The following is a 144,179-nucleotide window of genomic DNA, read 5'->3' on the forward strand; positions in this document are numbered from 1 at the left end:
TTAAGACCACGTTATTATGTACTAATACTTATGAAAGCAAAGCAGTAGTGTAGTTCAGGCAAATAAAGAATGGAAGTTTCGTAACTACATATTACACTGGTGGTAACATAGGCAGACCTCACATGCACCGTTTGCTTGAAAAACGTTCCAGCTACTTTGTCTAACTTAGGAAATTGATTGATGGTGACTTCTATATTACGTGGTAGAAAACACACCTATTGTGGCGATGGATAAGACAGCTATAGGGGATATGGAGGAGGCTGTTATTTTTTTGATGGGTGTAATTTCACCAATTTGTTGATAATTTATGGAAAGTAGATCAGTGCATTTAATTCTAATGCATATTTTGAAACTGTGTTGTCATGGGCCAAATTTGACCATGTTAGATTCTTCTACAGGTCCTTTAGCACACATAAGTTCCCAGGCTTCAGACTTGGCTAAGCAATAAGATTTAATCAACACGCTTTATTTGCCTTGCTGACTATCTTTTAAAAGTAATATCGAGACATGATTAGGTAAATTTAGCCAAATAAGTAATGTTAATGACACCCAGTCCATGAGATGGATTGGTCCTATTGGTTTAGACTACGTCATTATGTACTAATACTTATGATAACAAAGAAGTAGTGTAGTTCAGGCAAATAAAGAATAAAAGTTTCGGAACTACATACTACACCGGTTATAAAATAGGCAGACGTCACATTTACAGTTTGCTTCAAAACTTTGCAGCTGCATTGTCTAAATTAGCAAATTAATTGACGGTGACTTCTACCTTAAGTGGTAGAAAACACACTTATTGAGGTGATGGATAGGACAGCTATAGGGGATATAGAGGAGGCTGTTATTTTTTTAATAGGTGTAATTTCACCAATATTCTCATAATTTATGGAAAGTAGATCAGTGCATTTAATTCTAATGCATATTTTGAAACTGTGTTGTCATGGGCCAAATTTAACCATGTTAGATTCTTCTACAGGTCCTTTAGCACACATAAGTTCCCAGGCTTCAGACTTGGCTAAGCAATAAGATTTAATCAACACGCTTTATATGCCTTGCTGACTATCTTTTAAAAGTAATATCGAGACATGATTAGGTAAATTTAGCCAAATAATTAATGTTAATGACACCCAGTCCAAGAGATGGATTGATCCTATTGGTTAAGACCACGTCATTATGTACTAATACCTATGAAAACAAAGAAGTAGTGTAGTTCAGGCAAATAAAGAATAAAAGTTTCGGAACTACATACTACACCGGTTGTAAAATAGGCAGACCTCACATTTACAGTTTGCTTGAAAACTTTGCAGCTGCATTGTCTAAATTAGCAAATTGATTGATGGTGACTTCTATCTTAAGTAGTAGAAAACACACCTATTTTGGCGATGGATAGGACAGCTATAGGGGATATGGAGGAGGCTGTTATTTTTTTGATAGGTGTAATTTCACCAATTTGTTGATACTTTATGGAAAGTAGAATAGTGCATTTAATTCTAATGTATATTTTGAAACTGTGTTGTCATGGGCCAAATGTGACCATGTTAGATTCTTCTATAGGTCACATAGCACTCATAAGTTCTCAGGCTTCAGACTTGGCCCAGCTATTAAGATTCAATCAACATACTTTATTTGCCTTGCTGACTATCTTCTAAAAGTAATATTAAAACATGATCAGGTAAATGTAGCCAAATAAGTAATGTTAATGACACCCAGTTCAAGAGATGGATGATTCTTATTGGTTAAGACCACGTCATTATGTACTAATACTTATGAAAGCAAAGCTGTAGTGTAGTTCAGGCAAATAAAGAATGGAAGTTTCGTAACTACATATTACACTGGTGGTAACATAGGCAGACCTCACATGTACCGTTTGCTTGAAAAGTGTTCCAGCTACTTTGTCTAACTTAGGAAATTGATTGATGGTAACTTCTATATTAAGTGGTAGAAAACACACCTATTGTGGCGATGGATAAGACAGCTATAGGGGATATGGAGGAGGCTGTTATTTTTTTGATAGGTGTAATTTCACCAATATGCTCATAATTTATGGAAAGTAGATTATTGCATTTAATTCTAATGCATATTTTGAAACTGTGTTGTCATGGGCCAAATTTAACCATGTTAGATTCTTCTACAGGTCCTTTAGCCCACATAGGTTCCCAGGCTTCAGACTTGGCTAAGCATTAAGATTTAATCAACACGCTTTATTTGCCTTGCTGACTATCCTTTAAAAGTGATATCAAGACATGATTAGGTAATTGTAGCCAAATAAGTAACGATAATATCACCCAGCCCAAGAGTTGGATGGGTCCTATTGGTTAAGACCACGTCATTATATACTAATACCTATGAAAACAAAGAAGTAATGTAGTTCAGGCAAATAAAGAATAAAAGTTTTGGAACTACATACTACACCGGTTGTAAAATAGGCAGACCTCACATTTACAGTTTGCTTGAAAACTTTGCAGCTGCATTGTCTAAATTAGCAAATTAATTGACGGTGACTTCTACCTTAAGTGGTAGAAAACACACTTATTGAGGTGATGGATAGGACAGCTATTGGGGATATAGAGGAGGCTGTTATTTTTTTAATAGGTGTAATTTCACCAATATTCTCATAATTTATGGAAAGTAGATCAGTGCATTTAATTCTAATGCATATTTTGAAACTGTGTTGTCATGGGCCAAATTTGACCATGTTAGATTCTTCTACAGGTCCTTTAGCAAACATAAGTTCCCAGGCTTCAGACTTGGCTAAGCAATAAGATTCAATCAAAACGCTTTTTTTGCCTTGCTGACCATCTTTTAAAAGTAATATCGAGACATGATTAGGTAAATTTAGCCAAATAAGTAATGTTAATGACACCCAGTCCATGAGATGGATTGATCCTATTGGTTAAGACCACGTCATTATGTACTAATACTTATGAAAACAAAGAAGTAGTGTAGTTCAGGCAAATAAAGATTAAAAGTTCTGGAACCACATACTACACCGGTTGTAAAATAGGCAGACCTCACATTTACAGTTTGCTTGAAAACTTTCCAGCTGCATTGTCTAAATTTGCAAATTGATTGATGGTGACTTCAAACTTAATTGGTAGAAAACACACCTATTATTTGCAAAGGATGGACAGCTATAGGGGATATAAAGGAGGCTGTTATTTTTTGGATGGGTGTAATTTCACCAATTTGTTGATAATTTATGTAAAGTAGATCAGTGCATTTAATTCAAATGCATATTTTAAAAACTATGTTGTCATGGGCCAAATTGGACCATGTTACATTGTTCTACAGGTCGTTTAGCACACATAAGTTCCCAAGCTTCAGACTTGGCAAACTATTAAGATTCAATCAACATACTTTATTTGCCTTGCTGACTATCTTTTAAAAGTAATATTGAGACATGATCAGGTAATTGTAGAAAAATAAATAATGTTAATGACACCCAGTCCAAGAGATGGATAGTCTTATTGGTTAAGACCAGGTAATTATGTACTAATACTTATAAAAACAAAGAAGTAGTGTAGTTTAGGCAAATAAAGAATAAAAGTTTTGGAACTACATATTACACTGGTGGTAACATAGGCAGACCTCACATGTACAGTTTGCTTGAAAAACATTCTAGCTACTTTGTCTAATTTAGGAAATTGATTGACGGTGACTTCTACCTTAAGTGGTAGAAAACAAACCTATTGTGGTGATGGATAGGACAGCTATAGGGGATATGGGGGAGGCTGTTATTTTTTTGATTGGTGTAATTTCACCAATTTGTTGATAATTTATGGAAAGTAGATCAGTGCATTTAATTCAAATGCATATTTTAAAAACTGTGTTGGCATGGGCTAAATTGGACCATGTTAGATTCTTCTACAGGTCATTTAGCACACATAAGTTCCCAGGCTTAAGACTTGGCTAAGCAATAAGATTCAATCAAAACGCTTTATTTGCCTTGCTGACTATCGTTTAAAAGTAATATCGAGACATAATTAGGTAAATTTAGCCAAATAAGTAATGTTAATGACACCCAGTCCATAAGATGGATTGGTCCTATTGGTTTAGACCACGTCATAATGTACTAATACTTATGATAACCAAGAAGTAGTGTAGTTCAGGCAAATAAAAAATAAAAGTTTCGGAACTACATACTACACCGGTTGTAAAATAGGCAGACCTCACATTTACAGTTTGCTTGAAAACTTTGCAGCTGCATTGTCTAAATTAGCAAATTGATTGACGGTGACTTCTACCTTAAATAGTAGAAAACACACCTATTGTGGCGATGGATAGGACAGCTATAGGGGATATAGAGGAGGCTGTTATTTTTTTTAATAGGTGTAATTTCACCAATATTCTCATAATTTATGGAAAGTAGATCAGTGCATTTAATTCTAATGCATATTTTGAAACTGTGTTGTCATGGGCCAAATTTGACCATGTTAGATTCTTCTACTGGTCCTTTAGCACACATAAGTTCCCAGGCTTCAGACTTGGCTAAGCAATAAGATTTAATCAACACGCTTTCTTTGCCTTGCTGACTATCTTTTAAAAGTAATATCGAGACATGATTAGGTAAATTTAGCCAAATAAGTAATGTTAATGACACCCAGTCCATGAGATGGATTGGTCCTATTGGTTTAGACCACGTCATTATGTACTAATACTTATGATAACAAAGAAGTAGTGTAGTTCAGGCAAATAAAAAATAAAAGTTTCGGAACTACATACTACACCGGTTGTAAAATAGGCAGACCTCACATTTACAGTTTGCTTGAAAACTTTGCAGCTGCATTGTCTAAATTAGCAAATTAATTGACGGTGACTTCTACCTTAAGTGGTAGAAAACACACTTATTGAGGTGATGGATAGGACAGCTATAGGGGATATAGAGGAGGCTGTTATTTTTTTTAATAGGTGTAATTTCACCAATATTCTTATAATTTATGGAAAGTAGATCAGTGCATTTAATTCTAATGCATATTTTGAAACTGTGTTGTCATGGGCCAAATTTAACCATGTTAGATTCTTCTACAGGTCCTTTAGCACACATAAGTTCCCAGGCTTCAGACTTGGCTAAGCAATAATATTTAATCAACACGCTTTATTTGCCTTGCTGACTATCTTTTAAAAGTAATATCGAGACATGATTAGGTAAATTTAGCCATATAATTAATGTTAATGACACCCAGTCCAAGAGATGGATTGGTCCTATTGGTTTAGACCACGTCATTATGTACTAATACTTATGATAACAAAGAAGTAGTGTAGTTCAGGCAAATAAAAAATAAAAGTTTCGGAACTACATACTACACCGGTTGTAAAATAGGCAGACCTCACATTTACAGTTTGCTTGAAAACTTTGCAGCTGCATTGTCTAAATTAGCAAATTGATTGACGGTGACTTCTACCTTAAATAGTAGAAAACACACCTATTGTGGCGATGGATAGGACAGCTATGGGGATATAGAGGAGGCTGTTATTTTTTTTAATAGTTGTAATTTCACCAATATTCTCATAATTTATGGAAAGTAGATCAGTGCATTTAATTCTAATGCATATTTTGAAACTGTGTTGTCATGGGCCAAATTTAACCATGTTAGATTCTTCTACAGGTCCTTTAGCACACATAAGTTCCCAGGCTTCAGACTTGGCTAAGCAATAAGATTCAATCAACATACTTTATTTGCCTTGCTGACTATCTTTTAAAAGTAATATTGAGACATGATCAGGTAATTGTAGAAAAATAAATAATGTTAATGACACCCAGTCCAAGAGATGGATGAGTCTTATTGGTTAAGACCAGGTCATTATGTACTAATACTTATGAAAGCAAAACAGTAGTGTAGTTCAGGCAAATAAAGAATGGAAGTTTCGTAACTACATATTACAATGGTGGTAACATAGGCAGACCTCACATGTACCGTTTGCTTGAAAAACGTTCCAGCTACTTTGTCTAACTTAGGAAATTGATTGTTGGTGACTTCTACTTTAAGTGGTAGAAAACACACCTATTGTGGCAATGGATAAGACAGCTATAGGGGATATGGAGGAGGCTGTTATTTTTTTGATGGGTGTAATTTCACCAATTTGTTGATAATTTATGGAAAGTAGATCAGTGCATTTAATTCTAATGCTTATTTTGAAACTGTGTTGTCATGGGCCAAATTTAACCATGTTAGATTCTTCTACAGGTCCTTTAGCACACATAAGTTCCCAGGCTTCAGACTTGGCTAAGCAATAAGATTTAATCAACACGCTTTATTTGCCTTGCTGACTTTCTTTTAAAAGTAATATCGAGACATGATTAGGTAAATTTAGCCAAATAATTAATGTTAATGACACCCAGTCCAAGAGATGGATTGGTCCTATTGGTTAAGACCACGTCATTATGTACTAATACCTATGAAAACAAAGAAGTAGTGTAGTTCAGGCAAATAAAGAATAAAAGTTTCGGAACTACATACTACACCGGTTGTAAAATAAGCAGACCTCACATTTACAGTTTGCTTGAAAACTTTGCAGCTGCATTGTCTAAATTAGCAAATTGATTGACGGTGACTTCTACCTTAAGTAGTAGAAAACACACCTATTGTGGCGATGGATAGGACAGCTATAGGGCATATGGAGGAAGCTGTTATTTTTTTGATAGGTGTAATTTCACCAATTTGTTGATACTTTATGGAAAGTAGAATAGTGCATTTAATTCTAATGTATATTTTGAAACTGTGTTGTCATGGGCCAAATGTGACCATGTTAGATTCTTCTATAGGTCATATAGCACTCATAAGTTCTCAGGCTTCAGACTTGGCCCAGCTATTAAGATTCAATCAACATACTTTATTTGCCTTGCTGACTATCTTTTAAAAGTAATATTAAAACATGATCAGGTAAATGTAGCCAAATAAGTAATGTTAATGACACCCAGTCCATGAGATGGATTGATCCTATTGGTTAAGACCACGTCATTATGTACTAATACTTATGAAAGCAAAGCAGTAGTGTAGTTCAGGCAAATAAAGAATGGAAGTTTCGTAACTACATATTACACTGGTGGTAACATAGGCAGACCTCACATGTACCGTTTGCTTGAAAAACGTTCCAGCTACTTTGTCTAACTTAGGAAATTGATTGATGGTGACTTCTATATTAAGTGGTAGAAAACACACCTATTGTGGCGATGGATAAGACAGCTATAGGGGATATGGAGGGGGCTGTTATTTTTTTGATGGGTGTAATTTCACCAATTTGTTGATAATTTATGGAAAGTAGATCAGTGCATTTAATTCTAATGCATATTTTGAAACTGTGTTGTCATGGGCCAAATTTGACCATGTTAGATTCTTCTACAGGTCCTTTAGCACACATAAGTTCCCAGGCTTCAGACTTGGCTAAGCAATAAGATTCAATCAAAATGCTTTTTTTGCCTTGCTGACTATCTTTTAAAAGTAATATCGAGACATGATTAGGTAAATTTAGCCAAATAAGTAATGTTAATGACACCCAGTCCATGAGATGGATTGGTCCTATTGGTTTAGACCACGTCATTATGTACTAATACTTATGATAACAAAGAAGAAGTGTAGTTCAGGCAAATAAAAAATAAAAGTTTCGGAACTACATACTACACCGGTTGTAAAATAGGCAGACCTCACATTTACAGTTTGCTTGAAAACTTTGCAGTTGCATTGTCTAAATTAGCAAATTGATTGACGGTGACTTCTACCTTAAGTAGTAGAAAACACACCTATTGTGGCGATGGATAGGACAGCTATAGGGGATATAGAGGAGGCTGTTATTTTTTTAATAGGTGTAATTTCACCAATATTCTCATAATTTATGGAAAGTAGATCAGTGCATTTAATTCTAATGCATATTTTGAAACTGTGTTGTCATGGGCCAAATTTGACCATGTTAGATTCTTCTACAGGTCCTTTAGCACACATAAGTTCCCAGGCTTCAGACTTGGCTAAGCAATAAGATTCAATCAAAACGCTTTATTTGCCTTGCTGACTATCTTTTAAAAGTAATATCGAGACATGATTAGGTAAATTTAGCCAAATAAGTAATGTTAATGACACCCAGTCCATGAGATGGATTGGTCCTATTGGTTTAGACCACGTCATTATGTACTAATACTTATGATAACAAAGAAGTAGTGTAGTTCAGGCAAATAAAAAATAAAAGTTTCGGAACTACATACTACACCGGTTGTAAAATAGGCAGACCTCACATTTACAGTTTGCTTGAAAACTTTGCAGCTGCATTGTCTAAATTAGCAAATTGATTGATGGTGACTTCTACCTTAAGTAGTAGAAAACACACCTATTGTGGCGATGGATAGGACAGCTATAGGGGATATAGAGGAGGCTGTTATTTTTTTAATAGGTGTAATTTCAACGATATTCTCATAATTTATGGAAAGTAGATCAGTGCATTTAATTCTAATGCATATTTTGAAACTGTGTTGTCATGGGCCAAATTTAACCATGTTAGATTCTTCTACAGGTCCTTTAGCACACATAAGTTCCCAGGCTTCAGACTTGGCTAAGCAATAAGATTTAATCAACATGCTTTATTTGCCTTGCTGACTATCTTTTAAAAGTAATATCGAGACATGATTAGGTAAATTTAGCCAAATAAGTAATGTTAATGACACCCAGTCCATGGGATGGATTGGTCCTATTGGTTTAGACTACGTCATTATGTACTAATACTTATAATAACAAAGAAGTAGTGTAGTTCAGGTAAATAAAGAATAAAAGTTTCGGAACTACATACTACACCGGTTGTAAAATAGGCAGACCTCACATTTACAGTTTGCTTGAAAACTTTGCAGCTGCATTGTCTAAATTAGCAAATTAATTGACGGTGACTTCTACCTTAAGTGGTAGAAAACACACTTATTTAGGTGATGGATAGGACAGCTGTAGGGGATATAGAGGAGGCTGTTATTTTTTTAATAGGTGTAATTTCACCAATATTCTCATAATTTATGGAAAGTAGATCAGTGCATTTAATTCTAATGCATATTTTGAAACTGTGTTGTCATGGGCCAAATTTAACCATGTTAGATTCTTCTACAGGTCCTTTAGCACACATAAGTTCCCAGGCTTCAGACTTGGCTAAGCAATAAGATTTAATCAACACGCTTTATTTGCCTTGCTGACTATCTTTTAAAAGTAATATCGAGACATGATTAGGTAAATTTAGCCAAATAATTAATGTTAATGACACCCAGTCCAAGAGATGGATTGGTCCTATTGGTTAAGACCACATCATTATGTACTAATACCTATGAAAACAAAGAAGTAGTGTAGTTCAGGCAAATAAAGAATAAAAGTTTCGGAACTACATACTACACCGGTTGTAAAATAGGCAGACCTCACATTTACAGTTTGCTTGAAAACTTTGCAGCTGCATTGTCTAAATTAGCAAATTGATTGACGGTGACTTCTACCTTAAGTAGTAGAAAACACACCTATTGTGGCGATGGATAGGACAGCTATAGGGGATATGGAGGAGGCTGTTATTTTTTTGATAGGTGTAATTTCACTAATTTGTTGATACTTTATGGAAAGTAGAATAGTGCATTTAATTCTAATGTATATTTTGAAACTGTGTTGTCATGGGCCAAATGTGACCATGTAAGATTCTTCTATAGGTCCTATAGCACTCATAAGTTCTCAGGCTTCAGACTTGGCCCAGCTATTAAGATTCAATCAACATACTTTATTTGCCTTGCTGACTATCTTTTAAAAGTAATATTGAAACATGATCAGGTAAATGTAGCCAAATAAGTAATGTTAATGACACCCAGTTCAAGAGATGGATGATTCTTATTGGTTAGGACCACATAATTATGTACTAATACTTATGAAAGCAAAGCAGTAGTGTAGTTCAGGCAAATAAAGAATGGAAGTTTCGTAACTACATATTACACTGGTGATAACATAGGCAGACCTCACATGTACCGTTTGCTTGAAAAACGTTCCAGCTACTTTGTCTAACTTAGGAAATTGATTGACGGTGACTTCTACATTAAGTGGTAGAAAACACACCTATTGTGGCGATGGATAGGACAGCTATAGGGGATATGGAGGAGGCTGTTATTTTTTTGATGGGTGTAATTTCCCCAATTTGTTGATAATTTATGGAAAGTAGATCAGTGCATTTAATTCTAATGCATATTTTGAAACTGTGTTGTCATGGGCCAAATTTGACCATGTTAGATTCTTCTACAGGTCCTTTAGCACACATAAGTTCCCAGGCTTCAGACTTGGCTAAGCAATAAGATTCAATCAAAACGCTTTATTTGCCTTGCTGACTATCTTTTAAAAGTAATATCGAGACATGATTAGGTAAATTTAGCCAAATAAGTAATGTTAATGACACCCAGTCCATGAGATGGATTTGTCCTATTGGTTTAGACCACGTCATTATGTACTAATACTTATGATAACAAAGAAGTAGTGTAGTTCAGGCAAATAAAGAATAAAAGTTTCGGAACTACATACTACACCGGTTGTAAAATAGGCAGACCTCACATTTACAGTTTGCTTGAAAACTTTGCAGCTGCATTGTCTAAATTAGCAAATTGATTGACGGTGACTTCTACCTTAAGTAGTAGAAAACACACCTATTGTGGCGATGGATAGGACAGCTGTAGGGGATATGGAGGAGGCTGTTATTTTTTTGATAGGTATAATTTCACCAATTTGTTGATACTTTATGGAAAGTAGAATAGTGCATTTAATTCTAATGTATATTTTGAAACTGTGTTGTCATGGGCCAAATGTGACCATGTTAGATTCTTCTATAGGTCCTATAGCACTCATAAGTTCTCAGGCTTCAGACTTGGCCCAGCTATTAAGATTCAATCAACATACTTTATTTGCCTTGATGACTATCTTTTAAAAGTAATATTAAAACATGATCAGGTAAATGTAGCCAAATAAGTAATGTTAATGACACCCAGTTCAAAAAATGGATGATTCTTATTGGTTAAGACCACGTCATTATGTACTAATACTTATGAAAGCAAAGCAGTAGTGTAGTTCAGGCAAATAAAGAATGGAAGTTTCGTAACTACATATTACACTGGTGGTAACATAGGCAGACCTCACATGTACCGTTTGCTTGAAAAACGTTCCAGCTACTTTGTCTAACTTAGGAAATTGATTGTTGGTGACTTCTACTTTAAGTGGTAGAAAACACACCTATTGTGGCGATGGATAAGACAGCTATAGGGGATATGAAGGAGGCTGTTATTTTTTTGATGGGTGTAATTTCACCAATTTGTTGATAATTTATGGAAAGTAGATCAGTGCATTTAATTCTAATGCATATTTTGAAACTGTGTTGTCATGGGCCAAATTTGACCATGTTAGATTCTTCTACAGGTCCTTTAGCACACATAAGTTCCCAGGCTTCAGACTTGGCTAAGCAATAAGATTTAATCAAAACGCTTTATTTGCCTTGCTGACTATCTTTTAAAAGTAATATCGAGACATGATTAGGTAAATTTAGCCAAATAAGTAATGTTAATGACACCCAGTCCATGAGATGGATTGGTCCTATTGGTTTAGACTACGTCATTATGTACTAATACTTATGATAACAAAGAAGTAGTGTAGTTCAGGCAAATAAAGAATAAAAGTTTCGAAACTACATACTACACCGGTTGTAAAATAGGCAGACCTCACATTTACAGTTTGCTTGAAAACTTTGCAGCTGCATTGTCTAAATTAGCAAATTAATTGACGGTGACTTCTACCTTAAGTGGTAGAAAACACACTTATTGAGGTGATGGATAGGACAGCTATAGGGGATATAGAGGAGGCTGTTATTTTTTTAATAGGTGTAATTTCACCAATATTCTCATAATTTATGGAAAGTAGATCAGTGCATTTAATTCTAATGCATATTTTGAAACTGTGTTGTCATGGGCCAAATTTAACCATGTTAGATTCTTCTACAGGTCCTTTAGCACACATAAGTTCCCAGGCTTCAGACTTGGCTAAGCAATAAGATTCAATCAAAACGCTTTTTTTGCCTTGCTGACTATCTTTTAAAAGTAATATCGAGACATGATTAGGTAAATTTAGCCAAATAAGTAATGTTAATGACACCCAGTCCATGAGATGGATTGATCCTATTGGTTAAGACCACGTCATTATGTACTAATACTTATGAAAACAAAGAAGTAGTGTAGTTCAGGCAAATAAAGAATAAAAGTTCTAGAACCACATACTACACCGGTTGTAAAATAGGCAGACCTCACATTTACAGTTTGCTTGAAAACTTTCCAGCTGCATTGTCTAAATTAGCAAATTGATTGATGGTGACTTCAAACTTAATTGGTAGAAAACACACCTATTATTTGCAAAGGATTGGACAGCTATAGGGGATATAAAGGAGGCTGTTATTTTTTGGATGGGTGTAATTTCACCAATTTGTTGATAATTTATGTAAAGTAGATCAGTGCATTTAATTCAAATGCATATTTTAAAAACTATGTTGTCATGGGCCAAATTGGACCATGTTACATTCTTCTACAGGTCGTTTAGCACTAGAGTTGAGCGCGGTTCGTGGTTCGTGGTTCTCCAGTTCTAGGCTCGAGTAATTTTGGGGCCTGTTCTAGATCGAACTAGAACTCGAGCTTTTTGCAAAAGCTCGATAGTTCTAGAAACGTTCGAGAATGGGTCTAGCAGCAAAAAACAGCTAAATCATAGCTTGGTTTCTGCTGTAATAGTGTAAGTCACTCTGTGAATCACACTATTATGACATTTCAGTGTATAGTGTGCGTGAACAGCGCCTTCAGATCACTGCTGTTTCTATAAAGGCGATCGCCCTTTTTTTTTTTTTTTTTTCTTGTCTTCCTTCCCTAAGCGCGCGCGTCTTGTGGGGCGGGCCAGCATGTCAGCCAATCCCAGACACACACAGCTAAGTGGACTTTGAGCCAGAGAAGCAACGGCATGTGTGATAGGATGTCCATGTCACATGTCCCTGCATTATAAAAACGGACATTTTCTTCCAGGACGCCATTATCTGCCTTCTGCGTCTTTGGTGTCAGACATCACTGTCGCAGCTCCGTCCTCCTCCTGAGTCCTATCGCCGATAGAGCTGTATGCGCTGCATACACAGCGTTAGACAGCTTAGGGAGAGCACTTTATAGCAGTCCTTTTAAGGGCTCAAACCGGCAGGGTCAGAGAGCCATAGGTGACAGGTCCTGCAAACAGCAACAGCGTCTGTGTAGCCAAGGTCAGGGATTTCCTCCCGGCATTTCACCATTAGGAGGGAATAGAAAGGCAGGCTTCCATTCCTCTACCCAGAGCACCACAATCCTGCCATTGTACCCTCTTGACCTCTGCACACTCCAACTCATTATAACTAAGCCATTATACTAGCAAACACTCAGTGTACCTAGTGGCATCCTAAACGTGGCTATTGGACTTTGCTATAGTCCCACTAGTGCAAAGACATTTGCAGAGCACGTCTGCCTGCATTGCACACTCCAACTTTTTTAAACTAAGCAATTTTACTAGCAAACACTCAGTGTACCTAGTGGCATCCTATACGTGGCTATTGGACTTTGCTATAGTCCCACTAGTGCAAAGACATTTGCAGAGCACGTCTGCCTGCATTGCACACTCCAACTTTTTTAAACTAAGCAATTTAACTAGCAAACACTCAGTGTACCTAGTGGCATCCTAAACGTGGCTATTGGACTTTGCTATAGTCCCACTAGTGCAAAGACATTTGCAGAGCACGTCTGCCTGCATTGCACACTCCAACTTTTTTAAACAAAGCAATTTTACTAGCAAACACTCAGTGTACCTAGTGGCATCCTATACGTGGCTATTGGACTTTGCTATAGTCCCACTAGTGCAAAGACATTTGCAGAACGCGTCTGCCTGCATTGCACACTCCAACTTTTTTAAACGAAGCAATTTTACTAGCAAACACTCAGTGTACCTTGTGGCATCCTATACGTGGCTATTGGACTTTGCTATAGTCCCACTAGTGCAAAGACATTTGCAGAGCGCGTCTGCCTGCATTGCACACTCCAACTTTTTTAAACTAAGCAATTTTACTAGCAAACACTCAGTGTACCTAGTGGCATCCTAAACGTGGCTATTGGACTTTGCTATAGTCCCACTAGTGCAAAGACATTTGAAGAGCACGTCTGCCTGCATTGCACACTCCAACTTTTTTAAACTAAGCAATTTTACTAGCAAACACTCAGTGTACCTAGTGGCATCCTATACGTGGCTATTGGACCTTGCTATAGTCCCACTAGTGCAAAGACATTTGCAGAGCACGTCTGCCTGCATTGCACACTCTAACTTTTTTAAACTAAGCCATTATACTAGCAAACACTCAGTGTACCTAGTGGCATCCTAAACGTGGCTATTGGACTTTGCTATAGTCCCACTAGTGCAAAGACATTTGCATAGCACGTCTGCCTGCATTGCAGACTCCAACTCTTTTTAACTAAGCCATTATACTAGCAAACAGTCAGTGTACCTAGTGGCATCCTAAACGTGGCTATTGGACTTTGCTATAGTCCCACTAGTGCAAAGACATTTGCAGAGCACGTCTGCCTGCATTGCACACTCAAACTTTTTTAAACTCAGCCATTATACTAGCAAACACTCAGTGTACCTATTGGCATCCTAAACGTGGCTATTGTACTTTTGTCTATTCACACTATTGTAAACATATTTGCAGCACGTCTGCCTGCATTGCACACTCAAACTTTTTTAAACTCAGCCATTATACTAGCAAACACTCATTGAACCTATTGGCATCCTAAACGTGGCTATTGTACTTTTGTCTATTCACACTATTGGAACGATATTTGCAGCACGTCTGCCTGCATTGCACACTCAAACTTTTTTAAACTCAGCCATTATACTAGCAAACACTCAGTGTACCTATTGGCATCCTAAACGTGGCTATTGTACTTTTGTCTATTCACACTATTGTAAACATATTTGCAGCACGTCTGCCTGCATTGCACACTCAAACTTTTTTAAACTCAGCCATTATACTAGCAAACACTCATTGTACCTATTGGCATCCTAAACGTGGCTATTGTACTTTTGTCTATTCACACTATTGGAACGATATTTGCAGCACGTCTGCCTGCATTGCACACTCAAACTTTTTTAAACTCAGCCATTATACTAGCAAACACTCATTGTACCTATTGGCATCCTAAACGTGGCTATTGTACTTTTGTCTATTCACACTATTGGAACGATATTTGCAGCACGTCTGCCTGCATTGCACACTCAAACTTTTTTAAACTCAGCCATTATACTAGCAAACACTCATTGTACCTATTGGCATCCTAAACGTGGCTACTGTACTTTTGTCTATTCACACTATTGGAACGATATTTGCAGCACGTCTGCCTGCATTGCACACTCAAACTTTTTTAAACTCAGCCATTATACTAGCAAACACTCAGTGTACCTATTGGCATCCTAAACGTGGCTATTGTACTTTTGTCTATTCACACTATTGTAAACATATTTGCAGCACGTCTGCCTGCATTGCACACTCAAACTTTTTTAAACTCAGCCATTATACTAGCAAACACTCAGTGTACCTATTGGCATCCTAAACGTGGCTATTGTACTTTTGTCTATTCACACTATTGTAAACATATTTGCAGCACGTCTGCCTGCATTGCACACTCAAACTTTTTTAAACTCAGCCATTATACTAGCAAACACTCATTGTACCTATTGGCATCCTAAATGTGGCTATTGTACTTTTGTCTATTCACACTATTGGAACGATATTTGCAGCACGTCTGCCTGCATTGCACACTCAAACTTTTTTAAACTCAGCCATTATACTAGCAAACACTCAGTGTACCTATTGGCATCCTAAACGTGGCTATTGTACTTTTGTCTATTCACACTATTGTAAACATATTTGCAGCACGTCTGCCTGCATTGCACACTCAAACTTTTTTAAACTCAGCCATTATACTAGCAAACACTCATTGTACCTATTGGCATCCTAAACGTGGCTATTGTACTTTTGTCTATTCACACTATTGGAACGATATTTGCAGCACGTCTGCCTGCATTGCACACTCAAACTTTTTTAAACTCAGCCATTATACTAGCAAACACTCATTGTACCTATTGGCATCCTAAACGTGGCTATTGTACTTTTGTCTATTCACACTATTGGAACGATATTTGCAGCACGTCTGCCTGCATTGCACACTCAAACTTTTTTAAACTCAGCCATTATACTAGCAAACACTCATTGTACCTATTGGCATCCTAAACGTGGCTACTGTACTTTTGTCTATTCACACTATTGGAACGATATTTGCAGCACGTCTGCCTGCATTGCACACTCAAACTTTTTTAAACTCAGCCATTATACTAGCAAACACTCAGTGTACCTATTGGCATCCTAAACGTGGCTATTGTACTTTTGTCTATTCACACTATTGTAAACATATTTGCAGCACGTCTGCCTGCATTGCACACTCAAACGTTTTTAAACTCAGCCATTATACTAGCAAACACTCATTGTACCTATTGGCATCCTAAACGTGGCTATTGTACTTTTGTCTATTCACACTATTGTAAACATATTTGCAGCACGTCTGCCTGCATTGCACACTCAAACTTTTTTAAACTCAGCCATTATACTAGCAAACACTCATTGTACCTATTGGCATCCTAAATGTGGCTATTGTACTTTTGTCTATTCACACTATTGGAACGATATTTGCAGCACGTCTGCCTGCATTGCACACTCAAACTTTTTTAAACTCAGCCATTATACTAGCAAACACTCAGTGTACCTATTGGCATCCTAAACGTGGCTATTGTACTTTTGTCTATTCACACTATTGTAAACATATTTGCAGCACGTCTGCCTGCATTGCACACTCAAACTTTTTTAAACTCAGCCATTATACTAGCAAACACTCATTGTACCTATTGGCATCCTAAACGTGGCTATTGTACTTTTGTCTATTCACACTATTGGAACGATATTTGCAGCACGTCTGCCTGCATTGCACACTCAAACGTTTTTAAACTCAGCCATTATACTAGCAAACACTCAGTGTACCTATTGGCATCCTAAACGTGGCTATTGTACTTTTGTCTATTCACACTATTGGAACGATATTTGCAGCACGTCTGCCTGCATTGAACACTCAAACTTTTTTAAACTCAGCCATTATACTAGCAAACACTCATTGTACCTATTGGCATCCTAAACGTGGCTATTGTACTTTTGTCTATTCACACTATTGGAACGATATTTGCAGCACGTCTGCCTGCATTGCACACTCAAACTTTTTTAAACTCAGCCATTATACTAGCAAACACTCAGTGTACCTATTGGCATCCTAAACGTGGCTATTGTACTTTTGTCTATTCACACTATTGTAAACATATTTGCAGCACGTCTGCCTGCATTGCACACTCAAACTTTTTTAAACTCAGCCATTATACTAGCAAACACTCATTGTACCTATTGGCATCCTAAACGTGGCTATTGTACTTTTGTCTATTCACACTATTGGAACGATATTTGCAGCACGTCTGCCTGCATTGCACACTCAAACTTTTCTAAACTCAGCCATTATACTAGCAAACACTCATTGTACCTATTGGCATCCTAAACGTGGCTATTGTACTTTTGTCTATTCACACTATTGGAACGATATTTGCAGCACGTCTGCCTGCATTGCACACTCAAACTTTTTTAAACTCAGCCATTATACTAGCAAACACTCAGTGTACCTATTGGCATCCTAAACGTGGCTATTGTACTTTTGTCTATTCACACCATTGGAACGATATTTGCAGCACGTCTGCCTGCATTGCACACTCAAACTTTTTTAAACTCAGCCATTATACTAGCAAACACTCATTGTACCTATTGGCATCCTAAACGTGGCTATTGTACTTTTGTCTATTCACACTATTGTAAACATATTTGCAGCACGTCTGCCTGCATTGCACACTCAAACTTTTTTAAACTCAGCCATTATACTAGCAAACACTCATTGTACCTATTGGCATCCTAAACGTGGCTATTGTACTTTTGTCTATTCACACTATTGGAACGATATTTGCAGCACGTCTGCCTGCATTGCACACTCAAACTTTTTTAAACTCAGCCATTATACTAGCAAACACTCAATGTACCTATTGGCATCCTAAACGTGGCTATTGTACTTTTGTCTATTCACACTATTGTAAACATATTTGCAGCACGTCTGCCTGCATTGCACACTCAAACTTTTTTAAACTCAGCCATTATACTAGCAAACACTCATTGTACCTATTGGCATCCTAAACGTGGCTATTGTACTTTTGTCTATTCACACTATTGGAACGATATTTGCAGCACGTCTGCCTGCATTGCACACTCAAACTTTTTTAAACTCAGCCATTATACTAGCAAACACTCAATGTACCTATTGGCATCCTAAACGTGGCTATTGTACTTTTGTCTATTCACACTATTGTAAACATATTTGCAGCACGTCTGCCTGCATTGCACACTCAAACTTTTTTAAACTCAGCCATTATACTAGCAAACACTCATTGTACCTATTGGCATCCTAAACGTGGCTATTGTACTTTTGTCTATTCACACTATTGGAACGATATTTGCAGCACGTCTGCCTGCATTGCACACTCAAACTTTTTTAAACTCAGCCATTATACTAGCAAACACTCATTGTACCTATTGGCATCCTAAACGTGGCTATTGTACTTTTGTCTATTCACACTATTGTAAACATATTTGCAGCACGTCTGCCTGCATTGCACACTCAAACTTTTTTAAACTCAGCCATTATACTAGCAAACACTCATTGTACCTATTGGCATCCTAAACGTGGCTATTGTACTTTTGTCTATTCACACTATTGGAACGATATTTGCAGCACGTCTGCCTGCATTGCACACTCAAACGTTTTTAAACTCAGCCATTATACTAGCAAACACTCAGTGTACCTATTGGCATCCTAAACGTGGCTATTGTACTTTTGTCTATTCACACTATTGGAACGATATTTGCAGCACGTCTGCCTGCATTGAACACTCAAACTTTTTTAAACTCAGCCATTATACTAGCAAACACTCATTGTACCTATTGGCATCCTAAACGTGGCTATTGTACTTTTGTCTATTCACACTATTGGAACGATATTTGCAGCACGTCTGCCTGCATTGCACACTCAAACTTTTTTAAACTCAGCCATTATACTAGCAAACACTCAGTGTACCTATTGGCATCCTAAACGTGGCTATTGTACTTTTGTCTATTCACACTATTGTAAACATATTTGCAGCACGCCTGCCTGCATTGCACATTCAAACTTTTTTAAACTCAGCCATTATACTAGCAAACACTCATTGTACCTATTGGCATCCTAAACGTGGCTATTGTACTTTTGTCTATTCACACTATTGGAACGATATTTGCAGCACGTCTACCTGCATTGCACACTCAAACTTTTTTAAACTCAGCCATTATACTAGCAAACACTCATTGTACCTATTGGCATCCTAAACGTGGCTATTGTACTTTTGTCTATTCACACTATTGGAACGATATTTGCAGCACGTCTGCCTGCATTGCACACTCAAACTTTTTTAAACTCAGCCATTATACTAGCAAACACTCAGTGTACCTATTGGCATCCTAAACGTGGCTATTGTACTTTTGTCTATTCACACCATTGGAACGATATTTGCAGCACGTCTGCCTGCATTGCACACTCAAACTTTTTTAAACTCAGCCATTATACTAGCAAACACTCATTGTACCTATTGGCATCCTAAACGTGGCTATTGTACTTTTGTCTATTCACACTATTGGAACGATATTTGCAGCACGTCTGCCTGCATTGCACACTCAAACTTTTTTAAACTCAGCCATTATACTAGCAAACACTCATTGTACCTATTGGCATCCTAAACATGGCTATTGTACTTTTGTCTATTCACACTATTGGAACGATATTTGCAGCACGTCTGCCTGCATTGCACACTCAAACTTTTTTAAACTCAGCCATTATACTAGCAAACACTCAATGTACCTATTGGCATCCTAAACGTGGCTATTGTACTTTTGTCTATTCACACTATTGTAAACATATTTGCAGCACGTCTGCCTGCATTGCACACTCAAACTTTTTTAAACTCAGCCATTATACTAGCAAACACTCATTGTACCTATTGGCATCCTAAACGTGGCTATTGTACTTTTGTCTATTCACACTATTGGAACGATATTTGCAGCACGTCTGCCTGCATTGCACACTCAAACTTTTTTAAACTCAGCCATTATACTAGCAAACACTCAGTGTATCTATTGGCATCCTAAACGTGGCTATTGTACTTTTGTCTATTCACACTATTGTAAACATATTTGCAGCACGTCTGCCTGCATTGCACACTCAAACTTTTTTAAACTCAGCCATTATACTAGCAAACACTCAGTGTACCTATTGGCATCCTAAACGTGGCTATTGTACTTTTGTCTATTCACACTATTGTAAACATATTTGCAGCACGTCTGCCTGCATTGCACACTCAAACTTTTTTAAACTCAGCCATTATACTAGCAAACACTCATTGTACCTATTGGCATCCTAAACGTGGCTATTGTACTTTTGTCTATTCACACTATTGGAACGATATTTGCAGCACGTCTGCCTGCATCGCACACTCAAACTTTTTTAAACTCAGCCATTATACTAGCAAACACTCATTGTACCTATTGGCATCCTAAACGTGGCTATTGTACTTTTGTCTATTCACACTATTGGAACGATATTTGCAGCACGTCTGCCTGCATTGCACACTCAAACTTTTTTAAACTCAGCCATTATACTAGCAAACACTCATTGTACCTATTGGCATCCTAAACGTGGCTACTGTACTTTTGTCTATTCACACTATTGGAACGATATTTGCAGCACGTCTGCCTGCATTGCACACTCAAACTTTTTTAAACTCAGCCATTATACTAGCAAACACTCAGTGTACCTATTGGCATCCTAAACGTGGCTATTGTACTTTTGTCTATTCACACTATTGTAAACATATTTGCAGCACGTCTGCCTGCATTGCACACTCAAACTTTTTTAAACTCAGCCATTATACTAGCAAACACTCAGTGTACCTATTGGCATCCTAAACGTGGCTATTGTACTTTTGTCTATTCACACTATTGTAAACATATTTGCAGCACGTCTGCCTGCATTGCACACTCAAACTTTTTTAAACTCAGCCATTATACTAGCAAACACTCATTGTACCTATTGGCATCCTAAATGTGGCTATTGTACTTTTGTCTATTCACACTATTGGAACGATATTTGCAGCACGTCTGCCTGCATTGCACACTCAAACTTTTTTAAACTCAGCCATTATACTAGCAAACACTCAGTGTACCTATTGGCATCCTAAACGTGGCTATTGTACTTTTGTCTATTCACACTATTGTAAACATATTTGCAGCACGTCTGCCTGCATTGCACACTCAAACTTTTTTAAACTCAGCCATTATACTAGCAAACACTCAGTGTACCTATTGGCATCCTAAACGTGGCTATTGTACTTTTGTCTATTCACACTATTGGAACGATATTTGCAGCACGTCTGCCTGCATTGAACACTCAAACTTTTTTAAACTCAGCCATTATACTAGCAAACACTCATTGTACCTATTGGCATCCTAAACGTGGCTATTGTACTTTTGTCTATTCACACTATTGGAACGATATTTGCAGCACGTCTGCCTGCATTGCACACTCAAACTTTTTTAAACTCAGCCATTATACTAGCAAACACTCATTGTACCTATTGGCATCCTAAACGTGGCTATTGTACTTTTGTCTATTCACACTATTGGAACGATATTTGCAGCACGTCTGCCTGCATTGCACACTCAAACTTTTTTAAACTCAGCCATTATACTAGCAAACACTCATTGTACCTATTGGCATCCTAAACGTGGCTATTGTACTTTTGTCTATTCACACTATTGGAACGAAATTTGCAGCACGTCTGCCTGCATTGCACACTCAAACTTTTTTAAACTCAGCCATTATACTAGCAAACACTCAGTGTACCTATTGGCATCCTAAACGTGGCTATTGTACTTTTGTCTATTCACACCATTGGAACGATATTTGCAGCACGTCTGCCTGCATTGCACACTCAAACTTTTTTAAACTCAGCCATTATACTAGCAAACACTCATTGTACCTATTGGCATCCTAAACGTGGCTATTGTACTTTTGTCTATTCACACTATTGGAACGATATTTGCAGCACGTCTGCCTGCATTGCACACTCAAACTTTTTTAAACTCAGCCATTATACTAGCAAACACTCATTGTACCTATTGGCATCCTAAACATGGCTATTGTACTTTTGTCTATTCACACTATTGGAACGATATTTGCAGCACGTCTGCCTGCATTGCACACTCAAACTTTTTTAAACTCAGCCATTATACTAGCAAACACTCAATGTACCTATTGGCATCCTAAACGTGGCTATTGTACTTTTGTCTATTCACACTATTGTAAACATATTTGCAGCACGTCTGCCTGCATTGCACACTCAAACTTTTTTAAACTCAGCCATTATACTAGCAAACACTCATTGTACCTATTGGCATCCTAAACGTGGCTATTGTACTTTTGTCTATTCACACTATTGGAACGATATTTGCAGCACGTCTGCCTGCATTGCACACTCAAACTTTTTTAAACTCAGCCATTATACTAGCAAACACTCAGTGTATCTATTGGCATCCTAAACGTGGCTATTGTACTTTTGTCTATTCACACTATTGTAAACATATTTGCAGCACGTCTGCCTGCATTGCACACTCAAACTTTTTTAAACTCAGCCATTATACTAGCAAACACTCATTGTACCTATTGGCATCCTAAACGTGGCTATTGTACTTTTGTCTATTCACACTATTGGAACGATATTTGCAGCACGTCTGCCTGCATTGCACACTCAAACTTTTTTAAACTCAGCCATTATACTAGCAAACACTCATTGTACCTATTGGCATCCTAAACGTGGCTATTGTACTTTTGTCTATTCACACTATTGGAACGATATTTGCAGCACGTCTGCCTGCATTGCACACTCAAACTTTTCTAAACTCAGCCATTATACTAGCAAACACTCATTGTACCTATTGGCATCCTAAACGTGGCTACTGTACTTTTGTCTATTCACACTATTGGAACGATATTTGCAGCACGTCTGCCTGCATTGCACACTCAAACTTTTTTAAACTCAGCCATTATACTAGCAAACACTCAGTGTACCTATTGGCATCCTAAACGTGGCTATTGTACTTTTGTCTATTCACACTATTGTAAACATATTTGCAGCACGTCTGCCTGCATTGCACACTCAAACTTTTTTAAACTCAGCAATTATACTAGCAAACACTCAGTGTACCTATTGGCATCCTAAACGTGGCTATTGTACTTTTGTCTATTCACACTATTGTAAACATATTTGCAGCACGTCTGCCTGCATTGCACACTCAAACTTTTTTAAACTCAGCCATTATACTAGCAAACACTCATTGTACCTATTGGCATCCTAAATGTGGCTATTGTACTTTTGTCTATTCACACTATTGGAACGATATTTGCAGCACGTCTGCCTGCATTGCACACTCAAACTTTTTTAAACTCAGCCATTATACTAGCAAACACTCAGTGTACCTATTGGCATCCTAAACGTGGCTATTGTACTTTTGTCTATTCACACTATTGTAAACATATTTGCAGCACGTCTGCCTGCATTGCACACTCAAACTTTTTTAAACTCAGCCATTATACTAGCAAACACTCAGTGTACCTATTGGCATCCTAAACGTGGCTATTGTACTTTTGTCTATTCACACTATTGGAACGATATTTGCAGCACGTCTGCCTGCATTGAACACTCAAACTTTTTTAAACTCAGCCATTATACTAGCAAACACTCATTGTACCTATTGGCATCCTAAACGTGGCTATTGTACTTTTGTCTATTCACACTATTGGAACGATATTTGCAGCACGTCTGCCTGCATTGCACACTCAAACTTTTTTAAACTCAGCCATTATACTAGCAAACACTCAGTGTACCTATTGGCATCCTAAACGTGGCTATTGTACTTTTGTCTATTCACACTATTGTAAACATATTTGCAGCACGTCTGCCTGCATTGTACACTCAAACTTTTTTAAACTCAGCCATTATACTAGCAAACACTCATTGTACCTATTGGCATCCTAAACGTGGCTATTGTACTTTTGTCTATTCACACTATTGGAACGATATTTGCAGCACGTCTGCCTGCATTGCACACTCAAACTTTTTTAAACTCAGCCATTATACTAGCAAACACTCATTGTACCTATTGGCATCCTAAACGTGGCTATTGTACTTTTGTCTATTCACACTATTGGAACGATATTTGCAGCACGTCTGCCTGCATTGCACACTCAAACTTTTTTAAACTCAGCCATTATACTAGCAAACACTCAGTGTACCTATTGGCATCCTAAACGTGGCTATTGTACTTTTGTCTATTCACACCATTGGAACGATATTTGCAGCACGTCTGCCTGCATTGCACACTCAAACTTTTTTAAACTCAGCCATTATACTAGCAAACACTCATTGTACCTATTGGCATCCTAAACGTGGCTATTGTACTTTTGTCTATTCACACTATTGGAACGATATTTGCAGCACGTCTGCCTGCATTGCACACTCAAACTTTTTTAAACTCAGCCATTATACTAGCAAACACTCATTGTACCTATTGGCATCCTAAACATGGCTATTGTACTTTTGTCTATTCACACTATTGGAACGATATTTGCAGCACGTCTGCCTGCATTGCACACTCAAACTTTTTTAAACTCAGCCATTATACTAGCAAACACTCAATGTACCTATTGGCATCCTAAACGTGGCTATTGTACTTTTGTCTATTCACACTATTGTAAACATATTTGCAGCACGTCTGCCTGCATTGCACACTCAAACTTTTTTAAACTCAGCCATTATACTAGCAAACACTCATTGTACCTATTGTCATCCTAAACGTGGCTATTGTACTTTTGTCTATTCACACTATTGGAACGATATTTGCAGCACGTCTGCCTGCATTGCACACTCAAACTTTTTTAAACTCAGCCATTATACTAGCAAACACTCAGTGTACCTATTGGCATCCTAAACGTGGCTATTGTACTTTTGTCTATTCACACTATTGTAAACATATTTGCAGCACGTCTGCCTGCATTGCACACTCAAACTTTTTTAAACTCAGCCATTATACTAGCAAACACTCAGTGTACCTATTGGCATCCTAAACGTGGCTATTGTACTTTTGTCTATTCACACTATTGTAAACATATTTGCAGCACGTCTGCCTGCATTGCACACTCAAACTTTTTTAAACTCAGCCATTATACTAGCAAACACTCATTGTACCTATTGGCATCCTAAATGTGGCTATTGTACTTTTGTCTATTCACACTATTGGAACGATATTTGCAGCACGTCTGCCTGCATTGCACACTCAAACTTTTTTAAACTCAGCCATTATACTAGCAAACACTCAGTGTACCTATTGGCATCCTAAACGTGGCTATTGTACTTTTGTCTATTCACACTATTGTAAACATATTTGCAGCACGTCTGCCTGCATTGCACACTCAAACTTTTTTAAACTCAGCCATTATACTAGCAAACACTCATTGTACCTATTGGCATCCTAAACGTGGCTATTGTACTTTTGTCTATTCACACTATTGGAACGATATTTGCAGCACGTCTGCCTGCATTGCACACTCAAACTTTTTTAAACTCAGCCATTATACTAGCAAACACTCATTGTACCTATTGGCATCCTAAACGTGGCTATTGTACTTTTGTCTATTCACACTATTGGAACGATATTTGCAGCACGTCTGCCTGCATTGCACACTCAAACTTTTTTAAACTCAGCCATTATACTAGCAAACACTCATTGTACCTATTGGCATCCTAAACGTGGCTACTGTACTTTTGTCTATTCACACTATTGGAACGATATTTGCAGCACGTCTGCCTGCATTGCACACTCAAACTTTTTTAAACTCAGCCATTATACTAGCAAACACTCAATGTACCTATTGGCATCCTAAACATGGCTATTGTACTTTTGTCTATTCACACTATTGTAAACATATTTGCAGCACGTCTGCCTGCATTGCACACTCAAACTTTTTTAAACTCAGCCATTATACTACCAAACACTCATTGTACCTATTGGCATCCTAAACGTGGCTATTGTACTTTTGTCTATTCACACTATTGGAACGATATTTGCAGCACGTCTGCCTGCATTGCACACTCAAACTTTTCTAAACTCAGCCATTATACTAGCAAACACTCATTGTACCTATTGGCATCCTAAACGTGGCTACTGTACTTTTGTCTATTCACACTATTGGAACGATATTTGCAGCACGTCTGCCTGCATTGCACACTCAAACTTTTTTAAACTCAGCCATTATACTAGCAAACACTCAGTGTACCTATTGGCATCCTAAACGTGGCTATTGTACTTTTGTCTATTCACACTATTGTAAACATATTTGCAGCACGTCTGCCTGCATTGCACACTCAAACTTTTTTAAACTCAGCCATTATACTAGCAAACACTCAGTGTACCTATTGGCATCCTAAACGTGGCTATTGTACTTTTGTCTATTCACACTATTGTAAACATATTTGCAGCACGTCTGCCTGCATTGCACACTCAAACTTTTTTAAACTCAGCCATTATACTAGCAAACACTCATTGTACCTATTGGCATCCTAAATGTGGCTATTGTACTTTTGTCTATTCACACTATTGGAACGATATTTGCAGCACGTCTGCCTGCATTGCACACTCAAACTTTTTTAAACTCAGCCATTATACTAGCAAACACTCAGTGTACCTATTGGCATCCTAAACGTGGCTATTGTACTTTTGTCTATTCACACTATTGTAAACATATTTGCAGCACGTCTGCCTGCATTGCACACTCAAACTTTTTTAAACTCAGCCATTATACTAGCAAACACTCAGTGTACCTATTGGCATCCTAAACGTGGCTATTGTACTTTTGTCTATTCACACTATTGGAACGATATTTGCAGCACGTCTGCCTGCATTGAACACTCAAACTTTTTTAAACTCAGCCATTATACTAGCAAACACTCATTGTACCTATTGGCATCCTAAACGTGGCTATTGTACTTTTGTCTATTCACACTATTGGAACGATATTTGCAGCACGTCTGCCTGCATTGCACACTCAAACTTTTTTAAACTCAGCCATTATACTAGCAAACACTCAGTGTACCTATTGGCATCCTAAATGTGGCTATTGTACTTTTGTCTATTCACACTATTGTAAACATATTTGCAGCACGTCTGCCTGCATTGCACACTCAAACTTTTTTAAACTCAGCCATTATACTAGCAAACACTCATTGTACCTATTGGCATCCTAAACGTGGCTATTGTACTTTTGTCTATTCACACTATTGGAACGATATTTGCAGCACGTCTGCCTGCATTGCACACTCAAACTTTTTTAAACTCAGCCATTATACTAGCAAACACTCATTGTACCTATTGGCATCCTAAACGTGGCTATTGTACTTTTGTCTATTCACACTATTGGAACGATATTTGCAGCACGTCTGCCTGCATTGCACACTCAAACTTTTTTAAACTCAGCCATTATACTAGCAAACACTCAGTGTACCTATTGGCATCCTAAACGTGGCTATTGTACTTTTGTCTATTCACACCATTGGAACGATATTTGCAGCACGTCTGCCTGCATTGCACACTCAAACTTTTTTAAACTCAGCCATTATACTAGCAAACACTCATTGTACCTATTGGCATCCTAAACGTGGCTATTGTACTTTTGTCTATTCACACTATTGGAACGATATTTGCAGCACGTCTGCCTGCATTGCACACTCAAACTTTTTTAAACTCAGCCATTATACTAGCAAACACTCATTGTACCTATTGGCATCCTAAACATGGCTATTGTACTTTTGTCTATTCACACTATTGGAACGATATTTGCAGCACGTCTGCCTGCATTGCACACTCAAACTTTTTTAAACTCAGCCATTATACTAGCAAACACTCAATGTACCTATTGGCATCCTAAACGTGGCTATTGTACTTTTGTCTATTCACACTATTGTAAACATATTTGCAGCACGTCTGCCTGCATTGCACACTCAAACTTTTTTAAACTCAGCCATTATACTAGCAAACACTCATTGTACCTATTGGCATCCTAAACGTGGCTATTGTACTTTTGTCTATTCACACTATTGGAACGATATTTGCAGCACGTCTGCCTGCATTGCACACTCAAACTTTTTTAAACTCAGCCATTATACTAGCAAACACTCAGTGTACCTATTGGCATCCTAAACGTGGCTATTGTACTTTTGTCTATTCACACTATTGTAAACATATTTGCAGCACGTCTGCCTGCATTGCACACTCAAACTTTTTTAAACTCAGCCATTATACTAGCAAACACTCAGTGTACCTATTGGCATCCTAAACGTGGCTATTGTACTTTTGTCTATTCACACTATTGTAAACATATTTGCAGCACGTCTGCCTGCATTGCACACTCAAACTTTTTTAAACTCAGCCATTATACTAGCAAACACTCATTGTACCTATTGGCATCCTAAATGTGGCTATTGTACTTTTGTCTATTCACACTATTGGAACGATATTTGCAGCACGTCTGCCTGCATTGCACACTCAAACTTTTTTAAACTCAGCCATTATACTAGCAAACACTCAGTGTACCTATTGGCATCCTAAACGTGGCTATTGTACTTTTGTCTATTCACACTATTGTAAACATATTTGCAGCACGTCTGCCTGCATTGCACACTCAAACTTTTTTAAACTCAGCCATTATACTAGCAAACACTCATTGTACCTATTGGCATCCTAAACGTGGCTATTGTACTTTTGTCTATTCACACTATTGGAACGATATTTGCAGCACGTCTGCCTGCATTGCACACTCAAACTTTTTTAAACTCAGCCATTATACTAGCAAACACTCATTGTACCTATTGGCATCCTAAACGTGGCTATTGTACTTTTGTCTATTCACACTATTGGAACGATATTTGCAGCACGTCTGCCTGCATTGCACACTCAACCTTTTTTAAACTCAGCCATTATACTAGCAAACACTCATTGTACCTATTGGCATCCTAAACGTGGCTACTGTACTTTTGTCTATTCACACTATTGGAACGATATTTGCAGCACGTCTGCCTGCATTGCACACTCAAACTTTTTTAAACTCAGCCATTATACTAGCAAACACTCAATGTACCTATTGGCATCCTAAACATGGCTATTGTACTTTTGTCTATTCACACTATTGTAAACATATTTGCAGCACGTCTGCCTGCATTGCACACTCAAACTTTTTTAAACTCAGCCATTATACTAGCAAACACTCATTGTACCTATTGGCATCCTAAACGTGGCTATTGTACTTTTGTCTATTCACACTATTGGAACGATATTTGCAGCACGTCTGCCTGCATTGCACACTCAAACTTTTTTAAACTCAGCCATTATACTAGCAAACACTCAGTGTACCTATTGGCATCCTAAACGTGGCTATTGTACTTTTGTCTATTCACACTATTGTAAACATATTTGCAGCACGTCTGCCTGCATTGCACACTCAAACTTTTTTAAACTCAGCCATTATACTAGCAAACACTCAGTGTACCTATTGGCATCCTAAACGTGGCTATTGTACTTTTGTCTATTCACACTATTGTAAACATATTTGCAGCATGTCTGCCTGCATTGCACACTCAAACTTTTTTAAACTCAGCCATTATACTAGCAAACACTCAGTGTACCTATTGGCATCCTAAATGTGGCTATTGTACTTTTGTCTATTCACACTATTGGAACGATATTTGCAGCACGTCTGCCTGCATTGCACACTCAAACTTTTATAAACTCAGCCATTATACTAGCAAACACTCAGTGTACCTATTGGCATCCTAAACGTGGCTATTGTACTTTTGTCTATTCACACTATTGTAAACATATTTGCAGCACGTCTGCCTGCATTGCACACTCAAACTTTTTTAAACTCAGCCATTATACTAGCAAACACTCATTGTACCTATTGGCATCCTAAACGTGGCTATTGTACTTTTGTCTATTCACACTATTGGAACGATATTTGCAGCACGTCTGCCTGCATTGCACACTCAAACTTTTTTAAACTCAGCCATTATACTAGCAAACACTCATTGTACCTATTGGCATCCTAAACGTGGCTATTGTACTTTTGTCTATTCACACTATTGGAACGATATTTGCAGCACGTCTGCCTGCATTGCACACTCAAACTTTTTTAAACTCAGCCATTATACTAGCAAACACTCATTGTACCTATTGGCATCCTAAACGTGGCTACTGTACTTTTGTCTATTCACACTATTGGAACGATATTTGCAGCACGTCTGCCTGCATTGCACACTCAAACTTTTTTAAACTCAGCCATTATACTAGCAAACACTCAGTGTACCTATTGGCATCCTAAACGTGGCTATTGTACTTTTGTCTATTCACACTATTGTAAACATATTTGCAGCACGTCTGCCTGCATTGCACACTCAAACTTTTTTAAACTCAGCCATTATACTAGCAAACACTCAGTGTACCTATTGGCATCCTAAACGTGGCTATTGTACTTTTGTCTATTCACACTATTGTAAACATATTTGCAGCACGTCTGCCTGCATTGCACACTCAAACTTTTTTAAACTCAGCCATTATACTAGCAAACACTCATTGTACCTATTGGCATCCTAAATGTGGCTATTGTACTTTTGTCTATTCACACTATTGGAACGATATTTGCAGCACGTCTGCCTGCATTGCACACTCAAACTTTTTTAAACTCAGCCATTATACTAGCAAACACTCAGTGTACCTATTGGCATCCTAAACGTGGCTATTGTACTTTTGTCTATTCACACTATTGTAAACATATTTGCAGCACGTCTGCCTGCATTGCACACTCAAACTTTTTTAAACTCAGCCATTATACTAGCAAACACTCATTGTACCTATTGGCATCCTAAACGTGGCTATTGTACTTTTGTCTATTCATACTATTGGAACGATATTTGCAGCACGTCTGCCTGCATTGCACACTCAAACGTTTTTAAACTCAGCCATTATACTAGCAAACACTCAGTGTACCTATTGGCATCCTAAACGTGGCTATTGTACTTTTGTCTATTCACACTATTGGAACGATATTTGCAGCACGTCTGCCTGCATTGAACACTCAAACTTTTTTAAACTCAGCCATTATACTAGCAAACACTCATTGTACCTATTGGCATCCTAAACGTGGCTATTGTACTTTTGTCTATTCACACTATTGGAACGATATTTGCAGCACGTCTGCCTGCATTGCACACTCAAACTTTTTTAAACTCAGCCATTATACTAGCAAACACTCAGTGTACCTATTGGCATCCTAAACGTGGCTATTGTACTTTTGTCTATTCACACTATTGTAAACATATTTGCAGCACGTCTGCCTGCATTGCACACTCAAACTTTTTTAAACTCAGCCATTATACTAGCAAACACTCATTGTACCTATTGGCATCCTAAACGTGGCTATTGTACTTTTGTCTATTCACACTATTGGAACGATATTTGCAGCACGTCTGCCTGCATTGCACACTCAAACATTTTTAAACTCAGCCATTATACTAGCAAACACTCAGTGTACCTATTGGCATCCTAAACGTGGCTATTGTACTTTTGTCTATTCACACTATTGGAACGATATTTGCAGCACGTCTGCCTGCATTGCACACTCAAACTTTTTTAAACTCAGCCATTATACTAGCAAACACTCATTGTACCTATTGGCATCCTAAACGTGGCTATTGTACTTTTGTCTATTCACACTATTGGAACGATATTTGCAGCACGTCTGCCTGCATTGCACACTCAAACTTTTTTAAACTCAGCCATTATACTAGCAAACACTCAATGTACCTATTGGCATCCTAAACGTGGCTATTGTACTTTTGTCTATTCACACTATTGTAAACATATTTGCAGCACGTCTGCCTGCATTGCACACTCAAACTTTTTTAAACTCAGCCATTATACTAGCAAACACTCATTGTACCTATTGGCATCCTAAACGTGGCTATTGTACTTTTGTCTATTCACACTATTGGAACGATATTTGCAGCACGTCTGCCTGCATTGCACACTCAAACTTTTTTAAACTCAGCCATTATACTAGCAAACACTCATTGTACCTACTGGCATCCTAAACGTGGCTATTGTACTTTTGTCTATTCACACTATTGTAAACATATTTGCAGCACGTCTGCCTGCATTGCACACTCAAACTTTTTTAAACTCAGCCATTATACTAGCAAACACTCAGTGTACCTATTGGCATCCTAAACGTGGCTATTGTACTTTTGTCTATTCACACTATTGTAAACATATTTGCAGCACGTCTGCCTGCATTGCACACTCAAACTTTTTTAAACTCAGCCATTATACTAGCAAACACTCATTGTACCTATTGGCATCCTAAACGTGGCTATTGTACTTTTGTCTATTCACACTATTGGAACGATATTTGCAGCACGTCTGCCTGCATTGCACACTCAAACTTTTTTAAACTCAGCCATTATACTAGCAAACACTCAGTGTACCTATTGGCATCCTAAACGTGGCTATTGTACTTTTGTCTATTCACACTATTGTAAACATATTTGCAGCACGTCTGCCTGCATTGAACACTCAAACTTTTTTAAACTCAGCCATTATACTAGCAAACACTCATTGTACCTATTGGCATCCTAAACGTGGCTATTGTACTTTTGTCTATTCATAGTGATGAGCGAGCATGCTTGTAACTACTCGGTACTCGCACGAGTATCACTGTACTCGGGCTACTCGGCGGGGACCGAGTAATTTTGCAATACTCGTGCTTTACTCGTGGTCTTCATCCCTGCATGTTGGCGCTCTTTTGAGAGCCAGCCCTCATGCAGGGATTGGCTGGCAGACCACTGCAATGCCACAGCCCTGTTAGTTGTGGAATTGCAGTGATTGGCCGGCCTGCACAGCGTGACCGAGCCTTTATACCGGCCGGCGCGCTGTGCTCTGTACACAGCCATCTCATATTCCCTGCTTTCCACGCCCACAGGCGCCTATGATTGGTTGCAGTGAGACACGCCCCCACGCTGAGTGACAGGTGTCACACTGCACCCAATCACAGCAGCCGGTGGGCGTGTCTATACTGTGCAGTAAAATAAATAAATAAATAATTAAAAAAACGGCGTGCGGTTCCCCCCAATTTTAATACCAGCCAGATAAAGCCATACAGCTGAAGGCTGGTATTCTCAGGATGGGGAGCCCCACGTTATGGGGAGCCCCCCACCCTAACAATATCAGTCAGCAGCTGGCCAGAATTGCCGCATACATTATATGCGACAATTCTGGGGCTGTACCCGGCTCTTCCCGATTTACCCTGGTGCGTTGGCAAATCGGGGTAATAAGGAGTTATTGGCAGCCCATAGCTGCCAATAAGTCCTAGATTAATCATGTCATGCGTCTATGAGACACCCTCCATGATTAATCTGTAAGTTACAGTAAATAAACACACACACCCGAAAAAATCCTTTATTAGAAATAAAAACACACACATATACCCTGGTTCACCACTTTAATCAGCCCCAAAAAGCCCTCCTTGTCCGGCGTAATCCAGGATGATCCAGCGTCGCATCCAGCGCTGCTGCATGGAGGTGACCGGAGCCGCAGAAGACACCGCCGCTCCGGTCACCTCCACACAGCAAATGAACACAGCCGCGCGATCAGCTGCTGTCACTGAGGTTACCCGCTGTCACCGCTGCATCCACCGGTGGCCGCTGGTAACCTCAGTGACAGCAGCTGATCGCGCGGCTGTGTTCATTTGCTGTGTGGAGGTGACCGGAGCGGCGGTGTCTGCTGCGGCTCCGGTCACCTCCATGCAGCAGCGCTGGATGTGACGCTGGATCATCCTGGATTACGCCGGACATGGAGGGCTTTTTCGGGCTGATTAAAGTGGTGAACCAGGGTATATGTGTGTGTTTTTATTTCTAATAAAGGATTTTTTCTGGTGTGTGTGTGTTTATTTACTGTAACTTACAGATTAATCATGGAGGGTGTCTCATAGACGCCTGACATGATTAATCTAGGACTTATTGGCAGCTATGGGCTGCCAATAACTCCTTATTACCCCGATTTGCCAACGCACCAGGGCAAATCGGGAAGAGCCGGGTACAGTCCCAGAACTGTCGCATATAATGTATGCGGCAATTCTGGGCGGCTGTTGGCTGATATTGTTAGGGTGGGGGGCTCCCCATAACGTGGAGCTCCCCATCCTGAGAATACCAGCCTTCAGCCGTATGGCTTTATCTGGCTGGTTTTAAAAATGGGGGGAACCGCACGCCGTTTTTTTAATTATTTATTAATTTTAATTATTAATTTTAATTATTTATTAAATAATTTAAAAAAACGGCGTGCGGTTCCCCCCATTTTTAAAACCAGCCAGATAAAGCCATACGGCTGAAGGCTGGTATTCTCAGGATGGGGAGCTCCACGTTATGGGGAGCCCCCCACCCTAACAATATCAGCCAACAGCTGCCCAGAATTGCCGCATACATTATATGCGACAGTTCTGGGACTGTACCCGGCTCTTCCCGATTTACCCTGGTGCGTTGGCAAATCGGGGTAATAAGGAGTTAATGGCAGCCCATAGCTGCCACTAAATCCTAGATTAATTATGTCAGGCGTCTCCCCGAGATTCCTTCCATGATTAATCTGTAAATTACAGTTAAAAAACACACACATCCGAAAAATCCTTTATTAGAAATAAAAAACACTAACAAAGTCCCTCATTACCAATTTATTAACCCCGACAAACCCTCCATGTCCGGCGTACTCCACGGACTCCGGCGTCGCGTCCAGCTCTGCTGCATGGAAGTGACAGGAGCTGCAGAAGACACCGCCGCTCCGGTCACCTCCACGCAGCTAATGAAGACAGCCGTGCGATCAGCTGAGCTGTCACTGAGGTTACCCGCTGTCACTGGATCCAGTGACGGCGGGTAACCTCAGTGACAGCTCAGCTGATCGCGCTACTCACCTCATTTGCTGCGTGGAAGTGACCGGAGCGGCGGTGTCTTCTGCAGCTCCGGTCACCTCTATGCAGCAGCGCAGGATGCGACGCTGGAACATCCTGGATGACGCCGGACATGGAGGGCTTTTTGGGGCTGATTAAAGTGGTGAACCAGGGTATATGTGTGTGTTTTTTATTTCTAATAAAGGATTTTTCGGGTGTGTGTGTTTATTTACTGTAACTTACAGATTAATCATGGAGGGTGTCTCATAGACGCCTGACATGATTAATCTAGGATTTAGTGGCAGCTATGGGCTGCCATTAACTCCTTATTACCCCGATTTGCCAAAGCACCAGGGCAAATCGGGAAGAGCCGGGTACAGCCCCAGAACTGTCGCATATAATGTATGCGGCAATTCTGGGCGGCTGCTGACTGATATTGTTAGGCTGGGGGGCTCCCCATAACGTGGAGCTCCCCATCCTGAGAATACCAGCCTTCAGCCGTATGGCTTTATCTGGCTGGCATTAAAATGGGGGGGACCGCACGCCGTTTTTTTTTAATTATTTATTAATTTATTTTACTGCACAGTATAGACACGCCCACCGGCTGCTGTGATTGGGTGCAGTGTGACACCTGTCACTCAGCGTGGGGGCGTGTCTCACTGCAACCAATCATAGGCACCGGTGGGCGGGGAAAGCAGGGAATAGGAGATTGTTTAATGAGCGGCCGGCTTTTTCAAAATAGTAAAAGCCGCCGGTCACCTCCACGCAGCTAATGAAGGGAATAGCGCGATCAGCTGCTGTCAGTCAGGTAACTCCCGGCCACCGCTGGATCCAGCGGTGCCGCGATTAACCTCAGTGACAGCAGCTGATCGCTCTACTCACCTCAGTTGGTGCATGGAGCTGACTGGAGCGGCGGTGAGTAGCGCGATCAGCTGAGCTGTCACTGAGGTTACCCGCGGCCACCGCTGCATCCACCGCTGGATCCAGGTAACCTCAGTGACAGCTCAGCTGATCGCTATACTCATCTCATTAGCTGCGTGAAGCTGACAGGAGCGGCGGTGTCTTCTGCAGCTCCTGTCACTTCCATGCAGCAGAGCTGGACGCGACGCTGGAGGACTGTGGAGTACGCCGGACATGGAGGGTTTGTCGGGGTTAATAAATTGGTAATGAGGGACTTTGTTAGTGTTTTTTATTTCTAATAAAGGATTTTTCGGGTGTGTGTGTTTTTTAACTGTAATTTACAGATTAATCATGGAAGGAATCTCGGGGAGACGCCTGACATGATTAATCTAGGATTTAGTAGCAGCTATGGGCTGCCATTAACTCCTTATTACCCCGATTTGCCAACGCACCAGGGTAAATCGGGAAGAGCCGGGTACAGCCCCAGAACTGTCGCATCTAATGTATGCGGCAATTCTGGGCGGCTGCTGACTGATATTGTTAGGGTGGGGGGCTCCCCATAACGTGGAGCTCCCCATCCTGAGAATACCAGCCTTCAGCCGTATGGCTTTATCTGGCTGGTATTAAAATTGGGGGGACCGCATGCCGTTTTTTTTAATTATTTAATTATTTATTTCACTGCACAGTATACACACACCGGCTGCTGTGATTGGTTGCAGTGAGACAGCTGTCACTCAGTGTGGGAGCGTGTCTCACTGCAACCAATCATAGGCGCCGAAAAGCAGGACAGCAGGGAATAGGAGATTGATTAATGAGCGGCCGGCTTTTTCAAAAGAGGAAAAGCCACCGGAGTTTGAACAGCTGTGCAGCGCCGCGGCAGTGATCGGGGAACGGTAAGTAAGAGAGAGGGGGGGGAACTGACCGACAGACTGTGAGAGGGGGACAGACAAGACAGAGAGAGACAGACCGACGGACTGAGGGAGATAGAATAAAAAAAAAAAAATGACCGACATCGCTAGTAAAAAGCACAAAACGTGCGTTTTGGACATCGGAGTGCCACACAAGGTTTTCATGTAAAATCTTTCATGTATTAATCTCAAAAAGTAACATACACCAGCTCTATCTCACTATTGGGTATGTGCCCTTAACATTTCCGCCATGAAAATTCATTTTGGTGTCATTTTGGAAGGTTTTCTGGTGAGTCCGTAAAAATGGCGTAAAACTCGGACAAAATTGTTCACATCTGTGACTTTTGAGTGATAAATGCTTCAAGGGGTCTTCCCCATGCTGATGCCATGTCATTTGAGCACTCTTCTGAGACTTTTGTGACATTTTTAGGGTTTCTCCATGCTGCCGGGGGGTCATTTCACAAAAATACTCGGGTCTCCCATAGGATAACATTGGGCTCGGTGCTCGGGCCGAGTACACGAGTATCTTGGGAGGCTCGGCCCGAGCTTCGAGCACCCGAGCTTTTTAGTACTCGCTCATCACTATCTATTCACACTATTGGAACGATATTTGCAGCACGTCTGCCTGCATTGCACACTCAAACTTTTTTAAACTCAGCCATTATACTAGCAAACACTCAGTGTACCTATTGGCATCCTAAACGTGGCTATTGTACTTTTGTCTATTCACACTATTGTAAACATATTTGCAGCACGTCTGCCTGCATTGCACACTCAAACTTTTTTAAACTCAGCCATTATACTAGCAAACACTCATTGTACCTATTGGCATCCTAAACGTGGCTATTGTACTTTTGTCTATTCACACTATTGGAACGATATTTGCAGCACGTCTGCCTGCATTGCACACTCAAACTTTTTTAAACTCAGCCATTATACTAGCAAACACTCATTGTACCTATTGGCATCCTAAACGTGGCTATTGTACTTTTGTCTATTCACACTATTGGAACGATATTTGCAGCACGTCTGCCTGCATTGCACACTCAAACTTTTTTAAACTCAGCCATTATACTAGCAAACACTCAGTGTACCTATTGGCATCCTAAACGTGGCTATTGTACTTTTGTCTATTCACACTATTGGAACGATATTTGCAGCACGTCTGCCTGCATTGCACACTCAAACTTTTTTAAACTCAGCCATTATACTAGCAAACACTCATTGTACCTATTGGCATCCTAAACGTGGCTATTGTACTTTTGTCTATTCACACTATTGGAACGATATTTGCAGCACGTCTGCCTGCATTGCACACTCAAACTTTTTTAAACTCAGCCATTATACTAGCAAACACTCATTGTACCTATTGGCATCCTAAACATGGCTATTGTACTTTTGTCTATTCACACTATTGTAAACATATTTGCAGCACGTCTGCCTGCATTGCACACTCAAACTTTTTTAAACTCAGCCATTATACTAGCAAACACTCATTGTACCTATTGGCATCCTAAACGTGGCTATTGTACTTTTGTCTATTCACACTATTGGAACGATATTTGCAGCACGTCTGCCTGCATTGCACACTCAAACTTTTTTAAACTCAGCCATTATACTAGCAAACACTCATTGTACCTACTGGCATCCTAAACGTGGCTATTGTACTTTTGTCTATTCACACTATTGTAAACATATTTGCAGCACGTCTGCCTGCATTGCACACTCAAACTTTTTTAAACTCAGCCATTATACTAGCAAACACTCAGTGTACCTATTGGCATCCTAAACGTGGCTATTGTACTTTTGTCTATTCACACTATTGTAAACATATTTGCAGCACGTCTGCCTGCATTGCACACTCAAACTTTTTTAAACTCAGCCATTATACTAGCAAACACTCATTGTACCTATTGGCATCCTAAACGTGGCTATTGTACTTTTGTCTATTCACACTATTGGAACGATATTTGCAGCACGTCTGCCTGCATTGCACACTCAAACTTTTTTAAACTCAGCCATTATACTAGCAAACACTCAGTGTACCTATTGGCATCCTAAACGTGGCTATTGTACTTTTGTCTATTCACACTATTGTAAACATATTTGCAGCACGTCTGCCTGCATTGAACACTCAAACTTTTTTAAACTCAGCCATTATACTAGCAAACACTCATTGTACCTATTGGCATCCTAAACGTGGCTATTGTACTTTTGTCTATTCATAGTGATGAGCGAGCATGCTTGTAACTACTCGGTACTCGCACGAGTATCACTGTACTCGGGCTACTCGGCGGGGACCGAGTAATTTTGCAATACTCGTGCTTTACTCGTGGTCTTCATCCCTGCATGTTGGCGCTCTTTTGAGAGCCAGCCCTCATGCAGGGATTGGCTGGCAGACCACTGCAATGCCACAGCCCTGTTAGTTGTGGAATTGCAGTGATTGGCCGGCCTGCACAGCGTGACCGAGCCTTTATACCGGCCGGCGCGCTGTGCTCTGTACACAGCCATCTCATATTCCCTGCTTTCAACGCCCACAGGCGCCTATGATTGGTTGCAGTGAGACACGCCCCCACGCTGAGTGACAGGTGTCACACTGCACCCAATCACAGCAGCCGGTGGGCGTGTCTATACTGTGCAGTAAAATAAATAAATAAATAATTAAAAAAACGGCATGCGGTTCCCCCCAATTTTAATACCAGCCAGATAAAGCCATACAGCTGAAGGCTGGTATTCTCAGGATGGGGAGCCCCACGTTATGGGGAGCCCCCCACCCTAACAATATCAGTCAGCAGCTGGCCAGAATTGCCGCATACATTATATGCGACAATTCTGGGGCTGTACCCGGCTCTTCCCGATTTACCCTGGTGCGTTGGCAAATCGGGGTAATAAGGAGTTATTGGCAGCCCATAGCTGCCAATAAGTCCTAGATTAATCATGTCATGCGTCTATGAGACACCCTCCATGATTAATCTGTAAGTTACAGTAAATAAACACACACACCCGAAAAAATCCTTTATTAGAAATAAAAACACACACATATACCCTGGTTCACCACTTTAATCAGCCCCAAAAAGCCCTCCTTGTCCGGCGTAATCCAGGATGATCCAGCGTCGCATCCAGCGCTGCTGCATGGAGGTGACCGGAGCCGCAGAAGACACCGCCGCTCCGGTCACCTCCACACAGCAAATGAACACAGCCGCGCGATCAGCTGCTGTCACTGAGGTTACTGCTGTCACCGCTGCATCCACCGGTGGCCGCTGGTAACCTCAGTGACAGCAGCTGATCGCGCGGCTGTGTTCATTTGCTGTGTGGAGGTGACCGGAGCGGCGGTGTCTGCTGCGGCTCCGGTCACCTCCATGCAGCAGCGCTGGATGCGACGCTGGATCATCCTGGATTACGCCGGACATGGAGGGCTTTTTCGGGCTGATTAAAGTGGTGAACCAGGGTATATGTGTGTGTTTTTATTTCTAATAAAGGATTTTTTCTGGTGTGTGTGTGTTTATTTACTGTAACTTACAGATTAATCATGGAGGGTGTCTCATAGACGCCTGACATGATTAATCTAGGACTTATTGGCAGCTATGGGCTGCCAATAACTCCTTATTACCCCGATTTGCCAACGCACCAGGGCAAATCGGGAAGAGCCGGGTACAGTCCCAGAACTGTCGCATATAATGTATGCGGCAATTCTGGGCGGCTGTTGGCTGATATTGTTAGGGTGGGGGGCTCCCCATAACGTGGAGCTCCCCATCCTGAGAATACCAGCCTTCAGCCGTATGGCTTTATCTGGCTGGTTTTAAAAATGGGGGGAACCGCACGCCGTTTTTTTTAATTATTTATTAATTTTAATTATTAATTTTAATTATTTATTAAATAATTTAAAAAAACGGCGTGCGGTTCCCCCCATTTTTAAAACCAGCCAGATAAAGCCATACGGCTGAAGGCTGGTATTCTCAGGATGGGGAGCTCCACGTTATGGGGAGCCCCCCACCCTAACAATATCAGCCAACAGCTGCCCAGAATTGCCGCATACATTATATGCGACAGTTCTGGGACTGTACCCGGCTCTTCCCGATTTACCCTGGTGCGTTGGCAAATCGGGGTAATAAGGAGTTAATGGCAGCCCATAGCTGCCACTAAATCCTAGATTAATCATGTCAGGCGTCTCCCCGAGATTCCTTCCATGATTAATCTGTAAATTACAGTTAAAAAACACACACATCCGAAAAATCCTTTATTAGAAATAAAAAACACTAACAAAGTCCCTCATTACCAATTTATTAACCCCGACAAACCCTCCATGTCCGGCGTACTCCACGGACTCCGGCGTCGCGTCCAGCTCTGCTGCATGGAAGTGACAGGAGCTGCAGAAGACACCGCCGCTCCGGTCACCTCCACGCAGCTAATGAAGACAGCCGTGCGATCAGCTGAGCTGTCACTGAGGTTACCCGCTGTCACTGGATCCAGTGACGGCGGGTAACCTCAGTGACAGCTCAGCTGATCGCGCTACTCACCTCATTTGCTGCGTGGAAGTGACCGGAGCGGCGGTGTCTTCTGCAGCTCCGGTCACCTCTATGCAGCAGCGCAGGATGCGACGCTGGAACATCCTGGATGACGCCGGACATGGAGGGCTTTTTGGGGCTGATTAAAGTGGTGAACCAGGGTATATGTGTGTGTTTTTTATTTCTAATAAAGGATTTTTCGGGTGTGTGTGTTTATTTACTGTAACTTACAGATTAATCATGGAGGGTGTCTCATAGACGCCTGACATGATTAATCTAGGATTTAGTGGCAGCTATGGGCTGCCATTAACTCCTTATTACCCCGATTTGCCAAAGCACCAGGGCAAATCGGGAAGAGCCGGGTACAGCCCCAGAACTGTCGCATATAATGTATGCGGCAATTCTGGGCGGCTGCTGACTGATATTGTTAGGCTGGGGGGCTCCCCATAACGTGGAGCTCCCCATCCTGAGAATACCAGCCTTCAGCCGTATGGCTTTATCTGGCTGGCATTAAAATGGGGGGGACCGCACGCCGTTTTTTTTTAATTATTTATTAATTTATTTTACTGCACAGTATAGACACGCCCACCGGCTGCTGTGATTGGGTGCAGTGTGACACCTGTCACTCAGCGTGGGGGCGTGTCTCACTGCAACCAATCATAGGCACCGGTGGGCGGGGAAAGCAGGGAATAGGAGATTGTTTAATGAGCGGCCGGCTTTTTCAAAATAGTAAAAGCCGCCGGTCACCTCCACGCAGCTAATGAAGGGAATAGCGCGATCAGCTGCTGTCAGTCAGGTAACTCCCGGCCACCGCTGGATCCAGCGGTGCCGCGATTAACCTCAGTGACAGCAGCTGATCGCTCTACTCACCTCAGTTGGTGCATGGAGCTGACTGGAGCGGCGGTGAGTAGCGCGATCAGCTGAGCTGTCACTGAGGTTACCCGCGGCCACCGCTGCATCCACCGCTGGATCCAGGTAACCTCAGTGACAGCTCAGCTGATCGCTATACTCATCTCATTAGCTGCGTGAAGCTGACAGGAGCGGCGGTGTCTTCTGCAGCTCCTGTCACTTCCATGCAGCAGAGCTGGACGCGACGCTGGAGGACTGTGGAGTACGCCGGACATGGAGGGTTTGTCGGGGTTAATAAATTGGTAATGAGGGACTTTGTTAGTGTTTTTTATTTCTAATAAAGGATTTTTCGGGTGTGTGTGTTTTTTAACTGTAATTTACAGATTAATCATGGAAGGAATCTCGGGGAGACGCCTGACATGATTAATCTAGGATTTAGTGGCAGCTATGGGCTGCCATTAACTCCTTATTACCCCGATTTGCCAACGCACCAGGGTAAATCGGGAAGAGCCGGGTACAGCCCCAGAACTGTCGCATCTAATGTATGCGGCAATTCTGGGCGGCTGCTGACTGATATTGTTAGGGTGGGGGGCTCCCCATAACGTGGAGCTCCCCATCCTGAGAATACCAGCCTTCAGCCGTATGGCTTTATCTGGCTGGTATTAAAATTGGGGGGACCGCATGCCGTTTTTTTTAATTATTTAATTATTTATTTCACTGCACAGTATACACACACCGGCTGCTGTGATTGGTTGCAGTGAGACAGCTGTCACTCAGTGTGGGAGCGTGTCTCACTGCAACCAATCATAGGCGCCGAAAAGCAGGACAGCAGGGAATAGGAGATTGATTAATGAGCGGCCGGCTTTTTCAAAAGAGGAAAAGCCACCGGAGTTTGAACAGCTGTGCAGCGCCGCGGCAGTGATCGGGGAACGGTAAGTAAGAGAGAGGGGGGGGAACTGACCGACAGACTGTGAGAGGGGGACAGACAAGACAGAGAGAGACAGACCGACGGACTGAGGGAGATAGAATAAAAAAAAAAAAATGACCGACATCGCTAGTAAAAAGCACAAAACGTGCGTTTTGGACATCGGAGTGCCACACAAGGTTTTCATGTAAAATCTTTCATGTATTAATCTCAAAAAGTAACATACACCAGCTCTATCTCACTATTGGGTATGTGCCCTTAACATTTCCGCCATGAAAATTCATTTTGGTGTCATTTTGGAAGGTTTTCTGGTGAGTCCGTAAAAATGGCGTAAAACTCGGACAAAATTGTTCACATCTGTGACTTTTGAGTGATAAATGCTTCAAGGGGTCTTCCCCATGCTGATGCCATGTCATTTGAGCACTCTTCTGAGACTTTTGTGACATTTTTAGGGTTTCTCCATGCTGCCGGGGGGTCATTTCACAAAAATACTCGGGTCTCCCATAGGATAACATTGGGCTCGGTGCTCGGGCCGAGTACACGAGTATCTTGGGAGGCTCGGCCCGAGCTTCGAGCACCCGAGCTTTTTAGTACTCGCTCATCACTATCTATTCACACTATTGGAACGATATTTGCAGCACGTCTGCCTGCATTGCACACTCAAACTTTTTTAAACTCAGCCATTATACTAGCAAACACTCAGTGTACCTATTGGCATCCTAAACGTGGCTATTGTACTTTTGTCTATTCACACTATTGGAACGATATTTGCAGCACGTCTGCCTGCATTGCACACTCAAACTTTTTTAAACTCAGCCATTATACTAGCAAACACTCAGTGTACCTATTGGCATCCTAAACGTGGCTATTGTACTTTTGTCTATTCACACTATTGTAAACATATTTGCAGCACGTCTGCCTGCATTGCACACTCAAACTTTTTTAAACTCAGCCATTATACTAGCAAACACTCATTGTACCTATTGGCATCCTAAACGTGGCTATTGTACTTTTGTCTATTCACACTATTGGAACGATATTTGCAGCACGTCTGCCTGCATTGCACACTCAAACTTTTTTAAACTCAGCCATTATACTAGCAAACACTCATTGTACCTATTGGCATCCTAAACGTGGCTATTGTACTTTTGTCTATTCACACTATTGGAACGATATTTGCAGCACGTCTGCCTGCATTGCACACTCAAACTTTTTTAAACTCAGCCATTATACTAGCAAACACTCAGTGTACCTATTGGCATCCTAAACGTGGCTATTGTTCTTTTGTCTATTCACACTATTGGAACGATATTTGCAGCACGTCTGCCTGCATTGCACACTCAAACTTTTTTAAACTCAGCCATTATACTAGCAAACACTCATTGTACCTATTGGCATCCTAAACGTGGCTATTGTACTTTTGTCTATTCACACTATTGGAACGATATTTGCAGCACGTCTGCCTGCATTGCACACTCAAACTTTTTTAAACTCAGCCATTATACTAGCAAACACTCATTGTACCTATTGGCATCCTAAACATGGCTATTGTACTTTTGTCTATTCACACTATTGGAACGATATTTGCAGCACGTCTGCCTGCATTGCACACTCAAACTTTTTTAAACTCAGCCATTATACTAGCAAACACTCAATGTACCTATTGGCATCCTAAACGTGGCTATTGTACTTTTGTCTATTCACACTATTGGAACGATATTTGCAGCACGTCTGCCTGCATTGCACACTCAAACTTTTTTAAACTCAGCCATTATACTAGCAAACACTCAGTGTACCTATTGGCATCCTAAACGTGGCTATTGTACTTTTGTCTATTCACACTATTGGAACGATATTTGCAGCACGTCTGCCTGCATTGCACACTCAAACTTTTTTAAACTCAGCCATTATACTAGCAAACACTCATTGTACCTACTGGCATCCTAAACGTGGCTATTGTACTTTTGTCTATTCACACTATTGTAAACATATTTGCAGCACGTCTGCCTGCATTGCACACTCAAACTTTTTTAAACTCAGCCATTATACTAGCAAACACTCAGTGTACCTATTGGCATCCTAAACGTGGCTATTGTACTTTTGTCTATTCACACTATTGTAAACATATTTGCAGCACGTCTGCCTGCATTGCACACTCAAACTTTTTTAAACTCAGCCATTATACTAGCAAACACTCATTGTACCTATTGGCATCCTAAACGTGGCTATTGTACTTTTGTCTATTCACACTATTGGAACGATATTTGCAGCACGTCTGCCTGCATTGCACACTCAAACTTTTTTAAACTCAGCCATTATACTAGCAAACACTCAGTGTACCTATTGGCATCCTAAACGTGGCTATTGTACTTTTGTCTATTCACACTATTGTAAACATATTTGCAGCACGTCTGCCTGCATTGCACACTCAAACTTTTTTAAACTCAGCCATTATACTAGCAAACACTCATTGTACCTATTGGCATCCTAAACGTGGCTATTGTACTTTTGTCTATTCACACTATTGGAACGATATTTGCAGCACGTCTGCCTGCATTGCACACTCAAACTTTTTTAAACTCAGCCATTATACTAGCAAACACTCAGTGTACCTATTGGCATCCTAAACGTGGCTATTGTACTTTTGTCTATTCACACTATTGGAATGATATTTGCAGCACGTCTGCCTGCATTGCACACGCAAACTTTTTAAACTCAGCCATTATACTAGCAAACACTCATTGTAACTATTGGCATCCTAAACGTGGCTATTGTACTTTTGTCTATTCACACTATTGGAACGATATTTGCAGCACGTCTGCCTGCATTGCACACTCAAACTTTTTTAAACTCAGCCATTATACTAGCAAACACTCAGTGTACCTATTGGCATCCTAAACGTGGCTATTGTACTTTTGTCTATTCACACTATTGTAAACATATTTGCAGCACGTCTGCCTGCATTGCACACTCAAACTTTTTTAAACTCAGCCATTATACTAGCAAACACTCATTGTACCTATTGGCATCCTAAACGTGGCTTTTGTACTTTTGTCTATTCACACTATTGGAACGATATTTGCAGCACGTCTGCCTGCATTGCACACTCAAACTTTTTTAAACTCAGCCATTATACTAGCAAACACTCAGTGTACCTATTGGCATCATAAACGTGGCTATTGTACTTTTGTCTATTCACACTATTGGAACGATATTTGCAGCACGTCTGCCTGCATTGCACACTCAAACTTTTTTAAACTCAGCCATTATACTAGCAAACACTCAGTGTACCTATTGGCATCCTAAACGTGGCTATTGTACTTTTGTCTATTCACACTATTGGAACGATATTTGCAGCACGTCTGCCTGCATTGCACACTCAAACTTTTTTAAACTCAGCGATTATACTAGCAAACACTCATTGTACCTATTGGCATCCTAAACGTGGCTATTGTACTTTTGTCTATTCACACTATTGGAACGATATTTGCAGCACGTCTGCCTGCATTGCACACGCAAACTTTTTTAAACTCAGCCATTATACTAGCAAACACTCATTGTACCTATTGGCATCCTAAACATGGCTATTGTACTTTTGTCTATTCACACTATTGGAACGATATTTGCAGCACGTCTGCCTGCATTGCACACTCAAACTTTTTTATACTCAGCCATTATACTAGCAAACACTCAGTGTACCTATTGGCATCCTAAACGTGGCTATTGTTCTTTTGTCTATTCACACTATTGTAAACATATTTGCAGCACGTCTGCCTGCATTGCACACTCAAACTTTTTTAAACTCAGCCATTATACTAGAAAACACTCATTGTACCTATTGGCATCCTAAACGTGGCTATTGTACTTTTGTCTATTCACACTATTGGAACGATATTTGCAGCACGTCTGCCTGCATTGCACACTCAAACTTTTTTAAACTCAGCCATTATACTAGCAAACACTCAGTGTACCTATTGGCATCCTAAACGTGGCTATTGTACTTTTGTCTATTCACACTATTGGAACGATATTTGCAGCACGTCTGCCTGCATTGCACACTCAAACTTTTTTAAACTCAGCCATTATACTAGCAAACACTCATTGTACCTATTGGCATCCTAAACGTGGCTATTGTACTTTTGTCTATTCACACTATTGGAACGATATTTGCAGCACGTCTGCCTGCATTGCACACTCAAACTTTTTTAAACTCAGCCATTATACTAGCAAACACTCAGTGTACCTATTGGCATCCTAAACGTGGCTATTGTACTTTTGTCTATTCACACTATTGGAACGATATTTGCAGCATGTCTGCCTGCATTGCACACTCAAACTTTTTTAAACTCAGCCATTATACTAGCAAACACTCATTGTACCTATTGGCATCCTAAACGTGGCTATTGTACTTTTGTCTATTCACACTATTGGAACGATATTTGCAGCACGTCTGCCTGCATTGCACACTCAAACTTTTTTATACTCAGCCATTATACTAGCAAACACTCAGTGTACCTATTGGCATCCTAAACGTGGCTATTGTACTTTTGTCTATTCACACTATTGTAAACATATTTGCAGCACGTCTGCCTGCATTGCACACTCAAACTTTTTTAAACTCAGCCATTATACTAGCAAACACTCATTGTACCTATTGGCATCCTAAACGTGGCTATTGTACTTTTGTCTATTCACACTATTGGAACGATATTTGCAGCACGTCTGCCTGCATTGCACACTCAAACTTTTTTAAACTCAGCCATTATACTAGCAAACACTCAGTGTACCTATTGGCATCCTAAACGTGGCTATTGTACTTTTGTCTATTCCCACTATTGGAACGATATTTGCAGCACGTCTGCCTGCATTGCACACTCAAACTTTTTTAAACTCAGCCATTATACTAGCAAACACTCAGTGTACCTATTGGCATCCTAAACGTGGCTATTGTACTTTTGTCTATTCACACTATTGGAACGATATTTGCAGCACGTCTGGCTGCATTGAACACTCAAACTTTTTTAAGCTCAGCCATTATACTAGCAAACACTCATTGTACCTATTGGCATCCTAAACGTGGCTATTGTACTTTTGTCTATTCACACTATTGGAACGATATTTGCAGCACGTCTGCCTGCATTGCACACTCAAACTTTTTTAAACTCAGCCATTATACTAGCAAACACTCATTGTACCTATTGGCATCCTAAACGTGGCTATTGTACTTTTGTCTATTCACACTATTGGAACGATATTTGCAGCACGTCTGCCTGCATTGCACACTCAAACTTTTTTAAACTCAGCCATTATACTAGCAAACACTCAGTGTACCTATTGGCATCCTAAACGTGGCTATTGTACTTTTGTCTATTCACACTATTGTAAACATATTTGCAGCACGTCTGCCTGCATTGCACACTCAAACTTTTTTAAACTCAGCCATTATACTAGCAAACACTCAGTGTACCTATTGGCATCCTAAACGTGGCTATTGTACTTTTGTCTATTCACACTATTGTAAACATATTTGCAGCACGTCTGCCTGCATTGCACACTCAAACTTTTTTAAACTCAGCCATTATACTAGCAAACACTCATTGTACCTATTGGCATCCTAAACGTGGCTATTGTACTTTTGTCTATTCACACTATTGGAACGATATTTGCAGCACGTCTGCCTGCATTGCACACTCAAACTTTTTTAAACTCAGCCATTATACTAGCAAACACTCAGTGTACCTATTGGCATCCTAAACGTGGCTATTGTACTTTTGTCTATTCACACTATTGGAACGATATTTGCAGCACGTCTGCCTGCATTGCACACTCAAACTTTTTTAAACTCAGCCATTATACTAGCAAACACTCAGTGTACCTATTGGCATCCTAAACGTGGCTATTGTACTTTTGTCTATTCACACTATTGGAACGATATTTGCAGCACGTCTGCCTGCATTGCACACTCAAACTTTTTTAAACTCAGCCATTATACTAGCAAACACTCATTGTACCTATTGGCATCCTAAACGTGGCTATTGTACTTTTGTCTATTCACACTATTGGAACGATATTTGCAGCACGTCTGCCTGCATTGCACACTCAAACTTTTTTAAACTCAGCCATTATACTAGCAAACACTCATTGTACCTATTGGCATCCTAAACATGGCTATTGTACTTTTGTCTATTCACACTATTGGAACGATATTTGCAGCACGTCTGCCTGCATTGCACACTCAAACTTTTTTAAACTCAGCCATTATACTAGCAAACACTCAATGTACCTATTGGCATCCTAAACGTGGCTATTGTACTTTTGTCTATTCACACTATTGTAAACATATTTGCAGCACGTCTGCCTGCATTGCACACTCAAACTTTTTTAAACTCAGCCATTATACTAGCAAACACTCATTGTACCTATTGGCATCCTAAACGTGGCTATTGTACTTTTGTCTATTCACACTATTGGAACGATATTTGCAGCACGTCTGCCTGCATTGCACACTCAAACTTTTTTATACTCAGCCATTATACTAGCAAACACTCAGTGTACCTATTGGCATCCTAAACGTGGCTATTGTACTTTTGTCTATTCACACTATTGTAAACATATTTGCAGCACGTCTGCCTGCATTGCACACTCAAACTTTTTTAAACTCAGCCATTATACTAGCAAACACTCATTGTACCTATTGGCATCCTAAACGTGGCTATTGTACTTTTGTCTATTCACACTATTGGAACGATATTTGCAGCACGTCTGCCTGCATTGCACACTCAAACTTTTTTAAACTCAGCCATTATACTAGCAAACACTCAGTGTACCTATTGGCATCCTAAACGTGGCTATTGTACTTTTGTCTATTCCCACTATTGGAACGATATTTGCAGCACGTCTGCCTGCATTGCACACTCAAACTTTTTTAATTTCAGCCATTATACTAGCAAACACTCAGTGTACCTATTGGCATCCTAAACGTGGCTATTGTACTTTTGTCTATTCACACTATTGGAACGATATTTGCAGCACGTCTGCCTGCATTGAACACTCAAACTTTTTTAAGCTCAGCCATTTTACTAGCATACACTCATTGTACCTATTGGCATCCTAATCGTGGCTAATGTACTTTTGTCTATTCACACTATTGGAACGATATTTGCAGCACGTCTGCCTGCATTGCACACTCAAACTTTTTTAAACTCAGCCATTATACTAGCAAACACTCATTGTACCTATTGGCATCCTAAACGTGGCTATTGTACTTTTGTCTATTCACACTATTGGAACGATTTTTGCAGCACGTCTGCCTGCATTGCACACTCAAACTTTTTTAAACTCAGCCATTATACTAGCAAACACTCAGTGTACCTATTGGCATCCTAAACGTGGCTATTGTACTTTTGTCTATTCACACTATTGTAAACATATTTGCAGCACGTCTGCCTGCATTGCACACTCAAACTTTTTTAAACTCAGCCATTATACTAGCAAACACTCAGTGTACCTATTGGCATCCTAAACGTGGCTATTGTACTTTTGTCTATTCACACTATTGTAAACATATTTGCAGCACGTCTGCCTGCATTGCACACTCAAACTTTTTTAAACTCAGCCATTATACTAGCAAACACTCATTGTACCTATTGGCATCCTAAACGTGGCTATTGTACTTTTGTCTATTCACACTATTGGAACGATATTTGCAGCACGTCTGCCTGCATTGCACACTCAAACTTTTTTAAACTCAGCCATTATACTAGCAAACACTCAGTGTACCTATTGGCATCCTAAACGTGGCTATTGTACTTTTGTCTATTCACACTATTGTAAACATATTTGCAGCACGTCTGCCTGCATTGCACACTCAAACTTTTTTAAACTCAGCCATTATACTAGCAAACACTCATTGTACCTTTTGGCATCCTAAACGTGGCTATTGTACTTTTGTCTATTCACACTATTGGAACGATATTTGCAGCACGTCTGCCTGCATTGCACACTCAAACTTTTTTAAACTCAGCCATTATACTAGCAAACACTCAGTGTACCTATTGGCATCCTAAACGTGGCTATTGTACTTTTGTCTATTCACACTATTGGAACGATATTTGCAGCACGTCTGCCTGCATTGCACACTCAAACTTTTTTAAACTCAGCCATTATACTAGCAAACACTCAGTGTACCTATTGGCATCCTAAACGTGGCTATTGTACTTTTGTCTATTCACACTATTGGAACGATATTTGCAGCACGTCTGCCTGCATTGCACACTCAAACTTTTTTAAACTCAGCCATTATACTAGCAAACACTCATTGTACCTATTGGCATCCTAAACGTGGCTATTGTACTTTTGTCTATTCACACTATTGGAACGATATTTGCAGCACGTCTGCCTGCATTGCACACTCAAACTTTTTTAAACTCAGCCATTATACTAGCAAACACTCAGTGTACCTATTAGCATCCTAAACGTGGCTATTGTACTTTTGTCTATTCACACTATTGTAAACATATTTGCAGCACGTCTGCCTGCATTGCACACTCTTCTATTATGCTCCGAAAGAGCACACCTCCATGTGTTGAACCCATTGCGGCTTTAGGCCAGAGGTAGGCAGGGATAGGGTGGTGGATGCAGGCCACCACCACAGTTGGTAACGCAGAACGGTTAAGACCAGCTCCTGTCCTACCAGTCCTGCTTGTGCAGCCCAGTGGCATTAACAGGCCTGCTGCTGCTGATGCGCCTGCTGTCCACAGGTGTGGCCCCTACGCACACGGTCAGCGTACTCAATGGCCCCTGTGTTGTTAACAGTGAGTTCCTGGGCTGGGTGGGCATGTGGACCCTGTGACGCTAACAGGGCTCACAGTCTCCAGATCCGAATGGCGTCTAACTCGGTTCAGGCTACTATTAGTTTCATAGCCACACAGCTCTGTATCCTCCACCAAACCTTCCAGTTGCCAACCTCTCCTTTTCCAACTGGGAGCACGGTGGACACTGACTGCTGATGGGGATATATACCTTTCTCTTTCTTTTCTTATTAATTTTCGTTATATAGCGGTCACAGATTATATACCACTTTATCCAAATCTGCCAGTCCCACTGTAACAGATGGTGTTTCTTCAGCAAATGTTACAGTTGCTTAACCACCAAATCCACGGACCAAAACTTTTTTCCCCTTTCCAACACACCTGTTCCCCTTTCCAACAGCATCTGTCCTTTTTCAACTCATTTTGGGATATGACCAAAAGTGCAACTGTGCAGGGACACCGTACTCAACGCCATCTCAGCACAGCAGCCATCCCTCGGTCCCTCCGATGTGGACAAGTAAAAGACCATTTCCTCCTATCCATGACAAAGCGTTGTGATTCACTCTGTGCAGCACTGGTGTTTAGTGGAAAAGTAGATCTAAGATTGCGTACCACATTCTGCAGATACTCCTGTATACGTGCGTACATTTCTATGGCAGGAATTAGTTCGCCAAATTTTGTCTTGTACCGGGGATCTAACAGTGTGGCAACCCAGTATTCAGGATTGCTTCAAATTCATACAATCCGAGGGTCATGTAGGTAGTGCAGCAAGAAGGCGCTCATGTGTCTTGTGCATCCAGGAGGACTAAGTCCTTGGTGTGTTGGTGGCAGAGAGGTGAGAATCGTGCCTCCTTCCTCTGCCCTCTCCCCACAACCTCGCACAACCGAAATGTGAGCAAGCTCTCACTCATCTGCTGAGTCTTCCATGCCCATCGCCAGTTCGTCCTCCATTTCTTCATGGGCTCCTGCACTTTCATCAACACTTTTTGCTGATACTATGCGCCCTTGTTAATCCCTCTACCTCACCATGACTGCCGCATAGGTGCCGCTGACCATCTGGACCTCGTAGATCTTGTTATCCCTTCCGCATATGACTCCTCCTGTACTTCCTCCCCTTCCTCTTGTCCCAACACCTGACTCTGAATAATAATTACAGTGTGCTCCATCATGTAGATGACCAGAATTGTCACGCTGAGAATGACATTGCCAGTGCTAAACATCTTCGTCGACATTTGTGAACTGTGTAGCAGGGTGCATAGGTCCTTGATCTGACACCACTCCAGCAGCGTGATCTGCACCACCTCTTGATCAAGTTATCCCAGGATATATGTCATACCGTATTTCAGCAGGGCTCTGCGGTGCTGCCACACACGCTGCAACATGTGCAGATTCCAATTCCTGCGTGTCAGAACATCGCATTTCCGGCGTTTAACTGCCAGACCCTAAAACTTCCGGAGTGATGAAAGTTGTTGAGCTGCTGTGTGCGCATGATGGAAGTGAGCACATAGCGAGCGTGCACGCTGCACAAGGCCATGTAGGTCGTGATGGTGTTTTAAAAATTGCTGGAGAATTCGGTTCAACACGTGAGCCATGCAAGGCACGTGTGTCACATTGCCCTGAGGATGGCCCGCAGCCAGGTTTGCATCATTGCCGCACACGGCTGTTAAGTCACCAACGGAGTCCGCTCCGTTAATTTGTACTCCGGTCGCCAGGTGACAACGTGTTCCTTTCATGAATAGTGCTGATGATGGGAGAGTAGTCGATGCCAGCGGCGCAGTTGGACGCAGGTTATGCTCACCCACTGGGCTGCATTACCTTGACAGATGCAGAATCTCTGGCTGAATGTAGCTGGTGGGTATCTCACAGATGAAATACCATCATTCAGCTACAACCAATGGGAAGACACCACACCCTTTTTTATGCCCATCCTGTCTGCAGACCACTGCCAGACATAGCTATGAACCTCTGGTTAATTTTACCCCCAGTTCAGTTTTATGATTTTGTGTGCTTGTTACCTGACTACTTTTCCTGCTTGCTGTTTATGTACCTTGTTGGCCGATCCGCATTTCACCTCTGCTTGTTTTCTGATTAAGTCCTGGCCGTCCCATTGTGTTCCTGTTCCTCAATTAATGTTTTGACCCTGCCTAACTACTATTCTCTGGAATAGCGGTGTGACTCACATTTCCCATACATTTCAAAGTAAAACTTTGACCGCCTGATGGCATTGAGCTCTGCTGCCAGCATAGTAAGGAGGTGTGTGGTAGTCCTTGTGCGCAGTTGCAAGGAAGGGTGGCCTGACCACACAGGGTTTGCGCCAAGGTGGAGGACCCACACGAGGTTGAAGAGGCAGAAGCAGTGTATTAACTTCTACATACAGAAGAAGGATTGAAACAACTCATGGGGACGGCAAGACTTGTACAGCAGACCCTTCTCCATCTCTCACCATAGTTTGCCAGTGCCCAGTCAGTGACATGTAATGACCCTGTCTATGCTTACTGGTCCAAGTATCTGTGTTGAAATGCACCCTGTCGCACACAGATTTTCTCAAGGAAGTGGTGATGTTGTGTGCGACATGCTGGTGTAGCGCGGGCATGCTTTTCTTGGAGAAGCAGTGGTGATTGGGCATCTGGTACTGGGGCACAGCGACAGACATAAGGTCTGTAAAATCCTGTGTGTCCACTAGGCGTAAAGGCAGCATTTCGGTAGCCAACAGCTTACAGAGGGATAGAGTCAACCACTTAGCTTTGTCATGGGTCGCAGTAAGTGGCCTTTTATTTGACCACATCTGAGGGACAGAGATCTGGCTGCTGTGTGTAGACGGTGTTGAGTAGGGTGTCCCTGGAAAAATGCAGGTTTGTGAGGAAAGTGCAGGCGGAGACATGATGTTGCCTTCATCTTGCCTTCAGATCTGTTCATCTTGTATCATTTTTAAAAAACACAGCAAGCAAGGGTTACTCCAAGCGGAGTCTACCTTTTTTCCAAAAATTGGGCACCCAGACACCCCATCAGTGGCAGCACTTGTGCCCTAGTTGCAAACAGGATGTTTTGATTTGCATCAAGCACATTCAAAAATACGCCATAATTAACCGTCCCCAGCATGACACCGGGGTAGGTAGATAAAGTCTTTGCTGAACCATGACTTGGTCATCTTGGCTCCTTTTAAAAACAATGTAAGCAAGGGTTACTCAAAGCGGAGCCTCCCTTTTTTCCAAAAATTGTGCCCCACACACACCCACCCATTCAGTGGCAGCAGTTGTGCCATAGTTCTACACTTCACAGCTAGATTTGCATCAAGCACATTCCAAATCCACAAGCATTTACTCTCCCCAGGATGACACAGGGGTTGTAAATTCCTTCTGGATCCATGACTTGTTCATTTTGATGAACGTCAGTCTGTCCACATTGTCACTGGACAGACGCGTGCGCTTATCTGTCAGCACACACCCAGCAGCACTGAAGACACGTTCAGAGACAACGCTGGCAGCTGTACACGACAAAATCTCCAAGGCGTAACTGGATAGCTCTGGCCATTTTTCTAGATTTGAAGGCAAAATGAGCAAGGCTCTATTTGCAAAGTCATGGCATCGATGTTCATTTGTAGATACTCCTGTATCATCCTCTCCAGCCGTTGACTATGTGTCAGACTTGTTGTCTCTGGTGGCCTTGCAAAGGAGGGTCTAAAAAAATTATGAAAAGATTCCATTAAATTGCTGTTACCATCACCAGATACGGTCCTACTGGTACGTGTAGACTGTTGAAGATGACGAGACCGTCCCATGTTTGTCAAGTTACAACTGGGAGATTCCCTCCCTGCACCTGCACGGTTGTTTGGTGGAAAAGCGGATCTAAGATCGAGTAACAGCTTCTGCTGATACTCCTGCATAAGTGCGTCCCTTTCTATGGCTGGAATTATGTCACAAAATTTGGACTTGCACCGGGGACCTAATAGTGTGGCAAGCCAGTAGTCATCATCACTTCTAATTTTGACAATACGAGGGTCATGTTGGAGGTAGTGCAACAAGAAGGCACTCATGTGTCTTGCGCAGCCATGCGGACCATGTCCACGCTGTGTTTGTGGCATAGAGGTGCTAACCGTTCTTTCTTCCTCTGACATCTCCCCCCAACCTCTTTCAACTGAAATTTGACCAAGGTCTCCCTCATCCGCTGAGTCTTCCATGTCCATGGACAGTTCGTCCTCCATTTCTTCATGTTCTCCTGCACCTTGCTCAACATTTCGCCTGCTACCATGCGCCCTTGTTGATCCCTGTCCCCCATGGTCCCATGCCTGCCGCGTTGGTGATGATGAACGTCTGGACCTTGGTGATGTTGTTGTGTCTTGCGCATATGAATCCTCCTGTAGTTCCTCCCCTTCCTGTTGTCCCACCCCCTGACTCCGAATAGTGTTTAGCGTGTGCTCCAGCATGTAAATGACTGGAATCGTCATGCTGATAATGGCATTGTCAGCGCTAAACATATTCGTCGCCATGTCGAAACTGTGCAGAAGGGTGCCTAGGTCCTTGATCTGAGACCACTCCATCAGGGTGATCTGCCCCACCTCTGCATCTCGTTGGCCCAGGCTATACGTCATGACGTATTGCACCAGGGCTCTGCGGTGCTGCCACAGTCGCTGTAACATGTGGAGAGTTGAATTCCAGCGTGTCGCCACATCGCATTTCAGGCGATGAACCGGCAGGCCGAAAGACTTCTGGAGCGATGCAAGTCGCTCAGCTGCGGCGCTTGAACGGCGGAAGTGAGCAGACAGTTTTCGTGCCCTGTTCAGAAGGCCATCTAGGCCGGGATAGTGTGTTAAAAATTGCTGGACGACAAGGTTCAACACGTGAGCCATACAAGGTACGTGTGTCACCTTGCCCAGGCGAAGGGCCGCACCCAGGTTTGCAGCATTGTCGCACACGGCCTTACCAGGCTGCAGGTTGAGTGGAGACAACCATTTATTAAACTCGGACCGCAGATCTGACCACAACTCCTCAGCTGTGTGACTCTTATTCCCAAGACAAGTCAAGCTAAAGACCGCCTGATGCCGTTGCGCTCTGCTGCCAGCATAGTAATGAGGGGTGCGTGATTCCTTCTGCGCAGTGAGAACGCTGGTGGCCTGACCAGGCAGGCTTGGAGCGGAGGTGGAGGACCCAGATGAGGTGGAGGATGCAGAAGCAGTGGCGGAACTTGGACAGACAGAGGATTGACACACAAGTCGTGGGGACGGCAAGACTTGTGCAGCAGACCCTTCACCATCTATCACCATAGTTACCCAGTGGCCAGTCAGCGACATGTAACGTCCCTGTCCATGCTTACTGGTCCAAGTATCGGTGGTGAAATGCACCCGTTCACACACAGAGTTTCTCAAGGAAGCGGTGATGTTGTGTGTGACATGCTGGTGTAGCGCGGGCACACCTTTCTTAGAGAAGTAGTGGCGACTAGGCATCTGGTACTGGGGCACAGCGACAGACAAAAGGTCTCTAAAATCCTGTGTGTCTACTAGGCGGAAAGGCAGCATTTCGGTAGCCAACAGCTTACAGAGGGATAGAGTCAACCTCATAGCTTTGTCATGGGTCGCAGGAAGTGGCCTTTTATTTGACCACATCTGAGGGACAGAGATCTGGCTGCTGTGTGTAGACGGTGTTGAGTAGGGTGTCCCTGGAAAAATGCAGGTTTGTGAGGAAAGTGCAGGCGGAGACATGATGTTGCCTTCATCCAACGTTGGTGCTATCGATGTTTGAGAGAGCTGTACACAATCACTTGTTTCCCCTTCCAAACCAACTGACGACCTACCAAGCAAACTGCCTGTTGCGGTTACAGTGGTGGAAGTTGTGGGTGGAAAAACAGGTGTGACAGCTGTCCCCACAGTCCTAGAAGATGACGAGCGCGCGGATGCACTGGAAGGGGCAGGCGGTGGATGGTTGGCTCCGCTAGGCCGCATTGCAGCATGGTGAGCTTCCCACCAGGCCATATGATATTTATTCATGTGACGATTCATGGAAGAAGTTGTCAAACTGCTGAGGTTTTGACCTCTAGTAAGATAACCATGCCAAATGTTACAGATCACATAATTTGGTCGATCTTTTTTTATGTCAAAAAAGGACCAGGCTAGGCAAGGCTTAGAGGCCATGCGACCTGTTGATCCACCCCGAATAATGCTCAGAGGCAGAGTGGTGGCTGAGGATGCAGTTGTAGACGTGCTACCAGTGCTCCGACTGTGTCCAGGAAGGCGCAAGGTTACTTCGACATCGGTTGCATCCTCCTCCACCGCCTCTGTTGACCTCCTCGAGTGTCTGACTGTGGGTTGACAGTAGGTGGGATCTAGAACTTCATCATCAATTGTTGTGTTTGCACTCCCCTCCACCTCAGACCGAGCCTCTTCTTGCCCTGACCGAATATTTAAGTTGTCATCCCAATCGGGTATCTGCGTCTCATCTTCATCAGTATGTTCCTCATTGTCTATAACCACAGTTGTTGGAAAGGCAGCATTTTGGTAGCCAACAGTTTGCAGATGATGAAAGTCAACCTCCAAGCCATGTCATGCCCTTCTAAAAGCATGTAAAATACAGCGAGGGGACTCCAACCACAGTCTCCCTCGTTGCCACTAACTGGGCCACACACACCCCACTTGACTGGCATCGGTTGAGCCCCCTTTTGAAAAAGAAAAAGATGCTTTGCGTGAAGCACTCTCAAAAATACGCGTGCCTTTCCTATCCCCTGGCTAACCCAGGGGAAGAAAAGTCCTCTGAGAGCCATGACTTGTTCATCTTGGTTCTTTTAGAGACACAGCGAGGGGACTCCAACCACAGTCTCCCTCGTTTCCACTAACTGGGCCACACACACCCCACTTGACTGGCATCGGTTGAGCCCCCTTTTGAAAAAGAAAAAGATGCTTTGCATGAAGCACTCTCAAAAATACGCGTGCCTTTCCCGTCCCCTGGCTGACCCAGGGGAAGAAAAGTCATCTGAGAGCCATGATTTGTTCATTTTGGTTCTTTTAGAAACACAGCGAGGGGACTCCAACCACAGTCTCCCTCGTTGCCACTAATTGGGCCACACACACCCCACTTGACTGACATCAGTTGATGCCCCTTTTCAAAATGAAAAAGATGCTTTGCATGAAGCACTCTCAAAAATACGCGTGCCTTTCCCGTCCCCTGGCTGACCCAGGGGAAGAAAAGTCCTCAGAGCCATGACTTGTTCATCTTGGTTCTTTTAGAAACACAGCGAGGGGACTCCAACCACAGTCTCCCTCGTTGCCACTAACTGGGCCACACACACCCCACTTGACTGGCATCGGTTGAGCCCCCTTTTGAAAAAGAAAAAGATGCTTTGCATGAAGCACTCTCAAAAATACGCGTGCCTTTCCCGTCCCCTGGCTGACCCAGGGGAAGAAAAGTCATCTGAGAGCCATGATTTGTTCATTTTGGTTCTTTTAGAAACACAGCGAGGGGACTCCAACCACAGTCTCCCTCGTAGCCACTAATTGGGCCACACACACCCCACTTGACTGACATCAGTTGATGCCCCTTTTCAAAATGAAAAAGATGCTTTGCATGAAGCACTCTCAAAAATACGCGTGCCTTTCCCGTCCCCTGGCTGACCCAGGGGAAGAAAAGTCCTCAGAGCCATGACTTGTTCATCTTGGTTCTTTTAGAAACACAGCGAGGGGACTCCAACCACAGTCTCCCTCGTTGCCACTAACTGGGCCACACACACCCCACTTGACTGGCATCGGTTGAGCCCCCTTTTGAAAAAGAAAAAGATGCTTTGCATGAAGCACTCTCAAAAATATGCGTGCCTTTCCCGTTCCCTGGCTGACCCAGGGGAAGAAAAGTCATCTGAGAGCCATGATTTGTTCATTTTGGTTCTTTTAGAAACACAGCGAGGGGACTCCAACCACAGTCTCCCTCGTTGCCAATAATTGGGCCACACACACCCCACTTGACTGACATCAGTTGATGCCCCTTTTCAAAATGAAAAAGATGCTTTGCATGAAGCACTCTCAAAAATACGCGTGCTTTTCCCGTCCCCTGGCTGACCCAGGGGAAGAAAAGTCCTCAGAGCCATGACTTGTTCATCTTGGTTCTTTTAGAAACACAGTGAGGGGACTCCAACCACAGTCTCCCTTGTTGCCACTAACTGGGCCACACACACCCCACTTGACTGGCATCGGTTGAGCCCCCTTTTGAAAAAGAAAAAGATGCTTTGCATGAAGCACTCTCAAAAATACGCGTGCCTTTCCCGTCCCCTGGCTGACCCAGGGGAAGAAAAGTCATCTGAGAGCCATGATTTGTTCATTTTGGTTCTTTTAGAAACACAGCGAGGGGACTCCAACCACAGTCTCCCTCGTTGCCACTAATTGGGCCACACACACCCCACTTGACTGACATCAGTTGATGCCCCTTTTCAAAATGAAAAAGATGCTTTGCATGAAGCACTCTCAAAAATACGCGTGCCTTTCCCGTCCCCTGGCTGACCCAGGGGAAGAAAAGTCCTCAGAGCCATGACTTGTTCATCTTGGTTCTTTAAGAAACACAGCGAGGGGACTCCAACCACAGTCTCCCTCGTTGCCACTAACTGGGCCACACACACCCCACTTGACTGGCATCGGTTGAGCCCCCTTTTGAAAAAGAAAAAGATGCTTTGCATGAAGCACTCTCAAAAATACGCGTGCCTTTCCCGTCCCCTGGCTGACCCAGGGGAAGAAAAGTCCTCAGAGCCATGACTTGTTCATCTTGGTTCTTTTAGAAACACAGCGAGGGGACTCCAACCACAGTCTCCCTCGTTGCCACTAACTGGGCCTCACACACCCCACTTGACTGGCATCGGTTGAGCCCCCTTTTGAAAAAGAAAAAGATGCATTGCATGAAGCACTCTCAAAAATACGCGTGCCTTTCCCGTCCCCTGGCTGACCCAGGGGAAGAAAAGTCCTCTGAGAGCCATGACTTGTTCATCTTGGTTCTTTTAGAGACACAGCGAGGGGACTCCAACCACAGTCTCCCTCGTTGCCACTAACTGGGCCACACACACCCCACTTGACTGGCATCGGTTGAGCCCCCTTTTGAAAAAGAAAAAGATGCTTTGCATGAAGCACTCTCAAAAATACGCGTGCCTTTCCCGTCCCCTGGCTGACCCAGGGGAAGAAAAGTCCTCTGAGAGCCATGACTTGTTCATCTTGGTTCTTTTAGAGACACAGCGAGGGGACTCCAACCACAGTCTCCCTCGTTGCCACTAACTGGGCCACACACACCCCACTTGACTGGCATCGGTTGAGCCCCCTTTTGAAAAAGAAAAAGATGCTTTGCATGAAGCACTCTCAAAAATACGCGTGCCTTTCCCGTCCCCTTGCTGACCCAGGGGAAGAAAAGTCCTCTGAGAGCCATGTCAACATTGTCAGTGGACAGACATGTGTGCTTATCTGCCAGCAGACCCCCAGCAACACTGAAGACAGGTTCCGAGAGAACGCTGGCTGCAGGACACGACAAGATCCCCAAGGCGTACGTGGCGAGCTCAGGCAATTTATTAAGATTGGAAGCCTAAAATGAGCAGGGCTCAAGTTGCACAATAATGGAATCGATGTTTCCTTGCATATACTCATATATCTGTGTCTCCTCCTCTTTTTCCTTGTCCAGCTCTTTTGTTTTCACATGAGTATATGTCCTTGTCACTTTCGCATGTGTTGTGAGTTGTTTGTGACCTTTTGGACACCTTTGAGGGTGTTTTCTAGGTGTTTTTCTGTGTTTGTGATTGCCTGCCATTGTTTCCTATTGGCTCGAGTTCGGTTCGTCGAACGTTCGACGAGCCGAACTCGAACGGGACCTCCGTTCGGCGAACCGACCTCGAGCCGAACCGGGACCGGTTCGCTCATCTCTATTTAGCACACATAAGTTCCCAAGCTTCAGACTTGGCAAACTATTAAGATTCAATCAACATACTTTATTTGCCTTGCTGACTATCTTTTAAAAGTAATATTGAGACATGATCAGGTAATTGTAGAAAAATAAATAATGTTAATGACACCCAGTCCAAGAGATGGATGAGTCTTATTGGTTAAGACCAGGTCATCATGTACTAATACTTATGAAAACAAAGAAGTAGTGTAGTTTAGGCAAATAAAGAATAAAAGTTTCGGAACTACATATTACACTGGTGGTAACATAAGCAGACCTCACATGTACAGTTTGCTTGAAAAACGTTCTAGCTACTTTGTCTAATTTAGGAAATTGATTGACGGTGACTTCTACCTTAAGTGGTAGAAAACACACCTATTGTGGCGATGGATAGGACAGCTATAGGGGATATGGGGGAGGCTGTTATTTTTTTGATGGGTGTAATTTCACCAATTTGTTGATAATTTATGGAAAGTAGATCAGTGCATTTAATTCAAATGCATATTTTAAAAACTGTGTTGTCATGGGCCAAATTGGACCATGTTAGATTCTTCTACAGGTCGTTTAGCACACATAAGTTCCCAGGCTTCAGACTTGGCTAAGCAATAGGTTCAATCAAAACGCTTTATTTGCTTTGCTGACTATCTTTTAAATGTAATATCGAGACATGATTGAGTAAATTTAGCCAAATAAGTAATGATAATGACACCCAGTCCATGAGATGGATTGGTCCTATTGGTTAAGACCACGTCATTATGTACTAATACTTATGAAAACAAAGAAGTAGTGTAGTTCAGGCAAATAAAGAATAAAAGTTTCGGAACTACATACCACACCGGTTGTAAAAAAGGCAGACCTCACATTTACATTTTGCTTGACACTTTCCAGCAGCTTTGTCTATCTTAGCAAATTGATTGACAGTGACTTCTACCTTAAGTGGTAGAAAACACACCTATTGTGGTGATGGATAGGACAGATATAGGGTATATGGAGGAGGCTGTTATTTTTTGATAGGTGTTATTTCACCAATATGCTCATAATTTTTGGAAAGTAGATTATTGCATTTAATTCTAATGCATATTTTAAAAACTGTGTTGTCATGGGCTAAATTGGACCATGTTAGATTCTTCTACAGGTCCTTTAGCACACATAAGTTCCCATGCTTCAGACTTGGCTAAGCAATAAGATTTAATCAGCACGCTTTATTTGCCTTGCTGACTATCTTTTAAAAGTAATATCGAGACATGATTAGGTAAATTTAGCCAAATAAGTAATGTTAATGACACCCAGTCCAAGAGATGGATTGGTCCTATTGGTTAAGACCACGTCATTATGTACTAATACCTATGAAAACAAAGAAGTAGTGTAGTTCAGGCAAATAAAGAATAAAAGTTTCGGAACTACATACTACACCGGTTGTAAAATAGGCAGACCTCACATTTACAGTTTGCTTGAAAACTTTGCAGCTGCATTGTCTAAATTAGCAAGTTGATTGACGGTGACTTCTACCTTAAGTAGTAGAAAACACACCTATTGTGGTGATGGATAGGACAGCTATAGGGGATATGGAGGAGGCTGTTATTTTTTTGATAGGTGTAATTTCACCAATTTGTTGATACTTTATGGAAAGTAGAATAGTGCATTTAATTCTAATGTATATTTTGAAACTGTGTTGTCATGGGCCAAATTTAACCATGTTAGATTCTTCTACAGGTCCTTTAGCACACATAAGTTCCCAGGCTTCAGACTTGGCTAAGCAATAAGATTTAATCAACATGCTTTATTTGCCTTGCTGACTATCTTTTAAAAGTAATATCGAGACATGATTAGGTAAATTTAGCCAAATAAGTAATGTTAATGACACCCAGTTCAAGAGATGGATGATTCTTATTGGTTAAGACCACGTCATTATGTACTAATACTTATGAAAGCAAAGCAGTAGTGTAGTTCAGGCAAATAAAGAATGGAAGTTTCGTAACTACATATTACACTGGTGGTAACATAGGCAGACCTCACATGTACCGTTTGCTTGAAAAACGTTCCAGCTACTTTGTCTAACTTAGGAAATTGATTGACGGTGACTTCTATTGGAGGAGGCTGCTATTTTTTTGATGGGTGTAATTTCACCAATTTGTTGATAATTTATGGAAAGTAGATCAGTGCATTTAATTCAAATGCATATTTTAAAAACTGTGTTGTCATGGGCCAAATTGGACCATGTTAGATTCTTCTACAGGTCGTTTAGCACACATACGTTCCAAAGCTCCAGACTTGGCAAACTATGAAGATTCAATCAAAACGCTTTATTTGCCTTGCTGACCATCTTTTAAAAGTAATATCGAGACATGATTAGGTAAATTTAGCCAAATAAGTAATGTTAATGACACCCAGTCCAAGAGATGGATTGGTCCTATTGGTTAAGACCACGTCATTATGTACTAATACCTATGATAACAAAGAAGTAGTGTAGTTCAGGCAAAAAAAGAATAAAAATTTCAGAACTACATACTACACCGGTTGTAAAATAGGCAGACCTCACATTTACAGTTTGCTTGAAAACTTTGCAGCTGCATTGTCTAAATTAGCAAATTGATTGACGGTGACTTCTACCTTAAGTGGTAGAAAACACACTTATTGAGGTGATGGATAGGACAGCTATAGGGGATATAGAGGAGGCTGTTATTTTTTAATAGGTGTAATTTCACCAATATTCTCATAATTTATGGAAAGTAGATCAGTGCATTTAATTCTAATGCATATTTTGAAACTGTGTTGTCATGGGCCAAATTTAACCATGTTAGATTCTTCTACAGGTCCTTTAGCACACATAAGTTCCCAGGCTTCAGACTTGGCTAAGCAATAGGATTTAATCAACACGCTTTATTTGCCTTGCTGACTATCTTTTAAAAGTAATATCGAGACATGATTAGGTAAATTTAGCCAAATAAGTAATGTTAATGACACCCAGTCCAAGAGATGGATTGGTCCTATTGGTTAAGACCACGTCATTATGTACTAATACCTATGAAAACAAAGAAGTAGTGTAGTTCAGGCAAATAAAGAATAAAAGTTTCGGAACTACATACTACACCGGTTGTAAAATAGGCAGACCTCACATTTACAGTTTGCTTGAAAACTTTGCAGCTGCATTGTCTAAATTAGCAAATTGATTGACGGTGACTTCTACCTTAAGTAGTAGAAAACACAGATATTGTGGCGATGGATAGGACAGCTATAGGGGATATGGAGGAGGCTGTTATTTTTTTGATGGGTGTAATTTCACCAATTTGTTGATAATTTATGGAAAGTAGATCAGTGCATTTAATTCAAATGCATATTTTAAAAACTGTGTTGTCATGGGCTAAATTGGACCATGTTAGATTCTTCTACAGGTCATTTAGCACACATAAGTTCCCAGGCTTAAGACTTGGCTAAGCAATAAGATTCAATCAAAACGCTTTATTTGCCTTGCTGACTATCTTTTAAAAGTAATATCGAGACATGATTAGGTAAATTTAGCCAAATAAGTAATGTTAATGACACCCAGTCCAAGAGATGGATTGGTCCTATTGGTTAAGACCACGTCATTATGTACTAATACCTATGAAAACAAAGAAGTAGTGTAGTTCAGGCAAATAAAGAATAAAAGTTTCGGAACTATATACTACACCGGTTGTAAAATAGGCAGACCTCACATTTACAGTTTGCTTGAAAACTTTGCAGCTGCATTGTCTAAATTAGCAAATTGATTGACGGTGACTTCTACCTTAAGTAGTAGAAAACTCACCTATTGTGGTGATGGATAGGACAGCTATAGGGGATATGGAGGAGGCTGTTATTTTTTTGATAGGTGTACTTTCACCTATTTGTTGATACTTTATGGAAAGTAGAATAGTGCATTTAATTCTAATGTATATTTTGAAACTGTGTTGTCATGGGCCAAATTTGACCATGTTAGATTCTTCTATAGGTCCTATAGCACTCATAAGTTCTCAGGCTTCAGACTTGGCCCAGCTATTAAGACTCAATCAACATACTTTATTTGCCTTGCTGACTATCTTTTAAAAGTAATATTGAAACATGATCGGGTAAATGTAGCCAAATAAGTAATGTTAATGACACCCAGTTCAAGAGATGGATGATTCTTATTGGTTAAGACCACGTTATTATGTACTAATACTTATGAAAGCAAAGCAGTAGTGTAGTTCAGGCAAATAAAGAATGGAAGTTTCGTAACTACATATTACAATGGTGGTAACAAAGGCAGACCTCACATGTACCGTTTGCTTGAAAAACGTTCCAGCTACTTTGTCTAACTTAGGAAATTGATTGTTGGTGACTTCTACTTTAAGTGGTAGAAAACACACCTATTGTGGCGATGGATAAGACAGCTATAGGGGATATGGAGGAGGCTGTTATTTTTTTGATGGGTGTAATTTCACCAATTTGTTGATAATTTATGGAAAGTAGATCAGTGCATTTAATTCTAATGCATATTTTGAAACTGTGTTGTCATGGGCCAAATTTGACCATGTTAGATTCTTCTACAGGTCCTTTAGCACACATAAGTTCCCAGGCTTCAGACTTGGCTAAGCAATAAGATTTAATCAACACGCTTTATTTGCCTTGCTGACTATCTTTTAAAAGTAATATCGAGACATGATTAGGTAAATTTAGCCAAATAAGTAATGTTAATGACACCCAGTCCATGAGATGGATTGGTCCTATTGGTTTAGACTACGTCATTATGTACTAATACTTATGATAACAAAGAAGTAGTGTAGTTCAGGCAAATAAAAAATAAAAGTTTCGGAACTACATACTACACCGGTTGTAAAATAGGCAGACCTCACATTTACAGTTTGCTTGAAAACTTTGCAGCTGCATTGTCTAAATTAGCAAATTGATTGACGGTGACTTCTACCTTAAGTAGTAGAAAACAAACCTATTGTGGCGATGGATAGGACAGCTATAGGGGATATAGAGGAGGCTGTTATTTTTTTAATAGGTGTAATTTCACCAATATTCTCATAATTTATGGAAAGTAGATCAGTGCATTTAATTCTAATGCATATTTTGAAACTGTGTTGTCATGGGCCAAATTTAACCATGTTAGATTCTTCTACAGGTCCTTTAGCACACATAAGTTCCCAGGCTTCAGACTTGGCTAAGCAATAAGATTTAATCAACATGCTTTATTTGCCTTGCTGACTATCTTCTAAAAGTAATATCGAGACATGATTAGGTAAATTTAGCCAAATAAGTAATGTTAATAACACCGAGTCCAAGAGATGGATTGGTCCTATTGGTTAAGACCACGTCATTATGTACTAATACCTATGAAAACAAACAATTAGTGTAGTTCAGGCAAATAAAGAATAAAAGTTTCGGAACTACATACTACACCGGTTGTAAAATAGGCAGACCTCACATTTACAGTTTGCTTGCAATGGATGATTCTTATTGGTTAAGACCACGTCATTATGTACTAATACATTTTAAAAAGGACATTCAGAAGTTAGAGTCAGTTCAAAGGCGGGCAACTAGACTATTACAAAAAATGGAAGGCCTCCCAAATGAGGGCAGATTGAAAAAGTTAGATATGTTTAGCTTAGAAAAAAGACGTCTCAGAGGAGATCTCATTTATATGTATAAATACATGTGTGGTCAATATAAAGGACTGGCACATGACTTATTTCTTCCGAAAACAATACTAAGGACCAGGGGGCACTCACTGCGAGTGGAAGAAAAGCGATTCCGACACCTAAATAAGAAAGGGTTCTTTACAGTTAGAGCGGTCAGACTGTGGAATGCCCTACCACAAGAGGTAGTAATGGCAGATACAATAACAGCTTTTAAAAAAGGGCTGGATGATTTCCTCAGTACACAAAAACTTGTTGGTTATAAATGAAGTAGTGACTAAATGTAGAACTGGTGGAGGAAGGTTGAACTAGATGGACCTAGGTCTTTTTTCAACCTAAGTAACTATGTAACTATGTAACTGAAAGCAAAGCAGTAGTGTAGTTCAGGCAAATAAAGAATGGAAGTTTCGTAACTACATATTACAATGGTGGTAACATAGGCAGACCTCACATGTACCGTTTGCTTGAAAAACGTTCCAGCTACTTTGTCTAACTTAGGAAATTGATTGTTGGTGACTTCTACTTTAAGTGGTAGAAAACACACCTATTGTGGCGATGGATAAGACAGCTATAGGGGATATGGAGGAGGCTGTTATTTTTTTGATGGGTGTAATTTCACCAATTTGTTGATAATTTATGGAAAGTAGATCAGTGCATTTAATTCTAATGCATATTTTGAAACTGTGTTGTCATGGGCCAAATTTGACCATGTTAGATTCTTCTACAGGTCCTTTAGCACACATAAGTTCCCAGGCTTCAGACTTGGCTAAGCAATAAGATTTAATCAACACGCTTTATTTGCCTTGCTGACTATCTTTTAAAAGTAATATCGAGACATGATTAGGTAAATTTAGCCAAATAAGTAATGTTAATGACACCCAGTCCATGAGATGGATTGGTCCTATTGGTTTAGACTACGTCATTATGTACTAATACTTATGATAACAAAGAAGTAGTGTAGTTCAGGCAAATAAAGAATAAAAGTTTCGGAACTACATGCTACACCGGTTGTAAAATAGGCAGACCTCACATTTACAGTTTGCTTGAAAACTTTGCAGCTGCATTGTCTAAATTAGCAAATTGATTGACGGTGACTTCTACCTTAAGTAGTAGAAAACACACCTATTGTGGCGATGGATAGGACAGCTATAGGGGATATGGAGGAGGCTGTTATTTTTTTGATAGGTGTAATTTCACCAATTTGTTGATACTTTATGGAAAGTAGAATAGTGCATTTAATTCTAATGTTTATTTTGAAACTGTGTTGTCATGGGCCAAATGTGACCATGTTAGATTCTTCTATAGGTCCTATAGCACTCATAAGTTCTCAGGCTTCAGAATTGGCCCAGCTATTAAGATTCAATCAACATACTTTATTTGAATTGCTGACTATCTTTTAAAAGTAATATTGAAACATGATCAGGTAAATGTAGCCAAATAAGTAATGTTAATGACACCCAGTTCAAGAGATGGATGATTCTTATTGGTTAAGACCACGTCATTATGTACTAATACTTATGAAAGCAAAGCAGTAGTGTAGTTCAGGCAAATAAAGAATGGAAGTTTCGTAACTACATATTACACTGGTGGTAACATAGGCAGACCTCACATGTACCGTTTGCTTGAAAAACGTTCCAGCTACTTCGTCTAACTTAGGAAATTGATTGATGGTGACTTCTATATTAAGTGGTAGAAAACACACCTATTGTGGCGATGGATAAGACAGCTATAGGGGATATGGAGGAGGCTGTTATTTTTTTGATGGGTGTAATTTCACCAATTTGTTGATAATTTATGGAAAGTAGATCAGTGCATTTAATTCTAATGCATATTTTGAAACTGTGTTGTCATGGGCCAAATTTGACCATGTTAGATTCTTCTACAGGTCCTTTAGCACACATAAGTTCCCAGGCTTCAGACTTGGCTAAGCAATAAGATTCAATCAAAACGCTTTATTTGCCTTGCTGACTATCTTTTAAAAGTAATATCGAGACATGATTAGGTAAATTTAGCCAAATAAGTAATGTTAATGACACACAGTCCATGAGATGGATTGGTCCTATTGGTTTAGACCACGTCATTATGTACTAATACTTATGATAACAAAGAAGTAGTGTAGTTCAGGCAAATAAAAAATAAAAGTTTCGGAACTACATACTACACCGGTTGTAAAATAGGCAGACCTCACATTTACAGTTTGCTTGAAAATTTTGCAGCTGCATTGTCTAAATTAGCAAATTGACGGTGACTTCTACCTTAAGTAGTAGAAAACACACCTATTGTGGCGATGGATAGGACAGCTATAGGGGATATAGAGGAGGCTGTTATTTTTTTAATAGGTGTAATTTCACCAATATTCTCATAATTTATGGAAAGTAGATCAGTGCATTTAATTCTAATGCATATTTTGAAACTGTGTTGTCATGGGCCAAATTTAACCATGTTAGATTCTTCTACAGGTCCTTTAGCACACATAAGTTCCCAGGCTTCAGACTTGGCTAAGCAATAAGATTTAATCAACACGCTTTATTTGCCTTGCTGACTATCTTTTAAAAGTAATATCGAGACATGATTAGGTAAATTTAGCCAAATAATTAATGTTAATGACACCCAGTCCAAGAGATTGATTGGTCCTATTGGTTAAGACCACGTCATTATGTACTAATACCTATGAAAACAAAGAAGTAGTGTAGTTCAGGCAAATAAAGAATAAAAGTTTCGGAACTACATACTACACCAATTGTAAAATAGGCAGACCTCACATTTACAGTTTGCTTGAAAACTTTGCAGCTGCATTGTCTAAATTAGCAAATTGATTGACGGTGACTTCTACCTTAAGTAGTAGAAAACACACCTATTGTGGCGATGGATAGGACAGCTATAGGGGATATGGAGGAGGCTGTTATTTTTTTGATAGGTGTAATTTCACCAATATTCTCATAATTTATGGAAAGTAGATCAGTGCATTTAATTCTAATGCATATTTTGAAACTGTGTTGTCATGGGCCAAATTTAACCATGTTAGATTCTTCTACAGGTCCTTTAGCACACATAGGTTCCCAGGCTTCAGACTTGGCTAAGCATTAAGATTTAATCAACACGCTTTATTTGCCTTGCTGACTATCCTTTAAAAGTAATATCAAGACATGATTAGGTAATTGTAGCCAAATAAGTAACGATAATGACACCCAGTCCAAGAGTTGGATGGGTCCTATTGGTTAAGACCACGTCATTATGTACTAATACCTATGAAAACAAAGAAGTAATGTAGTTCAGGCAAATAAAGAATAAAAGTTTTGGAACTACATACTACACTGGTTGTAAAACAGGCAGACCTCACATTTACAGTTTGCTTGAAAACTTTGCAGCTGCATTGTCTAAATTAGCAAATTGATTGACGGTGACTTCTACCTTAAGTAGTAGAAAACACACCTATTATGGCAATGGATAGGACAGCTATAGGGGATATGGAGGAGGCTGTTATTTTTTTGATGGGTGTAATTTCACCAATTTGTTGATAATTTATGGAAAGTAGATCAGTGCATTTAATTCAAATGCATATTTTAAAAACTGTGTTGTCATGGGCCAAATTGGACCATGTTAGATTCTTCTACAGGTCGTTTAGCACACATAAGTTCCCAAGCTTCAGACTTGGCAAACTATTAAGATTCAATCAACATACTTTATTTGCCCTGCTGACTATCTTTTAAAAGTAATATTGAGACATGATCAGGTAATTGTAGAAAAAGAAATAATGTTAATGACACCCAGTCCAAGAGATGGATGAGTCTTATTGGTTAAGACCAGGTCATTATGTACTAATACTTATGAAAACAAAGAAGTAGTGTAGATCAGGCAAATAAAGAATAAAAGTTTCGGAACTACATATTACACTGGTGGTAACATAGGCAGACCTCACATGTACAGTTTGCTTGAAAAACGTTCTAGCTACTTTGTCTAATTAAGGAAATTGATTGACGGTAACTTCTACCTTAAGTGGTAGAAAACACACCTATTGTGGCGATGGATAGGACAGCTATAGGGGATATGGAGGAGGCTGTTATTTTTTTGATGGGTGTAATTTCACCAATTTGTTGATAATTTATGGAAAGTAGATCAGTGCATTTAATTCAAATGCATATTTTAAAAACTGTGTTGTCATGGGCTAAATTGGACCATGTTAGATTCTTCTACAGGTCATTTAGCACACATAAGTTCCCAGGCTTAAGACTTGGCTAAGCAATAAGATTCAATCAAAACGCTTTATTTGCCTTGCTGACTATCTTTTAATAGTAATATCGAGACATGATTAGGTAAATCTAGCCAAATAAGTAATGTTAATGACACCCAGTCCATGAGATGGATTGGTCCTATTGGTTTAGACCACGTCATTATGTACTAATACTTATGATAACAAAGAAGTAGTGTAGTTCAGGCAAATAAAGAATAAAAGTTTCGGAACTACATACTACACCAGTTGTAAAATAGGCAGACCTCACATTTACAGTTTGCTTGAAAACTTTGCAGCTGCATTGTCTAAATTAGCAAATTGATTGACGGTGACTTCTACCTTAAGTAGTAGAAAACACACCTATTATGGCGATGGATAGGACAGCTATAGGGGATATGGAGGAGGCTGGTATTTTTTTGATGGGTGTAATTTCACCAATTTGTTGATAATTTATGGAAAGTAGATCAGTGCATTTAATTCAAATGCATATTTTAAAAACTGTGTTGTCATGTGCCAAATTGGACCATGTTAGATTCTTCTACAGGTCGTTTAGCACACATAAGTTCCCAAGCTTCAGACTTGGCAAACTATTAAGATTCAATCAACATACTTTATTTGCCCTGCTGACTATCTTTTAAAAGTAATATTGAGACATGATCAGGTAATTGTAGAAAAAGAAATAATGTTAATGACACCCAGTCCAAGAGATGGATGAGTCTTATTGGTTAAGACCAGGTCATTATGTACTAATACTTATGAAAACAAAGAAGTAGTGTAGATCAGGCAAATAAAGAATAAAAGTTTCGGAACTACATATTACACTGGTGGTAACATAGGCAGACCTCACATGTACAGTTTGCTTGAAAAACGTTCTAGCTACTTTGTCTAATTAAGGAAATTGATTGACGGTGACTTCTACCTTAAGTGGTAGAAAACACACTTATTGAGGTGATGGATAGGACATCTATAGGGGATATAGAGGAGTGTTACATCTCGTGGCTCTCCTCTTGCAAGGAATGAGGTGGTCCCCCATTCCTTGTCTGCCGCGAGCCTTCCTGCTCAGCAGCGCCAAAGGCCTGGGAGACTGCAGGAGTTTCCTCCTCCTAGATGCAGCAGAAGGGTGACACCTAGTGGTTTACTCCTTGTAAGGAATGGAGTGGTCTCCCATCCCTTGCCTGCCACGTGTCCTCCTGCTCAGCATCGCAGAGGGTCGGAGTGGTTGCACAGTGTGCAAAGAATAGATGCTCAGGGAAGCAGCAAGACTTCCCATGTCTCTGCACATTGTGAAACCAGGGATCCCGCCTTTATGACCCAGAGGCAGGAAGATGAGCATGTGCTCCACGTGACGTCTTCTGATTCGCTCACTGATAGCACATGGCCCGATGACGAGGCTGGTGATGTGCTGAATCCTGACTGGCTGGGCCAGGACATCACGAATCCTGATTGGGTCACGCCCGTCTCGCGCCCGCCCTTGGGTGGAGCTACACCTCCTTAAAAGCTCCCCCTGCCATCATGGCGGCGCGCGACCGTCCTTCTATGTTTGGATGTCTGGCAGCGTGCTGCCACGCCACTGTACAGACATTGTATTTTGCAGGTCTTGCCCCTGCCTTGCTGCTCCTGCAGTATTCCGTTTAACAGGCTGTGTTCCTGTCCCAGGTGAGCTCCTTGAATCTCTGTCGGACTCACCTGGTTTCTGAAGCACACGTGCGTGGGCACCTCTGTGCTACCCTCGTGCCATATTCCTGTGACTCCCGCTGGCACACGTGCGTAGGCACCTCTGTGCGTCCCCGTGCAACAGGTACACCGAGTTGTGAGCCCCGTGCCATACAACCCTCACGGGTTAGGGCGGACAGGTGTACGCAGATCGTCTGTGACATTCCAGACGATCGCTAGCAGCAACCCGCTCACTCTTCTCCCACCATAGCAGCGGTCCCTTACACCGCACAGTGGACCTTGACCGGCAGAAGCTGTCCATATACCATCTTGGCACGCTTCCCCGGGTCCCCCTCGTAACAGAGGAGGCTGTTATTTTTTTAATAGGTGTAATTTCACCAATATTCTCATAATTTATGGAAAGTAGATCAGTGCATTTAATTCTAATGCATATTTTGAAACTGTTGTCATGGGGTAAATTTGACCATGTTAGATTCTTCTACAGGTCCTTTAGAACACATAAGTTCCAAGGCTTCAGACTTGGCTAAGCAATAGGTTCAATCAAAACACTTTATTTGCTTTGCTGACTATCTTTTAAATGTAATATCGAGACATGATTGAGTAAATTTAGCCAAATAAGTAATGATAATGACACCCAGTCCATGAGATGGATTGTGTCCTATTAATTAAGACCACGTCATTATGTACTAATACTTATGAAAACAAAGAAGTAGTGTAGTTAAGTCAAATAAAGAATAAAAGTTTCGGAACTACATACCACACCGGTTGTAAAAAAGGCAGACCTCACATTTACAGTTTGCTTGACACTTTCCAGCAGCTTTGTCTAACTTAGCAAATTGATTGACGGTGACTTCTACCTTAAGTAGTAGAAAACACACCTATTGTGGTGATGGATAGGACAGCTATAGGGGATATGGAGGAAGCTGTTATTTTTTGATAGGTGTAATTTCACCAATATGCTCATAATTTATGGAAAGTAGATTATTGCATTTAATTCTAATGCATATTTTGAAACTGTGTTGTCATGGGCCAAATTTAACAATGTTAGATTCTTCTACAGGTCCTTTAGCCCACATAGGTTCCCAGGCTTCAGACTTGGCTAAGCATTAAGATTTAATCAACACGCTTTATTTGCCTTGCTGACTATCCTTTAAAAGTAATATCAAGACATGATTAGGTAATTGTAGCCAAATAAGTAACGATAATGACACCCAGTCCAAGAGTTGGATGGGTCCTATTGGTTAAGACCACGTCATTATGTACTAATACCTATGAAAACAAAGAAGTAATGTAGTTCAGGCAAATAAAGAATAAAAGTTTTGGAACTACATACTACACTGGTTGTAAAACAGGCAGACCTCACATTTACAGTTTGCTTGAAAACTTTCCAGCTGCATTGTCTAAATTAGCAAATAATTGACTGTGACTTCTACCTTAAGTGGTAAAAAACACACCTATTGTGGCAATGGATAGGACTGCTATAGGGAATATGAAGGAGGCTGTTATTTTTTTGATAGGGGAAATTTTATCAATTTGATCATAACTTATGGAAAGTAGATCAATGCATTTAATTCTAATGCATATTTTGAAACTGTGTTGTCATGGGCCAAATTTAACCATGTTAGATTCTTCTACAGGTCCTTTAGCACACATAAGATCCCAGGCTTCAGACTTGGCTGAGGAATAAGATTTAATCAGCACGCTTTATTTGCCTTGCTGACTATCTTTTAAAAGTAATATCGAGACATGATTAGGTAAATTTAGCCAAATAAGTAATGTTAATGACACCCAGTCCAAGAGATGGATTGGTCCTATTGGTTAAGACCACGTTATTATGTACTAATACCTATGAAAACAAACAAGTAGTGTAGTTCAGGCAAATAAAGAATAAAAGTTTCGGAACTACATACTACACCGGTTGTAAAATAGCCAGACCTCACATTTACAGTTTGCTTGAAATGGATGATTCTTATTGGTTAAGACCACGTCATTATGTACTAATACATTTTAAAAAGGACATTCAGAAGTTAGAGTCAGTTCAAAGGCAGGCAACTATACTACTACAAGGAATGAAAGGCCTCCCATATGATGGCAGATTGAAAAAGTTAGATATGTTTAGCTTAGAAAAAAGACGTCTCAGAGGAGATCTCATTTATATGTATAAATACATGTGTGGTCAATATAAAGGACTGGCACATGACTTATTTCTTCCGAAAACAATACTAAGGACCAGGGGGCACTCACTGCGAGTGGAAGAAAAGCGATTCCGACACCTAAATAGGAAAGGGTTCTTTACAGTTAGAGCGGTCAGACTGTGGAATGCCCTACCACAAGAGGTAGTAATGGCAGATACTATAACAGCTTTTAAAAAAGGGCTGGATGATTTCCTCAGTACACAAAACATTGTTGGTTATAAATGAAGTAGTGACTAAATGTAGAACTGGTGGAGGAAGGTTGAACTAGATGGACCTAGGTCTTTTTTCATCCTAAGTAACTATGTAACTATGTAACTGAAAGCAAAGCAGTAGTGTAGTTCAGGCAAATAAAGAATGGAAGTTTCGTAACTACATATTACAATGGTGGTAACATAGGCAGACCTCACATGTACCGTTTGCTTGAAAACTTTGCAGCTGTATTGTCTAAATTAGCAAGTTGATTGACGGTGACTTCTACCTTAAGTAGTAGAAAACACACCTATTGTGGCGATGGATAGGACAGCTATAGGGGATATAGAGGAGGCTGTTATTTTTTGATAGGTGTAATTTCACCAATTTGTTGATACTTTATGGAAAGTAGAATAGTGCATTTAATTCTAATGTATATTTTGAAAACTGTGTTGTCATGGGCTAAATTGGACCATGTTAGATTCTTCTACAGGTCATTTAGCACACATAAGTTCCCAGGCTTAAGACTTGGCTAAGCAATAAGATTCAATCAAAACGCTTTATTTGCCTTGCTGACTATCTTTTAAAAGTAATATCGAGACATGATTAGGTAAATTTAGCCAAATAAGTATTGTTAATGACACCCAGTCCATGAGATGGATTGGTCCTATTGGTTTAGACCACGTCATTATGTACTAATACTTATGATAACAAAGAAGTAGTGTAGTTCAGGCAAATAAAGAATAAAAGTTTCAGAACTACATACTACACCGGTTGTAAAATAGGGAGACCTCACATTTACAGTTTGCTTGAAAACTTTGCAGCTGCATTGTCTAAATTAGCAAATTGATTGACTGTGACTTCTACCTTAAGTGGTAGAAAACACACTTTTTGAGGTGAAAGATAGGACAGCTATAGGGGATATAGAGGAGGCTGTTATTTTTTTAAAAGGTGTAATTTCACCAATATTCTCATAATTTATGGAAAGTAGATCAGTGCATTTAATTCTAATGCATATTTTGAAACTGTGTTGTCATGAGCCAAATTTAACCATGTTAGATTCTTCTACAGGTCCTTTAGCACACATAAGTTCCCAGGCTTCAGATTTGGCAAAGCAATAAGATTTAATCAACACGCTTTATTTGCCTTGCTGAATATCTTTTAAAAGTAATATCAATGTTAATGACACCCAGTCCAAGAGATGGATTGGTCCTATTGGTTAAGACCACGTCATTATGTACTAATACCTATGAAAACAAAGAAGTAGTGTAGTTCAGGCAAATAAAGAATAAAAGTTTCGGAACTACATACTACACCGGTTGTAAAATAGGCAGACCTCACATTTACAGTTTGCTTGAAAACTTTGCAGCTGCATTGTCTAAATTAGCAAATTGATTGACGGTGACTTCTACCTTAAGTAGTAGAAAACACACCTATTGTGGTGATGGATAGGACAGCTATAGGGGATATGGAGGAGGCTGTTATTTTTTTGATAGGTGTAATTTCACCAATTTGTTGATACTTTATGGAAAGTAGAATAGTGCATTTAATTCTAATGTATATTTTGAAACTGTGTTGTCATGGGCCAAATGTGACGATGTTAGATTCTTCTATAAGTCCTATAGCACTCAAAAGTTCTCAGGTTTCAGACTTGGCCCAGCTATTAAAATTCAATCAACATATTTTATTTGCCTTGCTGACTATCTTTTAAAAGTAATATTAAAACATGATCAGGTAAATGTAGCCAAATAAGTAATGTTAATGACACCCAGTTCAAGAGATGGATGATTCTTATTGGTTAAGACCACGTCATTATGTACTAATACTTATGAAAGCAAAGCAGTAGTGTAGTTCAGGCAAATAAAGAATGGAAGTTTTGTAACTACATATTACACTGGTGGTAACATAGGCAGACCTCACATGTATCGTTTGCTTGAAAAACATTCCAGCTACTTTGTCTAACTTAGGAAATTGATTGATGGTGACTTCTACATTAAGTGGTAGAAAACACAGCTAGTGTGTCGATGGATAAGACAGCTGTAGGGGATATGGAGGAGGCTGTTATTTTTTTGATGGGTGTAATTTCACCAATTTGTTGATAATTTATGGAAAGTAGATAAGTGCATTTAATTCTAAAGCATATTTTGAAACTGTGTTGTCATGGGCCAAATTTGACCATGTTAGATTCTTCTACAGGTCATTTAGCAGACATAAGTTCCCAGGCTTCAGACTTGGCTAAGCAATAAGATTGAATCAAAACGCTTTTTTTGCCTTGCTGACTATCTTTTAAAAGTAATATCGAGACATGATTAGGTAAATTTAGCCAAATAAGTAATGTTAATGACACCCAGGCAATGAGATGGATTGATTCTATTGGTTAAGACCACGTCATTATGTACTAATACTTATGAAAACAAAGAAGTAGTGTAGTTCAGGCAAATAAAGAATAAAAGTTCTGGAACTATATACTACGCCGGTTGTAAAATAGGCAGACCTCACATTTACAGTTTGCTTGAAAACTTTCCAGCTGCATTGTCTAAATTAGCAAATTGATTGATGGCGACTTCAAACTTAATTAGTAGAAAACACACCTATTATGGTGATGGATAGGACAGCTATAGGGGATATGGAGGAGGCTGTTATTTTTTTGATGGGTGTAATTTCACCAATTTGTTGATAATTTATGGAAAGTAGATCAGTGCATTTAGTTCAAATGCATATTTTAAAAACTGTGTTGTCATGGGCCAAATTGGACCATGTTAGATTCTTCTACAGGTCGTTAAGCACACATAAGTTCCCAAGCTTCAGACTTGGCAAACTATTACGATTCAATTAACATACTTTATTTGCCTTGCTGACTATCTTTTAAAAGTAATATTGAGACATGATCAGGTAATTGTAGAAAAATAAATAATGTTAATGACACCCAGTCCAAGAGATGGATGAGTCTTATTAGTTAAGACCAGGTCATTATGTACTAATACCTATGAAAACAAAGAAGTAGTGTAGTTCAGGCAAATAAAGAATAAAAGTTTCGGAACTACATATTACACTGGTGGTAACATAGGCAGACCTCACATTTACAGTTTGCTTGAAAACTTTGCAGCTGCATTGTCTAAATTAGCAAATTGATTGACGGTGACTTCTATCTTAAGTAGTAGAAAACACACCTATTGTGGCGATGGATAGGACAGCTATAGGGGATATGGAGGAGGCTGTTATTTTTTTGATAGGTATAATTTCACCAATTTGTTGATAATTTATGGAAAGTAGAATAGTGCATTTAATTCTAATGTATATTTTGAAACTGTGTTGTCATGGGCCAAATGTGACCATGTTAGATTCTTCTATAGGTCATATAGCATTAATACGTTCTCAGGCTTTAGACTTGGCCCAGCTATTAAGATTCAATCAACATACTTTATTTGCCTTGCTGACTATCTTTTAAAAGTAATATTAAAACATGATCAGGTAAATGTAGCCAAATAAGTAATGTTAATGACACCCAGTTCAAGAGATGGATGATTCTTATTGGTTAAGACCACGTCACTATGTACTAATACTTATGAAAGCAAAGCAGTAGTGTAGTTCAGGCAAATAAAGAATGGAAGTTTCGTAACTACATATTACACTGGTGGTAACATAGGCAGACCTCACATGTACCGTTTGCTTGAAAAACGTTCCAGCTACTTTGTCTAACTTAGGAAATTGATTGATGGTGACTTCTACATTAAGTGGTAGAAAACACACCTATTGTGGCGATGGATAAGACAGCTATAGGGGATATGGAGGAGGCTGTTATTTTTTTGATGGGTGTAATTTCACCAATTTGTTGATAATTTATGGAAAGTAGATCAGTGCATTTAATTCTAATGCATATTTTGAAACTGTGTTGTCATGGGCCAAATTTAACCATGTTAGATTCTTCTACAGGTCCTTTAGCACACATAGGTTCCCAGGCTTCAGACTTGGCTAAGCATTAAGATTTAATCAACACGCTTTATTTGCCTTGCTGACTATCCTTTAAAAGTAATATCAAGACATGATTAGGAAATTGTAGCCAAATAAGTAACGATAATGACACCCAGTCCAAGAGTTGGATGGGTCCTATTGGTTAAGACCACGTCATTATGTACTAATACCTATGAAAACAAAGAAGTAATGTAGTTCAGGCAAATAAAGAATAAAAGTTTTGGAACTACATACTACACTGGTTGTAAAACAGGCAGACCTCACATTTACAGTTTGCTTGAAAACTTTCCAGCTGCATTGTCTAAATTAGCAAATTACTTGATGGTGACTTCTACCTTAAGTGGTAAAAAACACACCTATTGTGGCAATGGAAAGGAATGCTATAGGGGATATGAAGGAGGCTGTTATTTTTTTGATAGGAGAAATTTTATCAATTTGATCATAACTTATGGAAAGTAGATCAATGCATTTAATTCTAATGCATATTTTGAAACTGTGTTGTCATGGGCCAAATTTAACCATGTTAGATTCTTCTACAGGTCCTTTAGCACACATAAGATCCCAGGCTTCAGACTTGGCTAAGCAATAAGATTTAATCAGCACGCTTTATTTGCCTTGCTGACTATCTTTTAAAAGTAATATCGAGACATGATTAGGTAAATTTAGCCAAATAAGTAATGTTAATGACACCCAGTCCAAGAGATGGATTGGTCCTATTGGTTAAGACCACGTCATTATGTACTAATACCTATGAAAACAAAGAAGTAGTGTAATTCAGGCAAATAAAGAATAAAAGTTTCGGAACTACATACTACACCGGTTGTAAAATAGGCAGACCTCACATTTACAGTTTGCTTGAAAACTTTGCAGCTGCATTGTCTAAATTAGCAAGTTGATTGACGGTGACTTCTACCTTAAGTAGTAGAAAACACACCTATCGTGGCGATGGATAGGACAGCTATAGGGGATATGGAGGAGGCTGTTATTTTTTTGATAGGTGTAATTTCACCAATTTGTTGATACTTTATAGAAAGTAGAATAGTGCATTTAATTCTAATGTATATTTTGAAACTGTGTTGTCATGGGCCAAATTTGACCATGTTAGATTCTTCTATAGGTCCTATAGCACTCATAAGTTCTCAGGCTTCAGACTTGGCCCAGCTATTAAGATTCAATCAACATACTTTATTTGCCTTGCTGACTATCTTTTAAAAGTAATATTGAAACATGATCAGGTAAATGTAGCCAAATAAGTAATAATAATGACACCCAGTTCAAGAGATGGATGATTCTTATTGGTTAAGATCACGTCATTATGTACTATTACTTATGAAAGCAAAGCAGTAGTGTAGTTCAGGCAAATAAAGAATGGAAGTTTCGTAACTACATATTACACTGGTGGTAACATAGGCAGACCTCACATGTACCGTTTGCTTGAAAAACGTTCCAGCTACTTTGTCTAACTTAGGAAATTGATTGATGGTGACTTCTACCTTAAGTGGTAGAAAACACACCTATTGTGGCGATGGATAGGACAGCAATAGGGGATATGGAGGAGGCTGTTATTTTTTTGATGGGTGTAATTTCACCAATTTGTTGATAATTTATGGAAAGTAGATCATTGCATTTAATTCAAATGCATATTTTAAAAACTGTGTTGTCATGGGCTAAATTGGACCATGTTAGATTCTTCTACAGGTCATTTAGCACACATAAGTTCCCAGGCTTAAGACTTGGCTAAGCAATAAGATTCAATCAAAACTCTTTATTTGCCTTGCTGACTATCTTTTAAAAGTAATATCGAGACATGATTAGGTAAATTTAGACAAATAAGTAATGTTAATGACACCCAGTCCATGAGATGGATTGGTCCTATTGGTTTAGACCACGTCATTATGTACTAATACTTATGATAAAAAAGAAGTAGTGTAGTTAAGGCAAATAAAGAATAAAAGTTTCAGAACTACATACTACACCGGTTGTAAAATAGGCAGACCTGACATTTACAGTTTGCTTGAAAACTTTGCAGCTGCATTGTCTAAATTAGCAAATTGATTGACGGTGACTTCTACCTTAAGTGGTTGAAAACACACTTATTGAGGTGATGGATAGGACAGCTATAGGGGATATAGAGGAGGCTGTTATTTTTTTAATAGGTGTAATTTCACCAATATTCTCATAATTTATGGAAAGTAGATCAGTGCATTTAATTCTAATGCATATTTTGAAACTGTGTTGTCATGGGCCAAATTTAACCATGTTAGATTCTTCTACAGGTCCTTTAGCACACATAAGTTCCCAGGCTTCAGATTTGGCTAAGCAATAAGATTTAATCAACACGCTTTATTTGCCTTGCTGAATACCTTTTAAAAGTAATATCGAGACATGATTAGGTAAATTTAGCCAAATAAGTAATGTTAATGACACCCAGTCCAAGAGATGGATTGGTCCTATTGGTTAAGACCACGTCATTATGTACTAATACCTATGAAAACAAAGAAGTAGTGTAGTTCAGGCAAATAAAGAATAAAAGTTTCGGAACTACATACTACACCGGTTGTAAAATAGGCAGACCTCACATTTACAGTTTGCTTGAAAACTTTGCAGCTGCATTGTCTAAATTAGCAAATTGATTGACGGTGACTTCTACCTTAAGTAGTAGAAAACACCCCTATTTTGGCGATGGATAGGACAGCTATAGGGGATATGGAGGAGGCTGTTATTTTTTTGATAGGTGTAATTTCACCAATTTGTTGATACTTTATGGAAAGTAGAATAGTGTATTTAATTCTAATGTATATTTTGAAACTGTGTTGTCATGGGCCAAATGTGACCATGTTAGATTCTTCTATAGGTCCTATAGCACTCATAAGTTCTCAGGCTTCAGACTTGGCCCAGCTATTAAGATTCAATCAACATACTTTATTTGCCTTGCTGACTATCTTTTAAAAGTAATATTAAAACATGATCAGGTAAATGTAGCCAAATAAGTAATGTTATTGACACCCAGTTCAAGAGATGGATGATTCTTATTGGTTAAGACCACGTCATTATGTACTAATACTTATGAAAACAAATCAGTAGTGTAGTTCAGGCAAATAAAGAATGGAAGTTTCGTAACTACATATTACACTGGTGGTAACATAGGCAGACCTCACATGTACCGTTTGCTTGAAAAACGTTCCAGCTACTTTGTCTAACTTAGGAAATTGATTGACGGTGACTTCTACATTAAGTGGTAAAAAACACACCTATTGTGGCGATGGATAGGACAGCTATAGGGGATATGGAGGAGGCTGTTATTTTTGTGATGGGTGTAATTTCACCAATTTGTTGATAATTTATGGAAAGTAGATCAGTGCATTTATTTCTAATGCATATTTTGAAACTGTTGTCATGGGCCAAATTTGACCATGTTAAATTCTTCTACAGGTCCTTTAGCACACATAATTTCCCAGGCTTCAGACTTGGCTAAGCAATAAGATTTAATCAACATTCTATATTTGCCTTGCTGACTATCTTTTAAAAGTAATATCGAGACATGATTAGGTAAATTTAGCCAAATAAGTAATGTTAATGACACCCAGTCCAAGAGATGGATTGGTCCTATTGGTTAAGACCACGTCATTATGTACTAATACTTATGAAAACAAAGAAGTAGTGTAGTTCAGGCAAATAAAGAATAAAAGTTCTGGAACTATATACTACGCCGGTTGTAAAATAGGCAGACCTCACATTTACAGTTTGCTTGAAAACTTTCCAGCTGCATTGTCTAAATTAGCAAATTGATTGATGGCGACTTCAAACTTAATTAGTAGAAAACACACCTATTATGGCGATGGATAGGACAGCTGAAGGGGATATGGAGGAGGCTGTTATTTTTTTGATGGGTGTAATTTCACCAATTTGTTGATAATTTATGGAAAGTAGATCAGTGCATTTAGTTCAAATGCATATTTTAAAAACTGTGTTGTCATGGGCCAAATTGGACCATGTTAGATTCTTCTACAGGTCGTTAAGCACACATAAGTTCCCAAGCTTCAGACTTGGCAAACTATTAAGATTCAATCAACATACTTTATTTGCCTTGCTGACTATCTTTTAAAAGTAATATTGAGACATGATCAGGTAATTGTAGAAAAATAAATAATGTTAATGACACCCAGTCCAAGAGATGGATGAGTCTTATTGGTTAAGACCAGGTCATTATGTACTAATACCTATGAAAACAAAGAAGTAGTGTAGTTCAGGCAAATAAAGAATAAAAGTTTCGGAACTACATATTACACTGGTGGTAACATAGGCAGACCTCACATGTACAGTTTGCTTGAAAAACGTTCTAGCTACTTTGTCTAATTAAGGAAATTAATTGACGGTAACTTCTACCTTAAGTGGTAGAAAACACACCTATTGTGGCGATGGATAGGACAGCTATAGGGGATATGGAGGAGGCTGTTATTTTTTTGATGGGTGTAATTTCACTAATTTGTTGATAATTTATGGAAAGTAGATCAGTGCATTTAATTCAAATGCATATTTTAAAAACTGTGTTGTCATGGGCTAAATTGGACTATGTTAGATTCTTCTACAGGTCATTTAGCACACATAAGTTCCCAGGCTTAAGACTTGGCTAAGCAAAAAGATTCAATCAAAACGCTTTATTTGCCTTGCTGACTATCTTTTAAAAGTAATATCGAGACATGATTAGGTAAATTTAGCCAAATAAGTAATGTTAATGACACCCAGTCCATGAGATGGATTGGTCCTATTGGTTTAGACCATGTCATTATGTACTAATACTTATGATAACAAAGAAGTAGTGTAGTTCAGGCAAATAAAGAATAAAAGTTTTGGAACTACATACTACACCGGTTGTAAAATAGGCAGACCTCATTTTTACAGTTTGCTTGAAAACTTTGCAGCTGCATTGTCTAAATTAGCAAATTGATTGACGGTGACTTCTACCTTAAGTGGTAGAAAACACACTTATTGAGATGATGGATAGGACAGCTTCAGGGGATATAGAGGAGGCTGTTATTTTTTTAATAGGTGTAATTTCACCAATATTCTCATAATTTATGGAAAGTAGATCAGTGCATTTAATTCTAATGCATATTTTGAAACTGTGATGTCATGGGCCAAATTTAACCATGTTAGATTCTTCTACAGGTCCTTTAGCACACATAAGTTCCCAGGCTTCAGACTTGGCTAAGCAATAAGATTTAATCAACACGCTTTATTTGCCTTGCTGACTATCTTTTAAAAGTAATATCGAGACATGATTAAGTAATTTTAGCCAAATAAGTAATGTTAATGACACCCAGTCCAAGAGATGGATTGGTCCTATTGGTTAAGACCACGTCATTATGTACTAATACTTATGAAAGCAAAGCAGTAGTGTAGTTCAGGCAAATAAAGAATGGAAGTTTTGTAACTACATACTACACCGGTTGTAAAATAGGCAGACCTCACATTTACAGTTTGCTTGAAAACTTTGCAGCTGCATTGTCTAAATTAGCAAATTGATTGACGGTGACTTCTACCTTAAGTAGTAGAAAACACACCTACTGTGGTGATGGATAGGACAGCTATAGGGGATATGGAGGAGGCTGTTATTTTTTTGATGGGTGTAATTTCACCAATTTGTTGATAATTTATGGAAAGTAGATCAGTGCATTTAATTCAAATGCATATTTTAAAAACTGTGTTGTCATGGGCTAAATTGGACCATGTTAGATTCTTCTACAGGTCATTTAGCACACATAAGTTCCCAGGCTTAAGACTTGGCCAAGCAATAAGATTCAATCAAAACGCTTTATTTGCCTTGCTGACTATCTTTTAAAAGTAATATCGAGACATGATTAGGTAAATTTAGCCAAATAAGTAATGTTAATAACACCCAGTCCATGAGATGGATTGATCCTATTGGTTAAGACCACATCATTATGTACTAATACTTATGAAAACAAAGAAATAGTGTAGTTCAGGCAAATAAAGAATAAAAGTTCTGGAACTACATACTACACCGGTTGTAAAATAGGCAGACCTCACATTTACAGTTTGCTTGAAAACTTTCCAGCTGCATTGTCTAAATTAGCAAATTGATTGATGGTGACTTCAAACTTAATTAGTAGAAAACACACCTATTATGGCGATGGATAGGACAGCTATAGGGGATATGGAGGAGGCTGGTATTTTTTTGATGGGTGTAATTTCACCAATTTGTTGATAATTTATGGAAAGTAGATCAGTGCATTTAATTCAAATGCATATTTTAAAAACTGTGTTGTCATGGGCCAAATTGGACCATGTTAGATTCTTCTACAGGTCGTTTAGCACACATAAGTTCCCAAGCTTCAGACTTGGCAAACTATTAAGATTCAATCAACATACTTTATTTGCCTTGCTGACTATCTTTAAAAGTAATATTGAGACATGATCAGGTAATTGTAGAAAAATAAATAATGTTAATGACACCAAGTCCAAGAGATGGATGAGTCTTATTGGTTAAGACCAGGTCATTATGTACTAATACTTATGAAAACAAAGATGTAGTGTAGTTCAGGCAAATAAAGAATAAAAGTTTCGGAACTACATATTACACTGGTGGTAACATAGGAAGACCTCACATGTACAGTTTGCTTGAAAAACATTCTAGCTACTTTGTCTAATTAAGGAAATTGATTGACGGTGACTTCTACCTTAAGTGTTAGAAAACACACTTATTGAGGTGATGGATAGGACAGCTATAGGGGATATAGAGGAGGCTGTTATTTTTTTAATAGGTGTAATTTCACCAATATTCTCATAATTTATGGAAAGTAGATCAGTGCATTTAATTCTAATGCATATTTTGAAACTGTTGTCATGGGGTAAATTTGACCATGTTAGATTCTTCTACAGGTCCTTTAGAACACATAAGTTCCAAGGCTTCAGACTTGGCTAAGCAATAGGTTCAATCAAAACGCTTTATTTGCTTTGCTGACTATCTTTTAAATGTAATATCGAGACATGATTGAGTAAATTTAGCCAAATAAGTAATGATAATGACACCCAGTCCATGAGATGGATTGGTCCTATTAATTAAGACCACGTCATTATGTACTAATACTTATGAAAACAAAGAAGTAGTGTAGTTCAGTCAAATAAAGAATAAAAGTTTCGGAACTACATACCACACCGGTTGTAAAAAAGGCAGACCTCACGTTTACAGTTTGCTTGACACTTTCCAGCAGCTTTGTCTAACTTAGCAAATTGATTGACGGTGACTTCTACCTTAAGTGGTAGAAAACACACCTATTGTGGTGATGGATAGGACAGCTATAGGGGATATGGAGGAAGCTGTTATTTTTTGTTAGGTGTAATTTCACCAATATGCTCATAATTTATGGAAAGTAGATTATTGCATTTAATTCTAATGCATATTTTGAAACTGTGTTGTCATGGGCCAAATTTAACAATGTTAGATTCTTCTACAGGTCCTTTAGCCCACATAGGTTCCCAGGCTTCAGACTTGGCTAAGCATTAAGATTTAATCAACACGCTTTATTTGCCTTGCTGACTATCCTTTAAAAGTAATATCAAGACATGATTAGGTAATTGTAGCCAAATAAGTAACGATAATGACACCCAGTCCAAGAGTTGGATGGGTCCTATTGGTTAAGACCACGTCATTATGTACTAATACCTATGAAAACAAAGAAGTAATGTAGTTCAGGCAAATAAAGAATAAAAGTTTTGGAACTACATACTACACTGGTTGTAAAACAGGCAGACCTCACATTTACAGTTTGCTTGAAAACTTTGCAGCTGCATTGTCTAAATTAGCAAATTGATTGACGGTGACTTCTACCTTAAGTAGTAGAAAACACACCTACTGTGGTGATGGATAGGACAGCTATAGGGGATATGGAGGAGGCTGTTATTTTTTTGATAGGTGTACTTTCACCAATTTGTTGATACTTTATGGAAAGTAGAATAGTGCATTTAATTCTAATGTATATTTTGAAACTGTGTTGTCATGGGCCAAATGTGACGATGTTAGATTCTTCTATAGGTCCTATAGCACTCAAAAGTTCTCAGGCTTCAGACTTGGCCCAGCTATTAAAATTCAATCAACATACTTTATTTGCCTTGCTGACTATCTTTTAAAAGTAATATTAAAACATGATCAGGTAAATGTAGCCAAATAAGTAATGTTAATGACACCCAGTTCAAGAGATGGATGATTCTTATTGGTTAAGACTAGAGTTGAGCGCGGTTCGTGGTTCGTGGTTCTCCAGTTCTAGGCTCGAGTGATTTTTGGGCTGTTCGAGATCGAACTAGAACTCGAGCTTTTTGCTAAAAGCTCGATAGTTCTAGAAACGTTCGAGAACGGTTCTAGCAGCAAAAAGCAGGGCTTTTTACAGCTACAGTGAGCAGGAGCCATCGCTGGCAGCCTGCCACAAGCTGGTAACCAAGATAAACATCGGGTATCCAAGCAAAGCGCTTTGGTTAGTAACCCGATGTTTATCTTAGTTACGTGCAGGAAGCCCACACTTTCCCGCTTAGCTCGCTCCACCCCTCCTGCCCGCGGCATGTACACATACATACACATACACAAACACACACACACACACACATCCACACCCCCCCCCCCCGCCCGCTCGCTCGCTCAGCTTACCTGCGGTGATGAAGTCCCGCCATCCCGACCTCAGCGCTGTCACTGTCCTCCATGGCCGCCGCTTGTCACATCACCTATCGCTTCTGACCCGAGACTGACACGGGCGGTGACGTCACGGACCTCTCGCGATACTTGATGTGAAGGCGCCGGTCATTGACCTCAGTGACAGGGGCTGTCAGTGTGCTGGAGATCAGCGCAGGTAATGTACCTCACTGACAGCAGCACTTGTCACCCCCCTGCAGTGACCTGGGCTGACCCATTGATGTTAGCTCAGGTCACTGCACTGCTCTCCCAGCCAATGGGGAACATCCTGCTCTTCATTGACTGGGACAGTGTGCATCGTCATGGCAACCCCTTGGATTACACCAGACCTGGATTTGTTTTTCAATCTAATAAATTGGTTAAAGAGGGAATGTTTTGGGGAGTGTTTTTTCAAATAAAAATGTGTTTGTCGTGTATTTTTTTTTTATTACTGACTGGGTTGGTGATGTCGGGTATCTGATAGACGCCTGACCTCACCAACCCCAGGGCTTGATGCCAGGTGACATTACACATCTGGTATTAACCCCAAATATTACCCCGTTTGCCACCGCACCAGGGCGCGGGATGAGCTGGGGCGAAGCACCAGGATTGGCGCATCTAATGGATGCGCCACTTCTGGGGCGGCTGCGGCCTGCTATTTTTAGGCTGGGGAGATTCCAATAACCATGGACCTCCCTAGTCTGAGAATATCAGGCCCCAGCTGTCTGCTTTACCTTGGCTGGTGATCCAATTTTGGGGGACCCCTACGTGTTTTTTTTTTTAATTATTTATTTAATTTAAAATAACAGCGTGGGGTGCCCTCAGTTTTGGATTACCAGCCAAGGTGAGGTTGCCAGCTGTGGTCTGCAGACTGCAGCCGTCTGCTTTACCCTAGCTGGCTACAAAACTAGGGGGAACCCTATGTCATTTTTTTTTTCATTTTTTTGGCTAAATACAAAGCTAAGCACCCCTTAGTGCCACATGAAAGGTACCAAAGGGTGTTCCACTTTTTCTCCATTTTTTTCTCCACTTTCTCTCCACTTTTTCTCCACTTTTTCTCCATTTTTTTCTCCACTTATTCTCCACTTTTTCTCCTCTTATTCTCCACTTTTTCTCCACTTTTTCTCCACTTTTTCTCCATTTTTTTCTCCACTTTCTCCACTTTTTCTCCACTTTTTTCTCCACTTTTTCTCCTCTTATGCTCCACTTTTTCTCCTCTTAATCTCCACTTTTTCTCCACTTTTTTCTCCACTTTTTCTCCTCTTATGCTCCACTTTTTCTCCACTTTTTCTCCACTTTTTCTCCACTTTTTCTCCACTTTTTCTCCTCTTAATCTCCACTTTTTCTCCTCTTATGCTCCACTTTTTCTCCACTTTTTCTCCACGTTTTCTCCACTTTTTTCTCCACTTTTTCTCCTCTTATGCTCCACTTTTTCTCCACTTTTTCTCCACTTTTTCTCCACTTTTTCTCCACGTTTTCTCCACGTTTTCTCCACTTTTTTCTCCACTTTTTCTCCTCTTATGCTCCACTTTTTCTCCACTTTTTCTCCACTTTTTCTCCTCTTAATCTCCACTTTTTCTCCACTTTTTCTCCACTTTTTCTCCACTTTTTCTCCACTTTTTCTCCTCTTATGCTCCACTTTTTCTCCACTTTTTCTTCACTTTTTCTCCACTTTTTCTCCTCTTATGCTCCACTTTTTCTCCACTTTTTCCTCCACTTTTTCTCCTCTTATGCTCCACTTTTTCTCCACTTTTTCTCCACTTTTTTCTCCACTTTTTCTCCTCTTATGCTCCACTTTTTCTCCACTTTTTCTCCACTTTTTCTCCACTTTTTCTCCTCTTATGCTCCACTTTTTCTCCACTTTTTCTCCACTTTTTCTCCATTTTTTTCTCCACTTATTCTCAACTTTTTCTCCTCTTATTCTCCACTTTTTCTCCACTTTTTCTCCACTTTTTCTCCTCTTATTCTCCACTTTTTCTCCACTTTTTCTCCACTTTTTCTCCATTTTTTTCTCCACTTTCTCCACTTTTTCTCCACTTTTTTCTCCACTTTTTCTCCTCTTATGCTCCACTTTTTCTCCTCTTAATCTCCACTTTTTCTCCACTTTTTCTCCACTTTTTCTCCACTTTTTTCTCCACTTTTTCTCCTCTTATGCTCCACTTTTTCTCCACTTTTTCTCCACTTTTTCTCCACTTTTTCTCCTCTTAATCTCCACTTTTTCTCCTCTTATGCTCCACTTTTTCTCCACTTTTTCTCCACTTTTTCTCCACGTTTTCTCCACTTTTTTCTCCACTTTTTCTCCTCTTATGCTCCACTTTTTCTCCACTTTTTCTTCACTTTTTCTCCACTTTTTCTCCACTTTTTCTCCACTTTTTCTCCTCTTATGCTCCACTTTTTCTCCACTTTTTCTCCACTTTTTCTCCACTTTTTCTCCTCTTATGCTCCACTTTTTCTCCACTTTTTCTCCACTTTTTCTCCTCTTATGCTCCACTTTTTCTCCACTTTTTCTCCACTTTTTTCTCCACTTTTTCTCCTCTTATGCTCCACTTTTTCTCCACTTTTTCTCCACTTTTTCTCCACTTTTTCTCCTCTTATGCTCCACTTTTTCTCCACTTTTTCTCCACTTTTTCTCCATTTTTTTCTCCACTTATTCTCCACTTTTTCTCCTCTTATTCTCCACTTTTTCTCCACTTTTTCTCCACTTTTTCTCCTCTTATTCTCCACTTTTTCTCCACTTTTTCTCCACTTTTTCTCCATTTTTTTCTCCACTTTCTCTCCACTTTTTTCTCCACTTTTTCTCCTCTTATGCTCCACTTTTTCTCCTCTTAATCTCCACTTTTTCTCCACTTTTTCTCCACTTTTTCTCCACTTTTTTCTCCACTTTTTCTCCTCTTATGCTCCACTTTTTCTCCACTTTTTCTCCACTTTTTCTCCACTTTTTCTCCTCTTAATCTCCACTTTTTCTCCTCTTATGCTCCACTTTTTCTCCACTTTTTCTCCACTTTTTCTCCACGTTTTCTCCACTTTTTTCTCCACTTTTTCTCCTCTTATGCTCCACTTTTTCTCCACTTTTTCTCCACTTTTTCTCCACGTTTTCTCCACGTTTTCTCCACTTTTTTCTCCACTTTTTCTCCTCTTATGCTCCACTTTTTCTCCACTTTTTCTCCACTTTTTCTCCTCTTAATCTCCACTTTTTCTCCACTTTTTCTCCACTTTTTCTCCACTTTTTCTCCACTTTTTCTCCACTTTTTCTCCTCTTATGCTCCACTTTTTCTCCACTTTTTCTCCACTTTTTCTCCACTTTTTCTCCTCTTATGCTCCACTTTTTCTCCACTTTTTCTCCACTTTTTCTCCTCTAGTGCTCCACTTTTTCTCCACTTTTTCTCCACTTTTTTCTCCACTTTTTCTCCTCTTATGCTCCACTTTTTCTCCACTTTTTCTCCACTTATTCTCCACTTTTTCTCCTCTTATTCTCCACTTTTTCTCCACTTTTTCTCCACTTTTTCTCCTCTTATTCTCCACTTTTTCTCCACTTTTTCTCCATTTTTTTCTCCACTTTCTCCACTTTTTCTCCACTTTTTTCTCCACTTTTTCTCCTCTTATGCTCCACTTTTTCTCCTCTTAATCTCCACTTTTTCTCCACTTTTTCTCCACTTTTTCTCCACTTTTTTCTCCACTTTTTCTCCTCTTATGCTCCACTTTTTCTCCACTTTTTCTCCACTTTTTCTCCACTTTTTCTCCACTTTTTCTCCTCTTATTCTCCACTTTTTCTCCTCTTATGCTCCACTTTTTCTCCACTTTTTCTCCACTTTTTCTCCACTTTTTCTCCTCTTATGCTCCACTTTTTCTCCTCTTAATCTCCACTTTTTCTCCTCTTATGCTCCACTTTTTCTCCACTTTTTCTCCACTTTTTCTCCTCTTATGCTCCATTTTTTCTCCACTTTTTCTCTACTTTTTCTCCTCTTATGCTCCACTTTTTCTCCACTTTTTCTCCACTTTTTTCTCCACTTTTTCTCCACTTTTTTCTCCACTTTTTCTCCTCTTATGCTCCACTTTTTCTCCACTTTTTCTCCACTTTTTCTCCACTTTTGCTCCACTTTTTCTCCACTTTTTCTCCACTTTTTTCTCCACTTTTTCTCCTCTTAATCTCCACTTTTTCTCCACTTTTTCTCCACTTTTTCTCCACTTTTTCTCCACTTTTTTCTCCACTTTTTCTCCACTTTTTCTCCTCTTATGTTCCACTTATTCTCCACTTTTTCTCCACTTTTTCTCTACTTTTTCTATGGTCGGTCTACCCATTAGCTCTGCCATGCATAGTGTAGCTCTACACCTACTGCACATGTTACTTTATGATTGACATCTCTTTCGTACCAGAGCTGTCTAAGTCTACTCTGACCCCATATTTGTCATTACTATATTGTCCTTGTACTGTATTATGACATTTGTATCATGTGTTTCATTTCTTGCTGTGTTGCAATTTTTTTGCTGCATCCCAATTGTACCTCTACATTGTTCGAGTTTATGTTATTGTTCTCTCACTCTTATGTGATACTGATTATTGTCATTTTTCATGATTACATGCAGATAAGTCCAATCTGACGAAGGCTCAGGCCGAAACGTCATTTGTAACTTGTTTTGGACAAAAACATATATGCTTATGAAAAAAAAATTTTCTTAATACGGACCAATAAAGAGTGATTTTGCATTACTATCCGTTGTGACTTACTGACTTAGTCTGGGAGATATAGAGTGCCGAGGTTACTCACTAATTTTATCTATTATTACCTCTGAGCACCTATATACCAGTGAGCAGAGCTTCCTCTACAGTAGTTCTCCTGATTAGGCATGCCCTTACCTCATGAGCAGGGCATTGCAGCTTTGGTAGCAACCATTACGACATGGACTCTGCTGCTGTGGACCCGGGGAGAGTGAGTGCAGATTCATTGCACCCACACTCCTCACATGAAGGGTCCGCACTCCTAGAAAATGGGGGATACATTCCCTGAGTGTCTCCCCCCCATATTCTAGACGGTCCAGAGTCGTCGTGGGACCCCTTTATTTTTTTTCTTACAATAAATTGGTGAAAGAGGAAATGTTTTGGGGACTGTTTTTTCAAATAAATTTCTTTTGTCGATTTTTTGTTTTTGTTAGTACTGACAGTTTATGATGTTGGGTATCTAATAGACGCCATGACATCACAAACTGCTGGGCTTGATCTCAGGTGACTTTACAGCTAGTATCAACCCGATTTATTACCCCGTTTGCCACTGCACCAGGGCACGGGATGAGCTGGGGTGAAGCGCCAGGATTGGCGCATCTAGTGGATGCGCCACGTCTGGGGTGCCTGCGGCCTGCTATTTTTAGGCTGTGAAGGCCCAATAACTATGGACCTTCCCACCCTGAGAATACCAGACCACAGCTGTCCGCTTTACCTTGGCTGGTGATCCAATTTGGGGGGTCCCCTACTTTTATTGTGTAATTATTAATATTTATAAAATAATTATAAAAAAGAGCCTGAGGGGACCTCCACATTGGATCCCCAACCACGGTAAAGCTGCCAGCTGTGGTTTTCAGGCTACAGCCGTCTGCTTTACCCTAGCTGGCTATCAAAAATGGGGGGACCCAACGTAATTTTTTTTTTTTAACTATTTTTTAAATAGAAAAAATTAATGGGCTTCCCTGTATTTTGATTGCCAACCAAGGTAACGGCAGGCAGATGGGGGTGGCAACCCATAGCTGTCTGCTTTATCTGCGCTGAGAATCAAAAATACCGCGGAGCGCTACGTCATTTTTTTAAAGATTTATTTTTACAGCACTGTGATGTCCAGCAATCAAAATACAGGGAAGCCCATTTTATTTTTAGTTATTTAAATAAATAATTAAAAAAAATATATGTTAGCTCCCACTGCATTTTTTGTATTGCTAGCTAAGGGTAATCCAAGCAGCTACTGGCTGCTAACCCCCACTGCTTGGTGTTACCTTCACTGGCAATGGAAAATCCAGGGAAGCTTTTTTTTTTTTTTTTTGCCAAAAAGCTACAAAAAAAGGACGTGAGCTTCGCCATATTTTTGTATGCTAGCCAGGTATAGCAGGCAGGTGCTGGAAGAGTTGGATACAGCGCCAGAAGATGGCGCTTCTATGAAAATGCCATTTTCTGAGGTGGCTGCAGACTGCAATTCGCAGCAGTGGGGCCCAGAAAGCTCAGGCCAACCGGTGGTGCGGATTCCAATCCCAGCTGCCTAGTTGTACCTGGCTGGACACAAAAATGGGGCAAAGCCTACGTCATTTGTTTTCTAATTATTTCATGAAATTCATGAAATAATAAAAAAAGGGCTTCCCTTTATTTTTGGTTCCCAGCCGGGTACAAATAGGCAACTGGGGGTTGGGGGCAGCCGTACCTGCCTGCTGTACCTGGCTAGCATACAAAAATATGGCGAAGCCACATAATTTTTTCAGGGGGCAAAAAACTTCTGCATACAGTCCTGGATGGAGTATGCTGAGCCTTGTAGTTCTGCAGCTGCTGTCTGTCTGTATGGAGAAGAGCAGACAGCAGCTGCAGAACTACAAGGCTCAGCATACTCCATCGAGGACTGTATGCAGAAGTTTTTTGCCCACCAAAAAAATGACGTGGGCTTCGCCATATTTTTGTATGCTAGCCAGGTACAGCTGGCAGCCACGGGCTGCCTCCAACCCCCAGTTGCCTATTTGTACCCGGCTGGGAACCAAAAATATAGGGAAGCCCGTTTTTTTTAATTATTTCACTTATTTCATGAAATAATTAAAAAACAAATGACGTGGGCTTTGCCCTATTTTTGTGTCCAGCCGGGTACAACTAGGCAGCTGGGGATTGGAATCCGCAGCACAGGTTAGCCCGAGGTTTGTGGGCGCCTCTGCTGCGGATTTCAGTCCGCAGCCGTCCCAGAAAATGGCGCTCTCATAGAAGCGCCATCATCTGGCGCTGTATCCAACTCTTCCAACAGCCCTGGAGCCGGGTGGCTTGTTGGGTAATCATGAGTTAATACTGGCTTTGTTTTACCAGCCAGTATTAAGCCAGAGATTCTTAATGTCAGGCACGTTTGACCCGGCCATTAAGAATCTCCAATAAAGGGTTAAAAAAAGACACCACACAGAGAAAAAATACTTTAATAGAAATAAATACACAGACACATTAGAGACTCCATCTTTATTACCCCTGTCAGCCCTCCACGATCCTGCTCTTCTGTCTTCTTTCTTTCTAGTGTAGTAGTAGTGACGATTGTAGTGAGGGGCATCACTTGGGGCTGGGGAACCTCCATCCTAACTACAATGCTCACTACAATCGGGAAGCAGCGTGCAGCCTTCACTCCGTGAGTGATCACTGCTGGCTGCTAGCGGTAACGCTGACAGACGCGTTACCATAGCAACGGTGCTCCCGGAGCCGCGGTTAGCGGTGACGTCACCGCTAACTGCGTTGCTATGGCAACGGTGATCTCCGTTAATGACCGGCTGTGTCAGCCGGTCCCTAACGGAACGGGGAGTCGACCGTGTGCTAGAGCATGTCGCCGGTACACGGCGATACACATATGTGCACCGTGTACCGGAGAGATGCACTCGCAGGTCCTACATGACGTGTCATAGTCATGTGACCAGTCTGTAGCCAATGAGATAATAGCCACGTGACTGGTCACATGGCTATTTTGACGTCACGATAGGTCCTGCTTCTCTGCTGGCAGTGCAGGTCACCGGGAGGATTCAGCGATCATCGGATGGAATAGCGGCAGGAGACAGAGTGCAGAAGGGATCGCGAGGACCGGTAAGTGTTATGGCAATGTTTATTAACTGTTTGTGTACATTTATAATGCATTTTTATGTGTTTGTGATTGCCTCCCATTATAGCCTATACGTTCGAGTTCGGTTCGTCGAACGTTCGACGAACCGAACTCGAACGGGACCCCCGTTCGGCGAACCGGCCTCGAGCCGAACCGGGACCGGTTCGCTCATCTCTAGTTAAGACCACGTTATTATGTACTGATACTTATGAAAGCAAAGCAGTAGTGTAGTTCAGGCAAATAAAGAATGGAAGTTTTGTAACTACATATTACACTGGTGGTAACATAGGCAGACCTCACATGTACCGTTTGCTTGAAAAACGTTCCAGCTACTTTGTCTAACTTAGGAAATTGATTGACGGTGACTTCTACATTAAGTGGTAGAAAACACACCTATTGTGGCGATAGATAGGACAACTATAGGGGATATGGAGGAGGCTGCTATTTTTTTGATGGGTGTAATTTCACCAATTTGTTGATAATTTATGGAAAGTAGATCAGTGCATTTAATTCTAATGCATATTTTGAAACTGTGTTGTCATGGGGTAAATTTGACCATGTTAGATTCTTCTACAGGTCCTTTAGCACACATGAGTTCCCAGGCTTCAGACTTGGCTAAGCAATAAGTTTCAACAAAATGCTTTTTTTGCCTTGCTGACTATCTTTTAAAAGTAATATCGAGACATGATTAGGTAAATTTAGCCAAATAAGTAATGTTAATGACACCCAGTCCATGAGATGGATTGATCCTATTGGTTAAGACCACATCATTATGTACTAATACTTATGAAAACAAAGAAGTAGTGTTAGTTCAGGCAAATAAAGAATAAAAGTTCTGGAACTACATACTACACCGGTTGTAAAATAGGCAGACCTCACATTTACAGTTTGCTTGAAAACTTTCCAGCTGCATTGTCTAAATTAGCAAATTGATTGATGGTGACTTCAAACTTAATTAGTAGAAAACACACCTATTATGGCGATGGATAGGACAGCTATAGGGGATATGGAGGAGGCTGGTATTTTTTTGATGGGTGTAATTTCACCAATTTGTTGATAATTTATGGAAAGTAGATCAGTGCATTTAATTCAAATGCATATTTTAATAACTGTGTTGTCATGGGCCAAATTGGACCATGTTAGATTCTTCTACAGGTCGTTTAGCACACATAAGTTCCCAAGCTTCAGACTTGGCAAACTATTAAGATTCAATCAACATACTTTATTTGCCTTGCTGACTATCTTTAAAAGTAATATTGAGACATGATCAGGTAATTGTAGAAAAATAAATAATGGTAATGACACCAAGTCCAAGAGATGGATGAGTCTTATTGGTTAAGAACAGGTCATTATGTACTAATACTTATGAAAACAAAGATGTAGTGTAGTTCAGGCAAATAAAGAATAAAAGTTTCGGAACTACATATTACACTGGTGGTAACATAGGAAGACCTCACATGTACAGTTTGCTTGAAAAACGTTCTAGCTACTTTGTCTAATTAAGGAAGATGATTGACGGTGACTTCTACCTTAAGTGGTAGAAAACACACTTATTGAGGTGATGGATAGGACAGCTATAGGGGATATAGAGGAGGCTGTTATTTTTTTAATAGGTGTAATTTCACCAATATTCTCATAATTTATGGAAAGTAGAGCAGTGCATTTAATTCTAATGCATATTTTGAAACTGTTGTCATGGGGTAAATTTGACCATGTTAGATTCTTCTACAGGTCCTTTAGAACACATAAGTTCCAAGGCTTCAGACTTGGCTAAGCAATAGGTTCAATCAAAACGCTTTATTTGCTTTGCTGACTATCTTTTAAATGTAATATCGAGACATGATTGAGTAAATTTAGCCAAATAAGTAATGATAATGACACCCAGTCCATGAGATGGATTGGTCCTATTAATTAAGACCACGTCATTATGTACTAATACCTATGAAAACAAAGAAGTAATGTAGTTCTGGCAAATAAAGAATAAAAGTTTTGGAACTACATACTACACTGGTTGTAAAACAGGCAGACCTCACATTTACAGTTTGCTTGAAAACTTTCCAGCTGCATTGTCTAAATTAGCAAATTAATTTACTGTGACTTCTACCTTAAGTGGTAAAAAACACACCTATTGTGGCAATGGATAGGACTGCTATAGGGAATATGAAGGAGGCTGTTATTTTTTTGATAGGGGAAATTTTATCAATTTGATCATAACTTATGGAAAGTAGATCAATGCATTTAATTCTAATGCATATTTTGAAACTGTGTTGTCATGGGCCAAATTTAACCATGTTAGATTCTTCTACAGGTCCTTTAGCACACATAAGATCCCAGGCTTCAGACTTGGCTAAGCAATAAGATTTAATCAAAACGCTTTATTTGCCTTGCTGACTATCTTTTAAAAGTAATATCGAGACATGATTAGGTAAATTTAGCCAAATAAGTATTGTTAATGACACCCAGTCCATGAGATGGATTGGTCCTATTGGTTTAGACCACGTCATTATGTACTAATACTTATGATAACAAAGAAGTAGTGTAGTTCAGGCAAATAAAGAATAAAAGTTTCAGAACTACATACTACACCGGTTGTAAAATAGGGAGACCTCACATTTACAGTTTGCTTGAAAACTTTGCAGCTGCATTGTCTAAATTAGCAAATTGATTGACTGTGACTTCTACCTTAAGTGGTAGAAAACACACTTATTGAGGTGAAGGATAGGACAGCTATAGGGGATATAGAGGAGGCTGTTATTTTTTTAAAAGGTGTAATTTCACCAATATTCTCATAATTTATAGAAAGTAGATCAGTGCATTTAATTCTAATGCATATTTTGAAACTGTGTTGTCATGAGCCAAATTTAACCATGTTAGATTCTTCTACAGGTCCTTTAGCACACATAAGTTCCCAGGCTTCAGATTTGGCAAAGCAATAAGATTTAATCAACACGCTTTATTTGCCTTGTTGAATATCTTTTAAAAGTAATATCAATGTTAATGACACCCAGTCCAAGAGATGGATTGGTCCTATTGGTTAAGACCACGTCATTATGTACTAATACCTATGAAAACAAAGAAGTAGTGTAGTTCAGGCAAATAAAGAATAAAAGTTTCGGAACTACATACTACACACGTAAAATAGGCAGACCTCACATTTACAGTTTGCTTGAAAACTTTGCAGCTGCATTGTCTAAATTAGCAAATTGATTGACGGTGACTTCTACCTTAAGTAGTAGAAAACACACCTATTGTGGTGATGGATAGGACAGCTATAGGGGATATGGAGGAGGCTGTTATTTTTTTGATAGGTGTACTTTCACCAATTTGTTGATACTTTATGGAAAGTAGAATAGTGCATTTAATTCTAATGTATATTTTGAAACTGTGTTGTCATGGGCCAAATGTGACGATGTTAGATTCTTCTATAGGTCCTATAGCACTCAAAAGTTCTCAGGCTTCAGACTTGGCCCAGCTATTAAAATTCAATCAACATATTTTATTTGCCTTGCTGACTATCTTTTAAAAGTAATATTAAAACATGATCAGGTAAATGTAGCCATATAAGTAATGTTAATGACACCCAGTTCAAGAGATGGATGATTCTTATTGGTTAAGACCACGTCATTATGTACTAATACTTATGAAAGCAAAGCAGTAGTGTAGTTCAGGCAAATAAAGAATGGAAGTTTTGTAACTACATATTACACTGGTGGTAACATAGGCAGACCTCACATGTACCGTTTGCTTGAAAAACGTTCCAGCTACTTTGTCTAACTTAGGAAATTGATTGATGGTGACTTCTACATTAAGTGGTAGAAAACACAGCTATTGTGTCGATGGATAAGACAGCTATAGGGGATATGGAGGAGGCTGTTATTTTTTTGATGGGTGTAATTTCACCAATTTGTTGATAATTTATGGAAAGTAGATCAGTGCATTTAGTTCAAATGCATATTTTAAAAACTGTGTTGTCATGGGCCAAATTGGACCATGTTAGATTCTTCTACAGGTCGTTAAGCACACATAAGTTCCCAAGCTTCAGACTTGGCAAACTATTAAGATTCAATCAACATACTTTATTTTCCTTGCTGACTATCTTTTAAAAGTAATATCGAGACATGATTAGGTAAATTTAGCCAAATAAGTAATGTTAATGACACCCAGTCCATGAGATGGATTGGTCCTATTGGTTTAGACTACGTCATTATGTACTAATACTTATGATAACAAAGAAGTAGTGTAGTTCAGGCAAATAAAGAATAAAAGTTTCGGAACTACATACTACACCGGTTGTAAAATAGGCAGACCTCACATTTACAGTTTGCTTGAAAACTTTCCAGCTGCATTATCTAAATTAGCAAATTAATTGATGGTGACTTCTACCTTAAGTGGTAAAAAACACACCTATTGTGGCAATGGATAGGAATGCTATAGGGGATATGAAGGATGCTGTTATTTTTTGATAGGAGAAATTTTATCAATTTGATCATAACTTATGGAAAGTAGATCAATGCATTTAATTCTAATGCATATTTTGAAACTGTGTTGTCATGGGCCAAATTTAACCATGTTAGATTCTTCTACAGGTCCTTTAGCACACATAAGATCCCAGGCTTCAGACTTGGCTAAGCAATAAGATTTAATCAGCACGCTTTATTTGCCTTGCTGACTATCTTTTAAAAGTAATATCGAGACATGATTGGGTAAATTTAGCCAAATAAGTAATGTTAATGACACCCAGTCCAAGAGATGGATTGGTCCTATTGGTTAAGACCACGTCATTATGTACTAATACCTATGAAAACAAAGAAGTAGTGTAGTTCAGGCAAATAAAGAATAAAAGTTTCGGAACTACATACTACACACGTTGTAAAATAGGCAGACCTCACATTTACAGTTTGCTTGAAAACTTTGCAGCTGCATTGTCTAAATTAGCAAATTGATTGACGGTGACTTCTACCTTAAGTAGTAGAAAACACACCTATTGTGGTGATGGATAGGACAGCTATAGGGGATATGGAGGAGGCTGTTATTTTTTTGATAGGTGTAATTTCACCAATTTGTTGATACTTTATGGAAAGTAGAATAGTGCATTTAATTCTAATGTATATTTTGAAACTGTGTTGTCATGGGCCAAATGTGACCATGTTAGATTCTTCTATAGGTCCTATAGCACTCAAAAGTTCTCAGGCTTCAGACTTGGCCCAGCTATTAAGATTCAATCAACATACTTTATTTGCCTTGCTGACTATCTTTTAAAAGTAATATTAAAACATGATCAGGTAAATGTAGCCAAATAAGTAATGTTAATGACACCCAGTTCAAGAGATGGATGATTCTTATTGGTTAAGACCACGTCACTATGTACTAATACTTATGAAAGCAAAGCAGTAGTGTAGTTCAGGCAAATAAAGAATGGAAGTTTCGTAACTACATATTACACTGGTGGTAACATAGGCAGACCTCACATGTACCGTTTGCTTGAAAAACGTTCCAGCTACTTTGTCTAACTTAGGAAATTGATTGATGGTGACTTCTACATTAAGTGGTAGAAAACACACCTATTGTGGCGATGGATAAGACAGCTATAGGGGATATGGAGGAGGCTGTTATTTTTTTGATGGGTGTAATTTCACCAATTTGTTGATAATTTATGGAAAGTAGATCAGTGCATTTAATTCTAATGCATATTTTGAAGCTGTGTTGTCATGGGCCAAATTTAACCATGTTAGATTCTTCTACAGGTCCTTTAGCACACATAAGTTCCCAGGCTTCAGACTTGGCTAAGCAATAAGATTTAATCAACATGCTTTATTTGCCTTGCTGACTATCTTTTAAAAGTAATATCGAGACATGATTAAGTAATTTTAGCCAAATAAGTAATGTTAATGACAACCAGTCCAAAAGATGGATTGGTCCTATTGGTTAAGACCACGTCATTATGTACTAATACCTATGAAAACAAAGAAGTAGTGTAGTTCAGGCAAATAAAGAATGAAAGTTTCGGAACTACATACTACACCGGTTGTAAAATAGGCAGACCTCACATTTACAGTTTGCTTGAAAACTTTGCAGCTGCATTGTCTAAATTAGCAAATTGATTGACGGTGACTTCTATCTTAAGTAGTAGAAAACACACCTATTGTGGCGATGGATAGGACAGCTATAGGGGATATGGAGGAGGCTGTTATTTTTTTGATAGGTATAATTTCACCAATTTGTTGATACTTTATGGAAAGTAGAATAGTGCATTTAATTCTAATGTATATTTTGAAACTGTGTTGTCATGGGCCAAATGTGACCATGTTAGATTCTTCTATAGGTCATATAGCATTAATACGTTCTCAGGCTTTAGACTTGGCCCAGCTATTAAGATTCAATCAACATATTTTATTTGCCTTGCTGACTATCTTTTAAAAGTAATATTAAAACATGATCAGGTAAATGTAGCCAAATAAGTAATGTTAATGACACCCAGTTCAAGAGATGGATGATTCTTATTGGTTAAGACCACGTCACTATGTACTAATACTTATGAAAGCAAAGCAGTAGTGTAGTTCAGGCAAATAAAGAATGGAAGTTTTGTAACTACATATTACACTGGTGGTAACATAGGCAGACCTCACATGTACTGTTTGCTTGAAAAACGTTCCAGCTACTTTGTCTAACTTAGGAAATTGATTGATGGTGACTTCTACATTAAGTGGTAGAAAAGACAGCTATTGTGTCGATGGATAAGACAGCTATAGGGGATATGGAGGAGGCTGTTATTTTTTTGATGGGTGTAATTTCACCAATTTGTTGATAATTTATGGAAAGTAGATCAGTTCATTTAATTCTAATGCATATTTTAAAAACTGTGTTGTCATGGGCCAAATTGGACCATGTTAGATTCTTCTACAGGTCGTTAAGCACACATAAGTTCCCAAGCTTCAGACTTGGCAAACTATTAAGATTGAATCAACATACTTTATTTGCCTTGCTGACTATCTTTTAAAAGTAATATTGAGACATGATCAGGTAATTGTAGAAAAATAAATAATGTTAATGACACCCAGTCCAAGAGATGGATGAGTCTTATTGGTTAAGACCAGGTCATTATGTACTAATACCTATGAAAACAAAGAAGTAGTGTAGTTCAGGCAAATAAAGAATAAAAGTTTTGGAACTACATACTACACTGGTTGTAAAACAGGCAGACCTCACATTTACAGTTTGCTTGAAAACTTTCCAGCTGCATTGTCTAAATTAGCAAATTAATTGATGGTGACTTCTACCTTAAGTGGTAAAAAACACACCTATTGTGGCAATGGATAGGAATGCTATAGGGGATATGAAGGAGGCTGTTATTTTTTTGATAGGAGAAATTTTATCAGTTTGATCATAACTTATGGAAAGTAGATCAATGCATTTAATTCTAATGCATATTTTAAAACTGTGTTGTCATGGGCCAAATTTAACCATGTTAGATTCTTCTACAGGTTATTTAGCACACGTTTCTAGGCTTCAGACTTGGCCCAGCTATTAAGATTCAATCAACATGCTTTATTTGCCTTGCTGACTATCCTTTAAAAGTAATATCAAGACATGATTAGGTAAATTTAGCCAAATAAGTAATGTTAATGACACCCAGTCCAAGAGATGGATTGGTCCTATTGGTTAAGACCACGTCATTATGTACTAATACCTATGAAAACAAAGAAGTAGTGTAGTTCAGGCAAATAAAGAATAAAAGTTTCGGAACTACATACTACACCGGTTGTAAAATAGGCAGACCTCACATTTACAGTTTGCTTGAAAACTTTGCAGCTGCATTGTCTAAATTAGCAAGTTGATTGACGGTGACTTCTACCTTAAGTAGTAGAAAACACACCTATCGTGGCGATGGATAGGACAGCTATAGGGGATATGGAGGAGGCTGTTATTTTTTGATGGGTGTAATTTCACCAATTTGTTGATAATTTATGGAAAGTAGATCAGTGCATTTAGTTCAAATGCATATTTTAAAAACTGTGTTGTCATGGGCCAAATTGGACCATGTTAGATTCTTCTACAGGTCGTTAAGCACACATAAGTTCCCAAGCTTCAGACTTGGCAAACTATTAAGATTCAATCAACATACTTTATTTGCCTTGCTGACTATCTTTTAAAAGTAATATTGAGACATGATCAGGTAATTGTAGAAAAATAAATAATGTTAATGACACCCAGTCCAAGAGATGGATGAGTCTTAATGGTTAAGACCAGGTCATTATGTACTAATACCTATGAAAACAAAGAAGTAGTGTAGTTCAGGCAAATAAAGAATAAAAGTTTCGGAACTACATATTACACTGGTGGTAACATAGGCAGACCTCACATGTACAGTTTGCTTGAAAAACGTTCTAGCTACTTTGTCTAATTAAGGAAATTGATTGACGGTAACTTCTACCTTAAGTGGTAGAAAACACACCTATTGTGGCGATGGATAGGACAGCTATAGGGGATATGGAGGAGGCTGTTATTTTTTTGATGGGTGTAATTTCACTAATTTGTTGATAATTTATGGAAAGTAGATCAGTGCATTTAATTCAAATGCATATTTTAAAAACTGTGTTGTCATGGGCTAAATTGGACCATGTTAGATTCTTCTACAGGTCATTTAGCACACATAAGTTCCCAGGCTTAAGACTTGGCTAAGCAATAAGATTCAATCAAAACGCTTTATTTGCCTTGCTGACTATCTTTTAAAAGTAATATCGAGACATGATTAGGTAAATTTAGCCAAATAATTAATGTTAATGACACCCAGTCCATGAGATGGATTGGTCCTGTTGGTTTAGACCACGTCATTATGTATTAATACTTATGATAACAAAGAAGTAGTGTAGTTCAGGCAAATAAAGAATAAAAGTTTCGGAACTACATACTACACCGGTTGTAAAATAGGCAGACCTCACATTTACAGTTTGCTTGAAAACTTTGCAGCTGCATTGTCTAAATTAGCAAATTAATTGACGGTGACTTCTACCTTAAGTGGTAGAAAACACACTTATTGAGGTGATGGATAGGACAGCTATAGGGGATATAGAGGAGGCTGTTATTTTTTTAATAGGTGTAATTTCACCAATATTCTCATAATTTATGGAAAGTAGATCAGTGCATTTAATTCTAATGCATATTTTGAAACTGTTGTCATGGGGTAAATTTGACCATGTTAGATTCTTCTACAGGTCCTTTAGCACACATAAGTTCCAAGTCTTCAGACTTGGCTAAGCAATAGGTTCAATCAAAACGCTTTATTTGCTTTGCTGACTATCTTTTAAATGTAATATCAAGACATGATTGAGTAAAATTAGCCAAATAAGTAATGATAATGACACCCAGTCCATGAGATGGATTGGTCCTATTAATTAAGACCACGTCATTATGTACTAATACTTATGAAAACAAAGAAGTAGTGTAGTTCAGGCAAATAAAGAATAAAAGTTTCGGAACTACATACCACACCGGTTGTAAAAACGGCAGACCTCACATTTACAGTTTGCTTGACACTTTCCAGCAGCTTTGTCTAACTTAGCAAATTGATTGACGGTGACTTCTACCTTAAGTGGTAGAAAACACACCTATTGTGGTGATGGATAGGACAGCTATAGGGGATATGGAGGAGGCTGTTATTTTTTGATAGGTGTAATTTCACCAATATGCTCATAATTTATGGAAAGTAGATTATTGCATTTAATTCTAATGCATATTTTGAAACTGTGTTGTCATGGGCCAAATTTAACCATGTTAGATTCTTCTACAGGTCCTTTAGCACACATAGGTTCCCAGGCTTCAGACTTGGCTAAGCATTAAGATTTAATCAACACGCTTTATTTGCCTTGCTGACTATCCTTTAAAAGTAATATCAAGACATGATTAGGTAATTGTAGCCAAATAAGTAACGATAATGACACCCAGTCCAAGAGTTGGATGGGTCATATTGGTTAAGACCACATCATTATGTACTAATACCTATGAAAACAAAGAAGTAATGTAGTTCAGGCAAATAAAGAATAAAAGTTTTGGAACTACATACTACACTGGTTGTAAAACAGGCAGACCTCACATTTACAGTTTGCTTGAAAACTTTCCAGCTGCATTGTCTAAATTAGCAAATTAATTGACTGTGACTTCTACCTTAAGTGGTAAAAAACACACCTATTGTGGCAATGGATAGGACTGCTATAGGGAATATGAAGGAGGCTGTTATTTTTTTGATAGGATAAATTTTATCAATTTGATCATAACTTATGGAAAGTAGATAAATGCATTTAATTCTAATGCATATTTTGAAACTGTGTTGTCATGGGCCAAATTTAACCATGTTAGATTCTTCTACAGGTCCTTTAGCACACATAAGATCCCAGGCTTCAGACTTGGCTAAGCAATAAGATTTAATCAGCACGCTTTATTTGCCTTGCTGACTATCTTTTAAAAGTAATATCGAGACATGATTAGGTAAATTTAGCCAAATAAGTAATGTTAATGACACCCAGTCCAAGAGATGGATTGGTCCTATTGGTTAAGACCACGTCATTATGTACTAATACCTATGAAAACAAAGAAGTAGTGTAGTTCAGGCAAATGAAGAATAAAAGTTTCGGAACTACATACTACACCGGTTGTAAAATAGGCAGACCTCACATTTACAGTTTGCTTGAAAACTTTGCAGCTGTATTGTCTAAATTAGCAAGTTGATTGACGGTGACTTCTATCTTAAGTAGTAGAAAACACACCTATCGTGGCGATGGATAGGACAGCTATAGGGGATATGGAGGAGGCTGTTATTTTTTTGATAGGTGTAATTTCACCAATTTGTTGATACTTTATGGAAAGTAGAATAGTGCATTTAATTCTAATGTATATTTTGAAACTGTGTTGTCATGGGCCAAATTTGACCATGTTAGATTCTTTTAAAGGTCCTATAGCACTCATAAGTTCTCAGGCTTCAGACTTGGCCCAGCTATGAAGATTCAATCAACATACTTTATTTGCCTTGCTGACTATCTTTTAAAAGTAATATTGAAACATGATCAGGTAAATGTAGCCAAATAAGTAATAATAATGACACCCAGTTCAAGAGATGGATGATTCTTATTGGTTAAGATCACGTCATTATGTACTAATACTTATGAAAGCAAAGCAGTAATGTAGTTCAGGCAAATAAAGAATGGAAGTTTCGTAACTACATATTACACTGGTGGTAACATAGGCAGACCTCACATGTACCGTTTGCTTGAAAAACGTTCCAGCTACTTTGTCTAACTTAGGAAATTGATTGATGGTGACTTCTACCTTAAGTGGTAGAAAACACACCTATTGTGGCGATGGATAGGACAGCTATAGGGGATATGGAGGAGGCTGTTATTTTTTTGATGGGTGTAATTTCACCAATTTGTTGATAATTTATAGAAAGTAGATCATTGCATTTAATTCAAATGCATATTTTAAAAACTGTGTTGTCATGGGCTAAATTGGACCATGTTAGATTCTTCTACAGATCATTTAGCACACATAAGTTCCCAGGCTTAAGACTTGGCTAAGCAATAAGATTCAATCAAAATGTTTTATTTGCCTTGCTGACTATCTTTTAAAAGTAATATCGAGACATGATTAGGTAAATTTAGCCAAATAAGTAATGATAATGACACCCAGTCCATGAGATGGATTGGTCCTATTAATTAAGACCACGTCATTATGTACTAATACTTATGAAAACAAAGAAGTAGTGTAGTTCAGGCAAATAAAGAATAAAAGTTTCGGAACTACATACCACACCGGTTGTAAAAACGGCAGACCTCACATTTACAGTTTGCTTGACACTTTCCAGCAGCTTTGTCTAACTTAGCAAATTGATTGACGGTGACTTCTACCTTAAGTGGTAGAAAACACACCTATTGTGGTGATGGATAGGACAGCTATAGGGGATATGGAGGAGGCTGTTATTTTTTGATAGGTGTAATTTCACCAATATGCTCATAATTTATGGAAAGTAGATTATTGCATTTAATTCTAATGCATATTTTGAAACTGTGTTGTCATGGGCCAAATTTAACCATGTTAGATTCTTCTACAGGTCCTTTAGCACACATAGGTTCCCAGGCTTCAGACTTGGCTAAGCATTAAGATTTAATCAACACGCTTTATTTGCCTTGCTGACTATCCTTTAAAAGTAATATCAAGACATGATTAGGTAATTGTAGCCAAATAAGTAACGATAATGACACCCAGTCCAAGAGTTGGATGGGTCATATTGGTTAAGACCACATCATTATGTACTAATACCTATGAAAACAAAGAAGTAATGTAGTTCAGGCAAATAAAGAATAAAAGTTTTGGAACTACATACTACACTGGTTGTAAAACAGGCAGACCTCACATTTACAGTTTGCTTGAAAACTTTCCAGCTGCATTGTCTAAATTAGCAAATTAATTGACTGTGACTTCTACCTTAAGTGGTAAAAAACACACCTATTGTGGCAATGGATAGGACTGCTATAGGGAATATGAAGGAGGCTGTTATTTTTTTGATAGGATAAATTTTATCAATTTGATCATAACTTATGGAAAGTAGATAAATGCATTTAATTCTAATGCATATTTTGAAACTGTGTTGTCATGGGCCAAATTTAACCATGTTAGATTCTTCTACAGGTCCTTTAGCACACATAAGATCCCAGGCTTCAGACTTGGCTAAGCAATAAGATTTAATCAGCACGCTTTATTTGCCTTGCTGACTATCTTTTAAAAGTAATATCGAGACATGATTAGGTAAATTTAGCCAAATAAGTAATGTTAATGACACCCAGTCCAAGAGATGGATTGGTCCTATTGGTTAAGACCACGTCATTATGTACTAATACCTATGAAAACAAAGAAGTAGTGTAGTTCAGGCAAATGAAGAATAAAAGTTTCGGAACTACATACTACACCGGTTGTAAAATAGGCAGACCTCACATTTACAGTTTGCTTGAAAACTTTGCAGCTGTATTGTCTAAATTAGCAAGTTGATTGACGGTGACTTCTATCTTAAGTAGTAGAAAACACACCTATCGTGGCGATGGATAGGACAGCTATAGGGGATATGGAGGAGGCTGTTATTTTTTTGATAGGTGTAATTTCACCAATTTGTTGATACTTTATGGAAAGTAGAATAGTGCATTTAATTCTAATGTATATTTTGAAACTGTGTTGTCATGGGCCAAATTTGACCATGTTAGATTCTTTTAAAGGTCCTATAGCACTCATAAGTTCTCAGGCTTCAGACTTGGCCCAGCTATGAAGATTCAATCAACATACTTTATTTGCCTTGCTGACTATCTTTTAAAAGTAATATTGAAACATGATCAGGTAAATGTAGCCAAATAAGTAATAATAATGACACCCAGTTCAAGAGATGGATGATTCTTATTGGTTAAGATCACGTCATTATGTACTAATACTTATGAAAGCAAAGCAGTAATGTAGTTCAGGCAAATAAAGAATGGAAGTTTCGTAACTACATATTACACTGGTGGTAACATAGGCAGACCTCACATGTACCGTTTGCTTGAAAAACGTTCCAGCTACTTTGTCTAACTTAGGAAATTGATTGATGGTGACTTCTACCTTAAGTGGTAGAAAACACACCTATTGTGGCGATGGATAGGACAGCTATAGGGGATATGGAGGAGGCTGTTATTTTTTTGATGGGTGTAATTTCACCAATTTGTTGATAATTTATAGAAAGTAGATCATTGCATTTAATTCAAATGCATATTTTAAAAACTGTGTTGTCATGGGCTAAATTGGACCATGTTAGATTCTTCTACAGATCATTTAGCACACATAAGTTCCCAGGCTTAAGACTTGGCTAAGCAATAAGATTCAATCAAAATGTTTTATTTGCCTTGCTGACTATCTTTTAAAAGTAATATCGAGACATGATTAGGTAAATTTAGCCAAATAAGTAATGTTAATGACACCCAGTCCATGAGATGGATTGGTCCTATTGGTTTAGACCACGTCATTATGTACTAATACTTATGATAACAAAGAAGTAGTGTAGTTCAGGCAAATAAAGAATAAAAGTTTCGGAACTACATACTACACCGGTTGTAAAATAGGCAGACCTCACATTTACAGTTTGATTGAAAACTTTGCAGCTGCATTGTCTAAATTAGCAAATTGATTGACGGTGACTTCTACCTTAAGTGGTAGAAAACACACTTATTGAGGTGATGGATAGGACAGCTATAGGGGATATAGAGGAGGCTGTTATTTTTTTAATAGGTGTAATTTCACCAATATTCTCATAATTTATGGAAAGTAGATCAGTGCATTTAATTCTAATGCATATTTTGAAACTGTGTTGTCATGGGCCAAATTTTACCATGTTAGATTCTTCTACAGGTCCTTTAGCACACATAAATTTCCAGGCTTCAGACTTGGCTAAGCAATAAGATTTAATCAACACGCTTTATTTGCCTTGCTGACTATCTTTTAAAAGTAATATCGAGGCATGATTAGGTAAATTTAGCCAAATAAGTAATGTTAATGACACCCAGGCCATGAGATGGATTGGTCCTATTGGTTAAGACCACGTCATTATGTACTAATACTTATGAAAACAAAGAAGTAGTGTAGTTCAGGCAAATAAAGAATAAAAGTTTCATAACTACATACTATACCGGTTGTAAAATAGGCAGACCTCACATTTACAGTTTGCTTGAAAACTTTGCAGCAGCTTTGTCTAACTTAGCAAATTGATTGACGGTGACTTCTACCTTAAGTGGTAGAAAACACACCTATTGTGGTGATAGATAGGACAGCTATAGGGGATATGGAGGAGGCTGTTATTTTTTTGATAGGTGTAATTTCACCAATATGCTCATAATTTATGGAAAGTAGATCAGTTCATTTAATTCTAATGCATATTTTGAAACTGTGTTGTCATGGGGTAAATTTGACCATGTTAGATTCTTCTACAGGTCCTTTAGCACACATAAGTTCCCAGGCTTCAGACTTGGCTAAGCAATAGATTCAATCAAAACGCTTTATTTGCTTTGCTGACTATCTTTTAAATGTAATATCGAGACATGATTGAGTAAATTTAGCCAAATAAGTAATGATAATGACACCCAGTCCATGAGATGGATTGGTCCTATTGGTTAAGACCACGTCATTATGTACTAATACTTATGAAAACAAAGAAGTAGTGTAGTTCAGGCAAATAAAGAATAAAAGTTTCAGAACTACATACCACACCGGTGGTAAAAAAGGCAGACCTCATATTTACAGTTTGCTGGACACTTTCCAGCAGCTTTGTCTAACTTAGCAAATTGATTGACGGTGACTTCTACCTTAAGTGGTAGAAAACACACCTATTGTGGTGATGGATAGGTCAGCTATAGGGGATATGAAGCAGGCTGTTATTTTTTTGATAGGAGAAATTTTATCAATTTGATCATAATTTATGGAAAGTAGATCAGTGCATTTAATTCTAATGCATATTTTGAAACTGTGTTGTCATGGGCCAAATTTTACCATGTTAGATTCTTCTACAGGTCCTTTAGCACACATAAATTTCCAGGCTTCAGACTTGGCTAAGCAATAAGATTTAATCAACACGCTTTATTTGCCTTGCTGACTATCTTTTAAAAGTAATATCGAGGCATGATTAGGTAAATTTAGCCAAATAAGTAATGTTAATGACACCCAGGCCATGAGATGGATTGGTCCTATTGGTTAAGACCACGTCATTATGTACTAATACTTATGAAAACAAAGAAGTAGTGTAGTTCAGGCAAATAAAGAATAAAAGTTTCATAACTACATACTATACCGGTTGTAAAATAGGCAGACCTCACATTTACAGTTTGCTTGAAAACTTTGCAGCAGCTTTGTCTAACTTAGCAAATTGATTGACGGTGACTTCTACCTTAAGTGGTAGAAAACACACCTATTGTGGTGATAGATAGGACAGCTATAGGGGATATGGAGGAGGCTGTTATTTTTTTGATAGGTGTAATTTCACCAATATGCTCATAATTTATGGAAAGTAGATCAGTTCATTTAATTCTAATGCATATTTTGAAACTGTGTTGTCATGGGGTAAATTTGACCATGTTAGATTCTTCTACAGGTCCTTTAGCACACATAAGTTCCCAGGCTTCAGACTTGGCTAAGCAATAGATTCAATCAAAACGCTTTATTTGCTTTGCTGACTATCTTTTAAATGTAATATCGAGACATGATTGAGTAAATTTAGCCAAATAAGTAATGATAATGACACCCAGTCCATGAGATGGATTGGTCCTATTGGTTAAGACCACGTCATTATGTACTAATACTTATGAAAACAAAGAAGTAGTGTAGTTCAGGCAAATAAAGAATAAAAGTTTCAGAACTACATACCACACCGGTGGTAAAAAAGGCAGACCTCATATTTACAGTTTGCTGGACACTTTCCAGCAGCTTTGTCTAACTTAGCAAATTGATTGACGGTGACTTCTACCTTAAGTGGTAGAAAACACACCTATTGTGGTGATGGATAGGTCAGCTATAGGGGATATGAAGCAGGCTGTTATTTTTTTGATAGGAGAAATTTTATCAATTTGATCATAATTTATGGAAAGTAGATCAATGCATTTATTTCTAATGCATATTTTGAAACTGTGTTGTCATGGGCCAAATTTAACCATGTTAGATTCTTCTACAGGTCCTTTAGCACACATAAGTTCCCAGGCTTCAGACTTGGCTAAGCAATAAGATTAAATCAGCACGCTTTATTTGCTTTGCTGACTATCTTCTAAAAGTAATATCGAGACATGATTAGGTAAATTTAGCCAAATAAGTAATGTTAATGACACCCAGTCCAAGAGATGGATTTGTCCTATTGGTTAAGACCACGTCATTATGTACTATTACCTATGAAAACAAAGAAGTAGTGTAGTTCAGGCAAATAAAGAATAAAAGTTTTGGAACTACATACTACACCGGTTGTAAAATAGGCAGACCTCACATTTACAGTTTGCTTGAAAACTTTGCAGCTGCATTGTCTAAATTAGCAAATTAATTGACGGTGACTTCTACCTTAAGTGGTAGAAAACACACTTATTGAGGTGATGGATAGGACAGCTATATTGGATATAGAGGAGGCTGTTATTTTTTAATAGGTGTAATTTCACCAATATTCTCATAATTTATGGAAAGTAGATCAGTGCATTTAATTCTAAGAAGTAGTGTAGTTCAGGCAAATAAAGAATAAAAGTTTCGGAACTACATACTACACCGGTTGTAAAATAGGCAGACCTTACATTTACAGTTTGCTTGAAAACTTTCCAGCTGCATTGTCTAAATTAGCAAATTGATTGATGGTGACTTCAAACTTAATTGGTAGAAAACACACCTATTATTTGCAAAGGATTGGACAGCTATAGGGGATATAAAGGAGGCTGTTATTTTTTGGATGGGTGTAATTTCACCAATTTGTTGATAATTTATGTAAAGTAGATCAGTGCATTTAATTCAAATGCATATTTTAAAAACTATGTTGTCATGGGCCAAATTGGACCATGTTACATTCTTCTACAGGTCGTTTAGCACTAGAGTTGAGCGCGGTTCGTGGTTCGTGGTTCTCCAGTTCTAGGCTCGAGTAATTTTGGGGCCTGTTCTAGATCGAACTAGAACTCGAGCTTTTTGCAAAAGCTCGATAGTTCTAGAAACGTTCGAGAACGGTTCTAGCAGCAAAAAAACAGCTAAATCATAGCTTGGTTTCTGCTGTAATAGTGTAAGTCACTCTGTGAATCACACTATTATGACATTTCAGTGTATAGTGTGCGTGAACAGCGCCTTCAGATCACTGCTGTTTCTATAATGGCGATCGCCATTTTTTTTTTTTCTTGTCTTCCTTCCCTAAGCGCGCGCGTCTTGTGGGGCGGGCCAGCATGTCAGCCAATCCCAGACACACACAGCTAAGTGGACTTTGAGCCAGAGAAGCAACAGCATGTGTGATAGGATGTCCATGTCACATGTCCCTGCATTATAAAAACGGACATTTTCTTCCAGGACGCCATTATCTGCCTTCTGCGTCTTTGGTGTCAGACATCACTGTCGCAGCTCCGTCCTCCTCCTGAGTCCTATCGCCGATACAGCTGTATGCGCTGCATACACAGCGTTAGACAGCTTAGGGAGAGCACTTTATAGCAGTCCTTTTAAGGGCTAAAATCCGGCAGGGTCAGAGAGCCATAGGTGACAGGTCCTGCAAACAGCAACAGCGTCTGTGTAGCCAAGGTCAGGGATTTCCTCCCTGCATTTCACCATTAGGAGGGAATAGAAAGGCAGGCTTCCATTCCTCTACCCAGAGCACCACAATCCTGCCATTGTACCCTCTTGTCCTCTGCACACTCCAACTCATTATAACTAAGCCATTATACTAGCAAACACTCAGTGTACCTAGTGGCATCCTATATGTGGCTATTGTACTTTTGTCTATTCACACTATTGGAACGATATTTGCAGCACGTCTGCCTGCATTGCACACTCAAACTTTTTTAAACTCAGCCATTATACTAGCAAACACTCAGTGTACCTATTGGCATCCTAAACGTGGCTATTGTACTTTTGTCTATTCACACTATTGGAACGATATTTGCAGCACGTCTGCCTGCATTGCACACTCAAACTTTTTTAAACTCAGCCATTATACTAGCAAACACTCATTGTACCTATTGGCATCCTAAACGTGGCTATTGTACTTTTGTCTATTCACACTATTGGAACGATATTTGCAGCACGTCTGCCTGCATTGCACACTCAAACTTTTTTAAACTCAGCCATTATACTAGCAAACACTCAGTGTACCTATTGGCATCCTAAACGTGGCTATTGTACTTTTGTCTATTCACACTATTGTAAACATATTTGCAGCACGTCTGCCTGCATTGCACACTCAAACTTTTTTAAACTCAGCCATTATACTAGCAAACACTCAGTGTACCTATTGGCATCCTAAACGTGGCTATTGTACTTTTGTCTATTCACACTATTGTAAACATATTTGCAGCACGTCTGCCTGCATTGCACACTCAAACTTTTTTAAACTCAGCCATTATACTAGCAAACACTCATTGTACCTATTGGCATCCTAAACGTGGCTATTGTACTTTTGTCTATTCACACTATTGGAACGATATTTGCAGCACGTCTGCCTGCATTGCACACTCAAACTTTTTTAAACTCAGCCATTATACTAGCAAACACTCAGTGTACCTAGTGGCATCCTAAACGTGGCTATTGTACTTTTGTCTATTCACACTATTGTAAACATATTTGCAGCACGTCTGCCTGCATTGCACACTCAAACTTTTTTAAACTCAGCCATTATACTAGCAAACACTCAGTGTACCTATTGGCATCCTTAACGTGGCTATTGTACTTTTGTCTATTCACACAACTGCAAATCTATGTGCAGCACCTCTGCATGACAACCTCCTGCTCTGTTTTTAATAAGCTATAATGATAGCACAAAATACTGCCATTTAGTGGCATCATAGAACTGGCTGTTGTATTCCATTAGTGCCCCACTGGTGACAAGCTATTTCTAGCACCTCTACATCAAACCCTCATGCACATTTTGCTACGCTAATGTTATAGCAAACTCATGGAATTCATTGCTGCATTTCATAATTCGGAGGGATAGAAAGTCAGGCTTCCTTTAGCTTTTCCTTCTGTTCATAGACAGCATCTCCAAGAGCAATTTCCCCTCCACGTCTAAGTGTGGAGAGGCAGCTAGTGCGCATGCGTGTGCCGATGTACCCCAGCTGCAGCATAATTACAGTGTTTCGCGTAGTGAGTATACTCAGCCTGACTGTGTTATTCCTGATGCTAAGTCTTCTTTTCGGGATACAGCGCATGCTCCCACACTAAGTGTGAAAAGCCTCTTTGCACAGGTGCTTGCATTCCGTGCCGGGTCTAAGTCCTGTTTTGTGCCTAGACACCATGCTAAAGCTGATAGTCTTTTTTCAGAGACTGTATTTCATGCTACTGAGCATGCTCAGGCACTTCCTGCATCTGAGACTAGGTCCGGTAATGAACTCTTTGGCCCTGGCCCTGATGTGGGGGTCCCATATAGACCACAGGGCATCAGGTGTCCTCCCAAATGGCTTGCAGAGGCCCACACCTATGACTTCGTCACCGCATTATTGATGGTCAGACGATGACTGGTGAGGTGTTTGGGTCATGGCAGCCATGAGGTCATCATTGAAGTTGCATTTCCAAATAGGACAGTAGTTATGCCACTCATGACGTGTCACTCTACTTTTGTCTCCAGGAGGTGCATTGTGGTTCACCCTGGTTTGGGGCGGACCCAGGTTATAAAAGGGGCTGGAGCCAACAAGGAGGTGCGCAGTCTTCTATTATGCTCCGAAAGAGCACACCTCCATGTGTTGAACCCATTGCGGCTTTAGGCCAGAGGTAGGCAGGGATAGGGTGGTGGATGCAGGCCACCACCACAGTTGGTAACGCAGAACGGTTAAGACCAGCTCCTGTCCTACCAGTCCTGCTTGTGCAGCCCAGTGGCATTAACAGGCCTGCTGCTGCTGATGCGTCTGCTGTCCACAGGTGTGGCCCCTACGCACACGGTCAGCGTACTCAATGGCCCCTGTGTTGTTAACAGTGAGTTCCTGGGCTGGGTGGGCATGTGGACCCTGTGACGCTAACAGGGCTCACAGTCTCCAGATCCGAATGGCGTCTAACTCGGTTCAGGCTACTATTAGTTTCATAGCCACACAGCTCTGTATCCTCCACCAAACCTTCCAGTTGCCAACCTCTCCTTTTCCAACTGGTAGCACGGTGGACACTGACTGCTGATGGGGATATATACCTTTCTCTTTCTTTTCTTATTAATTTTCGTTATATAGCGGTCACAGATTATATACCACTTTATCCAAATCTGCCAGTCCCACTGTAACAGATGGTGTTTCTTCAGCAAATGTTACAGTTGCTTAACCACCAAATCCACGGACGAAAACTTTTTTCCCCTTTCCAACACACCTGTTCCCCTTTCCAACAGCATCTGTCCTTTTTCAACTCATTTTGGTATATGACCAAAAGTGCAACTGTGCAGGGACACCGTACTCAACGCCATCTCAGCACAGCAGCCATCCCTCGGTCCCTCCGATGTGGACAAGTAAAAGACCATTTCCTCCTATCCATGACAAAGCGTTGTGATTCACTCTGTGCAGCACTGGTGTTTAGTGGAAAAGTAGATCTAAGATTGCGTACCACATTCTGCAGATACTCCTGTATACGTGCGTACATTTCTATGGCAGGAATTAGTTCGCAAAATTTTGTCTTGTACCGGGGATCTAACAGTGTGGCAACCCAGTATTCAGGATTACTTCAAATTCATACAATCCGAGGGTCATGTAGGTAGTGCAGCAAGAAGGCGCTCATGTGTCTTGTGCATCCAGGAGGACTAAGTCCTTGGTGTGTTGGTGGCAGAGAGGTGAGAATCGTGCCTCCTTCCTCTGCCCTCTCCCCACAACCTCGCACAACCGAAATGTGAGCAAGCTCTCACTCATCTGCTGAGTCTTCCATGCCCATCGCCAGTTCATCCTCCATTTCTTCATGGGCTCCTGCACTTTCATCAACACTTTTTGCTGATACTATGCGCCCTTGTTAATCCCTCTACCTCACCATGACTGCCGCATAGGTGCCGCTGACCATCTGGACCTCGTAGATCTTGTTATCCCTTCCGCATATGACTCCTCCTGTACTTCCTCCCCTTCCTCTTGTCCCAACACCTGACTCCGAATAATAATTACAGTGTGCTCCATCATGTAGATGACCAGAATTGTCACGCTGAGAATGACATTGCCAGTGCTAAACATCTTCGTCGACATTTGTGAACTGTGTAGCAGGGTGCATAGGTCCTTGATCTGACACCACTCCAGCAGCGTGATCTGCACCACCTCTTGATCAAGTTATCCCAGGATATATGTCATACCGTATTTCAGCAGGGCTCTGCGGTGCTGCCACACACGCTGCAACATGTGCAGATTCCAATTCCTGCGTGTCGGAACATCGCATTTCCGGCGTTTAACTGCCAGACCCTAAGACTTCCGGAGTGATGAAAGTTGTTGAGCTGCTGTGTGCGCATGATGGAAGTGAGCACATAGCGAGCGTGCACGCTGCACAAGGCCATGTAGGCCGTGATGGTGTTTTAAAAATTGCTGGAGAATTCGGTTCAACACGTGAGCCATACAAGGCACGTGTGTCACATTGCCCTGAGGATGGCCCGCAGCCAGGTTTGCATCATTGCCGCACACGGCTGTTAAGTCACCAATGGAGTCCGCTCCGTCAATTTGTACTCCGGTCGCCAGGTGACAACGTGTTCCTTTCATGAATAGTGCTGATGATGGGAGAGTAGTCGATGCCAGCGGCGCAGGTGGACGCAGGTTATGCTCACCCACTGGGCTGCATTACCTTGACAGATGCAGAATCTCTGGCTGAATGTAGCTGGTGGGTATCTCACAGATGAAATACCATCATTCAGCTACAACCAATGGGAAGACACCACACCCTTTTTTATGCCCATCCTGTCTGCAGACCACTGCCAGACATAGCTATGAACCTCTGGTTAATTTTACCCCCAGTTCAGTTTTATGATTTTGTGTGCTTGTTACCTGACTACTTTTCCTGCTTGCTGTTTATGTACCTTGTTGGCCGATCCGCATTTCACCTCTGCTTGTTTTCTGATTAAGTCCTGGCCGTCCCATTGTGTTCCTGTTCCTCAATTAATGTTTTGACCATGCCTGACTACTATTCTCTGGAATAGCGGTGTGACTCACATTTCCCATACATTTCAAAGTAAAACTTTGACCACCTGATGGCATTGAGCTCTGCTGCCAGCATAGTAAGGAGGTGTGTGGTAGTCCTTGTGCGCAGTTGCAAGGAAGGGTGGCCTGACCACACAGGGTTTGCGCCAAGGTGGAGGACCCACACGAGGTTGAAGAGGCAGAAGCAGTGTATTAACTTCTACATACAGAAGAAGGATTGAAACAACTCATGGGGACGGCAAGACTTGTACAGCAGACCCTTCTCCATCTCTCACCATAGTTTGCCAGTGCCCAGTCAGTGACATGTAATGACCCTGTCTATGCTTACTGGTCCAAGTATCTGTGTTGAAATGCACCCTGTCGCACACAGATTTTCTCAAGGAAGTGGTGATGTTGTGTGCGACATGCTGGTGTAGCGCGGGCATGCTTTTCTTGGAGAAGCAGTGGTGATTGGGCATCTGGTACTGGGGCACAGCGACAGACATAAGGTCTGTAAAATCCTGTGTGTCCACTAGGCGGAAAGGCAGCATTTCGGTAGCCAACAGCTTACAGAGGGATAGAGTCAACCTCTTAGCTTTGTCATGGGTCGCAGTAAGTGGCCTTTTATTTGACCACATCTGAGGGACAGAGATCTGGCTGCTGTGTGTAGACGGTGTTGAGTAGGGTGTCCCTGGAAAAATGCAGGTTTGTGAGGAAAGTGCAGGCGGAGACATGATGTTGCCTTCATCTTGCCTTCAGATCTGTTCATCTTGTATCATTTTTAAAAAACACAGCAAGCAAGGGTTACTCCAAGCGGAGTCTACCTTTTTTCCAAAAATTGGGCACACAGACACCCCATCAGTGGCAGCACTTGTGCCCTAGTTGCAAACAGGATGTTTTGTTTTGCATCAAGCACATTCAAAAATACGCCATAATTAACCGTCCCCAGCATGACACCGGGGTAGGTAGATAAAGTCTTTGCTGAACCATGACTTGGTCATCTTGGCTCCTTTTAAAAACAATGTAAGCAAGGGTTACTCAAAGCGGAGCCTCCCTTTTTTCCAAAAATTGTGCCCCACACACACCCACCCATTCAGTTGCAGCAGTTGTGCCATAGTTGTACACTTCACAGCTAGATTTGCATCAAGCACATTCCAAATCCACAAGCATTTACTCTCCCCAGGATGACACAGGGGTTGTAAATTCCTTCTGGATCCATGACTTGTTCATTTTGATGAACGTCAGTCTGTCCACATTGTCACTGGACAGACGCGTGCGCTTATCTGTCAGCACACACCCAGCAGCACTGAAGACACATTCAGAGACAACGCTGGCAGCTGTACACGACAAAATCTCCAAGGCGTAACTGGATAGCTCTGGCCATTTTTCTAGATTTGAAGCCCAAAATGAGCAAGGCTCTATTTGCAAAGTCATGGCATCGATGTTCATTTGTAGATACTCCTGTATCATCCTCTCCAGCCGTTGACTATGTGTCAGACTTGTTGTCTCTGGTGGCCTTGCAAAGGAGGGTCTAAAAAAATTATGAAAAGATTCCATTAAATTGCTGTTACCAGCACCAGATACGGTCCTACTGGTACGTGTAGACTGTTGAAGATGACGAGACCGTCCCATGTTTGTCAAGTTACAACTGGGTGATTCCCTCCCTGCACCTGCACGGTTGTTTGGTGGAAAAGCGGATCTAAGATCGAGTAACAGCTTCTGCTAATACTCCTGCATAAGTGCGTCCCTTTCTATGGCTGGAATTATGTCACAAAATTTGGACTTGTACCGGGGATCTAATAGTGTGGCAAGCCAGTAGTCATCATTAGTGATGAGCGAGTACTAAAAAGCTCGGGTGCTCGAAGCTCGGGCCGAGCCTCCCAAGATACTCGTGTACTCGGCCCGAGCAACGAGCCCAATGTTATCCTATGGGAGACCCGAGTATTTTTGTGAAATGACCCCCCGGCAGCATGGAGAAACCCTAAAAATGTCACAAAAGTCTCAGAAGAGTGCTCAAATGACATGGCAACAGCATGGGGAAGACCCCTTGAAGCATTTATCACTCAAAAGTCACAGCTGTGAACAATTTTGTCCGCGTTTTACGCCATTTTTACGGACTCACCAGAAAACCTTCCAAAATGACACCAAAATGAATTTTCATGGCGGAAATGTTAAGGGCACATACCCAATAGTGGGATAGAGCTGGTGTATGTTACTTTTTGAGATTAATACATGAAAGATTTTACGTAAAACATTGTGTGGCACTCCGATGTCCAAAACGCACGTTTTTTGCTTTTTACTAACGATGTCGGTCATTTTTTTTTTCATTCTATCTCCCGTCGGTCGGTCTCGCTCTGTCTGTCTCTCTCTGTCTTGTCTGTCCCCCTCTGACAGTCTGTCGGTCATTCTCCCCCCTCTCTCTTACTTACCGTTCCCCGATCTCCGGCGCGGCGCTGCACGGCTGTTCACACTGTTCCGGCGGCTTTTCCTCTTTTGAAAAAGCCGGCCGCTCATTAATCAATCTCGTATTCCCTGCTTTCCTGCTTTTCAGCGCCTATGATTGGTTGCAGTGAGACACGCCCCCGCGCTGAGTGACAGGTGTCACACTGCACCCAATCACAGCAGCCGGTGGGCGTGTGTATACTGTGCAGTAAAATAAATAAATAAATAATTAAAAAAACCGGCGTGCGGTCCCCCCCAATTTTAATACCAGCCAGATAAAGCCATACAGCTGAAGGCTGGTATTCTCAGGATGGGGAGCCCCACGTTATGGGGAGCCCCCCACCCTAACAATATCAGTCAGCAGCTGCCCAGAATTGCCGCATACATTATATGCGACAGTTCTGGGACTGTACCCGGCTCTTCCCGATTTACCCTAGTGCGTTGGCAAATCGGGGTCATAAGGAGTTAATGGCAGCCCATAGCTGCCACTAAATCCTAGATTAATCATGTCAGGCGTCTCCCCAAGATTCCTTCCATGATTAATCTGTAAATTACAGTTAAAAAACACACACACCCGAAAAATCCTTTATTAGAAATAAAAAACACTAACAAAGTCCCTCATTACCAATTTATTAACCCCGACAAACCCTCCATGTCCGGCGTACTCCACAGTCCTCCAGCGTCGCATCCAGCTCTGCTGCATGCAGGTGACAGGAGCTGCAGAATACACTGCCGCTCCGGTCACCTCCACGCAGCTAATGAGATGAGTAGCGCGATCAGCTGAGCTGTCACTGAGGTTACCTGGATCCAGCGGTGGATGCAGCGGTGGCCGCGGGTAACCTCAGTGACAGCTCAGCTGATCGCGCTACTCACCGCCGCTCCAGTCAGCTCCATGCACCAACTGAGGTGAGTATAGCGATCAGCTGCTGTCACTGAGGTTAATCGCGGCCACCGCTGGATCCAGCGGTGGCCGGGAGTTACCTGACTGACAGCAGCTGATCGCGCTATTCCCTTCATTAGCTGCGTGGAGGTGACCGGAGCGGCGGTGTATTCTGCAGCTCCTGTCACCTCCATGCAGCAGAGCTGGACTCGACGCTGGAGGACTGTGGAGTACTCCGGACATGGAGGGTTTGTCGGGGTTAATAAATTGGTAATGAGGGACTTTGTTAGTGTTTTTTATTTCTAATAAATGATTTTTCGGGTGTGTGTGTGTTTTTTAACTGTAATTTACAGATTAATCATGGAAGGAATCTCGGGGAGACGCCTGACATGATTAATCTAGGATTTAGTGGCAGCTATGGGCTGCCATTAACTCCTTATTACCCCGATTTGCCAACGCACTAGGGTAAATCGGGAAGAGCCGGGTACAGTCCCAGAACTGTCGCATATAATGTATGCGGCAATTCTGGCCAGCTGCTGACTGATATTGTTAGGGTGGGGGGCTCCCCATAACGTGGGGCTCCCCATCCTGAGAATACCAGCCTTCAGCTGTATGGCTTTATCTGGCTGGTATTAAAATTGGGGGGACCGCACGCCGTTTTTTTTAATTATTTATTTATTTATTTTACTGCACAGTATAGACACGCCCACCGGCTGCTGTGATTGGGTGCAGTGTGACACCTGTCACTCAGCGTGGGGGCGTGTCTCACTGCAACCAATCATAGGCGCCTGTGGGCGTGGAAAGCAGGGAATATGAGATGGCTGTGTACAGAGCACAGCGTGCCAGCCGGTATAAAGGCTCGGTCACGCTGTGCGGGCCGGCCAATCACTGCAATTCCACAACTAACAGGGCTGTGGCATTGCAGTGGTCTGCCAGCCAATCCCTGCATGAGGGCTGGCTCTCAAAAGAGCGCCAACATGCAGGGATGACGACCACGAGTAAAGCACGAGTATTGCAAAATTACTCGGTACCCGCCGAGTAGCCCGAGTACAGTGATACTCGTGCGAGTACCGAGTAGTTACAAGCATGCTCGCTCATCACTAGTCATCATCACTTCTAATTTTGACAATACGAGGGTCATGTTGGAGGTAGTGCAACAAGAAGGCACTCATGTGTCTTGCGCAGCCATGCGGACCATGTCCACGCTGTGTTTGTGGCATAGAGGTGCTAACCATTCTTTCTTCCTCTGACATCTCCCCCCAACCTCTTTCAACTGAAATTTGACCAGGGTCTCCCTCATCCGCTGAGTCTTCCATGTCCATGGACAGTTCGTCCTCCATTTCTTCATGTTCTCCTGCACCTTGCTCAACATTTCGCCTGCTACCATGCGCCCTTGTTGATCCCTGTCCCCCATGGTCCCATGCCTGCCGCGTTGGTGATGATGAACGTCTGGACCTTGGTGATGTTGTTGTGTCTTGCGCATATGAATCCTCCTGTAGTTCCTCCCCTTCCTGTTGTCCCACCCCCTGACTCCGAATAGTGTTTAGCGTGTGCTCCAGCATGTAAATGAGTGGAATCGTCATGCTGATAATGGCATTGTCAGCGCTAAACATATTCGTCGCCATTTCGAAACTGTGCAGAAGGGTGCCTAGGTCCTTGATCTGAGACCACTCCATCAGGGTGATCTGCCCCACCTCTGCATCTCGTTGGCCCAGGCTATACGTCATGACGTATTGCACCAGGGCTCTGCGGTGCTGCCACAGTCGCTGTAACATGTGGAGAGTTGAATTCCAGCGTGTCGCCACATCGCATTTCAGGCGATGAACCGGCAGGCCGAAAGACTTCTGGAGCGATGCAAGTCGCTCAGCTGCGGCGCTTGAACGGCGGAAGTGAGCAGACAGTTTTCGTGCCCTGTTCAGAAGGCCATCTAGGCCGGGATAGTGTGTTAAAAATTGCTGGACGACAAGGTTCAACACGTGAGCCATACAAGGTACGTGTGTCACCTTGCCCAGGCGAAGGGCCGCACCCAGGTTTGAAGCATTGTCGCACACGGCCTTACCAGGCTGCAGGTTGAGTGGAGACAACCATTTATTAAACTCGGACCGCAGAGCTGACCACAACTCCTCAGCTGTGTGACTCTTATTCCCAAGACATGTCAAGCTAAAGACCGCCTGATGCCGTTGCGCTCTGCTGCCAGCATAGTAATGAGGGGTGCGTGATTCCTTCTGCGCAGTGAGAACGCTGGTGGCCTGACCAGGCAGGCTTGGGGCGGAGGTGGAGGACCCAGATGAGGTGGAGGATGCAGAAGCAGTGGCGGAACTTGGACAGACAGAGGATTGACACACAAGTCGTGGGGACGGCAAGACTTGTGCAGCAGACCCTTCACCATCTATCACCATAGTTACCCAGTGGCCAGTCAGCGACATGTAACGTCCCTGTCCATGCTTACTGGTCCAAGTATCGGTGGTGAAATGCACCCGTTCACACACAGAGTTTCTCAAGGAAGCGGTGATGTTGTGTGTGACATGCTGGTGTAGCGCGGGCACACCTTTCTTAGAGAAGTAGTGGTGACTAGGCATCTGATACTGGGGCACAGCGACAGACATAAGGTCTCTAAAATCCTGTGTGTCCACTAGGCGGAAAGGCAGCATTTCGGTAGCCAACAGCTTACAGAGGGATAGAGTCAACCTCTTAGCTTTGTCATGGGTCGGAGGAAGTGGCCTTTTATTTGACCACATCTGAGGGACAGAGATCTGGCTGCTGTGTGTAGACGGTGTTGAGTAGGGTGTCCCTGGAAAAATGCAGGTTTGTGAGGAAAGTGCAGGCGGAGACATGATGTTGTCTTCATCCAACGTTGGTGCTATCGATGTTTGAGAGAGCTGTACACAATCACTTGTTTCCCCTTCCAAACCAACTGACGACCTACCAAGCAAACTGCCTGTTGCGGTTACAGTGGTGGAAGTTGTGGGTGGAAAAACAGGTGTGACAGCTGTCCCCACAGTCCTAGAAGATGACGAGCGCGCGGATGCACTGGAAGGGGCAGGCGGTGGATGGTTGGCTCCGCTAGGCCGCATTGCAGCACGGTGAGCTTCCCACCAGGCCATATGATATTTATTCATGTGACGATTCATGGAAGAAGTTGTCAAACTGCTGAGGTTTTGACCTCTAGTAAGATAACCATGCCAAATGTTACAGATCACATAATTTGGTCGATCTTTTTTTATGTCAAAAAAGGACCAGGCTAGGCAAGGCTTAGAGGCCATGCGACCTGTTGATCCACCCCGAATAATGCTCAGAGGCAGAGTGGTGGCTGAGGATGCAGTTGTAGACGTGCTACCAGTGCTCCGACTGTGTCCAGGAAGGCGCAAGGTTACTTCGACGTCGGTTGCATCCTCCTCCACCGCCTCTGTTGACCTCCTCGAGTGTCTGACTGTGGGTTGACAGTAGGTGGGATCTAGAACTTCATCATCAATTGTTGTGTTTGCACTCCCCTCCACCTCAGACCAAGCCTCTTCTTGCCCTGACCGAATATTTAAGTTGTCATCCCAATCGGGTATCTGCGTCTCATCTTCATCAGTATGTTCCTCATTGTCTATAACCACAGTTGTTGGAAAGGCAGCATTTTGGTAGCCAACAGTTTGCAGATGATGAAAGTCAACCTCCAAGCCATGTCATGCCCTTCTAAAAGCATGTAAAACACAGCGAGGGGACTCCAACCACAGTCTCCCTCGTTGCCACTAACTGGGCCACACACACCCCACTTGACTGGCATCGGTTGAGCCCCCTTTTGAAAAAGAAAAAGATGCTTTGCATGAAGCACTCTCAAAAATACGCGTGCCATTCCCGTCCCCTGGCTGACCCAGGGGAAGAAAAGTCCTCTGAGAGCCATGACTTGTTCATCTTGGTTCTTTTAGAGACACAGCGAGGGGACTCCAACCACAGTCTCCCTCGTTTCCACTAACTGGGCCACACACACCCCACTTGACTGGCATCGGTTGAGCCCCCTTTTGAAAAAGAAAAAGATGCTTTGCATGAAGCACTCTCAAAAATACGCGTGCCTTTCCCGTCCCCTGGCTGACCCAGGGGAAAAAAAGTCATCTGAGAGCCATGATTTGTTCATTTTGGTTCTTTTAGAAACACAGCGAGGGGACTCCAACCACAGTCTCCCTCATTGCCACTAATTGGGCCACACACACCCCACTTGACTGACATCAGTTGATGCCCCTTTTCAAAATGAAAAAGATGCTTTGCATGAAGCACTCTCAAAAATACGCGTGCCTTTCCCGTCCCCTGGCTGACCCAGGGGAAGAAAAGTCCTCAGAGCCATGACTTGTTCATCTTGGTTCTTTTAGAAACACAGCGAGGGGACTCCAACCACAGTCTCCCTCGTTGCCACTAACTGGGCCACACACACCCCACTTGACTGGCATCGGTTGAGCCCCCTTTTGAAAAAGAAAAAGATGCTTTGCATGAAGCACTCTCAAAAATACGCGTGCCTTTCCCGTCCCCTGGCTGACCCAGGGGAAGAAAAGTCCTCTGAGAGCCATGACTTGTTCATCTTGGTTCTTTTAGAGACACAGCGAGGGGACTCCAACCACAGTCTCCCTCGTTTCCACTAACTGGGCCACACACACCCCACTTGACTGGCATCGGTTGAGCCCCCTTTTGAAAAAGAAAAAGATGCTTTGCATGAAGCACTCTCAAAAATACGCGTGCCTTTCCCGTCCCCTGGCTGACCCAGGGGAAGAAAAGTCATCTGAGAGCCATGATTTGTTCATTTTGGTTCTTTTAGAAACACAGCGAGGGGACTCCAACCACAGTCTCCCTCGTTGCCACTAATTGGGCCACACACACCCCACTTGACTGACATCAGTTGATGCCCCTTTTCAAAATGAAAAAGATGCTTTGCATGAAGCACTCTCAAAAATACGCGTGCCTTTCCCGTCCCCTGGCTGACCCAGGGGAAGAAAAGTCCTCAGAGCCATGACTTGTTCATCTTGGTTCTTTTAGAAACACAGCGAGGGGACTCCAACCACAGTCTCCCTCGTTGCCACTAACTGGGCCACACACACCCCACTTGACTGGCATCGGTTGAGCCCCCTTTTGAAAAAGAAAAAGATGCTTTGCATGAAGCACTATCAAAAATTCGCGTGCCTTTCCCGTCCCCTGGCTGACCCAGGGGAAGAAAAGTCATCTGAGAGCCATGATTTGTTCATTTTGATTCTTTTAGAAACACAGCGAGGGGACTCCAACCACAGTCTCCCTCGTTGCCACTAATTGGGCCACACACACCCTACTTGACTGACATCAGTTGATGCCCCTTTTCAAAATGAAAAAGATGCTTTGCATGAAGCACTCTCAAAAATACGCGTGCCTTTCCCGTCCCCTGGCTGACCCAGGGGAAGAAAAGTCCTCAGAGCCATGACTTGTTCATCTTGGTTCTTTTAGAAACACAGCGAGGGGACTCCAACCACAGTCTCCCTCGTTGCCACTAACTGGGCCACACACACCCCACTTGACTGGCATCGGTTGAGCCCCCTTTTGAAAAAGAAAAAGATGCTTTGCATGAAGCACTCTCAAAAATACGCGTGCCTTTCCCGTCCCCTGGCTGACCCAGGGGAAGAAAAGTCATCTGAGAGCCATGATTTGTTCATTTTGGTTCTTTTAGAAACACAGCGAGGGGACTCCAACCACAGTCTCCCTCGTTGCCACTAATTGGGCCACACACACCCCACTTGACTGACATCAGTTGATGCCCCTTTTCAAAATGAAAAAGATGCTTTGCATGAAGCACTCTCAAAAATACGCGTGCCTTTCCCGTCCCCTGGCTGACCCAGGGGAAGAAAAGTCCTCAGAGCCATGACTTGTTCATCTTGGTTCTTTTAGAAACACAGCGAGGGGACTCCAACCACAGTCTCCCTCGTTGCCACTAACTGGGCCACACACACCCCACTTGACTGGCATCGGTTGAGCCCCCTTTTGAAAAAGAAAAAGATGCTTTGCATGAAGCACTCTCAAAAATACGCGTGCCTTTCCCGTCCCCTGGCTGACCCAGGGGAAGAAAAGTCACCTGAGAGCCATGATTTGTTCATTTTGGTTCTTTTAGAAACACAGCGAGGGGACTCCAACCACAGTCTCCCTCGTTGCCACTAATTGGGCCACACACACCCCACTTGACTGACATCAGTTGATGCCCCTTTTCAAAATGAAAAAGATGCTTTGCATGAAGCACTCTCAAAAATACGCGTGCCTTTCCCGTCCCCTGGCTGACCCACGGGAAGAAAAGTCCTCAGAGCCATGACTTGTTCATCTTGGTTCTATTAGAAACACAGCGAGGGGAATCCAACCACAGTCTCCCTCGTTGCCACTAACTGGGCCACACACACCCCACTTGACTGGCATCGGTTGAGCCCCCTTTTGAAAAAGAAAAAGATGCTTTGCATGAAGCACTCTCAAAAATACGCGTGCCTTTCCCGTCCCCTGGCTGACCCAGGGGAAGAAAAGTCCTCAGAGCCATGACTTGTTCATCTTGGTTCTTTTAGAAACACTGCGAGGGGACTCCAACCACAGTCTCCCTCGTTGCCACTAACTGGGCCACACACACCCCACTTGACTGGCATCGGTTGAGCCCCCTTTTGAAAAAGAAAAAGATGTTTTGCATGAAGCACTCTCAAAAATACGCGTGCCTTTCCCGTCCCCTGGCTGACCCAGGGGAAGAAAAGTCCTCTGAGAGCCATGACTTGTTCATCTTGGTTCTTTTAGAGACAGAGCGAGGGGACTCCAACCACAGTCTCCCCCGTTGCCACTAACTGGGCCACACACACCCCACTTGACTGGCATCGGTTGAGCCCCCTTTTGAAAAAGAAAAAGATGCTTTGCATGAAGCACTCTCAAAAATACGCGTGCCTTTCCCATCCCCTGGCTGACCCAGGGGAAGAAAAGTCCTCTGAGAGCCATGACTTGTTCATCTTGGTTCTTTTAGAGACACAGCGAGGGGACTCCAACCACAGTCTCCCTCGTTGCCACTAACTGGGCCACACACACCCCACTTGACTGGCATCGGTTGAGCCCCCTTTTGAAAAAGAAAAAGATGCTTTGCATGAAGCACTCTCAAAAATACGCGTGCCTTTCCCGTCCCCTGGCTGACCCAGGGGAAGAAAAGTCCTCTGAGAGCCATGACTTGTTCATCTTGGTTCTTTTAGAGACACAGCGAGGGGACTCCAACCACAGTCTCCCTCGTTTCCACTAACTGGGCCACACACACCCCACTTGACTGGCATCGGTTGAGCCCCCTTTTGAAAAAGAAAAAGATGCTTTGCATGAAGCACTCTCAAAAATACGCGTGCCTTTCCCATCCCCTGGCTGACCCAGGGGAAGAAAAGTCCTCTGAGAGCCATGACTTGTTCATCTTGGTTCTTTTAGAGACACAGCGAGGGGACTCCAACCACAGTCTCCCTCGTTGCCACTAACTGGGCCACACACACCCCACTTGACTGGCATCGGTTGAGCCCCTTTTGAAAAAGAAAAAGATGCTTTGCATGAAGCACTCTAAAAAATACGCGTGCCTTTCCCGTCCCCTGGCTGACCCAGGGGAAGAAAAGTCCTCAGAGCCATGACTTGTTCATCTTGGTTCTTTTAGAAACACAGCGAGGGGACTCCAACCACAGTCTCCCTCGTTGCCACTAACTGGGCCACACACACCCCACTTGACTGGCATCGGTTGAGCCCCCTTTTGAAAAAGAAAAAGATGCTTTGCATGAAGCACTCTCAAAAATACGCGTGCCTTTCCCGTCCCCTGGCTGACCCAGAGGAAGAAAAGTCCTCTGAGAGCCATGTCCACATTGTCAGTGGACAGACATGTGTGCTTATCTGCCAGCAGACCCCCAGCAGCACTGAAGACAGGTTCCGAGAGAACGCTGGCTGCAGGACACGACAAGATCCCCAAGGCGTACGTGGCGAGCTCAGGCAATTTATCAAGATTGGAAGCCTAAAATGAGCAGGGCTCAAGTTGCACAATAATGGAATCGATGTTTCCTTGCATATACTCATAAATCTGTGTCTCCTCCTCTTTTTCCTTGTCCAGCTCTTTTGTTTTCACATGAGTATATGTCCTTGTCACTTTCCCATGTGTTATGAGTTGTTTGTGACCTTTTGGACACCTTTGAGGGTGTTTTCTAGGTGTTTTTCTGTGTTTGTGATTGCCTGCCATTGTTTCCTATTGGCTCGAGTTCGGTTCGTCGAACGTTCGACGAGCCGAACTCGAACGGGACCTCCGTTCGGCGAACCGACCTCGAGCCGAACCGGGACCGGTTCGCTCATCTCTATTTAGCACCCATAAGTTCCCAAGCTTCAGACTTGGCAAACTATTAAGATTCAATCAACATACTTTATTTGCCTTGCTGACTATCTTTTAAAAGTAATATTGAGACATGATCAGGTAATTGTAGAAAAATAAATAATGTTAATGACACCCAGTCCAAGAGATGGATGAGTCTTATTGGTTAAGACCAGGTCATTATGTACTAATACTTATGAAAACAAAGAAGTAGTGTAGTTTAGGCAAATAAAGAATAAAAGTTTCGGAACTACATATTACACTGGTGGTAACATAGGCAGACCTCACATGTATAGTTTGCTTGAAAAACGTTCTAGCTACTTTGTCTAATTTAGGAAATTGATTGACGGTGACTTCTACCTTAAGTGGTAGAAAACACACTATTGTGGCGATGGATAGGACAGCTATAGGGGATATGGGGGAGGCTGTTATTTTTTTGATGGGTGTAATTTCACCAATTTGTTGATAATTTATGGAAAGTAGATCAGTGCATTTAATTCAAATGCATATTTTAAAAACTGTGTTGTCATGGGCCAAATTGGACCATGTTAGATTCTTCTACAGGTCGTTTAGCACACATAAGTTCCTAGGCTTCAGACTTGGCTAAGCAATAGGTTCAATCAAAACGCTTTATTTGCTTTGCTGACTATCTTTTAAATGTAATATCGAGACATGATTGAGTAAATTTAGCCAAATAAGTAATGATAATGACACCCAGTCCATGAGATGGATTGGTCCTATTGGTTAAGACCACGTCATTATGTACTAATACTTATGAAAACAAAGAAGTAGTGTAGTTCAGGCAAATAAAGAATAAAAGTTTCGGAACTACATACCACACTGGTTGTAAAAAAGGCAGACCTCACATTTACATTTTGCTTGACACTTTCCAGCAGCTTTGTCTAACTTAGCAAATTGATTGACAGTGACTTCTACCTTAAGTGGTAGAAAACACACCTATTGTGGTGATGGATAGGACAGCTATAGGGGATATGGAGGAGGCTGTTATTTTTTGATAGGTGTTATTTCACCAATATGCTCATAATTTTTGGAAAGTAGATTATTGCATTTAATTCTAATGCATATTTTGAAACTGTGTTGTCATGGGCCAAATTTAACCATGTTAGATTCTTCTACAGGTCCTTTAGCACACATAGGTTCCCAGTCTTCAGACTTGGCTAAGCAATAAGATTTAATCAACACGCTTTATTTGCCTTGCTGACTATCTTTTAAAAGTAATATCGAGACATGATTAGGTAAATTTAGCCAAATAAGTAATGTTAATGACACCCAGTCCAAGAGATGGATTGGTCCTATTGGTTAAGACCACGTCATTATGTACTAATACCTATGAAAACAAAGAAGTAGTGTAGTTCAGGCAAATAAAGAATAAAAGTTTCGGAACTACATACTACACCGGTTGTAAAATAGGCAGACCTCACATTTACAGTTTGCTTGAAAACTTTGCAGCTGCATTGTCTAAATTAGCAAGTTGTATGACGGTGACTTCTACCTTAAGTATTAGAAAACACAACTATTGTGGTGATGGATAGGACAGCTATAGGGGATATGGAGGAGGCTGTTATTTTTTTGATACGTGTAATTTCACCAATTTGTTGATACTTTATGGAAAGTAGAATAGTGCATTTAATTCTAATGTATATTTTGAAACTGTGTTGTCATGGGCCAAATTTGACCATGTTAGATTCTTCTATAGGTCCTATAGCACTCATAAGTTCTCAGGCTTCAGACTTGGCCCAGCTATTAAGATTCAATCAACATACTTTATTTGCCTTGCTGACTATATTTTAAAAGTAATATTGAGACATGATCAGGTAATTGTAGAAAAATAAGTAATGTTAATGACACCCAGTTCAAGAGATGGATGATTCTTATTGGTTAAGACCACGTCATTATGTACTAATACTTATGAAAGCAAAGCAGTAGTGTAGTTCAGGCAAATAAACAATGGAAGTTTCGTAACTACATATTACACTGGTGGTAACATAGGCAGACCTCACATGTACCGTTTGCTTGAAAAACGGTCCAGCTACTTTGTCTAACTTAGGAAATTGATTGACGGTGACTTCTACATTAAGTGGTAGAAAACACACCTATTGTGGCGATAGATAGGACAGCTATAGGGGATATGGAGGAGGCTGCTATTTTTTTGATGGGTGTAATTTCACCAATTTGTTGATAATTTATGGAAAGTAGATCAGTGCATTTAATTCAAATGCATATTTTAAAAACTGTGTTGTCATGGGCCAAATTGGACCATGTTAGATTCTTCTACAGGTCATTTAGCACACATACGTTCCCAAGCTCCAGACTTGGCAAACTATTAAGATTCAATAAACATACTTTATTTGCCTTGCTGACTATATGTTAAAAGTAATATTGAGACATGATCAGGTAATTGTAGAAAAAGAAATAATGTTAATGACACCCAGTCCAAGAGATGGATGAGTCTTATTGGTTAAGACCAGGTCATTATGTACTAATACTTATGAAAACAAAGAAGTTGTGTAGTTCAGGCAAATAAAGAATAAAAGTTTTGGAACTACATATTACACTGGTGGTAACATAGGCAGACCTCACATGTACAGTTTGCTTGAAAAACGTTCTAGCTACTTTGTCTAATTTAGCAAATTGATTGACGGTGACTTCTACCTTAAGTAGTAGAAAACACACCTATTGTGGCGATGGATAGGACAGCTATAGGGGATATGGAGGAGGCTGTTATTTTTTTGATAGGTGTAATTTCACCAATTTGTTGATACTTTATGGAAAGTAGAATAGTGCATTTAATTCTAATGTATATTTTGAAACTGTGTTGTCATGGGCCAAATGTGACCATGTTAGATTATTCTATAGGTCATATAGCACTCATAAGTTCTCAGGCTTCAGACTTGGCCCAGCTATTAAGATTCAATCAACATACTTTATTTGCCTTGCTTACTATCTTTTAAAAGTAATATTAAAACATGATCAGGTAAATGTAGCCAAATAAGTAATGTTAATTACACCCAGTTCAAGAGATGGATGATTCTTATTGGTTAAGACCACGTCATTATGTACTAATACTTATGAAAGCAAAGCAGTAGTGTAGTTCAGGCAAATAAGAATGGAAGTTTCGTAACTACATATTACACTGGTGGTAACATAGGCAGACCTCACATGTACCGTTTGCTTGAAAAACGTTCCAGCTACTTTGTCTAACTTAGGAAATTGATTGTTGGTGACTTCTACTTTAAGTGGTAGAAAACACACCTATTGTGGCGATAGATAAGACAGCTATAGGGGATATGAAGGAGGCTGTTATTTTTTTGATGGGTGTAATTTCACCAATTTGTTGATAATTTATGGAAAGTAGATCAGTGCATTTAATTCTAATGCATATTTTGAAACTGTGTTGTCATGGGCCAAATTTGACCATGTTAGATTCTTCTACAGGTCCTTTAGCACACATAAGTTCCCAGGCTTCAGACTTGGCTAAGCAATAAGATTTAATCAACACGCTTTATTTGCCTTGCTGACTATCTTTTAAAAGTAATATCGAGACATGATTAGGTAAATTTAGCCAAATAAGTAATGTTAATGACACCCAGTCCATGAGATGGATTGGTCCTATTGGTTTAGACTACGTCATTATGTACTAATACTTATGATAACAAAGAAGTAGTGTAGTTCAGGCAAATAAAGAATAAAAGTTTCGGAACTACATACTACACCGGTTGTAAAATAGGCAGACCTCACATTTACAGTTTGCTCTAAAACTTTGCAGCTGCATTGTCTAAATTAGCAAATTAATTGACGGTGACTTCTACCTTAAGTGGTAGAAAACACACTTATTGAGGTGATGGATAGGACAGATATAGGGGATATAGAGGAGGCTGTTATTTTTTTAATAGGTGTAATTTCACCAATATTCTCATAATTTATGGAAAGTAGATCAGTGCATTTAATTCTAATGCATATTTTGAAACTGTGTTGTCATGGGCCAAATTTAACCATGTTAGATTCTTCTACAGGTCCTTTAGCACACATAAGTTCCCAGGCTTCAGACTTGGCTAAGCAATAAGATTTAATCAACACGCTTTATTTGCCTTGCTGACTATCTTTTAAAAGTAATATCGAGACATGATTAGGTAAATTTTGCCAATTAATTAATGTTAATGACACCCAGTCTAAGAGATGGATTGGTCCTATTGGTTAAGACCACGTCATTATGTACTAATACCTATGAAAACAAAGAAGTAGTGTAGTTCAGGCAAATAAAGAATAAAAGTTTCAGAACTACATACTACACCGGTTGTAAAATAGGCAGACCTCACATTTACAGTTTGCTTGAAAACTTTGCAGCTGCATTGTCTAAATTAGCAAATTGATTGATGGTGACTTCAAACTTAATTGGTAGAAAACACACCTATTATTTGCAAAGGATAGGACAGCTATAGGGGATATAAAGGAGGCTGTTATTTTTTGGATGGGTGTAATTTCACCAATTTGTTGATAATTTATGTAAAGTAGATCAGTGCATTTAATTCAAATGCATATTTTAAAAACTATGTTGTCATGGGCCAAATTGGACCATGTTACATTCTTCTACAGGTCGTTTAGCACACATAAGTTCCCAAGCTTCAGACTTGGCAAACTATTAAGATTCAATCAACATACTTTATTTGCCTTGCTGACTATCTTTTAAAAGTAATATTGAGACATGATCAGGTAATTGTAGAAAAATAAATAATGGTAATGACACCCAGTCCAAGAGATGGATGAGTCTTATTGGTTAAGACCAGGTCATTATGTACTAATACTTATGAAAACAAAGAAGTAGTGTAGTTTAGGCAAATAAAGAATAAAAGTTTTGGAACTACATATTACACTGCTGGTAACATAGGCAGACCTCACATGTACAGTTTGCTTGAAAAACGTTCTAGCTACTTTGTCTAATTTAGGAAATTGATTGACGGTGACTTCTACCTTAAGTGGTAGAAAACACACCTATTGTGGCGATGGATAGGACAGCTATAGGGGATATGGGGGAGGCTGTTATTTTTTTGATGGGTGTAATTTCACCAATTTGTTGATAATTTATGGAAAGTAGATCAGTGCATTTAATTCAAATGCATATTTTAAAAACTGTGTTGTCATGGGCCAAATTGGACCATGTTAGATTCTTCTACAGGTCGTTTAGCACACATAAGTTCCTAGGCTTCAGACTTGGCTAAGCAATAGGTTCAATCAAAACGCTTTATTTGCTTTGCTGACTATCTTTTAAATGTAATATCGAGACATGATTGAGTAAATTTAGCTAAATAAGTAATGATAATGACACCCAGTCCATGAGATGGATTGGTCCTATTGGTTAAGACCACGTCATTATGTACTAATACTTATGAAAACAAAGAAGTAGTGTAGTTCAGAAAAATAAAGAATAAAAGTTTCGGAACTACATACCACACCGGTTGTAAAAAAGGCAGACCTCACATTTACATTTTGCTTGACACTTTCCAGCAGCTTTGTCTAACTTAGCAAATTGATTGACGGTGACTTCTACCTTAAGTGGTAGAAAACACACCTATTGTGGTGATGAATAGGACAGCTATAGGGGATATGGAGGAGGCTGTTATTTTTTGATAGGTGTTATTTCACCAATATGCTCATAATTTTTGGAAAGTAGATTATTGCATTTAATTCTAATGCATATTTTGAAACTGTGTTGTCATGGGCCAAATTTAACCATGTTAGATTCTTCTACAGGTCCTTTAGCACACATAGGTTCCCAGTCTTCAGACTTGGCTAAGCAATAAGATTTAATCAACACGCTTTATTTGCCTTGCTGACTATCTTTTAAAAGTAATATCAAGACATGATTAGATAATTGTAGCCAAATAAGTAACGATAATGACACCCAGTCCAAGAGATGGATTGGTCCTATTGGTTAAGACCACGTCATTATGTACTAATACCTATGAAAACAAAGAAGTAGTGTAGTTCAGGCAAATAAAGAATAAAAGTTTCGGAACTACATACTACACCGGTTGTAAAATAGGCAGACCTCACATTTACAGTTTGCTTGAAAACTTTGCAGCTGCATTGTCTAAATTAGCAAATTGATTGACGGTGACTTCTACCTTAAGTAGTAGAAAACACACCTATTGTGGCGATGAATAGGACAGCTATAGGGGATATGGAGGAGGCTGTTATTTTTTGATAGGTGTTATTTCACCAATATGCTCATAATTTTTGGAAAGTAGATTATTGCATTTAATTCTAATGCATATTTTGAAACTGTGTTGTCATGGGCCAAATTTAACCATGTTAGATTCTTCTACAGGTCCTTTAGCACACATAGGTTCCCAGTCTTCAGACTTGGCTAAGCAATAAGATTTAATCAACACGCTTTATTTGCCTTGCTGACTATCTTTTAAAAGTAATATCAAGACATGATTAGATAATTGTAGCCAAATAAGTAACGATAATGACACCCAGTCCAAGAGATGGATTGGTCCTATTGGTTAAGACCACGTCATTATGTACTAATACCTATGAAAACAAAGAAGTAGTGTAGTTCAGGTAAATAAAGAATAAAAGTTTCGGAACTACATACTGCACCGGTTGTAAAATAGGCAGACCTCACATTTACAGTTTGCTTGAAAACTTTGCAGCTGCATTGTCTAAATTAGCAAATTGATTGACGGTGACTTCTACCTTAAGTAGTAGAAAACACACCTATTGTGGCGATGGATAGGACAGCTATAGGGGATATGGAGGAGGCTGTTATTTTTTTGATAGGTGTAATTTCACCAATTTGTTGATACTTTATGGAAAGTAGAATAGTGCATTTAATTCTAATGTATATTTTGAAACTGTGTTGTCATGGGCCAAATGTGACCATGTTAGATTCTTCTATAGGTCCTATAGCACTCATAAGTTCTCAGGCTTCAGACTTGGCCCAGCTATTAAGATTCAATAAACATACTTTATTTGAATTGCTGACTATCTTTTAAAAGTAATATTGAAACATGATCAGGTAAATGTAGCCAAATAAGTAATGTTAATGACACCCAGTTCAAGAGATGGATGATTCTTATTGGTTAAGACCACGTCATTATGTACTAATACTTATGAAAGCAAAGCAGTAGTGTAGTTCAGGCAAATAAAGAATGGAAGTTTCGTAACTACATATTACACTGGTGATAACATAGGCAGACCTCACATGTACCATTTGCTTAAAAAACGTTCCAGCTACTTTGTCTAACTTAGGAAATTGATTGACGGTGACTTCTACATTAAGTGGTAGAAAACACACCTATTGTGGCGATGGATAGGACAGCTATAGGGGATATGGAGGAGGCTGTTATTTTTTTGATGGGTGTAATTTCCCCAATTTGTTGATAATTTATGGAAAGTAGATCAGTGCATTTAATTCTAATGCATATTTTGAAACTGTGTTGTCATGGGGTAAATTTGACCATGTTAGATTCTTCTACAGGTCCTTTAGCACACATAAGTTCCCAGTCTTCAGACTTGGCTAAGCAATAAGATTCAATCAAAACACTTTTTTTGCCTTGCTGACTATCTTTTAAAAGTAATATCGAGACATGATTAGGTAAATTTAGCCAAATAAGTAATGTTAATGACACCCAGTCCATGAGATGGATTGATCCTATTGGTTAAGACCACGTCATTATGTACTAATACTTATGAAAACAAAGAAGTAGTGTAGTTCAGGCAAATAAAGAATAAAAGTTCTGGAACCACATACTACACCGGTTGTAAAATAGGCAGACCTCACATTTACAGTTTGCTTGAAAACTTTTCAGCTGCATTGTCTAAATTAGCAAGTTGATTGATGGTGACTTCAAACTTAATTGGTAGAAAACACACCTATTATTTGCAAAGGATAGGACAGCTATAGGGGATATAAAGGAGGCTGTTATTTTTTGGATGGGTGTAATTTCACCAATTTGTTGATAATTTATGTAAAGTAGATCAGTGCATTTAATTCAAATGCATATTTTAAAAACTATGTTGTCATGGGCCAAATTGGACCATGTTACATTCTTCTACAGGTCGTTTAGCACACATAAGTTCCCAAGCTTCAGACTTGGCAAACTATTAAGATTCAATCAACATACTTTATTTGCTTTGCTGACTATCTTTTAAAAGTAATATTGAGACATGATCAGGTAATTGTAGAAAAATAAATAATGGTAATGACACCCAGTCCAAGAGATGGATGAGTCTTATTGGTTAAGACCAGGTCATTATGTACTAATACTTATGAAAACAAAGAAGTAGTGTAGTTTAGGCAAAAAAAGAATAAAAGTTTCGGAACTACATATTACACTGCTGGTAACATAGGCAGACCTCACATGTACAGTTTGCTTGAAAAACGTTCTAGCTACTTTGTCTAATTTAGGAAATTGATTGACGGTGACTTCTACCTTAAGTGGTAGAAAACACACCTATTGTGGCGATGGATAGGACAGCTATAGGGGATATGAGGGAGGCTGTTATTTTTTTGATGGGTGTAATTTCACCAATTTGTTGATAATTTATGGAAAGTAGATCAGTGCATTTAATTCAAATGCATATTTTAAAAACTGTGTTGTCATGGGCCAAATTGGACCATGTTAGATTCTTCTACAGGTCGTTTAGCACACATAAGTTCCCAGGCTTCAGACTTGGCTAAGCAATAGGTTCAATCAAAACGCTTTATTTGCTTTGCTGACTATCTTTTAAATGTAATATCGAGACATGATTGAGTAAATTTAGCTAAATAAGTAATGATAATGACACCCAGTCCATGAGATGGATTGGTCCTATTGGTTAAGACCACGTCATTATGTACTAATACTTATGAAAACAAAGAAGTAGTGTAGTTCAGGCAAATAAAGAATAAAAGTTTCGGAACTACATACCACACCGGATTTAAAAAAGGCAGACCTCACATTTACATTTTGCTTGACACTTTCCAGCAGCTTTGTCTAACTTAGCAAATTGATTGACGGTGACTTCTACCTTAAGTGGTAGAAAACACACCTATTGTGGTGATGAATAGGACAGCTATAGGGGATATGGAGGAGGCTGTTATTTTTTGATAGGTGTTATTTCACCAATATGCTCATAATTTTTGGAAAGTAGATTATTGCATTTAATTCTAATGCATATTTTGAAACTGTGTTGTCATGGGCCAAATTTAACCATGTTAGATTCTTCTACAGGTCCTTTAGCACACATAGGTTCCCAGTCTTCAGGCTTGGCTAAGCAATAAGATTTAATCAACACGCTTTATTTGCCTTGCTGACTATCTTTTAAAAGTAATATCAAGACATGATTAGGTAATTGTAGCCAAATAAGTAACGATAATGACACCCAGTCCAAGAGTTGGATAGGTCCTATTGGTTAAGACCACGTCATTATGTACTAATACCTATGAAAACAAAGAAGTAATGTAGTTCAGGCAAATAAAGATTAAAAGTTTTGGAACTACATACTACACCGGTTGTAAAATAGGCAGACCTCAAATTTACAGTTTGCTTGAAAACTTTGCAGCTGCATTGTCTAAATTAGCAAATTGATTGACGGTGACTTCTACCTTAAGTAGTAGAAAACACACCTATTGTGGCGATGGATAGGACAGCTATAGGGGATATGGAGGAGGCTGTTATTTTTTTGATAGGTGTACTTTCACCAATTTGTTAATACTTTATGGAAAGTAGAATAGTGCATTTATTTCTAATGTATATTTTGAAACTGTGTTGTCATGGGCCAAATTTGACCATGTTAGATTCTTCTATAGGTCCTATAGCACTCATAAGTTCCCAGGCTTCAGACTTGGCCCAGCTATTAAGACTCAATCAACATACTTTATTTGCCTTGCTGACTATCTTTTAAAAGTAATAATGAAACATGATCAGGTAAATGTAGCCAAATAAGTAATGTTAATGACACCCAGTTCAAGAGATGGATGATTCTTATTGGTTAAGACCACGTTATTATGTACTAATACTTATGAAAGCAAAGCAGTAGTGTAGTTCAGGCAAATAAAGAATGGAAGTTTCGTAACTACATATTACACTGGTGGTAACATAGGCAGACCTCACATGTACCGTTTGCTTGAAAAACGTTCCAGCTACTTTGTCTAACTTAGGAAATTGATTGACGGTGACTTCTACATTAAGTGGTAGAAAACACACCTATTGTGGCGATAGATAGGACAGCTATAGGGGATATGGAGGAGGCTGCTAGTTTTTTTGATGGGTGTAATTTCACCAATTTGTTGATAATTTATGGAAAGTAGATCAGTGCATTTAATTCTAATGCATATTTTGAAACTGTGTTGTCATGGGGTAAATTTGACCATGTTAGATTCTTCTACAGGTCCTTTAGCACACATAAGTTCCCAGGCTTCAGACTTGGCTAAGCAATAACTTGCAACAAAATGCTTTTTTTGCCTTGCTGACTATCTTTTAAAAGTAATATCGAGACATGATTAGGTAAATTTAGCCAAATAAGTAATGTTAATGACACCCAGTCCATGAGATGGATTGATCCTATTGGTTAAGACCACATCATTATGTACTAATACTTATGAAAACAAAGAAGTAGTGTAGTTCAGGCAAATAAAGAATAAAAGTTCTGGAACTACATACTACACCGGTTGTAAAATAGGCAGACCTCACATTTACAGTTTGCTTGAAAACTTTCCAGCTGCATTGTCTAAATTAGCAAATTGATTGATGGTGACTTCAAACTTAATTAGTAGAAAACACACCTATTATGGCGATAGGACAGCTATAGGGGATATGGAGGAGGCTGGTGTTTTTTTGATGGGTGTAATTTCACCAATTTGTTGATAATTTATGGAAAGTAGATCAGTGCATTTAATTCAAATGCATATTTTAAAAACTGTGTTGTCATGGGCCAAATTGGACCATGTTAGATTCTTCTACAGGTCGTTTAGCACACATAAGTTCCCAAGCTTCAGACTTGGCAAACTATTAAGATTCAATCAACATACTTTATTTGCCTTGCTGACTATCTTTAAAAGTAATATTGAGACATGATCAGGTAATTGTAGAAAAATAAATAATGTTAATGACACCAAGTCCAAGAGATGGATGAGTCTTATTGGTTAAGACCAGGTCATTATGTACTAATACTTATGAAAACAAAGATGTAGTGTAGTTCAGGCAAATAAAGAATAAAAGTTTCGGAACTACATATTACACTGGTGGTAACATAGGAAGACCTCACATGTACAGTTTGCTTGAAAAACGTTCTAGCTACTTTGTCTAATTAAGGAAATTGATTGACGGTGACTTCTACCTTAAGTGGTAGAAAACACACTTATTGAGGTGATGGATAGGACAGCTATAGGGGATATAGAGGAGGCTGTTATTTTTTTAATAGGTGTAATTTCACCAATATTCTCATAATTTATGGAAAGTAGATCAGTTCATTTAATTCTAATGCATATTTTGAAACTGTTGTCATGGGGTAAATTTGACCATGTTAGATTCTTCTACAGGTCCTTTAGAACACATAAGTTTCAAGGCTTCAGACTTGGCTAAGCAATAGGTTCAATCAAAACACTTTATTTGCTTTGCTGACTATCTTTTAAATGTAATATCGAGACATGATTGAGTAAATTTAGCCAAATAAGTAATGATAATGACACCCAGTCCATGAGATGGATTGGTCCTATTAATTAAGACCACGTCATTATGTACTAATACTTATGAAAACAAAGAAGTAGTAGTTCAGTCAAATAAAGAATAAAAGTTTCGGAACTACATACCACACCGGTTGTAAAAAAGGCAGACCTCACATTTACAGTTTGCTTGACACTTTCCAGCAGCTTTGTCTAACTTAGCAAATTGATTGACGGTGACTTCTACCTTAAGTGGTAGAAAACACACCTATTGTGGTGATGGATAGGACAGCTATAGGGGATATGGAGGAAGCTGTTATTTTTTGATAGGTGTAATTTCACCAATATGCTCATAATTTATGGAAAGTAGATTATTGCATTTAATTCTAATGCATATTTTGAAACTGTGTTGTCATGGGCCAAATTTAACAATGTTAGATTCTTCTACAGGTCCTTTAGCCCACATAGGTTCCCAGGCTTCAGACTTGGCTAAGCATTAATATTTAATCAACACGCTTTATTTGCCTTGCTGACTATCCTTTAAAAGTAATATCAAGACATGATTAGGTAATTGTAGCCAAATAAGTAACGATAATGACACCCAGTCCAAGAGTTGGATGGGTCCTATTGGTTAAGACCACGTCATTATGTACTAATACCTATGAAAACAAAGAAGTAATGTAGTTCAGGCAAATAAAGAATAAAAGTTTTGGAACTACATACTACACTGGTTGTAAAACAGGCAGACCTCACATTTACAGTTTGCTTGAAAACTTTCCAGCTGCATTGTCTAAATTAGCAAATTAATTGACTGTGACTTCGACCTTAAGTGGTAAAAAACACACCTATTGTGGCAATGGATAGGACTGCTATAGGGAATATGAAGGAGGCTGTTATTTTTTTGATAGGGGAAATTTTATCAATTTGATCATAACTTATGGAAAGTAGATCAATGCATTTAATTCTAATGCATATTTTGAAACTGTGTTGTCATGGGCCAAATTTACCATGTTAGATTCTTCTACAGGTCCTTTAGCACACATAAGATCCCAGGCTTCAGACTTGGCTAAGCAATAAGATTTAATCAGCACGCTTTATTTGCCTTGCTGACTATCTTTTAAAAGTAATATCGAGACATGATTAGGTAAATTTAGCCAAATAAGTAATGTTAATGACACCCAGTCCAAGAGATGGATTGGTCCTATTGGTTAAGACCACGTTATTATGTACTAATACCTATGAAAACAAAGAAGTAGTGTAGTTCAGGCAAATGAAGAATAAATGTTTCGGAACTACATACTACACGGGTTGTAAAATAGGCAGACCTCACATTTACAGTTTGCTTGAAAACTTTGCAGTTGCATTGTCTAAATTAGCAAATTGATTGACGGTGACTTCTACCTTAAGTAGTAGAAAACACACCTATTGTGGCGATGGATAGGAAAGCTATAGGGGATATAGAGGAGGCTGTTATTTTTTTGATAGGTGTAATTTCACCAATTTGTTGATACTTTATGGAAA

This window comes from Anomaloglossus baeobatrachus, chromosome 2 (genome assembly GCF_048569485.1).
Source record: "Anomaloglossus baeobatrachus isolate aAnoBae1 chromosome 2, aAnoBae1.hap1, whole genome shotgun sequence".
Lineage (NCBI taxonomy): Eukaryota > Metazoa > Chordata > Amphibia > Anura > Aromobatidae > Anomaloglossus > Anomaloglossus baeobatrachus.